We start from the raw sequence: 144,179 nt of genomic DNA on the forward strand, positions 1-144,179 counted from the left end.
CAGAACATCTAGGCATCTTAGAGAAAATTTTTGAAAGATTGGAAAAATTTCAAGTCAGGCTCAACCCTAAGAAGTGTATCTTCGGGGTTACATCAGGCAAGTTGTTAGGCTACATTGTCTCAAAAAAGGGCATTGAAATAGATCCAGTAAAGGCACAAGCCATCATGGAGATGCCACCACCTAAGAACATCAGTCAACTCAGATCATTGCCAAGAGGACTCTGGTCAATCAGGTGATTCATCGCTCAACTAGCAGATAAAAACTTACCTTTCAATCATTTTCTATATAAGAATGTATAATTCAAATGGGAAGCCAAATGTGTAGAATCATTCTATCAAATCAAACAATATCTAATGAACTCACCAGTTCTGGTACCACCAATAGCAGGGAAACCACTTAGTTTCTACATATCAACAACAGATATATCATTGGGGGCATTATTAGCACAAGAAGATCAAGAAGGCAAAGAACGTGCTATCTACTATTTTAGTAAAAATTTGAATGGATATAAGCTCAATTACACATTCATCAAGAAGGCTCGTTTAATAGTGGTATTGGCTTCTCAAAAGTTCTGACATTACATGTTAGCTCACACAATCAAGCTAGTAGCAAAACTTGACCCTCCCAAATACTTGCTCAGCAAAGTGGCTCTCACTGGTAGATTGGCTAAATGGGTGATGATTCTTAGTGAATTTGATATCCACTACACAGAGCATCGAGCTATCAAAGGACAAGTAATTGTAGATCAATTAGCCAATGCACCATTACCAAATAAACAACCAATGGAGATCGAATTTCTAGATAGGGATGTTCTTGCTATTTCCACCAAGCAATGGACCCTATACTTTGATGGATCCTATATCCAACATGGCTTAGGTGCTAGCATTCTGTTCATCATTCGTGATGGGCACACCATACCAAGATCATATAGACTCATGTTTCCATGCACAAATAACATTGTTGAATATGAGGCACTAGTAACCGGCATCAAAATGGCAGTGGAATGGAGAATCACATAATTGAAAGTCTATGGAGATTCACGACTAGTCATAAATCAGATCAATGATGACTATCAGATGAAGGATAACAAGTTGCTACACATCACCTTCAAGCAAATACCAAGGTTGGACAATAGAGCAGTTGATGCAATGGCTACTATCGCTTCACTACTACAAATTCTAGAGCAACAGAGTCATTACGAGTTTCTGGTAAAGTAACTGTTCTCCCAGTCTAAGACCATCCCGCATCCCATGTTATCTATGCCTTAACTAGTTCAGACTCTCCGTTATATGAAATAATATATGACTATCTTAAAACCAATACCCTACCCATTGACCTATCTCAAAATAAAAAAGACAACTTTATCCGACAAGCCGCCCATTATACTCTCACTGCTGAGACTCTTTACCGTCGAGGTCTAGATGGTACTCTTCTTCATTACCATGATCGTAATGAATCTGATTCCACTTTACAAGATCTTCACGAAGGTATCTGTGGCACACATTCAAGTGGTCCTACTCTTGCTAAAAAACTTCTAAGAATGGGATATTACTGACCGACAATGGAAAAAGATTCTTATCATTTTGCAAAGAAATGTCCTAAATGCCAATTACATGGCAATCTTATACATGCACCAGCATAGGAACTGCAACCATTCACAACATCATGGCCCTTTTCCCAGTGGGGACTGGACTTGGTAAAAAAAAAAAACCCTTCATCTTCAAATGGGCACAAGCTCATTATTACTGCAACATAATACTTTACCAAATGGATTTAAGTGGTCCCCATGACCACAATGACTGGGAAGCAAATTGCCTCTGTTATTCTTAATTATCTGATCTACAGATATGGCATTCCAAGTTCCATCATCACAGATAATGGATGACCTTTCAAAAACCAGGATGTGTGAGAACTATGTGAACAATTCAAAATCCAACATCATTTCTCTACATCTTACTACCCATAGGGGAATGGTCAAGCCGAAGCATCCAACAAAATAATATTGAAAATCCTCAAGAAAACAATGAATGATGCAGGAAAAGATTGGCACGTGCAACTCAATCCTGCACTTTGGGCATATAGAACTAGCATTTGCACACCTATAGGAGCTACACCATATTCATTGGTATATGGACCAGAAGCAATTTTACCCCTGGAGGTATAAATCCCATCTCTTAGAGTATCTTTGAAAGGCCTCATTCTGGATAAAGAGTATCGAGTCAATCGACTGCAAGAGCTAGAACTTCTAGATGAAAAGAGACAACATGCCTATACTCACCTCAAAGCATATCAGAAACGCATGTGCCGAACCTACAATCACAAGGTCATTCCTAGAAATTTTAAAATCGGCGATCTAGTACTCAAAGAAAATCCCAGAAATCAACAGGATCGGGAAAAGAAAGGGAAATTTGAACCTAACTGGTTAGGTCCCTATGTTATCATATCAACCTATGAATCAAGTGCCTATCAGCTATAACTTCAGAAGGATATGTGCTCGATGAACCAACCAACAACATCCGTTTGAAGAAATACTACACTTGAGCATTCTAATGCACAGAAAAGTCAAAAAATCAAAAACATCAAAAAATCATAAAAAACCAAAAAAATCAAGAAAAAGAAAACAAAAGGTACAATAAAAGCAACTAGTGAAAACCTGGCAATAGGCACTACTTGTGAGAAGACAACGCCTCTATCTATCTTTACTCTCGAGCCTTTTATATCCACAATCAAGCACTACCGGCCATTGCCCAACACCTTATCAAAATAGCATTATTCAGGACATACTTAACGCAGTCATTGTCCTTGTTTATCTGAATATCATTTCATCATATCCTACCATGACTTGGTAATCACTATACATATCCACGTCGGGAGGTAAAAATAGCTAGGGGAAACATTGATCAAGATTTTGTCCTAAGTCAAAACTTGCAGCAAACTCAGAGCATCATTTCCAAACAAACAAATTAATAAATCATGAGAACACAACATTGATCACTCAAAAAGATTCACAATACATGATGGATGATTTTCTAAAGTATAAAATGTTTGCATCTCGCATGAAGTTTTGACTATTTTTGCACTTAAACTTTTATTGCATTATTGGATCCTCTACATTTTCTCAATGATGCTTCGAGCTAGAGAAAGTCACGAAGACTCCAATATCTTTTTAGTTTTCTGTCTGTGAGATGATCACTTGTACTATGCCAATACTTGTCTCGAGATGTGATTCAAAGGATATCACTAAAGACATGGTTCCACTTTGTGCATACAAATGGTTTAATCTTGTCTATTTATACACAAGCTGCACTCAAGTCGTCTTGGTTCAGTTATACCTCGACGCTTGTGCCATCTTGCAAAATCAAAAATCATGTAAATTTTTCTCAGGTCATTATGGTTCAATTATACCATCATGCTTGTATAAATTTTCAACATATCCCAACAAATCAATGCTCAATGATGATAAACACAAAGAAAGCAAAAACAGGTGACTATACAGGAATGACAAACATAGAATGAGGATGATCAATTAGTTGCATATCATTTTACAATTAGTTGCATATCATTTTACAATTAGTTGCATATCATTATCATACATCTCATTTTCAAGATACATATCACAACATATCATTATCATACATCTCATTTTCAAGATACATCTCACAGCATATCATTATCATACATCTCATTTTCAAGATACATCTCACATCATATTATTATCATACATCTCATTTTCAAGATACATCTCACATCATATCAATATCATACATCTCATTTTCAAGATACATCTCACATAATATCAATATCATACATCTCATTTTCAAGATACATGTCACATCATATCATTATCATGCATCTTATTTTCCAAAACATCTCATACATCATTATCACATCATATTCATCAAATATAAAATCACATGCATCCATCTAAGCATTGCATCATCATCATAAAAGCATCAAAATAATATAGAAAGCATCATCCATAAGGTATCACATGAGGATCAAGAAAAAATGTGTCATATATATATCTCAAAAAAATGATCAAGTGTACAAAATATGTCATGTCTATCTCAAATACAACAAAATGCTCAAAATACAATGGAGACAATGTCTCTTAGGTATGACTATCTCCTAAGGGTGATGGTCTCACAATGGATGTCCTAGTATCTAGATCCCCAGGTGAATCCTGACGGGTAGGCCCAGTCATGCCTCTGCTCTCTATCCTCAAACTAGTCTGCCTAGATCGACTGGATCTCGTCGCTATGAAACTAGGCACTCTACGCTCTCAAGGGATTGCATCCTCATAATGTCGACAGTAATACTCAACCTCTTTGGCTGTATAGGCCAACTCCCTCAGGGTGTCTCTCATCGAGCCACCCACTGCCACTCTCTCCAAGCTATCTACTCGAGCCTCAGCTTGACCCAACCTCTCCAAAACTATATCCCACTCAGTAGTCAGTTGTGTACTCTGTCATTGATGCACCGGTAGTTGTATCTGTAGATGCTGCACTGACAATTGTAAGGACCTAATCTGAGCATCCTCTCAGTGAGCAGGAATTCAAATCTAGAGGGGTACCTATGTAGTGGTACCCCCTATCCCTCTCCCTGTCCTCGGTGCTGGTGGGGTAAAATATTTGACCTCCTCCTCTGGGCTGGCCATCTAAAATCATCAGTCCCTCCCACTGCTGCTATCACCTCCCCTACCCTCTCTCCACCTCCATCTCCAATAGCCAAACCTCCTCTCTCTTTATCCTCCACAACCCATCACACTACTCTCACCACCCGTATCCTTCTATCACCACCAACTCTGCCTCTATCTCCTCTCCTCCCTCGATCAACTCTCCCTCTATCCTCTCTTTGACCTCGACCACCTCCTCCACCATCTCCACCATCATCACCTCCAACATCCCTACCTCCCTCATCTAGCTCCTCTCCATCCTCCCCCCGTCTCCCTAGCCTCTTGGGCTGCTCATCCTTGTCATCATCAAAAGTGAGAATCATCTTCACTAGATTCGATATCCTAGCCATAGCATGCACCGCAAAGATTGTTGAGAACTCCTCTGTCATACCTACGTCTACTATCCTGTAGGCGTAATCTCAAATCTGACCAGATGGGTGAGAGAACTCCTCAACCACCGTCGCGCTATCAATAGTGGGTCCCCACTCTGGCATATCCTTCCTCCATCGAGCATATAAGAATTCTCCCTGTGGAATCCCCTATTGTCATCCATACTGCTGATGAACCCGACTGTGCAAGAATCTCTCTATAACAAAGGGTGTCTTCCGTATCAAATATCTGGACATATAGACATATTTCATCTCCATCCCATCCTCTGCCCACACCTCACAATCCATATATGGTCTCCAGATGACCATATCAATATCATCTATCACTCGCCCCCAATGCTCTAGTTTGCCCATCTTACGCTGGACAACTATCTGTCTATATCCATAGGCATAAGCACATCCAACAAGCTTGTCTCTATCTGATAGTGGCCTAGCGACGAGAATATGCTCCCACGCCCATACCTATAGCAACATCACCCCAGCTGATAGACTATTGTATCCCAAATAAACTACCTGATGCAAGTCCCTATATAAGTGGGCCAGCATAGCAGACCCCCATGCAAATCGGTGACCCTATGTCACCATGTGCTCTAGAACCAATCCCAATCCCACTGCCAGTCCCTTCAACCTACGGTCGGGACATAAGAAACCACCAATGAAACCTGTCAGTATTGACAGTAGAGGAGCATAATCCAAATCAATGAACTCCTACCAAGGTATCTCATACCCACAAATCATGTCATCCTATAGTATCCGATGAAGAGCCTCTATCCCACCCTCCTCAATCTACTCATAGGGTAACAGTGCACCAACCACAGGAATCCACAAAATCCTGTAGCAGTCCTTAGGTGTCACCGTAATCTCACCTGTCGCCAAATGAAAGGTGTTGATGTCACTATGCCACCTCTTGGCCAATGCTATCAACAAACCTCAGTTAATGATATATCAGGGCATCTCTAACAAAGAGGATAGGCCTCATGTCTCAATAATGTCCCTATCTACCTATTTCAATCATGGTATCAAAGACCATGGTCTCGAAAATCACTCTCATGATTGGACAACCCCAAGCCGCTCCTGTCACAAGCAAAATATGTCCAATATCAGTTCCACCATCCTATAAAAAATCCATATCAAAAACATCAAATTCATATCAACTTGTAAAACACATCAAGTTTCACATTATATCAAATCCATATTAGATCAGAACAACTTGTAACAATGCAAATCAAATCAAGTTATCTATCATACATTCATATCAACTTGTAAAACAACTCAAATTTCAAACCCATATCAACTTGAAAAACAACTCAAGTTCTGCATTCATATCAACTTGTAAAACAAATCAAGTTTCAAACCCATATCAACTTGAAAAACAACTCAAGCCCCATATTCATATCAACTTGAAAAACAATGAATATCAAATCAAGTTCGTATCAATCATCCATATCAAAACCAAATCCATATCAATATCAAATCAACATCAACTTGAAACATTGAAAATCAATTCAAGTTATCTCTCAAAACCATATCAAAACACCATATCAGAACTCATATTGGACAAAATATCAACACGACAGTAGACACGCAAACTAACATTCACACCCATCCTAGACAAATTGGCAAACACCTACCTCTCTTTCTTCATCTTATAAAATCCTATTTTTTCTGCCTACGCACTACACTCCTAGGCATGCGCTACCTAAAATTCTCGGTGCGCTACCCTGATCTATCAATGTGCCACCTAAAACACCCTAAGCGCTAACCGTGGACTATGCACTATCCTACTCTGGCTCTGTGCTACGAACCTAACCCTACACGCTAGGTTATCCCAATGCACTAGCCTAACCTACCTATGTGACCCCCTATGAACCCTATGCGCTAGGTCTAAGCGATGCGCTACCCTTTTCCCCTTGCGTGCTAGCCTGCGAACTCGCTACACTAAATGATGTCTATGCACTATCCTAACCCCCCTATGCTATCGTAACCTACCTGAATGCTACCCTAGTTTGTAAAACTCCACGCACTACGCTTTGTTTCGTATGCACTAGGGTTTTCAACCGACGCGCTAAACCGTTCATTTACGCGACAAAAAATGGAAAACATTGTAAGGAAGTTAAGTAGCGGAAACAACTTCCTACACTAACCTTGAGAGGAGGGTAATGCAAAACTTTTTCAGATCGTTACAACAGTTACAGAAAAATAGAAATAGATATAATAGCATTCATACCACAACACAGTGATTTACGTGGGGAAAACCCTTTCGGGAGAAAAACCCCACACTCCAAAAGCAGCTCAATATTTTATTCAGCAATCAAAAATAGATTACAACATACTTGCAGAGAAAGCTCTTCACAGGAGTACCACTAATCAGAGATTCAGAGGCAACTCAATAGCCATAAGACTCTTACACACAACCTCTATCTCACACACCTCATAAATAGGAGATACAATACAGGAAACCGTCAAACGGTATTACAAAACCATGGGCTAAAACCACCCAATAAGGTGTAGCCAACCTTATCTCCCTTCTAGATGCCCTATGACATGTTAAAGCACACATCAACATGTGTCGCTCCCTTTTACAGCTCATTTATGTATCCGATACAAATTATTTTTCCTATTTCAGGAGTACAAACTTCCGGAGGCCATAACTTGAGAACCGGGTGTCCGATTGACGAACCGTTTGAAGCGTCGGAAAGCTCGCGAAGTGCTCTATCACCTCGTAACAGGATGCGCCGGTTATGACCACTTTTCAGGGCATTTTGGAGCCTATAAAGCCCCCAAAGTTAAGTTTAAACATTTTATCGCACCCCTCCAAGATGAAAACTTTAATATCTTCAAAACTAGCTGTGACCTTGTGACGCAACTTTACCGGAATGCTTATCTAGCCAACCAAAAGCTTCAGGGAGAGTTTCGCACCATTTTGTGCTCAAATGAAAACTTACTATAAATAGTAACCTTGCATAAATGCAAGGTTGAGACACCATTTTTCCCAACAAATCTCCCACTTGTCGAACACCTTGCAGGAGCGGAAGGGAATGCCAACACAATGAATCAATTGCTAGGGGCCATAAGGCCCATAGACTCTGAACACCATCTGAACTTCTCTATGCTCACAGCCTTAGTTAAAGCATCTGCAACATTCATCAAAGTTTCCACCTTAACTAGCTTCACCCTACCATCTTCAACCATATCTCTAACAAAATGATACTGAACATCAATATGTTTGGTCCGGGCATGAAATGTCAGGTTCTTAGCTAGGCTAATTGCACTCTGACTATCACAGTAAACTGTCACTGTACCTTATTTTATTCCAATATCCGAACACAGTCTCTTAAGCCAAATGGCCTCTTTACAAGCATGAGTAGCTGCCATATACTCTGCTTCAGTAGTGGATAAAGCAACCACAACCTGTCGCTTACTCATCCAACTAATTGCACCACCAAACAAAGTAAACACATAAGCACTGGTGGATCTTCTGCTATCAATATCACCTGCCCAATCTGAATCCACATAACCATGGATATCAAGGGAAGTCATGTCTCCAACTGAATTACCATGATAACACAAAGAATACTCTGAAGTACCCTTCAAATATCTGAAGACTCTTTTGACTGCATCCCAATGAACTCTACCAGGATTAGACATATATCTAGAAAGTACTCCCACTGCTTGGGCAATGTTTGGTCTAGTACAGACCATAGCATACATCAAGCTTCCAACCGCACTCTGGTAAGGCACTCTGCTCATGTCTTCCATCTCCAATGGGGATGTAGGACAATCTGAAACAGATAGTTTCATTCCAACTGTAAAAGGAACACTCAATGGTCTACAATTCTACATGTTGAACCTTTGTAACACTGAATTCACATACTTACTCTGGCCTAGCCATAGCTTTCTGTTCACCCTATCTCTTCTAATTTTCATCCCAAGAATGTGCTTTGCTGCACCAAGATCTTTCATTTCAAATTTAGCAGCGAGCTGAGACTTCAGTTATGAAATCATACCTTTCCCTTTACCAATGAATAACATATCATCAACATACAATGCAATGAATAAGAAATGATCACCATCAGATTTATAATAAACACAGTGATCTGATTTAGAACGTTCAAATCCTAAACTCAACACATATGTATCAAATTTTTGGTACCACATCCTAGGACTTTGTTTGAGGCCATACAAAGATTTCTTCAACTTACAGACCAAATTACTTTTGCCTTTCACCACATAGTGCTCCGGCTGTGTCATATAAATATCTTCCTCCAAATCACCATGAAGGAAAGCAGTTTTCACATCCATTTGCTCAACCTCTAAATCATAAGCAGTAGCAATAGAAAGCAAAAATCTAATGGACGTCATTTTTGCAATAGGAGAAAATATCTCACCGTAATCAACACCCTCAACCTGAGAGTAGCCTTTTGCAACCAACCTTGCTTTATACTTCTCAATGCTTCCATCTGAACCAATCTTTTTCTTGAACACCCATTTACAACCAATAGGTTTTCGTCCTTCAGGAAATGGTACAAGATCCCATGTATCATTCTTTTTCAAAGCTGCCATTTCTTCCTCCATAGCAATCTTCCAGGATTCTGCATCATTCATACCTAATGCCTCTTCTACAGATTTCGGTTCATCCACACTAGTATTCAGAGCAAAAATACATCTCCAATCATTAGGTGAATACCTTTCAGGTGGTTGTCTATGTCTTGTAGACCTTCGAACAAGCTGAGTTGGAGGTTCTTCCTCCTCTTCTAAAGATTCAGAGCTAGACGAGCTCTCCTCAACTTCTTGCCTATCTAGGGGTCTCGATTCAACTCTTTTAGGTGTAGAAGGAAGTTGAATCACATCTTCTTTTTTAGTCTGTTCTGGCTGCAATGTAATAAAAGGAGACTTAATTTCTCTAAAAATAACACTTCTACTGTGAATTACCTTTTGTGCAACAGAGTCCCAAAGCTTGTATCCTTTCACACCATAACTATACCCGATGAAGATACATTTCACAGCCTTGTTCTCCAACTTTGTTCGCTTCTCCTTTGGCACATGTGCATATGCCTCGCAACCAAAAACTCTAAGATGTCTCAATGAAGGCTTGTGACCTGACCATGCTTCCATAGGCGTTTTATCAACAAGAGTTGATGTAGGAGACCTGTTAATCAGGTAGCAAGCAGTGGCAACAGCTTCAGCCCAAAAATTTTGTTCGAGACCAGCACCACTCAACATACTCCTAGCCTTCTCCATCAGTGTCATGTTCATTCTTTCTGCAACTCCATTCTGTTGTGGAGAATACGGAGTTGTCTTCTGCCTGTTAATTCCACAGTCTTTACAGAATCTATCAAAATCATTAGAGCAAAACTCACCGCCATTATCAGTTCTCAAACATTTTATTTTCTTTCCAGTCTGCAACTCAACCATTGCTTTAAATTCTTTAAAATGACTAAAAACTTCAGATTTACTCTTTAGAAAATAAACCCATGTCCTTCTACTAAAATCATCAATAAATGAAACATAATATGTGGATTTTCCAATCGAAGAGAGATCTACTGGACCAAACACATCAGAATGGATAAGATCCAAAACACCACAAGTTTTATGAGAACTCGAGTAAAACTGAACGCGGTTTTGTTTTCCATAAATGCAATGCTCACAGAAATAAAAGTCAAGATTACAATCATTCAAACCTTCAACAAGGTTTTTATTTTCCAAGGTCCTTAGACCCTTTTCTCCAATGTGGCCAAGTCTCTGGTGCCATAACATACTCTTCTCTGCAGGTAACTTTTCTTTAGATGAAAGAGCACCCTTAGGTACCCAAAAACCATTTCCATCTGCTGAAGGTGAAACCTTCAAATCTTCCAGTGAAGTATCCGCAGATTTACTTTTTACAAAAGTGCTATTACACTCAACAGTGTATGCTTCAAGCTTATACAAAGTGCCAAATCTGACACCTCTAGCAACTACCATAGCACCCTTAATCATCTTACATCCTGCTTCAGAAAAGACTACCTGCACACCTGCATCTATCAGTTTGCTCACAGATAACAGGTTTCATTTTAATCCAGGGATATGCAGCACACCATTAATCCTTTTTATTCTACCATCAGAAAACTTGATTCTAACTTTACCTCGACCAACAATGTCTAGAGGTGAATCATCACCCAAGTACACCTTACCTCCATTAAATCCTTCATATTCAGAAAACCAATCTCTATTGGAAGTCATATGAAAAGATGCACCTGAGTCAATTAGCCAGGCATCATTACCTGCATGAGTCGCCAAAGCCGCAATAAATGCATCGCCATCTTCCTTGTCGGACTCAGAATCAGAATCGAACTTTTTCTTTTTCTTCTTCTTCTTTTCTTCTTTGCAGTCCTTACGGATGTGACCCAGTTTACCGCAGTTCCAGCAAATGACTTTGGACTTTCCAGGAGATTTCGATCTCCCTTTGGATTTGGACTTGTCACACTTCTCATTCTTCTTGCCTTTCTCCTTAGGTCTTCCACGAACGGTTAGGGCTTCCTTTGAACTGATGGATACCTTCCTTCGCATCTCTTCACCGAGTAGGGCACCCACCACATCTTCAGATTTCAAAACAATAGAATTACTACCGATAGCCATAATAAGAGAATCCCACGAATCAGGCAAAGAACAAAGCAAGATCTGACATTTCTCCTCCTCGTCCATCTTAACACCAACGGATACTAATTGAGCCACCAACATATTGAATGCTTCCAGGTGGTCTGCAATTCGTCCACCCTCTTCCATCTTCAAGGAATACAATTTCTTTCTTAAGAAAATTTGATTTAATAAAGATTTCACTTGATACATCTCACCAAGCTTAGTCCATAGCTTCTTTGCAGAGTTTTCTTCATGGACATTGATTAGAACAGAGTCTGCCAGGCACAGTCTGATTAGACCCTTGGCTTTTCGGTCCATAACATCATACTGAGCTGCCGCAGTAGGATCTGAGGGCCTTTGGACATTCGCATCAACAGCATCCCAAAGATCTCGATCTATTAGCAGATCTTCCATCTTCAGCTTCCACATCTCAAAATTACTTCCATTAAATTTCTCCACCTCTATTCTCCCTGACGAATTCGCCATCTGAATATTCCTGCAACAAGATCAAAAAGTGTCTTCTGCACAAGCTCCCACTCAAATCTGGATTAGTTCAAAAAACCCAACTGCCCACAATTGAAACCAAAGGTGATCAGGCTCTGATACCACTTGTAAGGAAGTTAAGTAGCGGAAACAACTTCCTACACTAACCTTGAAAGGAGGGTAATGCAAAACTTTTTCAGATCGTTACAACAGTTACAGAAAAATAGAAATAGATATAATAGCATTCATACCACAACACAGTGATTTACGTGGGGAAAACCCTTTCGGGAGAAAAACCCCACACTCCAAAAGCAGCTCAATATTTTATTCAGCAATCAAAAACAAATTACAACATACTTGCAAAGCAAGCTCTTCGCAGGAGTACCACTAATCAGAGATTCAGAGGCAACTCAATAGCCATAAGACTCTTACACACAACCTCTATCTCACACACCTCATAAATAGGAGATACAATACAGGAAACCGTCAAACTGTATTACAAAACCATGGGCTAAAACCACCCAATAAGGTGTAGCCGACCTTATCTCCCTTCTAGATGCCCTATGACATGTTAAAGCACACATCAACATGTGTCGCTCCCTTTTACAGCTCATTTATGTATCCGATACAAATAATTTTTCCTATTTCAGGAGTACAAACTTCCGGAGGCCATAACTTGAGAACTGGGTGTCCGATTGACGAACTGTTTGAAGCGTCGGAAAGCTCGCGAAGTGCTCTATCACCTCGTAACCAGCTATGCCGGTTATGGCCACTTTTCAGGGCGTTTTGGAGCCTCTAAATCCCCCAAAATTAAGTTTAAACATTTTATCGCACCCCTCCAAGACGAAAACTTTAATATCTTCAAAACTAGCTATGACCTTGCGACGCAATTTTACCGGAATGCTTATCTAGCCAACTAGAAGCTTCAGGGAGAGTTTTGCACCATTTCATGCTCAAATGAAAACTTACTATAAATAGTAACCTCGCATAAATGCAAGGTTGAGACACCATTTTTCCCAACAAACATGACTAAAATTGACAAACTAAAAATAAAAAAGGCATAAAAAATGATGACTTACCAGTGGTCCATACATGGCGGACCTCTGATACCTCTGAACACGCTTGAATCGATGAGAAGCATACAGAACCAACATCTTGACTTTCTCTCCAAGTGTCACTTTCTCCAAAGTCAACAAGCACAAATGAGACAAAAGAAATCTCTTTTTACCTTTTATAGGGTCAACAAAATTAGGGTTATGTGATGGAACATGTAAATTGCTCGTGGTCTCCCATTTAACCCTAACCAACATCATTATCAAGAGATGAATCAAATTAACGCATTCAACATAGACAAAATTTTAAAATAAAATGCAATTTATCAAACATGATCAAAATCAAATTAAATATTCAAAAATTTTGATTCATCTCTTGAGGGGGCATTATCAACATCATTTATCAAAACTGGGGCATCATTTATCAAATCTGGGGCATGACATGAACATGTCGACATCGACATCACACTGATCATAATCAAATTTTGACGACGCATCATTTTTCTTTGAATCAACATGTGCACACACGTCACTTCAAAGAGGGGTAAAATGTAGACGTATAAAAATGACCATATTCCTAAATGAATATTTAATGTTCATTTTATTCTCCTTCCTCTATTTAGTTAAATCTAATTTAATTAAATCATCCACATTCTTCTATTTAATTAAATAAATTATTCAATTTATTTATTTAAATTCACTTAAGCCTTTTATATCATTTAATTGAATAAATCATATTATTTAATTAAATCCCTTCTCTCTACTTTTAATTAAATTTACATTTAATTAAATAGTTCACTCCAAATTAAATAAATCTAGTTTATTTAAATCCCCAACTTGCAACCAAATTGAAATAAAGCAATTTATTTTAATTAAAACCTATTATCCCTCACCCACTTGCATTTTCCTACATCTCCCACTTGCCTCCTAACCCTCTTCCTAAATTCTTCTAGAATCCATCTAATCCTAATCAATTAAGTTAAAACCCTTCATTATCCCCTTTCCCTAAATTTGAGGAGGTCACTTCTCAAATTTGGAGTAAAGTCTTCCAAAGGCATTAAAGCCTTTATGCCTTCAACAAGCTAACTTGTTGAATACCCTCAAATTTGGAAGGACTCTTACAAATTTGTCTGCAAAGTCTTCAAACCATTAATGGTTAACTAACCTTTTGTGGCATGGTTAGAGAATTTTTGCCTAACTCAACCCTCATCTAACCCAGGGGTCTCATCAAGCATTCATTGCTTTGACCATGGTTATTCCTTTAACCTTGCACAAGAGTTTATCCTTTGGGTAAAAGCTTTATCAAAAGGGTAATCTTAACCTAACCTTAACCCTTACCTCCTAAGGTAACCATGAAGTCTTCTCAATCATTTAATGCTTCTTACATCTCCTCTCAACCAGTCTTATGTTGACAATTGGCACCATTTCATTGGTGAGAATTGCAAACGTGGATTGATAACTTTCAATCCTGACCATCCATTGCCCTGTTTCTTCTATAAATAGAGCCCTCATTTCTTCATTTTCATCATCCAAGTCTTTAGCATAATACTTATACTCAATTTTAGCAAGCATTTAGCCTCTCTTTGGAATAGGAATTAATCTAATAAACATTTTAGAGTATTTCTATTATCTTAGCTTAAATCATATAACTAGTATATCATGTTAGGATAGTATTTTTACTAACCTTGTCATCTTATCATCTAGTTTAACTCATTTGTTAGAATCATGCATAAATAGGATGCATACATGCTAAACTTAATCTAAAGCATCCCTCGTTCTTGCATTTTTCATCCCTAAGTCACTTTTCTCAGTGATCTGACAACAAAGACATTGGCTTAAGGGACCTTGTGAGATAGAGAACCATGGAACACACCTTGGGGAGTTGAGCTATTCCTCATAGATCCATAACTTGCACCAAGAGTCTCATGGGTGTGTGGGCAAGTCTTTGAATATTTTCACATTTTAGTTTTCATCAAACCACTTTTCCCACATACACATACATGCTATCATTACCCACTAAGCATATGATGGATGAGATGGGAAACCTAAAGCCCAAATTCAAATCATTACAAGACAAGGGTATTATCCAGTTTGTTCATTTTCCAGTGTACGATGAACCTGAATGGCTCAGGTATGTCTTGAGCCGAATCCATGATGAGTTTATATGGCTAGAAAGACCTTATAGGATCACAAAGAAAGTCATTCTTAAGCGGTAACATATTTAAATGCAACCAGTGAGATCCTTGGTCCGAGACATGTAAAGAATACCATAGTGGTTGAGGTTACCAGATCCCAACATGATAGTCCTTCAATAAAAATAAGTGATATCATCGAACATGATGTGAGATTTTCTTCAATGGTGATAGGATATATAAGTGTACCAGTCCAGCAGACAAAATTTAGTATCTGGTACTACAATATATGCAGCCTATTAGATAATCAAGGAGGACAAGAAATATGATCTATGTTAAGTGATTCTGAGTGAGCTTATGAACAACCCGAAGAAGATCAAGAAAGATAAGAATCATGTTTTCAAGTTTGGTTCTTTGAGTTTTTGTTTGGCATTCTACTTTCTGAATGAAATCCCCAGTATAGGAAAAGTATAGTGGGCTTATGATAAATTAGTGGCAGTACAAATTAAAGAAGGTTTGTATGGATTGGGTGATGTGGTAGCACAAAATATGCAGTCACTAGAGCAATAAATCATAGGAATATGTTGAGATCAATGACAATAACATATCCTAGCAGCAACAATGTCCAAAAGAGGGGACAACAGCAAAAAAAATATTATTCAGATTAAAGTAGATCATACAAGCAAGTAAAAAGAAAATAATTTTTTTAAATTGGAGTTGTGTGTACTCTTCACCAACCCACAAACCAATGAAACCTTACACGGTGAATGCACAAGGTTCCATATCCATTGGTGGCAACACTAAGGGATAAAGAATAATTTTTGGGATAGGTGGTGGATGGTTTTTGAGAATCCTCCATGAAAGAATTATATGTATTAAAATAATTTTGAGGAAACTCTATTGTGATTTTTTCCTTGATGAGATCCCAAATTATTTTGGTATACAAGAATTCTAAGCTATATGTGTGGGTTCCATGTAGGATAGAGGAGTTGCACAATGTGATCCAAAGTAGGCACTAAGACCCTTAGATTGACCTGTGGTGGAGCATGTGAGAATTTCTTCCATTAGAAAGGAGAGTGTTAGGTGGACACCATAGAGTCTGTTAGCTCACTCACTAAGACCCTTATATAGTATACTAGGCCTGTAGTATAGGGTGATGTCTAGGTGAGTCAACTAGGCCTCAAGTTATAACTCATTTTTGTTGATCTTGTGGGTCTCATTATGTTTATGATCATGAGAGTAGTCAAGGTGCACCTAGCTAGTAGATATGTGTAGTAGATCAGATGGTCAAGGCAAAAGATTTATAGAATGAAACATTTGGCATTAATAGTCAAGTAAATTTCCAAAAGTTCATTTAATTTACTTTATCAAATTTTATCGTAAAATCTAAGATTAATTAAATTTGTAGAATTATTAAGATTAATATGTTGCAGTCACTACTAAAGATGTAGAGATAGAGTTTGATGAGGCAGTGTGAGAGGTGAAGAAGACAACTACCTATGCTAGGGTAGTGAAGAGGCCTCAATCTAGTAGAGCTCAAATGACCAAGAAGCCAAGGACTAAAGCTAAGCCATCTGCTAGATCCAAATAAAGAAAGAAGAAAAAGTATGAGTTGGATGAAGCTCTAAAGTCTGGCAAAGTAGAAGGTACATATGATGTTGTGCCCCCAATAACATTAAATGAAGTAATTGATGCAGTGCTAAAGGAAGGTAACCTACAGAATGTTATGAAAATTGTGATGATAATGATCAGAGAGCTATAGAGGAAGAAGTTGTACAGTATATGAATTATTATAGAAAAACCTTGATAGAGTTGTCATCTATGATTCCAAAGGGATCGTATGATATCTTGGATGCAAGGAGGCATACAACTAGATTAGAAGATGAGAGAATAAAAGAATATGTATTAGTGAATTTTTCCTCTATAATTTCTAAAGCTGAAGTAGATAGTTTGCTTAAGCTTGCGAATGATAGATTTAGAAGAAAAAAGAGAGTTAATAAAATTATACTCTGAAAGATAGATGGAGTGGTCAAAGAGATTGAAGCAATTTTGAAACAATTTATAAAAGAGCACAAATATGATGTAAATCCGCAACAAGATAATGCCTAACTAGAACAATAGGCACAAGATGCTTCCATTCTAGGTGTGCATAAAGAGATTCTTGATGTGCAGAAAGAAAAACCATATAAGCAAGTCATTTCAGAAAAGAAGAAAAATGAACAAACCACAATTATAGATGATACTGATACTGCTAAAGTTGATGACTTTGGTGAAGCTGAACAAGATCCTTCGGTGATAAGTGTTGACTTTGAAAAGGCAGTTGATGAGATTGAAATAGTTTATGAAGTAAAGGGAGAGGTTAATGCAAAGAAGGATGAAGATGTTGTAAAAGAAGCTAGTGCAGAGGTGGTAGAGAAGGAGAAAGGAGAAGAGAAGGATGATCAGACTCCAATGACAGTGACAAGAGACACTGTAGTAGACAAAAGAAAAGAGATTGCCATTGATTTGAATGATTTTTGTCAAGGACCTATATATTTGAGCTTTATTTCTTCGATTCAAGCACTAAATCTTGTAACTATTGCACAAGGAAAGGCAAGTGAAGACTTACTCAAGTATCACTCCAAAGATAAAGAGATGATCTCCATGGCAATAGATGTGTTAGAGAAAATTTAGTCATCATTTAAAAATGACACAACTGATAATCCCTTCGGTAAGCTTAGAACCATGCTCAATGTAGTAGAATCTCATTTTGTGTCTCTAAAGAAGGCAACATATGCTAAATTTTTTGACTCGGTTTAATGCAATGATATTGAGGATAATTTTGAAGATAATTGAAGGAGACGGGTGAATTTGACAATCGCTATAAAAAACATACAAGATGCATTAGATGAAGGAAATCAAATATACAAGTCATGTCTAATTTTTCCCAAGTTAACTATTGACATTGACAAGAAAATAAAAGAGTATGAAGGGAAATTAACTAGCATATTGCAATCCTATGCACCTCAATTAGTTCTTCCTAGCAATTTCAAAGCTCAAGTTATGGGTATACTGGACAAGATAAAGAGCTTAAATTAGGCAAAGGACATGATTTTGGGCAGAGTGGGGGGAGTTAGAAGCCTTATCACTCCCCAAATTGAACAAGAGTGTTCTGACAGATTGTAGAGGAGTTGAGATGCAAGCCTATAAATATTCTTAGTGGTCTGATCAATATTTTAGAGAATTTGAAGAAGAGTTGGGATGATCATTTACTATCCCTAAAAATAATATTTGCATATATTTTCAAATTATTGTAAGTAACTGTGTATATCCCTGTACATAAATTTTGGTGGATTCCTATCTTTGGCATTGTTGTCAAAGGGGGAGAGAGAGATGTGAAAAATGATGGATATTCTTATGGGGAGCTTGTTGAGTCTTGTGTTGATTTTTGGAGTTTCACATTATTTGAGTGTATAGCGTCATTTTGCACAGTGTGGCCATCAATGCCAAATGGGGAGATTGTTGGCAAGAGACACTGTTCCAATGAAGATTGTTGCATGAGAAATGTTTAGGAGTTCTTAATTATGGAAACTCAGTTTAGAAATCATGTATGGTACATGTAAATTCGATTTACTGAAAAATCATATTATCATTTCGTATAAGTCTTGAAGGTGGAATACAGTATATGACAAAGTATGAGTATAGTGTGTAGATCTTGATTTTGATTGTGTAATTTTTGTACTAGTGATAGAGGTAGATGATTAAAGGTTCAAGGAAGCTTATTATGTGATCCCGGTATCTGGTGTTGATTCATGAGCAAGATTGACGGTCTGATATCTCATAATTTGGGTAGAGAATGGAGCTATTTTGATGTAATGTGTGGTGCAAAATCCTTGGGTTGATTTCAGTGATTTATTTCATGTTCAAGGAGATTAGGCCGACATATGTGAAACTTTTTATCATCTTGTTTAGGTATGCATATGGATTTTTTGATGGATTGAGTTGACTTGTTGGTTGCAGGTTTCATGTTGCATGTTACACGGTTTTTGAAAGCCAACATGAGAATCGATTTACTTTGGCAGTGCAAATATATAAGATCAACTTGCATGATCATTTTGATATGGTTTATGTATGTTAGATGTGCGAATGTTGGTATGTGATGAGAAAATGAGCATTGATAAGTATATTTGGTTCTTCGGTATACGACTATGTAGAAAAACAGAGCAGATAACAAGAATAGAGGAAGATGGTCAAATTGTGCTTAACTGAAATTGCTATTTGGCATTAGTAGATGCTATTTTTTAGTTCAGATACTATTGTAATCATTTCTAATCATTTGTAGGATAGTGAATCCTCTGGGTTGTAGCCCTCTATTGTATTTGAGCAGTGAGCTCTAGGCAATGTGTCTAAATGCAAGTGCATTCCTCTTTTTGTAATATTATCATACTCCTTATCAAACTATAATAATATTGTGGGTTCAAATCGAACTATGTTTTTTCCCTCTCTAAGTTTCCACATAAAAATTCTGGTGTTATGGTTTTGTGGTTGATTGGTTTATGTTTCTGCACTTTACTTTCATTCAAGTGTGCATTTGGTGGTTTAAGAATCAGTTTAATAAATTTGTGAATTTTAGAACACCTCTTATTCACCCCCCACTCTTACTGTTCATTCATTCCAACAGGTATTCCTTGCTCCTTTTAGAATATCCCAATAATTTTCCTTCATCTAACCTTGCATGAAACTTCCCTAGATCTTCCCCATCTCTCCTTATGTATAAATTTCTTTTGAATTCTAAAATACTTGACTATATGAGGTCTTCCATTCTATAGCTAATAATACATCTTGGTGTTATTCACTTTCATCTAAACCCTCTTTAAAATGTAAACATCAGTATGCATAACTTGTTTTGAATACACTTTAGATAGGTTAGTACCCTTCAACATAGTTCTAACCATTTCAAAAATAGTCTTATTATTTCTTTCAACAACTCCATTTTTCTAAGGGGTCCTATAAGAATAAAAATATCTTCTAATACCATGCTCATCAAAAAATCAATCAATTTCATTTTAAGTAAACTTTCCTCCTCTACCAAACCTTAAACATATAATCTTAACATCTTCTTGATTTTCAACAATAAACTTGAACACTTTAAACTTCTCTAATTCTTTAGATTTTTCTCTCATGAATGTAACCCACTTTACTCTTCATTTTGGTGTTTAGCTCTTTTTTATTTTTATTTGGTTCTTCTTTTTTGAGGGATTTTTACTATTTTTGGTCCTTAATGTTGGGTTGTCTCATAGCTCATGAGACCCCTCTTTTGTACTAATCAGCTTCTATGTAAGGGTTCAAGCACATTCCAAATTAACTTCATCTAAACATGAACAAAGTCATCATGAATAAAAAATCTATAAAAATACATGATAAAGATTAAGAAAATGCATTATCATATAGGGAGTTCATCATTATTAGAGGAGGAAATATTTCAAGTGAGGTAGGCACATATAGATGTGTCCATATGTGTAAGAAAAGAAATATTATAAGATGTAGAAATAAAATAGTCTTGAAGTTTGAGTGACTATGAGTTGACGAGGATTGAAAAATGCATTACACATACTGAAAAACTAGTATAAATGGATACACCATTTAAAGTTTACGAGTCATTATTTTTTAGATTTTAATTAATAAAAAATTAGAATGAAATCCTATAATAATCAGGGTTAAACTTTGATACAAAATTGGATATTTAAAAATTGTATATCCTTCTCCACAAGTGTAACTAATTTTCTTCAAAAAAAAATTATAATCATTATCCATTTCATGAAAGTGAAGCTTGCTAATTGTTTCAACATGAAATTGTAGTTCTAGGTGCAACCCAAAAATAAAGGATATCCAAAGAATAATCTACATATGAAAAACAAATTTGAACAAGATAAGTGGTCTAATAATATTGGATATTAAAACTTTCCATGAATATTTTCTCATATTTTGCATTCACCCACATAACATGATGATTAGTCAATAGAACATCATCACTATATAAAGCATCATCTTAAAATATATTAAATGAGTAAAGGGTAAAAGTAAGGTCTAAGTTAGTGTAAAGATATATCATCCAATAAAATGTTAACATAAGAAATGATATCAAAATGAATAAAAAATATTTATCCATGATAAAATAGCTAAATAATTTAAAGAGTAGAAAAGTATTGATTAAAATTAGAACACCTTGTATCTAATAGGAAAGGACAAATAGAAAGAATAAACTCTATGGCTAAATCCTTAAATGATTAATATGAGTCACGTTAACAATTTTATATAGGATAATAAAACAGTACATAAATATCTAGGTTGATAAAAATAACTAAGCAATCAATTTGACAATTAATCTAAATAAAGGAGCTTGATTAAGAACCATCTACATTATTGCATCTAAAAGAAAATTAATAGCAGGAAATATGTTCCTTAACTTGAGAGGAGACTAAAATGATTGTGATAGAAGATTAGTATTAGATATATGAAATTGATCAATGAAAAATTGACTAAAATTATGATGCTTTGTCAAATATGTGATTATTTACAAACAACATTCATATCGAAACCTAAATTTTGATCTTTGAGATTTGACCTTTCTATATGATTTCAAACTATTCTATCTAAATATTTCTATATTCACTTAGACTTACATCTAGAAATATGATGGTGTTGAACAAAATTGTTGAAATATAATGTGGTAGGACTTCATACCTTTCATTGTAGTCTAGGTCCAATTAATTAATCCAGTAATCTTAACAAAGATTTAAAACCCACAGTATTAAATATATTTAAGAGCAGTAATACAATTTAATAGTTATTTTGAAACTTGGAGAAAACATAATAAGTGCTAAAATACGGTGCACTAACTAAAATTTGATAAAGGTTTGATATAAACAGAATCGCTGATAGATTTGAGATGAGATTCTGGCACTTTATTTCTATGAATCTTGCATGCAATGTCCCAGGATAAGAAAATTTACGGAAGAACTCGACGAGTTCCAGCGGAGTGGAAAGCCATGCGATTAGTCTCGGAAAATATAGTTTTTCCGAAGTTTGAAAAGTAGCCTTGATATAACTTTTTCAAAGTTTTAAAAGTAGCCTTGATATGAATTTTCCAAACTGGAAAAACCATCTTGGAAGAGGATGTTGGAGATTTTTTTTTTTCAAACATGGCAAATTATTGACATGAAAGTTGCGAACAAGCAGTGCAGTTTCCTTCCTATATACGACGATAGAGTTACGATGGACAGAATAGACAGCCATGTGGTTGGTAAGACAAATATAATAATAGTCTAAAGTTGGCGAATAGTCGTGTACGTTGCGGAGATTTCATGTGATTGAAAAACATGGCGTCTCTAAGATGATTGACGATGACTATTCGTTCCGGGAAAGAACTTGGAAGTAACATAAACCATAATTTTATCTACTTTACCAAGGAAAAACCAGCTTTCCAAGAAGATGCTGCTTGATTTTTGCGTTTTAATAATATGGTCATTGAAACACAAGAAAATCAGAGCAAAAAGTCCAGATTTAAACCTTGACGTATTTGTCGTGTGTAATAAATTTGTATGCGCTGATTATTTTTAGTTGAGTTCATTACCCTTATGGCTGGGGCGTCATTAATGAACTAATGCCAGTATCTATTCTGGTTTCAAAAGGACAGTACGGATTGACTAACACGCGTGTTAGTTGCATGTTTTACATCATAACGGCTGTGATTGACTAACTTGTCGCTAACACGCTGTACGAAAAGTTTGCTTTGGAGCGAGAATAGACACAACCCTATTCTCAAAGTTGGGGGGAAAGAAAAGTTTGTTGCGAAGTTATTCTAGATTAATTTGCCAAGGTAAGGCAAGTGAATTAATTCACTATGGGGTTTATTAGTGAACTCATTAATGAACTGATTAATAAAGAGGGTATGTATAATGCAATAATAATTGGAAGGGGGCCCTACTAGATTAATGGCAGAGGTAGATCCCCTACTATTCTAAAGGGGTGGGAAACTATAATTGCTCTATTCTATAACTATTTTAACTGGAGGGGGGCCCGCCCCATTCTCATGGATTAAGAATTATGTATTTTATAAAATTTATTTATGTTATGGTTTTTAGTTTTTTATTATTATTATATTTTTGTCAAATTTATCATTGTGTCACTATTGATTTGTTGGTGAAGTTAAAAGGTTCTTAATTAGCCCATCAAAGAATTAAAAGGGAAGTTGAAAGGTTCTTATTGAGCCCACCAAGGATCAAGTCTTGTTGAGTGCAAGGTTGTGACATTGAAAAGGGATGAGGCTGGAATCAATGCCCCAAAAGAATATGATAGAATGGATACCCCTTAGTCCTTGGAAAAATTTATCATCATGGATGGCATTATGTTTAATCAATTAAACTATAATGTGCAATAGACTAAACTTGACTAATATTGCCATCAGTTCATTTGATTTTTTTAACATCCTTACATACACTTTACAAATTTTGAACTATTAATCAACAAATCGTCACTAAACAATTTCTGAGAGTATAGATCTCTAACATGTATTTAAAAAATTAAAAAAGTTTGTTTCTTAAACCTTCTTTTCTCAAATCTAATAGTCATCTAGTGGACTTGATATAATAGTTGAGCACCCTAATTTAGCACTTCTCAAAATCTTGTTAAAATTTCAAACCACTCTCAATTTTTAAGAGCAGCTTGCTTAGGAAGTAGCATATTTATTATTAAGGTTTGAATGTCACATCATCTAATATGAAGCCACATCAGCATTTTTTTGGTCAAGAAAAGAAGTTAGATCCATAATTGTAAACTAAATCACGTTTTATAGATTTAAGAAATACATTTTATTTATTTATGAATAGTATTTATCAACATTTTGCCACCACATATTTATTAGTATGCTAATACTTTTTTAGATAGAAATCAAGGACAAAGTCAATAAGTCAAGTCAAGTGGTTATTAATAATACAAATTAAATTGAATGGACTGAAAATAAAGATATCAACGACTTTTACAGGGAATGAACCCCACATGGAAACCCCCTAGTGAACATGTGTGCAAAACGTGGAATCATAGACGTGGCACATGAACTTTTTGAAAGAATGCCTCGTCCAAATGTAGTGTCATGGATCGCAATTATTGCAAATATGGACAAAATGGATCTATCAAAAAGGCTTTAACGACTTTTCGAGCAACTAAAAATTGGCAGGTGTAAAGATAATTCCACAACCTTCGCCAACATTCTCGGCACTTGTGTTGGAGTTTTGGACAGGTATCCAACGTAGCATAAAGGGGAAAACGGAAGTGTTATTGGACTTGAATGTTTTTAATTATAGAATGGATTTGTACGAAAGGATCATAAAATTTCAAACTAATGCAATTTCTAGATGTTATAAATCATTCAGCTTCCATTGAAAACATAAAGTGATGAAAAGGGATTGAAGAGAGGAAGATGTATCGGCAGGGTTCAATTTAAAGCTGCGCGTACATCCAATGAAATCAACCAATATGAAGAGCCATAGATCATTTTGGGGATGTTGTTTTATGAAGACCAAATTATAAGTAAAAAAAAAAAGTTGAAATAGCAAAGAAATGGATCGATGGGAACGTGAAACGAGCAAAACAATGGAGATTTGGAAATGCAATAGAATTTAGAATCAAGGAGCTGGGTAGCGGTGGGAATCGGCCAAAGAGGGAGGTTAGTTATTGACCAAGGGAGAGGAAGAGTGTGGATGTTGAGTAGGAAGGAGGCTTGATGCATAGGTTGAAGAAGAGAGAAAGGTGCGTTTGTGGCTACGTAGAGAACAGATACATCACTCAAAGGAAGGGGCTGCGATCAATTTTGTGTGAAGACACGGCACCATGGATAGCGACGCTTTATTAAAAGTGAAGGTATGGTGGAAAACCCAGGCACAGAGAATGTAAGAGCCTGTGATGTGTATGGGGTTTTAGATCGAGGCAGAGGAGTGGTGTAAAAGTGGAATGTGCAGAGAGAGGCTAAACGAGAGACCGTGAATGTAGTTATTGATTTGTAGATCTAATTATGTTTTTCTTAGTTGAAATCTTAATTTGTAATTGTCCAATTCTAATTGACTATAGAGAGGATCTGCTAGTGTAATTAAAAAAAAAAAAAAAAATGTTTCGTGGGTTTGTAGCAGTGAGGGGGAGTCTAGGACTTATATTTAAAAATTAAGAAGAATTCTATAGTGAGAAAGTATATGAATGATTCTTAAAAAGAGAACGGGAATGCAATAAAGTGGATTCTCAAGTATTTGAGAGGTATTATAGGCTTATGTTGATTTATACTCTATAGGCTTATGTTGATTTAGATTTGGTAGGTGATATAAATAGTAATAGGAGCACCTCAAGTTTCTAGTGGGGTGGATGTGGACGTGGGGATGGGGATGGGGATGGGGATGGGGTGGAGGTAGGAGGAGTGATAACTACCAAGTTTAGGGGTTGTTTTCAATTGGTTTAACCATCCTTCTTAAGTAGGATTTAGATGAGGATAAAATAAGCATTAGAAGACAATGGAAGAGTTGAGATAACCTTATAACATGTATTTATTACATAATGTGCTTCTAATTAATAATCTAAAGGAAGTAAATGGGTTGACTACCTTATAGTCAGTATTTTCTTAAGGATACATGATGAGTTGAGGTCATCTTGTGTTGATTGTACGTGATTTGTTCATGAAGCTTAACCCCAGACCTACAGGTATCTATGCATAGGATCTTAAATTAGTTGATTGTGTTATACTTATCCAATTGTTTAGCTCTATGCAATTTTTTATGTATGACCCCCACAAGTTTGAACTATTGGTACATTTATGTAGTGATACACAATCATTGGACCACGCCAATAATAAATGTCTCAACTACTGTAAGGGGTTATTCAACATTCACTTGGTTCAAATAGGTGAAATTGCCATGGCTACCCTGGATATGATATGGTATTAGTTAGAAAGTTTTCATTGGATTTTTCCAATGGTGGATGCTTATAACTACTATTGTATCTTTTGGACTAGCTAGCATTCACCTAGTTCACACAAGTGAAAGAATGTTGTGTGCTTTTTAGGATTTGATACAATAACAGTTGCACGGGTAGTTTCCTTGTCATGCAGGTAGTCGTAACCAAAGCTAAGACTTATATTAGGAAGGTTCGCTAGCAGTCACCTATAGCATAGGGGTGATTATTGCCAAGTGTTACCTATAATTATGAAGAAGATAGTTGACAATATCACTAAAGTCACTAGGTGGCATATGTCAAAAACTACTTCCAAGTTGGACATACTTTTCGTGAATGACCTATAGGAAATTGAAGTCAGAATCCAATGAGCTAGGTTGGTTCATTACTTGTGGAAATCCTTTGGATTGAGGGTAGAATTGCGGTGTAGTATGTGATGCACTAAATCATCTTATTAGTTGTCTAATGGTATACTTGACCCTGTTGGGTTGAGGACTGACCCCTTGGTGTGGTATGGGATACACCAAATCTTCTTCCTAAATTTGTTGGTGTAGAAAAACAAGAAAAGGAATGGGACCCATGGTGTAATGTGTTATCCACCAACATTCTTTTTCTATCTAGAGTGCATTATAGGCATGTGTTATTTAGCCATTGTATATGAGTTAATCATTATTATCCCTGTGATATTTTTATGAGCCAATCATTTTTATCTTTGTGATGCATTTATATGATCCAATCACTATTATCTTTGTGATGCATGTGGGAGTTACTCACTATGTGTGTGTTGTATGCTAGAGCTAGCCATCTTGTGTACTTGTGATGTGTATGAGCTATTTCCTTGTGTTTACATGATTGTGATAGTCACTAGGTGTATGAGATCTGATATGACCCTTGTGCATATCCATACATTGAATGCTAAATTATTGGTAATATTAAATATGGAACCACACTTGATGGCAATGAATTTCTTTTTATAGTAATGAGGCTAAGTTAATAGATTCACTTAATAAATAGCTAAGGTTTAAGGAGAGATTAGAGATCTCATTTAGAGGATAGAATAAACTCCATGTAACATTGAATGCAAACCACTAGCCTATGATTTTCCATGAGAGGATACCTAGGAAAGGTCATTAGAAATGAACCCTCGAGGCTTAGGTTTGGGTCTAGGGATGACCCTAATTGTGGGAGCTTGAGACACTTTTGAGTTATTCATATATGTGGTTTCATCGAGTTGTTAGCACTAGAGTGAACAAAAAGTTATGAAGTCAACACTTTTAAGATAGATGACAAATCTTTGGTTGATTAAGTTGATAAGCAATGTTAAAAAAATGTAGTGTCTGAGGGGTGGATTTTGCACCTTGTCCCTTAAATTTTGCAAAAGGATAAATTATAAATTTTCTCATCCCACCCAATTTTGAGGATTCTATAGGAAATACCATTTGTTTATTCTAATTGCTTAATGTTGGTTAATCTTATCTTTCAAGTATTTGTACTACTAGAGCCTCTATATTAAATCTTCATAAATAAACATTATACAATCACAATTGTTTATTTAATGTCCCTTAAATTTTCACCAAACATTTATTTTAACTTTGTCACACCATTACAATAGAAATAACTCAATCAAAAACATAAAATTAGAAAAACTAATATTAATATTTAAAACCAAAACATTGAAGTAACAAGAAATAAAGGTAACTACCTATAAAGTTAAATGTTAAACAAAATCTGTTATCTCCTTAATTAAGAAAAGTAAATATGATTTCTCTAATAGACCAACATGAAAGTTGAAAGGAAAAGGGATGTCCTAGAAAGACCTCTAAGAAACATTATGAACCTTTTGTATAATTTGTTTCTTTTAATTATCTATTTATTACCACTATACAAGAACATACTACTATGCTTTTAAAGAAAAAAAAACATAGTTAATTTCCTATTGCATTAACTCTTTGAGGAAAGATAATTCAGTTCACAAATCTATATAAATTTTAGTAGCATAACAACACATATAATAATACTTCAAAACATGAAAGAAAGAGAAATTAGATAGAAGAAAAGAAAAGCCAATATATGTGGGGAAAACCTTTTCAGGTAAAAAACCCCACTGTCCAAAGTATCAAACCAATGTATTAATTTGCAACAAATAAGTTACAATACACTTGTAGAGTCATAATCTTAACATGGAGACTATATATTTCTTTTCCAAAGAGAAACACAGATAATATAACAATAGCTCTGTAAAAATCATCCTTTCATCCTTCTACAATGAAATACAAATCAAGCATATAATGCTTTACAAGTTAGGTGCCGAAGACAGCAACCTCCATCTTCAATAAAGCAAAAAAGTTGAAGAAATCATTTTCATAAATGATTCTAAAAACATCATCTTTTTTTTATTTCAATAAAAGAATCTTCTTTCTTGAGCATAAATCTCCAAGGAAAGCAAATCCTTCCTTAACTTAGCCTCCAAGAAATGATTATCCATTTTTTTTTGTTCTAAAATAAAAACCACAAATCTTGACTCTCAAATCTTTATAAAAAAGTTATCAAATCAGTTTTTAATAATTTTCTAATTCCAACCTCATAAAAGTAAATCAATTTTTTAATTCCAACCTCTTAAAAATAAATCAATATGTACCAAAATAATTGATTACATTAACTATCAATATAAAGATTTGAAATTGAAACATCTTAATCCCAACAAACTTGTGTTGACTTACCAAAATTATTTCTGATGTAGCTCATCAATAATTGTTGTTAAAGCATGGCAGATTCTCCAATCTTCACATTTATTCACACCCCACGCGCACCACTTCTTCATAATTCCTTGTTTACTAAGGTTATCAAATTGCTTGTAAAGTAATCTATAATTCTGGTGGGTAATTATCGTGGTAATTATCCATTCTCCTTGTCTCAAGTTAAATTTCCACGTAGAATCTTCGAGGGATTCATTTATGGTGTTATCTGGAACAGAGTTATTGACGTCGACCACAACCACACTGCATATGATGATTGCACTCATTGAATGCCAAATGTCTGACTGGTAAAGATAAGCCTCAGATATCAAAGAAGGGTTCAAATTTGACTCCGCCCCCTCCGCTGCTCTTCCAACTACTTGAATAAAGGCTGACGGCATTCGCTGGATTGAAAAAGCAAACCCTTAGCTCAAATAAAGAAATTTATAGTGACAATAAAACTGCGAGCTCAAAAACCCATACACTTAATAAGAGAAATATGATTACATGTTAAAAGGACAGTTGCAATCGATACCTTCAACTTGGGAATGCAATCATTTATTGCTGCGTAGCTGCAATATAGAAGCTGGATTATTTCCAATGCCTGCAAGTCTTGAACACCTTCTATGTTCTTCAGCTTTTCACAAGAGTCAATGGTAATGCTCTTCAGACAGCTCAGTCTGGCAAGAACTGACAACCTCCCAACCTCTGGAAATGCACTAATGGCAACTCGTTGCAATTCTCTGCACAACTGTATTTTGAGTTCGATGAGTGTCGTTGGCAATGTTATGTTTTGCAGCTTATCACATGATTCAATATAAATCTTCTCCACGCAGCTCAGTCCCGGACAATCACTTATTGACAACTCCTCAAGCTCGTGACAACCACAGATGGAAATCGAGTCCACATCAAAGTTACCCGACACTCTTTTCAGATTTTGACAATTGTTCAACAGAAATGACTTGATCTTCGAACAACAATCAAATATTATAGTCTGGAGAGAGTCCATATCCTCGAGACGCAAATCAAGCTCAAGCTGCCCACAGTTAGAAATAATCAGGTCTTTCAAACTCGCGAGACCGGATATTTCTGACACTCTTTTCAGCTCTTTACATGAATTCAACTGAAGATTCTTCAGAGTTCTTGGCAAAGTTACTTTGTGCAGTTTCCCACACCTGAATATGTGAATCTCCTCGAGGCTAGTTAGACGTGCCAAACAAGGTAGCTCTTCAAGCTCTGGACAATCTGATATCCGCAACTGTGACACATGGCCCAGATCAAAGTTACCCCTAACTGCTTTCAAAATCGCACAATCAAACAGGTGAAGAGAATTGAATTTCTTGCACCCATCAATTGTGATCCTTTCCAGGCAACTTAGACCACAAAAAGCTGGCAACTCAATCTCCGGACACTCACTAATGTTCAATTCTGCAAGCTTTGTAAGATCGGCCATTCCTGCTACCTTCTGCAATTTGCTGCACCGTTGGAGTGTGATTTTGATGAGTGTCGTTGGCAATGATATGTTGTGCAGTTTCTGACAAGAATCAATGGTCAAGTAGCTGAGTGCGTCAAGATCCGGTAACATCTCAAGCTTCTCACAGTCACTGATATACAGATAAGTAAGCTTAGGAAGACTGACTGTTGCTGCGATCATTTGGAATTCCATGCACCGCTGCACTGTGAGTTCGTTGAGTGTAGCTGGCAGACTAATGTGGTACACATTGCAACATTCAACAGTGGTAATACTTTTCAGGAAGTTACAGCTAGAAAAGTTCCATTCAAGCCGAAGCTGGGAGCAACGTTTTATATTTAACTCTTCAAGTTTTGTAAGACCAGAAATTCCCAACAGTGTTTTGAGTTCTCCGCAAGCATTTAACTCAAGACGCTTAAGAGTCATTGGTAAAGTCATGTTTTGGAGGCTCCCGCACTGGACAATGCTAATTTCCTCAAGGTGATTTACACGCCCAAAAGATGGCAGCTCTTGAAGCATTGGGCAATCTGATATGGATAATCCTTGAAGATCAAAATTACAGGCTACTCTCTTTAAATTTTTACAGTCAGTCAACTTGAGGTTATTTAGTTGTCCACATTCATTAATTATAATCAACTCCAGGCAACTTGGACCACAGATAACTGGCAAATTCTTAAGCTCTGGACAGCCACAAATGTTTAACACTCGAATCATTTCGAATGATATTCCTGATAATGTATGCAGACTTCTACAACCGATCAGGTCAAAAACTTTCACCTTGACAGAACTATCAACTGTTATCCTCTTGAGACTCTTCAAATCCGCCAGACACAATTCAAGCTGAAGCGTCCAACACAAAGAAATGCTAACTTCTACAAGCTTTAGAAGATGAGACAGTCCTGCCACATTTTGCAAACGATCACAGCACTCAACTATAATTTTTTCCAGGCAGCTCAGATGTTCAAGAGATAGCTCGCGAAGCTTTGGACATCCATGAACATTCAATTCTACAAGCATCTTGAAACTGGATATTCCTGGCACAATATTCATATCACATTTTGTGATTCTTATCTTTTTCAGGCAGCTCAAATTGCCAAGATTTGGCTCCTCAAGCATAGGGCATGTACTAATGCTCAATTCCTCAAGCTTTGTAAGATCAGAAGTCACTGACAAGGATTTCAGATATTGACAATTGCTAATATTAAAACAATTTAATGTTTCAACTCTTGTAAACTGCACTTCAATAAGATTTCCAACGGAAGAAAGTTCCAACGATTGAAGGCATGGACAATAATTTCCGTTAATTTCAATTCTTTCTATGTTTTCTTGTTCTTTAATTGCTAGATTTTCAATAAAGCTCAATGGAGCCTTAACAGTGGAAGACTTTCTGTGAGAATTCTTCGAGAGGGATTTTGAAAGTTTTCTACGTGTCTTTACTATCAATGACTTCATTTTTGACATATGTTGCCCCTCGTTGACTTGCTTTTCCACATTAGTCAATATTCCTAAGTAATCTGTATACTCTTCTATAAAAGTTCCGTCAATCTCCAGCTCTTTTATTTCAGAGGGAGCCTGAAACTCAAAACAATTTTGTGTTAGACTTTGGAATGGTAGACATAATTGGGAATCAACCATACCATAATGAAGGAGACTTAATTTTGTATGGAATATGGTAGAATACCTCTGCATCTTGCTGCCACAATCTTTTGAAATATCCATTGCTGATTGTTAAACACTGTATATTTTTTAGCGGCACCCATGGAGGAATTGTTGGCTGAACACTGGAGCTCTTGTCATGTGGATGCCTTAAACTATTTAAATTGAAGGCATATGGTTCAAAATATATAGTTGAGTACCGAAGGTGAAGCCATAACAAACACGATGACGTTTCTGCATTGTCATCCAATTTCCCTAGAAAGAATTTATCTTCATAATTCAGGGACATGTCAAAAATAGAATGAAAACACCTTCCATTGGTTTGAGCGAAGATGTTTTCAAATCCTTTTGATTCCTGCATTCACAGAAGGGACTCAGCCTGTGTATTATAAGTGAAGATGTTTGTTTGTCCTAGGGACAGCTTTTATTTATTGTATTCATTAAAACGGCATTTAATCTTTTTTAAGAGATAATCTTTTTATTAGATTTGCATGTTTTCTCTCCGTTTGCGGTGGTTGCATGTAATGTAGAAATTTGTGCAATTTTAGTAGTCTGCAGTATCAAAAGAAATTATATATGTGTATTAATATCTTAAGAAAACACAGAATGAGAGATTTGGTATGTGTGTATAAATTTTAATAATTTATTTTCAAATCTGTAATTTTGTGTTAACAGTATTTTTTAAACCATATTATTCAATTTTTGTTATTCATTTTTTTAATTGGTATCAAAGAAGATTGTAAAAATTTTATTGTACAAATGATAAATACAGACTATAGTTATCTTCAAATCATTATCAAATGTTCAATGGTAGCAACTTATCATTATAGCTTCCACCATTATAAGAGAAAACTTTGAATATTGGAACATCAAAATGAAGACTCTAGTCTTGTCCCACAATCTATAAGAATTGCTGTAAGTAAGATAAACTAAACCTACAAATCAAAATACTTTAAATGCTTTGATAGAAAATAAAAATACGTGGCTGAAACATGACAATGGGAAGGACAATCAATTTGTCACTATTCAATGTAAAATAGATATTTCAACTTTTTCTCATATTTCTAGCATGAGAAAATCATATGGTACATGGAAGGCTTTGCAAATTGAATAGCCTTGATCTAATATTAGATTGGTACAACTTCAAACTTTTAGAAAAAGATTTTAAAATTTTATAGATTAAAAAAGTATTCTATTCAAAATTTTATCTAAAGGGCTCAATTTATTGTAAACTAATGAAAAATGCAATAAATTGTAATAAAATAAAAAATCTGAAATTCTATCAATAGTATATGCAACATTTTATAGAGTCTAGTACACTCTTTCTAGTCTACTCTATATATTGAAGAAAAATATACTACTCTACCTCAAATAAATTTCAAGAGAGCCTTTCTAATGGAAGAGGGCATGATTGTAAAACTAATAAGTGAAGAGAAGAAAGTTGTAGGGATCTCAAAAGTGTCTACTATAGGTATTATGATCATTGTGGACACTAAGTTTTAGTGTAGAATGATAAAATCTAACTTGAATAAGTTGAGCCAATCATATTGAAGATTCTTTTAACAACGTGAAATACTTCACATTCTTCACATGCATTTTCGAAAAGGAGAAAAATAAATATGTATGGTTTGCACATAACCACTATTCAAACTAGATGATAAATAAATCTATATTTTTTATTAGATAAAATTTAAAGAATTGAAGTAAACTTTAGTGATGATAAAGAGATTGATGCAACAAAAAAATATATTATCATTGTAAAGGCTATGTGAAGAGAAACTACTTATATTCATGATAAATTTTGTGCCCAATACTATAATATGGTATTTTAAGTATTGGATAGCTTCTAGGAGTAAAATAGTTATGTTTAAATCTAATTATTTCAATAAATTTTATAAATATGCTAATTAACATCTTTTAGTCACGACTTCAATGATAGAGAATGGGTTAATTTCTCTCAAATTATTTTTTACTAAAATGTATGCCCTCAAAGGAACCAAATATGATTTATGATCTGAAAATCTTCAACAATAAAATTTGTTTCATGATAATTATATGGTAAGAGGACTTTCAATAGTCTAGACAAAATAAGTTTGATCAAGAATGCAATTGGTAAGCAACACCAAGATAGTTTTCTAATAAATAAATTGTGGAGGACAAAATCTTGTGTTTATGTGTACCAACATTCTTTGTGATATTAAGGAGTAATCATTGGGTAAGAATATTTTTATAGGTGATTTTTTTTTTATTAAGAGAAAATCAAATCTCTTGAATGCATCAAGAATTTCAAAGCCATGACTAAAAATAAAAATGAATGTTATCTCAAAATTCTGAAAATAGATATAGGAAGAATCCATTTCAAAAGATCTCTCTATATCTTTTAAAAATTATAACATCAAGAGAGAACTTACTTTAGCTTATACTCCTAAAACAATATTGTAGAAATAAATAATTGTCTTATATTAAAAATGGCACAAAGTATGTTGTAATAAAATATCACAATTTTTTTATAGGAAGAATTAGTAGCAACAATAATATATATCTTAAATCAAATCCTTGTAAAATTATTATTAATCATCACTTCAAAGAAAAACTTAAGTGGTCATTAGACTTTTAACAATCATTTCCATGTATTTAGTTTATGAACAGATGTACATATTCTCATCTAGAAGTTAAAAAACTTCGATGCAACTAAAGGGTATAATTTTTATGATTTTGAAACAAAGGAATGAATTACAAATTGGGTGTCGTTTTTTATGGAGGGATAGTATGACAATGACAAGGTGGTTTTTAGTAAAAATACTACAAATAATGGATGCAATAGATGACAATGTTCATCATTTTTCCACAAGATCAAGTTTTATTTCTTAAAGTTCAAGTTAGCCATGTTCTCCTAATGACACAAATTCATGTGACAATTCAAGTCCAATAGAAAGTCCAAGATCTTTAAGAAATAAAAATAGTTTGAGTAAGTTTTTTCACAAGAGTGTTAATATGAACCAGGCTATTCACTTTGTTTTCTTTAATCAAATTCAAATTGAGCCCTCTATGTATGAAGAATCTATAAGGAGAAAGTATGGTTTGATGTTAATAAAGAACGGATTAATATTCTAAATCAAGAGATGGAAGTAATTGAAAAAAATAATTAATAAGAATTAGTGTCAAATGGTTTTATTAGATGAAATATCAAGTTGATGGTTTGGTGAGACAACATAAGGGAAAGTTAGTTGCTAAGAGATTCATAGAAATACTTAGAATAGATATTTAGAAATCTTTTCTTTATTTGCAATATTTAATATCATTAAGAGAATGCTATTTGTTGTTGCATAATGCATATGTCTTATATTCAAATGGATGTAAAATTATCCTTAACTATCATAAAGATGAAGAAGTTTCTATAGAACAATACATAAGGTATGCAACTTTGGTCAAACAACAATTTGTTACAAATTGAAGAAATCTCTCTATGGGTTGAACTAAGCCTTCCATGTGTTGGTATACAAGAATTGGAAGTTATTTCATAAAGAAATGTTTCCACTAAACCCACTCAAAGACAATATTTTACATCAAACATGCTGATTTTTTTTTTACTATTTCTCTTTATGCTTTTGATCTTATTTATACATATATAATAGAAAAATGTTAATAGATAAATTTTAGGTAAAATTGAAATAAAAATTTTCTTGGATCTTATTTAATTGGGGCTTGTGCATTATTTTCTTAGTGTAAAAGTACAACAACAACTAGAAGTTATATAAATTTCTTATGCTAGTATGTAATAAATTTATTAAATAAATTAAGAATGATGATAGACATCATAGTTACAACTCCCTTAGCACTTGGTGAGTAGTTAATAAAGGAAGATGCACACTTGATGGTGGATGCAAAATTTTCAAATAAATTTTGTTAGAAGTCTCATGTGCCTCACTACAACCAATACTAGATATAATGAGCCCCATCTCTGACTTCATAAAAGATGCATGAGTCTCATTGGTGTGTTGCCAAATACTATTAAAGTATATTTGTAGCATAGAAATTTGTGACATCACTTGTTTTTTCATAAAAATATATTAACTAGTTGATTATATGGGTTGTGATTGGATTTATTGAGAAGATCATAGAAAATCAACATCTGCTTATATTTTCACACATGGATTTGCAATTATTTATTGAACTAGTAAAAAGAACATAATTGTGGCCATTTCTTTAGCTAAAGTATAATTATTTTTTTAATAGAAATTTATCAAGCCATGTGGATTAAAATGATTTTAGATAATTTACATCTACTACAAAAACACCTAATTATAATTTAGAACATGATGCAATAGTACCATTGCAATGACCAAGAACTCTATGTTTCATGTTATATAAAAAAAAATAGAGATATGAGATCTTTTCATTTGAGATTTGGTAAAAAATGGACAAATGGAATAGTAATTTTCTCCTGCATCTATACAAATAGCTAAAATTTTAACCAGAACTATCCCCAAAGATATTTTGGTAACTTCAAGATTTTTCATCAAGAATAAGAATGAATATGTTTATTGTTTTGATTAATAAAAGTGGGATAGGCCTGTACCATTACATAACCGCAAAGTGACACCAAGAGTACATGAGGGATGCGTAACTAGCAAAAAGACCCCCACAAAAACACAACAAAAACCTAGCAGGTGATAACTCAATGATGAACCACTAGTACCAAACCGGTACTGAGAAGTAGGGGGGGGGGGGGGGGGGGGTGAATTAGTACAAACACAAATATCGTCAAAAACTAGTTTGACAGCAAATACCCCAAATGACTGATAAACAGGAATACAAGTAAAATAGAGTGCAACCGGTAACATCTAGTATGGCTCAATCAGTCATGAACCGGTGACTCAATAAGCTTTCCTCTTAACTCAATACTATAGTATCATTATATCCTCATGCATAAACCAGTAAACTTTACCATCAGATCTTCACAACAATGAGTTCACTATGTTTTATAGACAGGCATAAAACATAGAACTTTCATGTGCTAAACAGATAAAACAAAGCATCACAAGACAGAAGCATTTCACATGACACACATAATTTTCACGTGGAAACCCAACTGGGGAAAACCACGGTGGGGATGAATACCCACAAACTGCTTTTTGAACTCTTTAGAAGTCCACTCTGTTAGGAGCCTTGTCCGGTTAAAGACATTATAATAGCTTCTCGTAAGAACCAATCCTGTTAAGGATCGCCCTGTTAAGGGATACCTAGTTCAGGGTTAAACTTGGTAGGGTCACCTTGTTAGATGATTTCAAGAACTCAATAGCTGAAAGGATCTCCTAAGCTTCTCTAGCTTCTCAGAACTCATTAGCCTTGAGTTACCCGGTTAAGGGATTTGAAACAAGCCGATTAAGACCACCCGATTTAAGGGATTTTGAATCAAGCCAGTTAAGGCTACCCTGTTAGGGGATTTTACAACTGTTGAAGTGGTTAGAGATCAACAGGTATTACAATGATCTGTTAACAACACTTAATGCTAATGCAGATCCGTTTAGGCTCCTCTTTTCCTTCTGCACATTCACTTTGCAGGTATCTCTTCTCTCCTTTGGTCTGGCAAGAATCACGTATCACTTTCCTTGGATACACACTCACAACTTTTGCCAACAACCTCAGAAAGAAACCCAAAATCGACCTTATAGGAGACATACAGGTCGGTAGCAAAAACCTTAAACCCAAAACCTATTAGGTTAAGCAATTCAAACGGTTCGATCCTGACCTTTGAATCATGTTGCATTAAATGCAACAATCTTGAATTGATCTCAAGACATTCTCCATCGTCCATTATCCACTGTTTTCATGGCGACTGATAACCCATCACGCGTTATCACCATTTGACAGACTTCGCACATTCCCGAGGTAGATAAGAATAGTCATCTTCATGCAAGATCCTTCACGCACACAGAGCTTACATGGCAACACAATCTGTCCTCCACCATACTGCTAACTCATCACACAAAGATCACCGATTGAGTCACACAGACTTGAGGTACTCCAACTGGAAACCCCGAAGTGGAAGCTGCCTACCAACTGATAGTCATATAGTGCTTCCATGTGTCAGTTCCCATAACTTCATATCAGTTCCCATAACTACATGTCGGTTCACCTTGAACAAATATGCCGCTTCACTCTAGCATATAAATCGGTTCACACATATGCCGGTTCCTCTCTCTTCACTTGTCACATGTGCCGGTTCACACAATGTCCCTTATTGACATCAATGACAACATACAATATCATTATGTCTTTATGTCGGTTCACATAAGGCTCATGCCAGTTCACATAATTCCAACAATCTCCCCCTTTGGCATTGATGGCAATATACAAAAGATATCTTCTCTGCTTCACATCTTCTTCCCATTTGCTGCAAATATCTGCTTCACTCCTTCTCCCCCTTTGACAACAATGCCAAAGTGGAGGTATAGTCATCACTGTTTCATCATGTTGCTCCCCGCTAAGGAGTAGCATCCTTCAACACACCAATCAACCAAAACTTTGTCTTTCTAGTACCTGACTGATGTGGAACAATCACTTTTAGTTCACCTCCTGAAGGGGCAATACCCCTAATTCACGTCTCAAATGCACAAATGTTGTCTTTGGGAGAGGCTTGGTGAATATGTCTGCTAACTGCTCCTTACTAGACACATGCTCCAGAGCAATCTCTTTATTCTAAACCTTTTCCCTCAAGAAATGATACTTAAGCTCAAAATGCTTGGTTCTAGAATGTAAAACCGGATTCTTTGATATATTGATAGCACTTGTGTTATCACAGAATATACTTACCGGTTCAGATACAGGGATCTTGAAGCCTTCCAGTACATGCTTCATCCAGATTGTCTGAGTGCAGTTCATGAAAGCTCCAACATACTCCACTTCTGCTGTAGAATGAGAGATGCAACTCTGCTTTTTACTCATCCATGAGACCAGTCTATTGCCAAGAAAGAATGCACCACCGGTTGTGCTCTTCCAGTCATCCACATTATCGACCCAATCAGCATCTGTGAATACTTTCAAATTGAAATTATTGTTGTATGGGTACCACAATCCATAGTCAATTGTTCCCTTCAGATACCTAAGAATCTTCTTGACTACACTCAAGTGAGAGTCAGTATTCCTTCTCATCAACCAGTGTGGAATCATCCTCCTTTGTCAATTTGCAACCGGTCACCATCGGTGTACCAACCAGTTTGCTATCTTCCATTCCAAAAGTCTTCAACACCTCTTTGACATATTTGGACTGAGTGATGAAGATTCCATCTTTCATCTGCTGGATTTGCAGTCCAATGAAGAACTTAATCTCCCCTATGAGTGGCATTTCAAACTCTTTCTTCATCTCATCAGCAAACTCATGACTCATCTTGTCATCTCCACCAAAGATGATGTCATCAACAAAAACTTCACAGATCAGAATCTGATCTCCTTCAGACTTCAAGTAGATATTGCTATCTTCACTTGTTCTCTCAAATCCAATCTTCACAAGACGCGAATGTAGGCACTCATACCATGCCCTAGGTGCTTGCTTTAGACCATATAATTCTTTATGTAGCCTACATACCATGTCACTATCTTCAGATAGGGTAAACCCATCTAGTTGCTCAATATACACCTCCTCTTCAAGTACACCATTTAGGAATGAAGATTTTACATCCATTTGATATACCTTGAATCTCTTAAAAGCTGCATATGCAAGAAGCATACAAACTCCTTCCAATCTGGCTACAGGAGCAAAGGTTTCCCCATAGTCTTCACCTTCTTCTTGAGCATATCCTTTGCATACCAGTCTGGCTTTATTCCTAATCACTATGCCATCCTCATTCAACTTATTTCTGAACACCCATTTGGTGCCAATGACATTTTTATGCTCTGGTCTGGGTACCAAGGACCATGTACCATTTTTCTCTATCTGGTCAAGTTCTTCTCCCATTGCCTTGATCCAGTCTTCATCTTTATGAGCCTCTTTGAATGACTTAGGCTCAAATTCAGAGATCATACATGATTTTTCTCTGATCTTTCTTCTGGTAAGGATTCCTGCATCCTTATCACCTATGATCTGCTTGGGATCATGATTCAACTTGACATACCGAGGAATGGTCTTAACTAGTTCTTCTTGCTTTTCTTCTTCATCCTCATCTTCATCAATATCAGTATTCGCCGGTTCAGGAACATTGTTACTAGTACTCGGTTGACTGACAACCGGTTCCCAGAAGGTTGCAACAGGTTCATTTACAACTTGCTCACTGCTGGTTTCCTCAGTCTTCTCCGAGGATTCATCAACTCTTACATTGATGCTTTCCATAATTCTCTGAGTCCTATTGTTGTAGCACTTGAAAGCTTTACTCTTGGTGGAATATCCTAGAAATATTCCCTCATCACATTTAGCTTCAAATTTGCCCTGATGTTCACTCCTCTTGATGTAACATTTGCTACCAAATACCTTAAAGTAGTTAACCATACGTGTCTTACCGATCCAATACTCATAAGGAGTTTTGTCCTTACCCTTTTTTATGAGTACCCGGTTCATAGTGTAGACTGCGGTGCTCACCGCTTCTCTCCAAAAGGTGTGTGCAACCTTGGATCAACATGGTTCTAGCTACTTCAACCACAGTTCAGTTATTCCTCTCTACTAGACCATTCTGCTATGGAGTCTGAGGGGCAGACAACTATCTCTTGATGCCAAATTCTTCACAATACTTGTTGAATTCACTAGAAGTGAATTCCCCTCCTTGATCAGTTCTGAGACATTTGATCCTTTTACCGCTTTCCTTCTCCACTAATTGTCTGAAAGCTTTGAATTTCCTAAAATCTTTAGACTTGTCTTTCAAGAATGTGACCCACATCATTCTTGAGTAGTCATCAGTGAGAATCATGAAGTACCTATCACCCTGCACACTTCTAGTTTTCATAGGACCATATAAATCAGTATGCACAAGATCAAGCAAGTTGTCAGCAGTGAAAGATTTACCTTTAAAGGTTGAGAAAGACATTTTCCCCAATTGACATTCTCTACACAATGTATTATCTGGTTTTCTCAACACCGGCAACCCTCTAACTGCCTTGATCTTACTAGCCTTCACAATTTTATCAAAGTTCACATGGCAGAATCTCCTATGCCATATCCAGCTATCATCAAGCTTAGCCATAAGACATGTACTTATATTTGCATTCAGATGAAATAGGTTACCTTTAGTCTGCATGTCGGTGGCTACCAATTTACCATCTTTACCTTTGATTCTGCAAACTCCATTCTTGAATTGCAGAGTGAGATCACTGTCATTTAGCTGGGCAACACTTAGAAGGTTGTGTCTAAGACCATCAACCCAATACACATTGTCAGCACTACTCTTTCCATTGAAAGAGATGGACCCTCTGCCTTTGACCATGCATGGTGCATCATTGCCAAAGTGAACCACACCACCATCATACTCCTCTAAGGATAGAAACTTGCTCTGGTCACCATTCATATGGTGAGAACAACCACTGTCAATGATCCATTCATTGGAATCATCAAACTGAGAGACAAGAGCCTTCTTGTCTGCCACATCTTCCTTTACAACAACAAACACAATGTCTTCATTCTCTTCATCTTCTGATTCCTCATCTATGACACCTTCATTAACTGCCACAAAACAATTTCTCCGGTTTCCTCCTTTGAATTTCTTGAACCTTTCCGGTTTATCCTTGTTGTCATGATTAGGACAGTTCATAGCAATATGTCCTATCCAGTTACAGGAGAAACATTTCAAAGGAAGCTTACCTTTGTATTTACTAGTCCCTTTTGGATATCTCCTGGCAAGAAGAGCTTCAAATTCCATCAGAAATACTTCATCCTTCATTTCTCTGTTCTGATTGGGTTCCCCTCTAGTGCTAGCCTCTTTTCCTTTTCTGGATGGTATAGTAGAAGCTTTAAAAGCTAATTCTGTCTTTTGAACACTACCATCAAAACTATTCAGCTCATAAGCTGTCAACTTGGCTATGATGGAGTCCAAGGACGCCTTAGACTTGTCTATTGATCTCAGCTCATGAATAGCAGCAACCCTTATTGCATAGACTGGCAACAGGGATCTCAGGACTTTACTTACCACAGTGTAATCTTCTATTTTGCCACCTGCACTCTTTATTTCTCCAACAACTGTTTTGATTCTTATTCCATACTGGTGAATGGTCTCTCCTTCAACTATCTGCATGTCTTCAAACTTTCCTCTCAAGCTCTCTTCCTTAGCCTGTTTTACATGCTCATCACCACCATAGATATTTTCAAGAGCATACCATACCTCTTTGGGATTTGCCTTGTCCTGAACATCAATAAACTCAATTTCAGATAGACTACTGATGAGAGCTTCCATGACTTGCCCATTTTCTTGTATCTCTCTCTTTTGGTCATCGGTGAGAGTACCGGTAGGAACAACATATACATTCTCAACATAACTCCAGTGCTGAACACCCATGCTTTTGATGAATATCTTCATCCTGTCTTTCCATATACCAAAATTTTCCCTGTTAAACTTTGGACCTTCCCTCTTCATCATTAGACTAGGATCTTTTCCTCAAGCGGTTAAGCTTACAACACAGAGGACCTGGAGTGCTTTGATACCAATTGATAACTCAATGATGAACCACTCGTACCAAACTGGTACTGAGAGGGGGGGGGTGAATCAGTACAAACACAAATATCATCAAAAACCAGTTTGACAGCAAATACCCCAAATGACTGATAAACAGGAATACAGGTAAAATAGAGTGCAACTGGTAACATCCAATATGGCTCAATCAGTCATGAACCGGTCACTCAATAAGCTTTCCTCTTACCTCAATACTACAGTATCATTTTATTCTCATGCATAAACTAGTAAACTTTACCATCAGATCTTCACAACAATGAGTTCACTATGTATTATAGACAGGCATAAAACATAGAACCTTCATGTGCTGAACAGATAAAACAAAGCATCACAAGACAGAAACATTTCACATGACACACATAATTTTCACATGGAAACCCAACTGGGAAAAACCACAGTGGGGATGAATACCCACAAGATGCTTTTTGAACTCTTTAGAAGTCTGCTCTGTTAGGAGCCTTGTCCAGTTAAGGACATTACAATAGGTTTTGGTAAGAACCGATCCTGTTAAGGATCACCCTGTTAACGGATACTCAGTTAAGGGTTAAACCCGATAGGGTCACCTTGTTAGAGGATTTCAAGAACTCAATAGCTGAAAGGATCTCCTAAGCTTCTCTAGCTTCTCAGAACTCATTAGCCTCGAGTTACCCGATTAAGGGATTTGAAACAAGCCGGTTAAGACCACCTGATTTAAGGGATTTTGAATCAAGCCAATTAAGGCTACCCTGTTAGGGGATTTTACAACTGTTGAAGTGGTTAGAGATCAATAGGTATTACAATGATCTGTTAACAGCACTTAATGCTAATGCAGATCTGTTTAGGCTCCTCTTTTCCTTCTGCACATTCACTTTGCAGGTATGTCTTCTCTCCTTTGGTCTGGCAAGAATCACATATCACTTTCCTTGGATACACACTCACAACTTTTGCCAACAACCTCAGAAAGAAACCCAACATCGACCTTATAGGAGACATACAGGTCGGTAGAAAAAACCCTACACCCTAAACCTGTTAGGTTAAGCAATTCAAATAGTTCGTTCCTGACCGTTGAATCATGTTGCATTAAATGCAACAATCTTGAATTGATCTCAAGACATTCTCCATCATCCATTATCCACCGTTTTCATGGCGGCTGATAACCCATCACGCGTTATCACCATTTGACAGACTTCACACATTCCCGAGGTAGATAGGAATAGTCATCTTTATGCAAGATCCTTCACGCACATAGAACTTACGTGGCAACACGATCTGTCCTCCATCATACTGCTAACTCATCACACAAAGATCATCGATTGAGTCACACAGACTTGAGGTACTCCAACCGAAAACCCCGAAGTGGAAGCTGCCTTCCAACCAGTAGTCATATAGTGCTTCCATGTGCCGGTTCCCATAACTTCATACGGGTTCCCATAACTACATGCCGGTTCACCTTGGACAAATATGTCGCTTCACTTTGGCATATAAACCAGTTCACACATATGCCGGTTCCTCTCTCTTCACTTGTCGCATGTGCCGGTTCACACAATGTCCCATATTGACATCAATGACAACATACAATATCATTATGTCTTCATGCCAGTTCACATAAGGCTCATGCTTGTTCACATAATGCCAACAATAGGGTGAATAGAGAACTAGCAACTAAACTTAAAAGCTAGTACACAAAAGAGAACCAAGACCACTAAAAAAAAACTACTTAGCACATACACAAAGTGATGGTCTACTGCCTAGGGTACCATTGTCCTACCAATTATGGAAAACTAAGAAATTTATCAAAAAAAGATACATTTTTATTTGATCCAACCCTAGAACCAAATGGGACCATCGCAGAGTCAAGGGTGGCCTTCACCATCGAAGTGATGGGGTAAAAGCTTGTGGCTAAGGAATCCATGCATCTTCTTTCTTTTGCTTTTCTCCTTTCCATCTTGTCATGGATAGCATGTATGTAGGCATTATGCTTTCTATCCACATCCCTGCAAGCACAATTAACCTCCTCAATTCAGTTTTTAAGGGCCTCCTGGGTTTTCTTAATCTCTTCCTACTTAAACTTACTCCTTGCATTCTTGATCCTGGAGTCCATGTCAGCAATCTTTCTATCTACCATTTTTCCACTACCCATAATTCCCATTAGATCATTGGTAATTGTCCACACTCTCTCCTCAGCCAACTCATTTGCCCAAGTGTTGGCCCTAGCCCCAGGCTCAAGCATTGCCTCTAGTCAATTGATCTTCTTGATGGGCACATTCATTTCCGCAAAGAGCCATTTTATCAACTCTTCTTGCCTTTGGAGGTCTTCATGTAGGTTCTTCACAATTTTTTATAGAGCCAAAGTAATACCCTAAAAGTTGGAGTGATCAAGCAAGGGAGGGTTTAGGGAGGAAGAGCTAGGGTTTCCTCCAATTTTAGACAGGGACTAGTTTGATCCTGAAGTATCTGAGGAGTTTAAATCCTCCAAGAATTGAGATTCATAGCCAGAATCATCAACAACCTCATTAATCACTTCCTATTGCATCTTAGACAAGACACCTGCATCCTAATCCATTTTGGTTGCAACAATATCCTTAAATTTGGCCCTTGTAGCAAGGTTTTTCCTAGAAAGCATTTTGGAGCTAGAGTGAGACATAATCTGTTCCCCTGTATTAGAGTGGGTAACAATAAGGTCGACAATCAAATTGGGATAATAGGTAGACCTAGCCACAATGGAATGGACTCCACCAGAGGAGAATAAAGCTAGGTAGAACCTTTTTTCATGTGGTCCTAGGTGAAGTACTTCATTAAGGGCAGAGCCACATCCTTCCAAATTTTATGGAGATCCTCCCTGTTTTAGCCACTTTGAAGCTTGGAAACTCCTTCACCCTATTGGAAAAATCAATCAAAGTTGTCCTTGTAATTCCCTTTGGGTTTTTTGGGAAAAGACACACCAACAAGGGCCAACCCTATCACTTTTCCAATAGTCTCCACCGAAACCACGAAAGTAACACTACCAATCTTCACATTCCCATTGCCCCAAGCATTAAAAAAACTAGAGGAGAGCTTGGGTTCATGGTCGATCATCCCTTCAACATAATTATCTAGGTTCCCCTTGATCATCTTGTCCCATAGCTCCTCATTATTCTTAAATTTGGAGCAATTGTGAAGTTCCATTTAAATAAAACCACCTTCCATGTTTGCAAAATAGAAAATTAGGTTGAGAAAGTGACAAGCTTGAGGAATACAGTGGCAGGAAGTACCATCAATAATTTTAAAATTCCACCAACTTAACTAGAAAGGAGTTGAAAGGGTGAGAAAGGCAAGTACAAAAGGCCAACTTTGGTATTATGCATCATTAACTAACGAGTCCTTTAAGATCATGGCACAAGCCTCCATTAGTATTCGTGCAAGTGGAGCCAAATTTTGAAATCATTAACATACGCACCCATCCCAGCAACTTGTCCACCACATAGTTGCCTTCATATCTCACATGGCAGAACTTGACGTGTTCTAGTAAGGGAAGGAGATCGTGATACTTGGTGATAAGAGTGTTAGCTTTCCAGACCGATTTAGCCACCTTTTTTAGCATCATAATGGTATTGCTCAACTCACCTTCAATAATTATATGTTTGAGCACCTTTTCCTTGGCCATGATCAGCCAGTGATAAACAACTACCACTTCAGCCATGCTTGAATTGTGAATTCCAAGGTTTGCCACATAGGCAAGGATGAAGTTTGCACATGAGTCTCTAATCACTCCACCCCCTCCTGCCCAACCTAGGTTGCCCCTAGATGACCCATCAAAATTCAACTTCAACCAACCAGTGTTGGGGGGTGTAGGGTATGGGGTAGCCATGAAGAAGTTTATTGTTTAATAAATAGATTTTGTTATTTTTAAAAATTCTACTCATGCTAATTATATGTAATATTTTTTTATACTTCACATTTTTATTACATTTACATTCCATTTTTCTATTACAATGAATACATGTAATATAAAAACTTTTTTTTTTTAGATAGCTACTAAAACAAATTATACATCTTTAACATATAATTTGCAATTAATAATTTATTTTCTTAACTTCACGATTTTATTTTTAACTACTTTTCATTGAGGGCCTTCATTAAGAAGCTAATATTCTCAATATCATTTTAATTTGATACACAACATAATATGGAGGAGGAAAGTACATACCAATTTTTTAAGATCCTCAGGACGCCACAGACGAGGAGGTTGGCTGAGCTCATTGGCCATTTCTCTTCCCAGGTCCCGCAAAAGATCATGCATTCTCAATACGGGCACAGGATCTTCTATTTCTTCAACCAGACACTTGTCTTTTAATGATTGTAGTCCATTTTGATCACTCCACCCTGACGCCTTCCACACTCTTATTGGTATACGCTTTAATTGATTAACAAAAAAGCATGCCACGTCCATGAAAATTTGTTTTTCCTCCCTTTCCAAAGCATCAAAGCTTATTTTGAGGCTTTTTCTAATATCTCGGTGCATTGTCTTACCAAGTTTATGAAGCTCTGACTTCCAATAGTTATCATCTCGGCCATGAACATGCCTCCCCAAAACTTTAAGAGAGAGAGGTAAGCCTCCACACACACCTAAGAAGTCGTCAACAAGATCCTCATATCCATCTGTTGGATAAGGTTGAGAGAAAGCATGCCAACTGAAAAGCTGCCTGGCATCATCTTTATCCATTCCTTTTAAATGATAACCTACCTTAATTCCCTCGGCTATAAGTATCCCTACATCTCTGGTTGTAATAATTACTAGACTATTGCTAGACCTTTTTAGCATATGGCTAATTGATAAAGCATCTAACTGTTCCACATGATCAATATCATCTAAAACACTTAGGAAACTCAAAGAAGGGCTTCTTTCTATAGAATTACAAAAACAGTTCGATCCTTCCTCTATACTTTGAAAGCTGATATCTTTTACATTGAAGAGATCTTTGAGGAGTCTCATTTGTAATTCAGCTAAATTGCATCTAGCTGCGGCTTCCCGGACATCAAATAGAAAACAAGCTCGATCATATTGCTGACGGTTTCGGTTAAACAACTCTTTTGCAAGAGTTGTTTTTCCCAGTCCACCCATTCCGAAGATTCCGATGAACTTAGCCTTCCCTTCCTCTTGTTTATTCATTCCACAGTGGATTTCAAAATCTTGTACAAGCTTGTCAAGTGCTACTGGGTATCTGGCAACTTGCAAAGGCTTTATCCTCTGTACTTCCCTTTGGACTGCTGATAGTATGCTTTCAAGGTCACCTACACTTTAAGATGAAAAGTTGAAATTCATAAGAACTAAAATATAGTCAGTAAATGCAACCATGTTCTATCTACAAAGGCAATGGCATTAAACAAAGCAGAACAGAAATAAAGAAGAATGGAAACAAACAAAACTTACTTCGAATCATTAATTTCGTAGCCTGTGGTAAATGAAATGGACTGGAGGGCTTCCTTCCACTGCTGAAGCTTGTCTAGGTGCCTGGACTTCTGTTGGTATCCAATGAATGTCTTAGCGTACGTTCCATTTTCTATGTGGCGCAGTGTGCAGGGTTCCACCCCATAAAAAACAGGAATAATCTTAGCTGGACTCTGCAGCATGAGAACCAGCTCCGCTATACACCAAGGGGACTCTGCATATCTTTTGGAAAAGATAGCTATGTGAACTACAGCTGAGCTGATGGCTGTCTCGATGCTAGAAGGAAAGGATCGTCCAAGTTCAAGCTCTTCCTTGTCAAGAAAAGCCGGTATTCCTAAGTTCTTAAGGGAAGTGTATAGGGGAAGAGCCAGATTTTCTTTGGAATCCGGGCCTCTGTGATTGATGAAGACATCATACAACGAATCATTGATTCAGAAGCTTTTCTCCGAATGCCCTCAGGTACAATTCCCGAGAAAGCATCTTTTAGTTTGGGCAATGAAGAAGACGACGCCATCGCTGTGCTCCGAAAATTCGCTGTTCTTTCTCACTATGTCCAAGCGGCCGACAGTCAGATTTACCCTCCCACTAACGTTGTCCGTTCCTTCCGACTTTAAATCCAACCCAATTTACAGTTCGTCCGAGTTCGTCATGTTCCTATTTTCTAAATACATTTTCTTTGTTCTTTCGTGGAAGGAATGAACCTGCCTGCAACAGGGCTGTTTTTTACTATATCTATGTGGATAAGGATTTTCAATTACAGTTCAAGGATGGAAAATACAAAATTATTAACATATCGGGATTGGAGATTGCAACCGGTACTCAAACTAAAGGTAACATCTTTCATTTGAACTCCGGTGAGAACACGTGTAATTGCACATATTGATGAGAGTTCGGCATGGCATACGAGGTTGTGTCATACAAATTTTGATTACATTGTAAAGATCAATTTAAGTAAGGCCATTAGAAATATACCTAAGATCATGAAGCCTTATAATCCGGTATGTAAGGAATGTCAAATGGGTAAGCAAGTCAAAAATTATTTTAAGAGTATACAAGACAAATATAATGATATTCTTGACCTTATTCATAGTGATTTGTGTGGTCCTGCTAGAACTAGAAGTTTTCAAGGTGATAGATATTTTATACTAATCATTAATTACTATTCTAGAATGTTGTGGGTTACTTTTCTAAGGGAGAAATATGAAACATTTGAAAAGTTTAAAATTTTTAAAGCTAAAGTTGAGACAGAGACAAGATTGAAGATTAAGTGCTTAAGGTCATATCAAGGTGGCGAATTCACATCTGGTGAATTTAACAGTTATTGTGAGAAGCATGGCATAAGGAGAAATTTGTCTGCACCCCACACCCCTCAACAGAATGGAGTTGTGGAAAGAAAAAACATAACCATCTTGGATGCGGCTAGAACTATGATAATGGAAGCTAAGTTGCCTCATATCTATTGAACAGAAGTTGTTAGCACGGTGGTATACACATTCAACAGAGTTCATATCAAAGGAGACATCGGTAAGACACCTTATGAATTATGGTTTGGTCATACACCTACAGTTAAGTATTTCAGAATCTTTGGTAGTAAATGCTATATCAAAAGAGATGATTCCATTGGAAGTTTGATCCTAGATGTGATGAAGGGATATTTCTTGGTTATTCTAATGAAAGCAAAGCATATCGATGTTATAACAAAAGATTGCAGAGAATTATGGAGAGTGTTAATGTCAAGGTGGATGAGAAGAACAAAGGTCAAATCAGAACTTATGAAAGAGAACTGGAAGTGGAAATGATCTTAACTCATCTAGTAGCACCTACACACGGAACAGATTGTTGAACTAGTTACTTTGACAACATCAGAAAATTAAAAAGTAACTGAAGATTAGAGCAAAGGAACAGAAAATTAGAAGCCTCCTAAGTATGTAAGGTTGAATCATTCAGAAGATTAGATTATTGGAGACAAGAACAAAGGAATGATGACAAGAAGAAGGTTGGAACCTGATGAGGTATGTTTAATTTCTCAAATTGAACCAACATCATCTATTGAAGCATGTAAAGATGAATGTTGGATGAAAGCTATGGAAGAGGAGTTAGATCATATAGAAAAGAATAACACATGGACATTAGTTCCCCGACCTAAAAATGAGAATGTTATTGGAACTAAATAGGTTTCTGGGAATAAACTGAATGAAGATGGACAAGTTGTGAGAAATTAGGCTAGATTGGTTTGAAAAGGATATTCTCAGAAGGAAGAAATTGATTATGATGAAAATTTTGCTCTGGTAGCTAGAATTGAAGCTGTGAGATTATTTCTTGCTTATGTTGCACATAAAACCTACAAGGTTTAATCATATGGATGTTAAGTGTGCATTTTTTAATGGAGATCTTGAAGAGGAAGTCTATATTGAGTAGCTTGATGGATTTTTACTTTTAGATAACAAAAACATGGTTTTCAAGTTAAGGAAAGCTTTATATGGATTGAAACAAGCCCCTAGAGCTTGGTATGCAAGATTGGACAAATATCTTTTTAAGCTTGGTTTCACTAAAGGAAATGCTGACAGTAACTTATATTACAAGATCACTGATGATGACATATTTATCATTGAAGTCTTTGTTGATGATATCATTTTTGGAGGTGAAGATAAGTTATGTATGGAATTCTCTAAGCATATCAAGAATGAATTTGAAATGTCTATGATTGGGGAGATAAGAATTTTCTAAACCAGTTGGTACTTCTATGGTTACAAGTGAGAAATTGATAAAGAAAGATGTATCAACTCTAGTAAATCCTACAAGGTATAAATCTATGATTGAAGGTTTGTTATATTTGACTCGGACTAGACTGGATATAATGAATACAATTTGTATTGTGTCAAGATTTCAGAGTGATCCTGGAGAGAATAATGAGAGTGCAGTGAAAAAGATTTTTTAGATATTTGCAAGGAAAAACTGAGTATGGTTTATGGTATCCTAAAAATGATGACTTTATACTATGTGCATATACATATGCAGATTGGGTTGGAGATGTTGATGACCAAAAGAGCACATCTGGCGGAGCTTTCTTTCTCGGAAAGAAACTTGTTTCATGGATCAACAAGTCATGTACTTCTTTATCAACCGTGGAAGCTGAGTATGTTGTTGTTGCTACTAACTATACACAAGTTCTATGGATGAAGCAAATGTTGAAGGATATAAGGGTGGTCTATAATGAACCGGTAGTTATTCACTGTGATAACTCTGCTGCTATTAACATATCAAAGAATCTGGTATTTCATTCTAAGACAAGTACATATCTATTAAGTACAACTTTTTGAAGGAGAAGGTGGAAGCAAATGAAGTCAGTCTGCTTATGTGAACACTAAAGAGAAGATTCCAGATATTTTCACAAAGCCTTTTCCCACAGAATCATTTGAGTACTTCAGAGACAAATTAGGAGTTTCTGCCCCTCTAGTAGAGACTTGACTGATGTTGATTGACATCAGTCCAATATGCATTATCAGAGCTGCTATTCATTCTAGATTGATGTGATGGTGCTACTACTCAGGGGGATTATTCAGCTGTGTGGTTCAAAGGATTTATGATTTTTCTTTGATGTTTATGTCATATTTTTGGCATTGATGTCAAAGGGGGAGAGATATACATGTGAAAAATAGAGCTTAATACAGATATCAGTTTCAGGGGGAGTTTGTTTCAGGTCTATGATTGGTTGATTGGTTTAGGACCTCATTGTTGTATCATTTTATAGGATATTGTTGGTTTTCTTCCTTTGGGGGAGACTTGTTTGGCATTTTTTGGCACTTCGATGTTTTCAACATCTAGTGTTGCCATCAATGCCAAAGGGGGAGATTGTTGGCAATTTGGAGGAATTGATTATGTTTTGCATTGATGTTTGTCATTGATGGCAACATCGACTATTTTGGTTATCTACCAGGTTCCAATAGAATGGTTGGTTTATGATATTGGTCTGGAGATCATCTTCGATATGCTTCGATTTCTGGAATTGGTTTTGATTGGTCATTCATGTGTTTATGATGTGTTTTGCGGTCTGTTGGTTTGGGACTTGATGATTCAGAAGCTATTATTTGTTACAGTAAACCTTTTGGTTACCGGTAAGGGTTTTACCGACAGAGTTTTGTTGAAGATCTTTTGATGCATTTGATAAGTGGTGTTGGCGTGGCTTCTAGATGGTTCACGGGATGCTATTGATTATCTTGTTCATGTTCTAATTGATCAGTGGTGTTGGATTTGGTTTATGGTGACCTATTTTGGGTCCGGTGCTATCTAGGTTATGGTCCGGTTTATCTAACGTGTTGGTAGTTGATCCCAATGTGTTACTGGTTGAATTTATCGACTGATTCATGTTGTTTCGGTCTTAGGCAGACTTGGATTATCATTGATTTGCAGGTTTATATAATGAATTTAGTGTATCACCTTTTAGGTGGCCAAACTAATTGTTTAGGTCTCGGGTTGGTATATATATGATGTAATATCTGTTTTTAGATCATGGGGTTATGGTTATGGCAGTATCTGTGTGCGAATAAAGTTGTAATCATATACAGAGGTTTTGGTCAATCATAAGTGATTGAATTGGGTTTGTATAAGAAGTCTAAGACCTCTGATATTGAGCTTAATTGGAACTGTACTCAGGCATAGGAGATGTTATTCTTGCAGTTCACTCTTCTTTTCATATTGTAGTCTAAATTTCTTTTGTTGTCAGTGAGGCTCCATTTATGATGAGCAGTGTGCTCTAGGTTTTTGGCCTTCCTATATGTGCAAGTCCCTCTCTTTGCAATCACATACTTACTGCAAAAGTATCATCTGATTGTGAATAGGCTTCCCACCATGGTTTTTTCCTTTACCAGGTTTTCCACATACAAATTTTGGTGTTATGTGTTTTGGATGGTTGGTAAATGTTCTTTTATTTATGTTTGTCCTTAATTGCTATATCTTCTATTTCATTATTTGGTTTATGTACTCTGATAAAAGGTTCTAAGTGCTTAAAGTCATTTAACTTGTTGACAATTGATTCACCCCCGCCTCTCAGTTGTCCTCCTATTATCTGATCTATCTAACAGATGAACACTTAGAACACACAAACAAAAATTCATTTTTCATTATCTTCTTGAAATGTTACAATTTGAAAAACCCATCTATACATATTGTGAAACCCAAAATTTATAATAAATTTCTCTGAAAAATCTCTACAGTTTCCCTTCTATAAGAGTCACCCTTACAATGTCAATGCCTTCAATTCATAAGCTTAAGAGAATAACTACCTTGTAACCATTTAGCCTAACTACTTAGGACAACTGCCTATAAAATATAAGTTATGATTTAAATACCTCACTTTTACATAAATGAAGTCAATTTTCTAACTATTAGTTACAATAAATGACGCAACTCACTTTTACAAAATTGTAACTTGAAATCTACAACTTTGAAAGAAAGAACACATAATTAATTTTTTCAAAGTCCGAACTTGTCTTCTTCCAATCCATGAGTTAGTTGGATACCAAAAAATTTGACTTTCAAGTACACGTACTACAATTGCATATGCAAAGCATGCTTCCTTTTTGTGAACTTTCAATACTCTTGAATAGTGTAATCTTTTCATGGTCTCATTCAATTGTATGGCACCCTCTGATTCATTACAATAATGGTAGCATTGGATTTAATATAGGTGAAAAGAGCCATTTCAATGAGGGCATAATATACATTTTCAATTTGAATCTCCTCACTTTGCAACTCCACCAAAGCTCATTCCATCCTCGATGTCTTGAAACCCATTACAACCAATCCATTTTGTGTCGATTCATTTTCCTTGCATTGCACCAAAATATTTCCATCGTCGTTCTTTTATTTCTGTGGTATTAACCAAACCTTCCATAATGACAATTTTCAACATTGTATTCTAACAACGTAGGCATTTGTCAATCATTTCAATTGCCTTGATTATCCCTTATAGGTCGTTGCTTGGGCTGTTTAAGCAACATGTTCGTATGATTATCGTAGGTCTAAATGGCTTCATGGTAATAAGGTTTAGGCCAGGGTATTATATCTGTCACGGGGCTAGATTTCCCATGCGGCACCGATGATCTTTCTGGTACTTGTCTGTGAGATCCAAGCACTTCCAAGAACTCGGATTATGCCTGTAAGCACTCCCAAGCTTCACAACCTACACACACACACTTGCACAACACGTACAAACTTGCACAGTGGAATCCTTACACAATAAACACAATGTTGGAGCAATAAGATAGCTTTATTGATCTGAAGAAATGGCCCCTAGCCCAGTCTACAAACAATTCCAACTATATCATTGGTCACTACCCCGAGTACTTCCCAAGCACTCGATTACAAGTTCCCACCCCTAGATCTGCGTTCACTCTTGAAACATTGGTATAGATACCACTGCACCTCGCCCCTGGCTGTAGCTTCTCACGTAGACTCCCGATCCACAAAGACCCTGTCTCCTTCGGAACTCAACCTGGTGCACCACTGACTCTCTCATGAGCCCGTGATGACTTACCCAGTACACAATCTAGGCCCCCTCCCTGAACGGGGACTCCAAGTCTCACTGCTACTCTGCTGCTTCTACTCTACCTCTGCTCTACAATCGCTTTGAACACCTTTGCTCGCTGGAATGTTGTTTTGGTTCTCCTTGGATTTCTCCACCATGAACCTTCGCCTTTGGGAAAGTAAAGCACACAATGTAGAAATTTTCTCTCGTGAACGGTCGGGGTACTTTGCTTCCCCCTATATAAGTTTTTCGTCTAGTTCTCACACAACTGTAGCTTGGCAATAACCATTTGTCAATCACCACAACTTCCACCTGCTGAGAATAACAAGGGACTTACAACCCCAGAAGCCTATTGATCTCCACAGCAACCCCTTACATCCTCCCCCACTTAAAATATGCGAAGTCCTCGACGTCGGCAACACAGTCCCGAACTCATGCTGCAGAGGCCCCCAACTTTGTTTACACTTAGAAGGGGAGGCTGGAGTTCCATTCCAAGAACTCCAAAACCTTGGTTTCATATTTCCAGAGGTTCTCAGCCTTCTCCCAAGTCGCCTCTTCTTGAGACCGGCCCTGCCAATGAACTAAGAACTCTCTCCACTTCTTGTTTCCAAATCCTCGCTCCTTTACAACAATCACTTCCTCCACATCTAGTCCCGACCTATCCTTGATAAATGTTGGTCTTCGGGTTGGTATGTTCCTTTTGTTGTCCTCTTTATCCTGATGATATGGACGGAGTTGGCTGACATGGAAAACATTTTGGACTCTAAGGTGCGCTGGCAACTTCACCTTGTATGCAACTTTCCCAATCCGCCCTACGATTGTGAATGGTTTGTCAACTCTACGACCAAGTGATACACTCAACCCCTTGGGTGTCTTAAACTGAATTGGTTCCATCCTGAGAAAGACCTTGTCACCAACATTGAACTCCACATTTCTCCATCTTGATTCTACATAATTCTTCATTATTTCCGTGGCCTTGAACAAGTTATTGGTGCATGAGCACCCAATTGAGTCAAAAACTCCATTTTTGGGTTTTTCATGTTTTTATGTTTGTAAAGTCTTGTTGTAGGTTTTTTTTGTTGTTTTATGTTGTTTTGAGTCATTTGTATTAGTTTTGATCTCATTTTGGGCTTGAAAGATCATATCTTGCATTTCAAGCCTTGAGTTGACAATTTTTGGCCAAAATGTGGAAAAGTGCCAAAAAGGTCTCCAAATGATCTCAAGAGAATTGAAACATGTTTGTGTAGTGTTTTTAAGAATTTATAAATGGTTTAGGCAAGTTTCTAAGGCTAGGATGTTAAAAATGCATTGGTGAGCAAGAAAAGTTGTCATTTTGCTCAAGAAAGTTGTCAAAAAGGTCATTTTCTTCAAAAATGTCTTATTAAATGTCTTTTGTCCATACATGAGAGTGGAAACCAGCTTGAGAAACTATATAAGGCCTCTCCTTACCTTTGGAAAGGTTGGTGTTTTTATTTGAAAGAATAACTCAATAGAAAACAAGTGTTTTTTTGGTTTTATGACTGTTTTTCTTCCTTTTTGAGGGGCAGTCCGTACTGTAGCTGTATAATCCATATTGTACCTTCTTGGATGTTGTAATATGGATGTAACCAATCTTCCCATGTAATTATTTCATCATTTTCTCTTTTGCAAAGTGTTTTTACAAAAATAATTGGAAACTAGGTACCTGCTGCCCTACCAAGGGTTTGGGGTTGTAAAATGTGTCAACTTGGTTGATCCAGGCTTGGGATCCCTCCTATGGATTCTACAAAGTTTATCCATGTGTATATAGTGTACATATCTTTCCTTTTGTGCCAAAAGAATGGTTTGAATATGCAAATGAGTGATTACTAGGCAAGTGTTTGTCATTTGGCTAGTAACTTGATAAAGACTCAAAGTTTGCACTCAAAGGTAATTGAGTGAGAAAATGATTGTAACAATGGTCTGGACATGGGACCAAGAGTTTAAGTACCAACTTGATGTTTTTGAATAATCTTACACCTTGTAATCATTTCCATTTGTAGACAAAACAATGAGTTCACTGTTTTTGGGAAGTTGTTGTCATTTTGCTTAGTGGAATGCTTAAGAGCATAATCCAAGCCTTGAAATTCAAAGGCAATGTAATAGGTGAATGTATACCTGTTTTAAGACCTCTTTTATGGTGTTTTCCCATCTCCAAGTTCTACATTCTTGCGGGTTCTAAAGAGGACAAGTTGCTGACTGGTAAAAGGCAGTAAAAGCATACTGGCAGGGTCAAAATCTATGTTTTTCTTCTTGTGTGCCAAGTGTTTGGAAAAATGGTAGGTGATAGAGACTTGGAAAAGGAGCTCCAAGTTGTGGCATACCCTTCCAATCAGTCTTAGTCCTTGGTTCATGCAGGTGAATGCACAACAAACAAAGCAAGCACCAAACCCTCACTAAACCCTCCTTTTGGGCCTTAAAATGTGGACAGTCCTCAAACACACCCCATGGAACTCAAAACCACAAAAATATTTAATTATTCACTCCTAAAACACCATTCCAAGCTTTCTTTGTGGTTGGAATGGCCATCGTTGACCAGTGGGAGTAAAAAAAGTGCCAATTAGGCCTCACGGGCTAGTAGCCCTTTTTAGCCCTGTTTTGCCAAAACAATCACAACTTTGGATTCAACCGTTGGATATTTCTATAACTTGGGGGAAAGTTCTATAACTAGCATCTCTTTAATCTAACATATGAGATTATTTGGGTGATTAAAATTTGGAGAGTTATGAAGGACTGTTCATGACTATAATTTCATGACTGCATAACACACAACAAAATGACAGTTTTTGAAGAATGCATGAACCCGGTTGGAAAATGAGTTTTGGGCTTATAAAAACAATATGGGAACATTCCAAGGAATCCTCCCAAAGCTCCTTAGGTCTCCTAAACAATGAGAAGCCTCTTTTGGGGTAATTGAACCTTATTAGTGAGTTTGAGTAAATTGTGGGTTATAGGCCTAAAACTAGAAGATGAGCATTCCATGAAGAGTTTCACTTTGCTGCCCCTGCAATTCCATGTGGAAATCTCCTAGTACACATTGGAACTAAAAATTGAAGGCCCCAAGAACCAAGCACAAGTAGTTGGAGATGGGAGGAACAAGCATTTTGAGTAGTTTTGGAGCATGGGAATAAGCCATGACCATAAAGGGAGTTTGCTAGGCAAGTAGACCATGGAAACCTTGGCATCACAATAAAAAAACAGATTGAGTGAACATACATAAAAGAATCTATAAGTCTTTGGTAACAAGGTGATCTTTTTTTAGCAATTTAGCCTTGTGAGTACTTGCCTACCAAGCTCCCTATCATAGTGGTATCAGAGCCAACAAAAGATTCAGGAGGAAAGACACATTAGGCAACCATGGTGACCAACGCAGAATTGGCAAAGAAGGTTGAGGACCAAGAAGAGGAAAATAGGGTTCTCAGAGAAAGATTAGTCCAAATAGCAACGAAACTAGCTGAGGTAGAATTCAAACCTGAAGGGGTCCATGATAAGGTTGGAGATAAGGGTAAAATGGTGGCCATAGAAGATGAGGTTCCCATACCTGACCCTGTCATTGAGCAAGAACCATTCTTGAAAGCCTTGAGAGCTATGAGTGGTAAGACCTTAGAAGGAGTGGCCCTTTTCAGTGGGAAGATGGATCCAGATGCTCTAATAGAGTGAATTGAAGGGTTAGAAAACCATTTTGAGTGTGATGGAGTGACCGAAGCACAAAAGGTCAAGGTAGCAAAGTCAAGGCTGAGAGGAGCAGCCTTAACTTGGTGGAAGTTCATCCAAGAGGAAAGGGTGAAAGAAGGCAAGCAGCCACTAGCCACCTGGAAGGCAATGGTAGCCAAAATCAAAGAGATCTACCTTCCTGAAGACTATGAAATACAACTTCATCAGAAAAGACAAAATTTGAGGCATAAAGACCTAGATGTCAGTAGTTACACAGAGGAATTCCAAAAATTGTGCATGAGATCCAGAGTAGTGGAAGATGAGAGCATAAAGGTGGCAAGGTATATGAATGGGATAAGGTGGAACATCCAGGAGGAGATGAGCCTGTTATGCCCACAAACAGTACACAAGTGCTATCAATTGGCACTTAAGGTGGAAGAGAAAGGTAGGAGGAAGCAAGAACAAAACAATAGAGGTCGAGGTAGGGGAAGAGATGGTAGAGGCCACAGGGGCAGTTTTGGGGGAAGAAACATAGATCAACGATCCTAGGGAGAATCTAAACTTCTAGAGAAAAGTGGGGATTCTCAGAGAAAACCCAACTATAGGGGTAGGGGATCAGGCAACCCGAGTAGGGGTAGATCTAATGGACCAGGGAGAGGGTCCTATTTCTCAACCATGAAATGCTATAACTACCAAAAGTTGGGCCACCCTACCTACAGATGCCCAGAGAAGCCTAGTTCATCTTATGGAGGCAAAAAGAGGGTAAACTATGTTCAAGAAGATGGAGGTAATACCAGAACTCCAGCATTGAACCACCTAGCTTTAGAAGATGGTGAGAGTTTGATGATCAAGAGAGTGTTAATGAAGAAGCCACAGAGCACAGAAGCCTCACAGAGAAGAGCATTGTTCAGGATTAAGTGTAAAATCATGAGAAAAGTGTGTAAGGTGATCATAGATTCAGGATCCACTGATAACATCATATCAGAAGAAGCAATCAGTAAGTTGAAACTACCTAGAATACAACACAAAGAACCATATAAAGTAACATGGCTAAACAAGGGGCAACATGTGTTGGTGAATGAGCAAGCTTGGGTAGATTTCCACATAGGCGGATATACTGATAGTATCCTATGTGACATCCTTCCAATGGATGCTTGCCACCTACTATTGGGTAGGCCTTGGCAATTTGACCAAAAAGCACAGCATGATGGGGAAAGAAACTCCTATTCTATTCAAAAAGATGGAGTAAACTATCAGATTCAATCCCTTAATGAAGAAGGAGAGAGAAGCAACAAAGTGACTAACATCTCGTTAGTCAATGAGAAAGAGTTCATAAAAACACTAGAAGAGGGTGAAGGAGTAGGATTTGCACTCATAGTGAAGCCTAAGGAGGAGAAGGTAGAAAAGAAAGTGGAGATACCATGTGAGGTGAAGCAAATCCTAGATAACTTCAAACAAATAATCAGTGATGGTACACCTACAGTTTTACCACCTCCCAGAGCCATTAGCCACCAAATTGATTTCATACCTGGAGCCTCTTTTCCCAATAAGGTAGCCTACAAAATGACCCCTGAGCAAAACAAAGAGGTAGCCAGACAAATACAAAAACTCTTAGACCAAGGGCTGATTAGGAAAAGCATTAGTCCTTATGCAGTACCTACAGTGTTGGCACCTAAGAAGGGTGGTACTTGGAGACTTTGTACAGATTCCAAGGCCATCAACAAGATCACCATCAGATACAGATTTCCCATACCCAGGATAGAGGATTTGATGGATTGTTTGGGGGGTGCTTAGTATTTTAGTAAGATAGACTTGAAGAGTGGTTACCATCAGATAAGAATCAAAGAGGGGGATGAGTGGAAGATAACTTTCAAAACGAATGAGGGTCTCTATGAGTGGCTAGTCATGCCTTTTGGACTCTCTAATGCTCCCAGCACATTCATGAGACTCATGAATGAAGTTTTACATGATTTCATTGGAAAAAATTTTGTAGTGTATTTAGATGACATTCTTATTTTCAGCAAGACTAAGGAAGAACACTTACAACATTTAGCTATTGTTTTGAAACAGTTATCTGATGAACAACTAACCATAAATCTAGAAAAATGTGATTTCATGCAGCAAGAATTAGTCTATCTTGGCTTTGTTGTATCAGGAGGCAATCTAAAAATGGATCAATCAAAGGTTGCAGCAATAACCAGTTGGCCAACTCCTAAGATAGTTAGTGATGTCAGAAGCTTCCATGGTTTGGCTCAGTTTTACAGGAAATTCATCAGGGGATTCAGTGAGATTTGTGCTCCAATGTTGGACACCATCAAAGGGGGTGTAAAGGTAAAGTTTCAATGGACAAATGTAGCAAATAAGGGGTTTGAATTACTGAAAACTAAAGTAGCTACTCAACCAGTGCTCATTTTGCCTAGTTTTGACAAGCTTTTTACTATTGAATGTGATGCTAGTAACATTGCTGTAGGAGCTGTTTTAAGTCAAGAAAATAGACCAATAGCTTTTTTTAGTGAAAAGTTAAATGATGCAAAGAAAAAGTACATCCTATGATTTAGAACTTTATGCATTGGTACAAGCACTTAGGAAATGGAGACACTATCTTCTTCCTAAAGAGTTTGTTGTATATACAGATAATCAGGCACTCAGTTTCTTGAACTCACAGGATAAACTGAATCATAGGCATGTTAAATGGGTGGAATATTTACAAGCTTACACTTTTACTCTTAAGCATAAGAAGGGTCAATTGAATAAAGTAGCAGATGCTTTGAGTAGAAGATTGTTAACTGTTCATGAGATTCAAGTTGAGAGTATTGGTATTGATAGTTTCAGGGACATGTATCCTACTGATAATGATTTTGCTGAAGCTTATAAAGTGTGTAAAGATTTTGAGAATAACTTCCATGGTGCATATGCTGATTTTACTTTGCACGATGGTTTGTTATTCAGGGGTGGACAGTTGTGTGTTCCACAAGGTTCTATGAGAGAGAACCTCATACAAGAGAAGCACAATGGGTGCTTAAGTGGGCATTTTGGTCTCAATAAGACCTTAGAGTTGGTTCAAAGGTTCTATTATTGGCCTAAGATGCAGAGAGACATTAGGAGGTATGTTGAGCAATGCTTGGTATGCCAAAAAGAAAAAGGTAACTCCTCTAATGTTGGTTTATATCAGCCTCTTCCCATTCCACATAGGCCTTGGGATTGCATTAGCATGGATTTTGTAGTAGAGTTACCTAGAACTCAATCAAGATTTGATAGCATCTTTGTAGTAGTTGATAGATTCAGCAAGATGGCTCACTTCATTCCTTGCAAAACAACACATGATGCAAGTCATATTGCCTATTTGTTTTTCAAAGAAGTTGTTAGAATTCATGGCTTACCTACTAGCATTGTATCTGATAGAGATGTTAAGTTTTTTGGTCATTTCTGGAAAACATAGTGGAAGAGATTGGGTACTAATCTCTCTTTTGGTTCAGCTTATCATCCACAAACTGATAGTCAAATAGAAGTGGTGAACAGGTCTCTTGGAAACATGCTTAGGTGTTTGACAAAGGAGTATGGACAGAGTTGGGATTAGCTCATTCCTCAAGCAGAATATGCCTACAATGACAGTGTTAGCAGATCTACAAGTAAAAGTCCATTTGAAGTTGTTTATGGTATGCATCCAAGGGGTATAATGGAGTTGCGGGATATCACTAACTTGCAGCATAAAAGTGGGACAACAGATGATATGGCTCACTCCATGAAGGAGGTTCATGAGCAAGTGAGACAAGCTCTCCAAGACACCTCTCAAAAAGTCAAGGCAAGAGTGGATGCTACAAAGAGAGATGTTCAGTTTTCCATAGGTGACTATGTGATGGTACATTTGAATAAGGCAAGGCTACAAAAGGGAGTTCCAAGCAAGCTTCAGATGAGGAGGATAGGCCCTTGCAAGATCTTGGCTAAGTATGGGTCTAATGCTTATAAAGTTGATTTGCCAACTAATGTTTCTTTGTCCCCCATTTTTAATGTTGCAGATCTGATTGCTTTCAAAGGGCAGCCACCTTAGGAGGTTCAAAGAGTTTCAGATGTTTCTTAGTCCCTTTCTGATCTATCTCTCCCTTCTTTTTCTTTTCCCCTTGCTGAACAGGTTCTAGACTCCAGAGTTCTCAAAATGACAAGGCATCACACCTACATGGAGCACCTCATCAAGTGGAAGCATCAGCCTATCTCTGAGGCCACTTGGATACCTAAATCTGAGTTTTTGAAAGTTGGCATTTCTTCTTCTTTGCTGCCCCAAGGAGTCACATGACTTCTTTGTTTTGGGGGGAGTATGGTGCAGGAGCACCCAATTGAGTCAAAAACTCCATTTTGGGGTTTTTCATGTTTTTATGTTTGTAAAGTCTTGTTGTAGGCTTTTTTTGTTGTTTTATGTTGTTTTGAGTCATTTTTAGTATTTTTTATCTCATTTTGGGCTTGAGAGATCATATCTTGCATTTCAGGCCTTGAGTTGATAATTTTTGGTCAAAATGTGGAAAAGTGCCAAAAGGTCTCCAAATGGTTTCAAGAGCATTGAAAAATGTTTGTGTAGTGTTTTTAAGCATGCCTAAATCGTTTAGGAAAGTTTATAAGGCTAGGATGTTAAAAATGCATTTGTGAGCAAGAAAAGTTGTCATTTTGCTCAGGAAAGTTGTCGAAAAGGTCATTTTCTTCAAAAATGTCATATTAAATGTCTTTTGTCTATACATGGGCATGGAAACCAACTTGATAAAGTATATAAGGCCTCTCCTTACCTTTTTAAAGGTTTGTGTTTGTATTTGAAAGAATAACTCAATAGAAAACAAGTGCTTTTTTGGTTTTATGACTGTTTTTCTTCCTTTTTGAGGGGCAGTCCGTATTGTAGCTGTACAATCCATACTGTACCTTCTTGGATGTTGTAATATGGATTTAACCAAGCTTCCCATGTAATTATTTCATCATTTTCTCTTTTGCAAAGTGTTTTTACAAAAATAATTGGAAACTAAGTACCTACTGCCTTGCCAACGGTTTGGGGTTGTAAAATGTGTCAACTTGGTTGATCCAAGCTTGGGATCCCTCCTATGGATTCTACCAAGTTGATCCATGTGTATATAGTTTACATATCTTTCCTTTTGTTCCAAAAGAATGGTTTGAATATGCAAATGAGTGATTACTAGGCAAGTGTTTGTCATTTGGCTAGTAACATGATAAAGACTCAAAGTTTGCACTCAAAGGTAATTGAGTGAGAAAATGATTGTAACAATGGTCTGGACATGGGACCAAGAGTTTAAGTACCAACTTGATGTTTTTGAATAAGCTTACACCTTGTAATCATTTCCATTTGTAGACAAAACAGTGAGTTCACTGTTTTTGGGAAGTTGTTGTCATTTTGCTTAATGGAATGCTTAAGAGCATAATCCAAGCCTTGAAATTCAAAGGAAATGTAATAGGTAAATGTATACATGTTTTAAGACCTCCTTTATGGTGTTTTCCCATCTCCAAGTTCTACATTCTTGCAGGTTCTAAAGAGGACACGTTGTTGACTGGTAAAAGGCAGTAAAAGCACAGTGGCAGAGTCAAAATCTCTGTTTTCCTTCTTGTGTGCCAAGTGTTTGGAAAAATGGCAGGTGATAGAGACTTGGAAAAGGCACTCCAAGGTGTGGCAAACCCTTCCACTCAGTCTTAGGCCTTGGTTCATGCAGGTGAATGCACAACAAACAAAGCAAGCACCAAACCCTCACTAAACCCTCCTTTTGGGCCTTAAAATGTGGACAGTCCTCAAACACACCCCATGGAACTCAAAACCACAAAAATCTTTAAGTATTCACTCCTAAAACACCATTCCAAGATTTATTTGTGGTTGGAATGGCCATCGTTGATCAGTGGGAGCAAAAAAAGTGCCAATTAGGCCTCACGGGCTAGTAGCCCTTTTTAGCCCTGTTTTGCCAAAACAATCACAACTTTGGATTCAACCGTTGGATCTTTCTATAACTTGGGGGAAAGTTCTATAACTAGAATCTCTTTAATCTGACCGAAGAGATTGTTCTGGTGATTAAAATGTTGAGATTTATTAAGGACTATTCATGACTGTAATTTCATGACTGCATAACACACAACAAAATGACAGTTTTTGAAGAATGCATGAACCCGGTTGGAAAATGAGTTTTGGGCTTATAAAAATAGTATGGGAACATTCAAAGAAATTCTCCCAATTCTCCTTAGGTCTCCTAAACAATTACCAGCCTCTTTTGGGGTAATTGAACCTTATTAGTGAGTTTGAGTAAATTGTGGGTTATAGGCCTAAAACTAGAAGATGAGCATTCCATGAAGAGTTTCACTTTGCTGCCCCTGCAATTCCATGTGGAAATATCCTAGGACACATTGGAACTGAAAATTTAAGGCCCCAAGAACCAAGCACAAGTAGTTGGAGATGGGAGGAACAAGCATTTTGAGTAGTTTTGGAGCATGGGAGTAAGCCATGACCATAAAGGGAGTTTGCTAGGCAAGTAGACCATGGAAACCTTGGCATCACAATAACAAGACAGGCTGAGTGAACATACATAAAAGAATCTATAAGTCTTTGGTAACAAGGTGATCCTTTTTGAGCAATTTAGCCTTGTGAGCACTTGCCTACCAAGCTCCCTATCAGTTATGCCTCACATGATCCACTCAATCTTGCCACTCCTTCAACCTATATTTTACATCCAGACAGTCCTCGACATATCGACTCAAAATCGTATGAGGAGTCAGTGGTTGTTGACCTGTAGCCAATTCAAAAGGTGAATATTGACTCAATGCACTCTTCTGCATGTTGTAGCTAAACTACACTGGGTCCAACAAATTTGGCCAGTTGGTTTGATCCGACCAAACAAAGTGCCTAAGATAGTCTTCCAGAATCCCATTGATCCTCTCGGTCTGGCCATTTGTCTCTGAGTGATGACTCGTCGACATGAGCAACTTTGTCCCTATTAGCTTGAACATCTCCTTCTAGAAATTTCTCGTAAAGCGAGCATCCCTATCACTAATGATACTCAGCGGAACACCCCAATACTTCACAACATTCTTGAAGAAGTAGTCGGCAACATCCTTGGCTCTGCATGGTGCCTTGCACGGTACAAAAACAACATACTTCGAGATCCTGTCAATCACGACCATGATACTATTGTACCCATCCACTTCTGGCAACCCTGTGATGAAATCCATACTCATGCTTGCCAACGGTCTCACAAGTATGGGTAAGGGCTGCAACAATCCTCCTGGAGGTTTTGTTATCACCTTATCCTGTTGACATATGAGACAGCTCCTGACATACTCGTCCACATCTTTCCTCATGTTTTGCCAATAGAAGCCTCTCTCAACCAATGCAAGGCTTCTCTTCTTTCCTGGATGGCCTGCCCACAAACTATCATGACATTCATTGAGAACTTTCCTCCTCACATTCTTCCACTTCGAAAGGTAAACTCAATCCTGGGTTGACAACAACCCATCCTTGATGCTGAACTTACAAGTCCTACCCTCCTTAGCTTGTTTGTACAGCTCCACTGCTTGAAGACCCATTAGATAACCCTCCTTGATAGACTCCAACACCTCACTAGATAGTTCCACTCAGCTAGCCCCAGGCTGTTCCTCTTGGTCCCCTTCAATAGCAGCTAACTATCCCTTCTGGCTCAGAGCATCCGCTACAACATTCTTCTTTCCTGGGTTGTAGAGAATCTCAAAATCAAACTTTGCTAAGAACTCTTGCCACCTGGCTTGCTTTGGAGTGAGCTTCGCTCGAGTCTTAAAATAAGTTGAGGAAACATTGTCTGTCTTCACCACAAACTGCGTTCCCAAGAGATAGTGTCTCCAAGTTCGAAGATAATGAACGATCCCAATCATTTCCTTCTCATTGGGCAGGGTAATTCCTTTCCCTATCCTGCAACTTTCTCGACTCGTAAGCCATTAGATGTCCATCTTGCATCAACACCCCTTTGACTGCAAAGTCCGAAGCATCGCTTTGAACCTTGAATGGCCTCGTGAAATCAGGCAATGCCAACACTAGCACCGACGTGAGTCTCTCCTTGAGTGTCTCAAAGGCGATCTGACACTTGTCTGACCACTTCCACTTCCGGTCCTTCTTTAGAAATTTTGTTAAGGGCGCAGCACATCTAGAAAACCCTTCAACAAACCTCCTATAGTAATTCGCCAAACCAAGAAATGACCTCACTTCATGAATATTCTGCAAGGGTTCCCAATCCCAGATTTCTCTTAGTTTCTTTAGATCTGGACGAATTAAACCTTTTCCAATGATATGCCCCAATAAGTGCACCTCTTCCTGAGAAAACGCACATTTCTCCTTCTTGACAAAAAGATTGTTCTCTTGGAGTAACTGAAACACTTCTACCAAGTATTGCTTGTGCTCCTCCATGTTCTTCCTGTAAACTAGTATATCATGTAGATACACCACCACAAACTTGTCCAATAGAGGTCGGAACACATCGTTCATGAGTGTACAAAATGTTGTGGGTGCATTTCATAGCCCAAACGACATCACCATGAACTCGTATGACCCATACCTGGTCACACATGCAACCTTCTCCTCGTCTCCTGCTGCAATCCTCACTTGATAGTAGCCCTACTTAAGATCAAGCTTGCTGAAGACCTTTGCCCTAGACAATCGGTCAAAATAGTCAACAATAAGAGGAAGGGGATAGTTATTTTTGATGGTCAACTTGTTCAAGGCCCTGAAGTCAATACATAACCTCAATGTTCCATCTTTCTTCTTCTGGAACAACACGGGCACCCCATACAGAGAACGGGATGGCTTGATGTAACCCGCCTCAAGCAACTCCTCTAACTGCTTCTTCAGTTCTACCATCTCGGGATGAGATAACCTGTATGGAGCCTGTGCTGGTGACTTCGCCCCTAGTACCATTTCAATCTTGTGATTTACAGTTCTCTTCTCTGGGAGTTGAGCGGGTAGCTTGACTGGCATAGTGTTCTCGAAGTCCAAAATGAATTCCTCTACTTCATGTGGAATGGGTGTCTCCTACACATCCTCAAGTTCATCCCAACCTCCAAGTAGAGCTGCTAGAAATATCGGTTCCTCACCATGCTTCTTGGCCGCATTTTTCATTCCCAATGTTGAAATCATCAGAGCCTTCCCAAACTATCACCTCTCTGTCATCTTCACCAAGCATGTTTGCTTCGGATCTAAAAACACCAACGAATCTAGGTGAGGTATCACCGCAACCTTGCCGATCTTCAAGAACTCCTGACCCAATATCAACTCGAAATTATCCATTTCAATCACTGTCAGATCCATGCGACCCTGCCACGAGCTGACTTTTACTGGTACGTCTCGGACAATACCATGTATCTTTTTGAACAGGGAATTCATCGCCTTGAAAGAGCATGCATCAGCCTGCACCTTCAACCCCAGATCTCGAGCTCTCCCAGCTAGGATAAAGTTGTGAGTGGCTCCTGAATCCACCATAGCCATTGTGTACTTCCCACACATCTGGGCCTCCACGTAACACAACTCGTTTCGGTTCTCAAGTTCAGCAGTCGTTGGCCTAGGCTGCTCAGTGGCATTGACTGCACCCAAACGCTGAATCACACCCATCGCTGCAATCTGACCATCCTGGTCTGCTGTCATCTATGTAGAGTTCAACCTCTGCCGCTGCGGTCATTCTCTCGCCCAATTTTCTGAGCCTCAACAGATGAAACACCCACGCCCTCTCTTGTCACTCTCTCAAACCTTTGTTGGAACCTTTACTAGATGAGGACTTTCCTGTCCCACTCTGTTTGTTGCTAGAAGAGTCCCCCTTTCCCTTAGAATTTCTATCATCCTTGGGTTGGAAGTGCTTTGTGTCTTTTCTTGGCAGATGGGATCCACCCGAAGCACCCAATGCCTTCCACAAATCCTTGTAGTCAACCAGTCGATCCGCAACTGAAATGGCCTCCTCGACATTTGGAACCTTCAAATTTTGGAGCTTGTTCCGAGCCCATGTTGCCAGACCTTTCAAGAAGTGATACAAATTAAGATCTTGATCCATATTTGGAAATTCCAACATAAAGACTCATGAAGCTTTGATGTAATCTCGGATCTTCCCTATTTGCTTCAGGTTTGAAAGTTGTTTGAAGGAGGTCCAACCTGCATTCTCTAGCTTGAACTGCTCCTTGAGTGCGTCTCACAACTCATCCCACGTGTCTACCTTGACTACCGGCCTACCAGCCTCCATGTCTTGAAGTCTGGCCCTCCACCAAAGCTTAGTTGCTCCAGTTAGGAATCCTATGGCTATCTCCACCTTTTCTTCATCCGTCAATCCCCTCATGGATTTCAGGTACCTACTCATGTCAAAGAAGAAATTCTCCATGATCTTGTCATCTCAATCACCCTCATACTTTTCAGGTGGTGTCACTCTTGCTCCCTTGGTAATCCCTGCTTGAGAAACACAACTCTTGACAAACTCGATCTCTAGATGAGCCTTCTTCAACTCGTCTTTGAGTCTAACTCGTTCTTGTTGTTCCTGAACATACAGGACCTAGAGATCCTTGATATCTCCTTCAGCTAAGTCCAATCTTCCTTCGACAGTCTCCATGTGTGTCGGCAGCACCGTGTCTTCCAAAGACTCCAGACTGTTAGCTACCTCTGCAAGTCTTTCCTTCGTCTTGGACCTTTTTGTGACATGAACATGGGGTGAGCCTTGCTCTCCTTCTAACTCCCTATCAGCATTCCTTGCTCTTGACTTTGCCATGACTGTTGTAGACCGAACTCCCTCTTAGTGTGCTAGCTTGGGGGTATCAAAAACCTTGTGCTCTAATACCAATTGTCACGGGGCTAGATTTCCCGTGCGGCACCGACGATCTTTTTGGTACTTGTCTATGAGATCCAAGCACTTCCAAGAACTCGGACTGCGCCTGTAAGCACTCCCAAGCTCCAGAACCTGCACACACACACTTGCACAACACGTACAAACTTGCACAGTGGAATCCTTACGCAATGAACACAATGTTGGGGCAATAAGATAGCTTTATTTATCTGAAGAAATGGTCCCTGGCCCAGTCTACAAACAATTCCAACTATATCGTTGGTCACTACCTCGAGTACTTCCCAAGCACCCGATTACAAGTTCCCGCCCCTGGATCCGCTTCCCCTCTTGAAACACCGGTACAGATACCACTGCACCTTGCCCCTAACTGTAGCTTCTCACGTGGACTCTCGATCCACAAAGCCCCTATCTCCTTTGGAACTCAACCTAGTGCATCACTGACTCTCTCGTGAGCCCGCGACGACTTACCCAGTACACGACCTACGCCCCCTCCCTGAACGGGGACTCCAAGTCTCATTGCTACTCTGTTGCTGCTTCTACTCTACCTCTGCTCTACAATCGCTTTGAACACCTTTGCTCGCTGGAATGTTGTTTTGGTTGTCCTTGGATTTCTCCACCATGAACCTTCGCCTTTGGGAAAGTAAAGCACACAATGTAGAAACGTTCTGTCGTGAACTGTCGGGGTACTCTGCTTCCCCCTATATAGGTTTTTCGTCCAGTTCTCACACAACTGTAGTTTGGCATTAACCATTTGTCAATCACGACAACTTCCACCTGTTGAGAATAACAAGGGACTTACAACCCCAGAAGCCTACTGATCTCCCCGAGACAACAGCCCCTTACAATATCCACCACGAGTGTGAAGTTCAACCATGGACACCTTGCGAAGAGTCCTTCATTAATTCAAAGATATTGAGAGCTTCCTTGCGAACTCCATTTTGTGCATAACCTGCAATAAATGCTTTCCATGAGATGACCCTTCTCTGAGACATTTCACCGAACAAATCAGCCGTGTTGTTTATGAATTGTATCATGCATGCATACACATGAACCAGAGTACAGAGTTATTTTTCACTAGGATAGATACTCATTATCTATTCAAAAGCTTTCATTCTGTTCATGATCTACAATCATGGTGTACCATCGAGCTGAGAGAACTTTGATGCATTTTATAAAACAGTTCACATGCTTCGCCTATGCTTCTACATTGTATGAACTTCACCATGCTTGCACACTTCAAGAAAACACATCCACACAACCATCGCAGTCTAAAGGCATCTCAACAATAATATTTAGGATGTCCTCAAGATGGCTGCCACGGGCATGAAGGTCAACCACAAGCAAACAAAACTTACAATGCTAGGATGTGTTCGAAGGTACTTCACTAATTCAAAGATTTCGAGACCTTCCTTGCAAAATCCGTTTGGTGCACATTCTGAAATCATTTCATTTTGTTTCGATGACATCTCTTTGAGGCATGCACTCATTGCATTTCGACAGATGTCCAAACCTATTCAAATTCTTTCAATTTTGCACATGCTATGAAAGGCAACTCTTTACCTGTCCTTTGCAAAGTGCTTGAAAGTTTCTAAAGACTAGTCAACGAATTTACTTCGTTCATATCCTACAATGCTGCAATCATGGCATTCATGCGATAACATATGTGTGAGGCATAATGTCAAACAACTCAGTGTGTTGCTCTATGATTCCACCTTTCTCACTACTTGACTCATTTCTTTGTGGAGTTCTGTCAAACATTAGGTGTGTGGTCTCTGCTTTCGCATTACGTATACGTGTTGACTTCGAGCTATTGCATCTATAACATATGACAAAAATCCTCTATCCTTTCTATACTGGTGCGAGTATAGAAGATGATGGTAAGGGTTGTGGAATTTCGTTTTACACCTAGTATTGCATTTGCTTAAAAGTTTCTAAAGCCTTTTCAACAATTTGATCTGTGTCAAACTGCAATCACCTGAGATTGTGTTTTCCTTGTGCATTATGTTGAACGATTCTTGTGCAAAGTTTGTGACACTATTCTTTGCGTACACATAGACATGTAGAACATTCCCGCAGAAATTGCATTATATGAGATCAATACTCATTGAGGCAATCGGTCAAATACTTCAGGTTCGCTGTCTATGCATCCATAATATGAACCTTCCTGAAAGTTTATGAAATTGTCTCAACAATTCATTTGGACCTAGCTACGATCACTGTAAATCACGAGGTAGAATCGTCTTGAAGCATACTGTCAAACTGTTATCGGGCTTTGTCTTTTACACCGACACACAACATTTGCTGGAAACCTCTGCATTGAGCTGCAATGAATTTCATAACTAGTCCATTGTATTTGCTTCAAACCTTTTAAAGCATTTTCACCAATTTCTTTTTTAGCATATTGTGTAATCATTACAATTTATTCCTCCAAATAACACCCTTTGGTATAATCTGTTTTGATGCAATCATTACATAGTATGCGAACCTTTTAAAGCATTTTCACCAATTTCTTTTTTAGCATATTGTGTAATCATTACAATTTATTCCTCCAAATAACACCCTTTGGTATAATCTGTTTTGATGCAATCATTACATAGTATGCGAGTAGAGGTTGGAGGAGTTCTTCTTTGAAGTAGTTAGTATAATTACTTTTAGTTGTGTTTTCTAAATTCACAATTCACAATTAGTTATGAGTTGTAAAATTGCATTTCATAATCGTTTTAGTTCAAATTTTACAGCTCACAATTAATCTTGCATTCACTTTTCACCTTTCACAATCTCTTGTTTCCACTTTTTGAAAATGACAATTAATTAAGAGTTGTAGTTTTCAATTTCACAATGCATAACCCATTTGCTTTCAACAACCCCTCAACATTTGACTTTTCAAAATCAGAACTAGTTGTGATTTGTGATTTTGGAATTCAAAACCAGTTGTGAGTTGTAATTTTGGAATTCACAACTCATAACAACTTCATAATTTGCAATCTACAACCTCTACTGTTTAACTTTTCAAAATCATAACTAGTTACCAGTTATGAATTTGGATTGCACAACATTTTATTTTTTATTTTTTTATATTTTTTTAAATTTTAAAGAAGTGAATTTATTTAATTGTAGCTTTTATTTTATTCACTTCTTTTTGCCCTTTTTCTAAAACGTGTCATAAATTTTGACTGAAGAGGAGTTTGGGCTTGAAATTTTCACTAGACACTAAGATGGATGAGGTGATCATAACCTAGAGGAATTTATTCATGGCAATTCATTAATAATGATATTTTTACATTTTTCAAAAATAGGCTCATAAAAATGCAAATATCAAAATCTAGTGAATGGTAAACTGGGTCCTCATGAAAATTGGTCACATAACTCAAAATGGTGCTAAAAACTTTTCCATTTGACAATTTTCCTTGAAGCTTCATGATTTTCAAATTAATGTTTTTAGGTTTTGACCAATAATAGACAAATTTGTACAAAACAGGGCTCAAGATGATGACTTTGAACTGAAACCACATAATTACAAAACCTGAAAACTTTTGATAAGGGCACATCTCAGATAAGCCAAATATTAGATTTAATGCCAAATTTTAAAATTTGAGTGTTGAAAATTGGGGCAACACTATTGATAACATGTGGGATCACAATGACACCTATAGCTTGAGGATATTGTTTGATGTTCTCTGCCATTGCATATTATAGCTGTTTAAAGACAACAATTGGCGAATAGTTTCTATACATGGATCGTTTCATTTGCACTAATAATAACTATCAAATTAGTTTAGTTTAGTTATTTGAAATCATGCCTTCATCTACCCGTCAAAGGCACTAGAGAATTTGTTTGTTATTTGTGCATTCAGTAAATAATGCAACAATAGTAACAATTTCACATACAACAATAAGAAAATGAAGAAATCATAGTATTAAATGCTATTACTTACTTCTATGTTGCTCAGATTTTTTTTGCTTTTGGATCGTTCACTTTAATTCTTGTTGTTGTGTCTTCTCCATGTTCAAGTTTACAAGCATGTGATACTAGTAGCTGATTGTAATGGAGGAATAATCTTAAATTCAAGAAGAATGAAATCTATTAGAGGTTTCAAGTATAGGTAATTATAATACTTTATACATATTTTTTATCCATGTAATTGTCATGCTTTCTTTTGGCTATTTGGGATAGTTACTAAACTAACAAAGTTGTTTTTGTTGTGAATAGAAGAGAGAATGGTACTCTTAATTTTATTAACGACATATTAGAAAAGTAGAGCTAGAGAATAGAAAGATTTCTGGCCTCGATGTAGAAACACAATAGACAATGGAAAAAATTATGGTATTATAGATTCATTCTTTGACTAAATCTATTTTTGCGGTTTTTCTATTATTTCAATTATAACTGTATATGATTTGAAAAATAACTATTGATTTTTGGTTTGAGGACCCCTTGTTTCTCTTTCACATTTATGCAAGTAGTTTTGCTATTTTTTAGTAACCTGAACTTTGCAGGGATTGCTTGTGTCATGATGTCAAATTTGAGTTCTTGTGCAGCTCAATTACAACTGGTAAAGCATAAAATTTCTATTTTGGGTTGCCATTCTCTTATACTGTCTAACTAATCTGTAATTTACATAGATATTTTATAGCTAATTCATTGGCACAAAAATTCATATGAATAATCTTGGTTGATTATGTTTGTTGTCCTCCTAGTAAGAACATTTATTTTAACTAAGAAAAGTACATTCAAATGCAATATATTATTTATAGGTTTTTAAATATACAAAGTAGGAAATAACCTCACAGAAACTTTTCCCAAAAACTTCAATAGCAAAGAAAAGGAAAATGTAGAGCCCCTAAGCAATAAATATGTGACGAACTAATAAATTTTAAAATTAATGACATTTTAGAAAATACATGTAGATACCAAGAAAGACTAAATTATATCTTTAGAATTCTTACTACAACTCTTACAACCCTTGCTAACACCAAAAATTTATTAATTAGACTATAATTTTTTTTCACATAAAAATCCTGACTAAACTGAATTTATTAATCAAGTTATAAGTTTTTTGTAAGTGAAAATACTACCTAAACTAAGAATAAAATTTGTGCAAGAATTTTCTACCTTTAAAAAATTCTTCCACAATTCAGTAGACATAAATAATAAATTAAAAAAGATGAACAGTTATTTTATAGTGATTGGTAGTGCCCCAACTTCGCATTTCTAAATATGGCCATAAGACATTTGTAAAATGCATTACAAAACTCACCAATTTCAAACAAAAGCAAGATTTTTTATTCATGATAAGAAAATTTGTGATTTTTGTTTCCCATTTTTTCTTTTAAAAAAAGTTTTTCAATTGTGTTTTACTAGGTGTCAATCAAACATAACTAAATAAAGGAGGGAAACTAAGAACCTTCCTCATTTTTTAAAATGGGTATTCGAAAAACCTGAACAAAAGCTGAAATGGTTATTCAGAAACCGAACCATCTGTCCTCAATTTTCAACTCTATTGTGAACAATAATTTTCTTGATGATTGTAAACAAAAATTCAACCTTTCAAGGGCTTTGGCCATTCCAAGAACACCTCAAACTCCCAACTCCTTCTTGAGCCCAAAACCTTTGACTCCTCAGATCATGTGCAAACTAAGAAAAACTCCAACCACCATAAAGATATTTTGTAATTCTAAAATCGCATCTTTATCATTTCAACCCTTTTCTTCAATAATTTAAACTTCCATAATCCTTTCCCACATTAAATTAGTTCACAAACTTCATATGCTAATGATTTTGACCCCACTTAAATAAAGGTAGTACCAATGATTTTGAATAGAATTGGAACCAAGGTTTGTACGCATTCACGGAACTCCTCAAACCCCTAACTTGTTCCTTAAGCTCCCAAAACATATGACTCCTCACAACTTTCTCCATCTTCATCACTTTTTTATGTAATAAAAATTGTACAATGATCCCTCTAAATTGAAACAAAAAATCATTTAAAAAAATTAACTAAGCTAAAATCGAACAGCAACCAAAAAAAATATCATAATATAATACAATATAAATAATTTTAACATTATATATAATATAATAATAATTCAAATACATATACTAATAATACTATATTATCTAATAAAATTTAATATTCACATATAATTAATCTAATTATTTTAATATTATATTTTTTAATTCTATTTAAAATATATTTAAATTTATAATAAAACATATCTATATAATATAATATAATATACAATATAAATACATATTATTACTACTATTACTATTATTACTTTATTACTATAAAAAGTATTATCTTAGTGACCACCAATAATTGTCGCTGGTTGACCGAGGACCTGCCGAAAGTGCGCTCCGACTGGCACGCTCCTTCCTATTAATTTCTTCACAGTCAATCAGATCATTTCGATTCATAAATTCACAAGATAAGTGACTAACTTCCTCATCTGGATTCATAAATGCACAAGACATACGTGCCTAACCTCACCCCCCACGGGCCTCACCAACATCTTGACACAATATTATCCAAAAAAGGATTTCTGTGGTCGAGATCTCATATACTCTTTTCTCAAATTTGGTGCACTCTGAGTTGTAGTTTCTATCTTCTTTGGCGTTGAGTTCATGGCGTCTTCCTCCTCATCTCACCAAAAGATTTCGGAATTTGGTCCGTTCAGTGAATTTGAAAGGAAAAAATTCCCTGTACCTAGAAAATTATATGATGCATTTATAAATCACCGGGGGCCTGACGTGAAAGAAACTGTGGCAGCAGCGCTTCACAAATATCTTAAGGAGAAGGATTGTCTGGCATTTCTTGATGATCGAGAGTTCGAATTGGGAGATCCACTTATCCCTACGATAGCAAATGCCATATACACTTCAAGAGTTCAAATCGCCATCTTCTCGCCTAGATATGCAGAGTCCTCTTGGTGTTTAGATGAGCTGCTTCTCATGTTAAAAACTGAGGCTCGTTTTATTCCTGTATTTTGTGATGTGAAGCCTGATGACCTTCGCTATCTTTACAAGGGAATTTATGCACAGGCATTCCAAAAACATGAAGAAAACGGTAGGTACAGCGAAGAGAGGCTTCACCAGTGGAAAGAAGCCCTCCGAACTTCTTCAGGCATGTCCGGTCACATATTCAGCACAGCTAATGGGTACGAAGGCTATTTTTTGCCATTTAGTTTTTCCTGTTTTTTTCTTCGGTTGTTTGCTTTCAATCCATTTGAATCCAACTTTTTATTTTTCATTTGTCTTCTCTCCATAATGATTTTGAACAATTTTGAATTCTCTTTTGCCATAAAACTGTCAGTGATGTTGAGATGCTTTGTACAAAGATTGCCATGGCTGTGCAAAAAGAGGTTGAAAATACAAGATATTTGGAAGTTGCAAAACATCCGGTAGGTCTTGACGAGCTAGTGGAGGATTTCGAAAGGCAGGTTAAAGGCAAAGGGAATATTGTTGGCATCTTTGCAATGGGAGGCTCCGGAAAAACAACCCTGGCCAAAGAATTTTGTAACCGTAAGAAATCTGAATATGATGGATTAAGTTTTGTGTTTGATGTTAGAGAGGCATCTGCTAAAGATGAATTGCCGTGTCTTCAAAGTCAGCTCCTCAAAGACCTGTTCAATGAAGATCGCAAATTTCGGAGTGTAGCTGAAGGCACGCCTTTTCTGAGGGATCGAATGGGAAGAACGAGAAACAGTTTCCTTATTGTTCTTGATGATGTTGAAGATCAGAAGCAGCTAGATGCTCTCTTGTTCAGAAATAATGTTAGTCTTGTCATTGTCACAAGTCGCGATGAAAAGGTGTTGAGCAATGCCAGAATCGGAATTCGTTACAAATTGAAAGAAATGGATCGAGCTCATGGAAAAGAACTCTTTTGCTGGAAAGCCTTCGGCCTGCCGAAAGCGCCCCAAGGATATGAGACATTAGTTGATAGCTTTGTAAACTTGTGCGGAGGCTTACCTCTCTCTATAGAGGTGTCTGCTGGGAATCTTTCTGGCACTGATGATGTTGCTATTTGGCAGTCAGAATTGACAAAATTTAGGAGCACTCTGCATCTGGATATAAAAGCGAGACTTAAAATAAGTTTTGACAGGCTAGACCGAGAACAGAAACAAATTTTTCTGGACATCGCATGTTTTTTCATTGGCCAATGCAAGAGTATAGGTATAAGGATATGGAAAGGATCCGGATGGAACGCAGAGCACACAATTCAGACTCTCAAAGATAAATGTCTTCTTGAAATAGAACGGAGCCCTAGGGTGGTACATCGCTTTGATGACCCATTCATTTTTAAAATGCATGATCACCTCCGAGATCTAGGCAGGGAAATGGCAATAGAAATGACAAATCAAGATAGCTTTCCCCTTCGCCTTTGGCGCCCCCGTGAACTGAAATCTTTGGTTCGCTCCTTTCTCCCTATCTTTTCATATTCAAAGTTATAAAATCTATCGATTTTTTTTTATCCTTGGCTTGATCTATCTTTAAAATTAATCTGCATCTGCAGCACCGTTTTGATTTGGATCTTTGAATGCAGGAGATGGAAGGACTGAAAAGCATCCTCAGTAAAACTATTGGCAAAAAATTTAGGTGTTTCAATTCAATTTTTGATTCATCATTGGGTTATAAAATTACATATTTCTTGGGAAATTCAGATGATGGTGATAGGATTTTAACTGATTTGTTATGGATTGAGATTGAATCCAATAGGAATAAATTTGAAAGCATTCCTTCGTGGATTCCTCTGCAAAGCTTGCAGTGTTTAAGAATCTTCGGCGGAAACTTCTGGAGATTGTGGAAGGGAGATGGACAGGTATATTGTTCTTCTTCATCGAAACTAAGTCTATGCTAATGGAGAGAATGTGTTCTAGACTATTCTTATTTGTGAACACTTCTTGCCATGTAAAATAATCTTTTAGCCAAACTTATTGTAAATTTCAGGTCCCTTACCAGTTGAAAGAGCTGCTGCTTCGTCAAACCCCATTCTCAGAGTTTCCAAAAGAACTAGGAATGCTAAATAATTTGGAAGACCTAGTCCTACAAACATGGTGGGATGGAATGCCCGTTGATGCGACGTCCTTACTAGAATCGCTTGGAAACCTCAATAATCTTAGAAGATTGGTTTTAGGTTGTCGTTTAAAAGGGGAACTGACTTTGAGCAGTAGTGGATATCCAAAAAGTGAGTATAGTGGAGACAGATGCATGCATAAGCTTCAAAGTCTAGTAATCAGCGAACTAACTTTTTCATCGAAAGTCATAGTTAGTGGAGAGTATTGTCCCCGTCTTGAAGAACTACTCATCCATTACGCACCGGATTTAAATGAAGTGCATTTATGGCTGGTAAAATCATTGAAATCTCTGAAGTTGAGTAAGTGTAGGCAATTGAAAAGTATATCAGGCAACTTGGACGTGGGGCAGCTTCTAGAATGGAGTATACATGATTGTCCACAGCTGGACGTCTCGGACTCCTTTCAAGTCAAACACTATTATAAGCTACCTGTTAATGGAATCGAAGACTTGGAATATCTCCATTTTACAAATGGACATCATCGATACGCGAATTGGAATTGGAATTGGAAATGCAAGGTATTCAAAACCCATCTTCTAACAGACATTATATTTCTCATTTTGATACACCCAATGAAATTCATTAATTTTTTACTTCAGTCTTATATAGCCTACATGTTTGACTGGAAGCAAGCATTTTAGTGGATGCTCAATGGCATGAGCATGCAGATTGCATTTGCACGATTGCTTTTTGTATTTTTGTTTTATTTTTCATGTATTTCGAACAGATCAGAAAAAGTAAATGAATGCTACATAGGGGGTGTTTTAAGACAATATTTGAGCAAATTGTCTTAACTTGAGACAAAAAAAAAAGTTATGTATTGTCTTAAATATCGTCTTTATCCAAGTGTCTCAAATTATCATCTTAAAAAATTGTCTCTAAAGACAATATAAAACAGAAATATTTTTGTCTTTGTAGAGACAATTTCACATTTGTAAGAGACAAGAGTTGGGATTTAAAGACATATTGTCTCTAGAGAGGCAATAGTTGGGATTAAAACCATATCGTCTCTTGAGAGACAATATGTCTTAAAATCTCAACTATTGTCTCTCTAGAGACAATATAAAAAAATGTATTAAAAAGAAATATGTTTTGGTATATGTATTTCTTCATGCTCACTACCTTATGAGTTTGATTGTTGGTCTTCCCATACACAACACAATTTAACTTATTAGAATAACTTAATACCTCTAATTAAATTATTGCAGAAGTCATATAATATTATAAAGAACTTACCACAGATTCATGACCAGTGACTATTTTCTCCCCTCGATCTAACATATGCTGTCGAAGGCCTTGGGAACCATGTAGTAAAGCATATTTTAGGTCCTCCTCTGAAGCTTCCTTTTGAAATTTGTGAACCTACAATAACCAAATTTATAAGCCAACAAAAATATGAAACTATTTTTAAGCAGCCAGTAGTATGAAGATGATCCAGGATAGTCTTGGAGACATAGCTGTTCAAGTTGCAACATCAACGTGAATGAAGGTCAGACAGTTAAGAGAATGATAGTTTGACAGTATCCAAGGACATTGACAGGGCTATGAAATAGAGGAAAACAGATATAAAATATAGACCAAAACAACAGAGAATCTAAGTAATCTGATAATCCAACTATAAACAAGAGTAAGATTATTAAGCACTTCCCTCCTAAATTTAAACCCTGCTATATCCATGGCTAAATATCTGTGTTAATGCAAAAGGAAATAAAACTTACACAATATAAAATAATTAGGTGCTAATAGTATGATAGACAACTAAATAATGTAATTACAAAAAACTTAAAATAGTCCTATTATTATTCAAAAGTTGAACAGCAAAAGAACAAAATCACATTACTGAAAGACTTAAGTTTACCAGTTTGGAAGTGAGAGGTGCATAAGCTCTATTAAATCTATGCCATTAATGTTAGCCATTTCACTTATGATACTCACAAAGCTGAGACCAATTCTATTATCGCGTTCCTTTGACGTGTAACTTAAATAGGCAACAAAAGCTTCCATCTAAAAATAATGGATTTCTCACCCATCTTAAGAAATCTTTATCTACACAGATAAATAATGGCTAATTCAACAAAAGGAACATTTCTTAGTGACATCAAAAAAGCATATGACGTATTTCCAACTAAGCACAGCAAAAGAGGACATTCTTAATTTTTAATGTTCTTAATGTTTCAGAGGGTATGACGCATTATTAGGATCATTAACTTGAGTTATTGTTACCTTTTTTGGGGGGGGGGCAAAATTAGTTTGGAATGAGTCTAAGGTTCTTTTTGGGGACAAAATTAGTTTGGAATGAGTCTTAGGTTCTTTTTGGTAGGGTTTTTGGGTTTTTGCAAATATCTGTGATCTTTTCTTTTTCATTCAGTCATAGAAGATATCTAAAGTCTAAGCCATTAGATTGAGAATCTTGCACTATCAAGAGAACATTCATTTCATTGTTTCAAAGTGATATGGAGTGTTGAATCTGTAATATAATTTTGTAAGGCAAAGACAGTCCTAGTAACAAAGATCACATTGATAAAGCCATGATGTAGCATATATAGTCAAGAAATGCGCAGAGTAATGTGGGCAATCAGCATACATGCCCAAGGAGAAAAGTCAATACCAAGTGTAGAGACACTGACATCACCAACTATCACAGCACTGAATAGATGGAATCATAAGGATTTTATTATGAATGGAAGAGAAGTAACCTGTTCTTTATAAAGAATCAGTTTCAGTCATAAAAGATTGCAACTTATTACTATTTAACATCAATGGTCACTACTAAAACAGACCCAGATGTAAGAAATCGATCATATACGAAGAGCAGATGAAAAGGGCATGGTATTGGTGGCAAAGAGAAGTCTTCATCAAGGAAAATAAGAGTCTTTCCTTCCAATGACAGTTACATGAAAGTAATTAAGAGCAGCAATCTTAAAAAAAGAGACAAAGTTACGATATACAAAATGAACACAGTGCTGCTTTAGTGACTGTGGGCAGTGATAGGAAAATGCAGTCATAGCTTTACAAGATTCAAAGAATGTTCAGACATGACAGTCCAATACATAGAAAAAGTCATTGTTATGAAGAAATTGAGATAGCAGTCACAAGCTTCAAACACAGTTTAAAGACTTAGTGAAAAGTGTTTTCAAAGACCCTAAAGTATTACAGTCACATAACACAGTGCTAAATCTCAGTTCAAGAAAGGGTTTCTGACAAATTTGCAGTCTTCATAGCATCAAAGATCACTATCAAAGCACATACCATGTTAGATTTGCAGCTAATAAAGGAAACAAAGGATTGAATGAAGGTCTTACAATCTTGTAAACAAAGAAAGAGCAGTGATCCTACAACAGACAAAGAACAAGTTAAAGCGAACTCACTCAATAAGATCTGTCACACTTTTGCCGAGACTAAATAGTCCTGGACGTAGAAAAGGTACCTGATCTATCATTATCATTATATGGCCATATCTTAAGGATTTAATGTTGTCATATACTTTATCATGCTGTAGACCAAGGACTTTTTTATATTTTCAGTCTCTTGATTTTCTGCGATCTGTTTATGTGATGCTTCCCTGATATTAGGCAGCTTACCTCTGAGAGGGAACACACCATAGTGATCTTGACCGACAACAGTTATTCCTGCCACCTGACAGCAAAACGATAGCTCAAAACTACAATCCCAATTTGAAAATTGATCTGGAGACATGTCAAAATACTATCCATTCTTTGAACAAAGAATGAACACTTACTGCAAGAGCCTTGGCTGAGTCACCCTCTATTAAAAGCAAAGTGCATTTTTCAGATTCTTTTCCACCCGCTTTATTTGCATCTTCAAGTTTTGGGATGTCATGTCTATCTTTTTCTTAGTTCCATAAGTTTTTTTGAGCTCTTTTTTTTTGTTTGAATTCTACCCACGCCAATATACTTTCAAGTACACAATTTTCAACTGCAGTCATCAGGTCAAATAAATCTTCCCTCAGATCCTATGTAAAAATCACATTCAAGAAGATGTGTAATGTATGTCAGAAACTAAGCAAACCTGATTTTAAGTATGTATCGGTAAGCTCGAATGTAGAACCAAAACTATTCTGACGAGTTATCAGGGTGTCCTTTGTTTGGGAGTCAAAAGCGGGATTGAGTGAGTTCGCTTTAACAAAAGACTAGTGACTGTCTTACTGGCTCAAAAGCATGTAATAATGATCATTTTGTAACTACGGTCATATAGGCATAACATAAGAAAACAAGAAGTTTGGAATCCAATATACCTTTGCTTTGATTTCAAATAGAACATCTAATAGGTCCATTTAGAATGTTGATGTTCAAAAATAGAAGACACAGAACTTTTGACACTAATTGGGCCTTTTTTCATTTGTGTTAATAACTCTGTCAAAATAAGAAGGTAATGTTTTGAAGAGTTGAGACAATCCAAAACTTTGGACAAGCTGAAGTTAGCTTTACTGCTAAAATCCATTTGGGACTTGCAGATGGCCTTTGAATGTAGGACAATTTTCTTAATATCTCTAAACTAGCAAGTTTCATTAAGGTTGCATTGTACCCTAGTGCTGATTTACCTTGTTCCTTAAGCAGACTACTTTCTTTTGTTGATTTTTTTCTTATATTTCTTGTTTCTGTCTAATGGTCTAATAATTTTTTTAGATTTAGCATTGGTTTTCAGATCAGTCCTCTTTGTCTATTTTTCAGATTTAGTAAATGCACCCTAATAAACACTTACGAGACTGGTCAACAAAGTGGAGACTAAAACATTAGGAAGAGATTGGAAACTATGTTATTGTTTACCTCAACAGCCAAATTTAAAATCTCAAGAACGTATACATCATGTTATAAAAGTATGAGACAAAACCCACAAAAATCCATCTATAAGGGAAAATTCCACCCTCTATGCGTCTGTGCAATATGGAAGCATTGACAGTGCATGTAAAATGTGTGATAGAAGGCCTTAAAGAAACTATTGTTTCCTAGAATGGATAAGGCACTGTTCATGTGATCAAATTTTAAATCTTGAAAATCTTTGTTTGTTCGATAATTATTGGATAAGTTATTCTCCATTGTTTCTAATTGTTTCTAGGAGATTCTAATTATATACATCTCGAGAGAAATTCACTCCAGATTCTTATCTATGGTCAAACCTTGTTAAACTTCGTCTCTAATATATTGTTTTTGAGATTCTAATCTGTAGTCTTGCTAAGCTAGATGGAAAGATAGCTTAATACAAATCTGTGTGTTGTCTTCACACAAAACGTTATAGGTTATCTTGCAGCCTTTCTTTCTCTTTAATTTTCCTACACGATTTCGGGGAAACACTCTTGGAGTTGAAAAGCTTAAAGTGCAGAAGTGAAACCTACTCCTAATGGTTGGCCCAAGCTTACTTGTGATAGATCATAAGTTTCACCTGAGTGTCTAATTTGGCATTCTCTAAGGCCAATCAAATCACATAGGGCAGTTTGGAGCACTAACTAATATATACTACGATGAAACTAATACTAATATTTAAATTTTGAGGATGAATTATGGGAATCGTGTGAAAGAACACTAAATATTGAAAGAGTCCCTAATGCACTCGGATATCTTCCTTTTTTCTGGTGGGGATAGCCATCCAAAGCATAAGGATTGTTCGTTCAAGCAGGCACAGTTGACAAGGGAGATTTATATATGGAATTTCTTTTATCTAACCCTTCTGCTAACCTCCACAAGAGCTGCAATGCAGCTAGAGTCCCTGCCATTTGCAGATATTTGTAGCAGGTGTAGGAGTACAAAAGCAAATACATAGCATGGCATTGATTAAGTGTATTGCATCACTGCTGTAAATAGAGTCATTAATTACTAGGATATTAATGTTTATAATGCTGCAATGACTTCAATATTGATTATAAGTTATGTCTAATATCATAATCAAGTAACTTATACAATGTAAGTCACAACTGATGTAACTTGCTTACTCATTAACAGAGAAATATGCACTGACATTCCAGTGTGTGCCTGTTTCTCTCGTTACCTTTTATAACAAATTGTATTAGAGTCAATCTTATGCTTGGTTAATAAATGCACAGTTTGTTGATAATTGAAATAGATCAAAATATAATTTAAAATTTGTAACTCGAAGCAATTTTGGGAAGGGACAGAGAGAGATGTTGCATGCCGTGGGTTAATCATTGAAGGCATAGTAGCTTGGCTTATGTGGAGGGGGTCAACTATGAGAATCAGGGTACAACAAAAGGCGACAAAAATGCCAGAGTTCATGACTTAGAAATCTGCGTGTAGGAGCAGTGGCTACGGGGGAATATGTACAATAGGTGCAGCAACATAGACTAGGGTAGAGAATAAAAAGTTCGAACAGTTGGCTGTGGAGCTTGTAGAGAAGGTTGCTATTTTTTTCCAAACCTAATTTTTCTCATAGTTATTGTATTCAATTTTCGCTAATCCTTGTGCTTACTGCTACATTGCGAAAATATCAATGCAAAAGTTTTGGTATGCAAATTCTTGTATTCTCTAACATCAGTATCATTGTACAATTTCTAGATACAAATTCTTAATACTACCTTATTGCTAAAAACTAAGAAGAAGTAGATTTCAAGTTGGGGAGAAGCAAATAAAGAAATAAAAGAATTGTGAAGTTCGTTCTATAACCTTATCTGGTTGAACCGATTCACTTTCTTGTCCTGAGGATTCGTTGTTGTAGGATCTGATTGCAGACCTATCATAGGCCCTAGAAAACTGAGTTCAATTAGATGTACTGCCATTTTCTTAAAAAACTCCTTAAATGTAGTGTTTCAAGTCAAATTACATGAGGAGAAAATTAAATATTTCATACTCTAATCTATAGAACAATGTTGGAAAATGATTGCATAAAACAACTTGCAAACAAAACAAAAACATTCCTTACTTTTTACCCATGAATCCTCCCATCCTGGCCTCCATTTAGTCAACAACGCTAATGTGAGCAAATGTACAGTTTGCAAAGAAAATATCACACCCATATCTATCCATAGGTATATTTCATTGTGCTCACAATAAACAAAACGAAAGTTTTCCAACTACTAGATATGATGTGTAGTGTCAAGGCCCACCTGTATTTGTAGATGCATCAAACCAAATTTTCAAGCAATGCAATAGCATGCGGTAAGAAACCATGGGGACAAAATAGCAATAGATATGTGAAATTTAAATTTATTAGAGATATTTGTAATGACCATAGGATAAATGAAACCTGTACGATTCCAAAAAAGTTAGATTAATTTCTACAAACGCAATGGAAAGATTAAACTCTACCTATAAATATGCATGGACTAATGATAGACAAATCTTATTTCATGTAAAGACGATTCAACAAGTTTTAGCTAGATTGCTTACAAATTTTAATTTTTCCTGCCCTTGGCAAATTTTTTTGGACAGACCTTCAGTACCCTGTTATACAACTTCTATTTAGGCGTAGGTCATGAGGGTAATGGGAAAAATAGTGGAATCCATTTTACACCTACCAATTGTATTTACTTGGAAACACAAAAGCTTTTCTTTAAATATGATAAATAATATTTTCGTATCTTCTTTCTGTTATCATGACCAAGAACGTAAGGCCAATACAAGAAAAAGATTTCAAGCAAATGCAACTGGGAGGCTTTGCCAATGTCTTGTCTTTCGTGCCATAATGAGAGCTTTGGAACACGGTATGGAATTCCATCAGCGAAGGAAAACACTTAGCCAAAAATTTCAAGTAAAAGCTTTCCTCTAGCTCCTTGTGGTTGTGAAAACAACTAGATAATAAACTACAGAGTCAAATGACAGTCAAATACTATTAGTTATATATTTATATGTACAATCAAAGTCTGATTTAGAACTGTACGGACTTTCATCAACGGGGCAAAACACTTATGCAGAAATCTCAGTTGCAACCTTTCCTCTATTCATTGTGGTTGTGACAGCAACAAGATAAAGTGCAGAGGCAAATGACAGTCAAATGCTAGTAGTTATATATTTATATCTACAATCAATTCTGATTCGGAACTGTGCAATAGAAATCAATGCCAGAACATAATTACAATCTGTTGTGGTAAACAACGGGATTAGTATGAAACCCTAACATCAATATTAGTTAAATCCAAAATGTTGCTAGATTGATGATAATAAACGGCGAGACATTCAAACCTTCCTCTTATCGGGTTTTGGAAACAACTATGGAATATGATAACCCATTGCACAAGTTAATAGACGAACCCCAACCCCAAATTGACTTCTTCAATATGTTGCTACAGCAACAAACTTACAGCCCATTACTGAAATATTGTTATTTAATGAACCCTATCTCTGCATTGCAAATCATACATCTAAACAGCAAATGAATGAGATCTGGCACTGCTCTAGCTTCATGTACAAAGAAACTACCAAGCCCAGAAGTTTGCTTTCTTAGGATAAAACTATTCTTGCTCATGTAATTCCATGACTCCAAGAAATATAGGAAAATCTTTCAAAAAAATGCAACTGGGAGATGTAAAGCCAAACTCCACAAATTTTGCCAATGTTCTACCATACCACTATTGGTGTTGGAAATAAGCCACACCCGGACCGACGATGGACTGATCCAAGAGGGGCCAGTAGCTCAGTGGTAGAGCAGTCCAGCAGCGTATGGAAGGTCCTAGGTTCGAGTCCTATTTGGTCCATGTCTCAACATGGTATCAGAGTCAGGTCCAGACTAGAAGCCCCAAGCACACGAGAGGTGTGGCTTAAGGGGAAGGGTGTTGGTGTTGGAAATAAGCCACACCCGGACCGACGATGGACTGGTCCAAGAGGGGCCAGTAGCTCAGTGGTAGAGCACTCAGCAGCATATGGAAGGTCCTAGGTTTGAGTCCTAGCTGGTCCATGTCTCAACAACCACACCATAATGAGAGCTTTCAAATAGCGTTTGGACTTTCCTCAGCGTGGGAAACACTTACTTTTCAATTAAATAAAAATATAGAAACCCTAAAGACAAAATGCCCAATATGAGATGAGAAAATGCCTTGGAACGATGGCGAGTGACTCACCTCAATATCCTGCACTCATTGTATCGTGTACTCAACAATGTCGATGTCAGATATCTACAATCAATTCTTATTCAAAACTGTGCAATAGAAACCAATTCGAAAATATAATGGGGAAAATTGAGTGCATATATTCAAAACGCAAAATATACAAACTGAATTAACCAAAAACATTGTATAATTCCAAGAAATGTAGCAAAATATTTCAGGAAAATGGAACTGGGAGATGCAAAGCCAATTCAACCAATTTGCATGACTACAAAATGATCGAGTAGAATAGGATTGTTGTATTTTATTCCCTAGAAAAATTTACCTCCATATGCTATTAGGCATATTATTTTATAGAGATAACCATCGGTTATTCCTTCTTATAGCGTGATTTAAACAAGATCATTAACTTTAGCCTAAAATATCCTTCAAACAACATAATTTAACCAAGTTCTAGGTATCTAGACATTTCTCAGAAGTTGAAGGGAATAAAAATTAAAATGAAGACTGGGAACCATAAGATAGGAATTAGCAGTAAAATAGACACGTCTCAAGCCTTAGACCCTAACGAATCAGTTTTCTTCTAAGCTGAAAAGTAGGGCAAATACTTTCATGTGGTTTGGATACTTACACAATACAATCAAAATAAGCTTTCTACGGTCCTCTTTAAAATGCATCTTTGTATAAACAAGTTTTGCATGGTTTTTCAACATCATGATTACAATCCAGGAATTGACGATTAGCCCGGCAAATTTTTCCTGCCCTTGGCAAATTTTTTTGGACAGACCTTCAGTACCCTGTTATACAACTTCTATTTAGGCGTAGGTCATGAGGGTAATGGGAAAAATAGTGGAATCCATTTTACACCTACCAATTGTATTTACTTGGAAACACAAAAGCTTTTCTTCAAATATGATAAATAATATTTTTGTATCTTCTTTCTGTTATCATGACCAAGAACATAAGGCCAATACAAGAAAAAGATTTCAAGCAAATGCAACTGGGAGGTGTAAAGCCAAATTCCACAACATTGCCAATGTCTTGTCTTTCGTGCCATAATGAGAGCTTTGGATCACGGTATGGACTTCCATCAGCGAAGGAAAACACTTAGGCAAAAATTTCAATTAAAAGCTTTCCTCTAGTTCCTTGTGGTTGTGAAAATAACTAGATAATAAAGTACAGAGTCAAATGACAGTCAAATACTATTAGTTATATATTTATATGTACAATCAAATTCTGATTCAGAACTGTATGGACTTTCATCAACGGGGCAAAACACTTGGGCAGAAATCTCAGTTGCAACCTTTCCTCTATTCCTTGTGGTTGTGACAGCAACAAGATAAAGTGCAGAGGCAAATGACAGTCAAATACTAGTAGTTATATATTTATATTCTAAGTCACAAGGTTTGAATTCGAATTTGAATTCGACGGTCATGAAATTCGAATAAAATTCGACAAGAGAAAAATTCGAAAAAAAAAATCGGATAAAATTCGCCTTATACAAGTTTGTTTATTTTTTAAATATATGTATACTTCTAATAAATTCGACTAGCTGATGAAATAGTTGCAGAGTGCAAACCAACAGTTGCAGAGAATAACCGCAAATCGCGACCCAGCAGTTGCAGATACAGAGAATACCCGTGACCCAGCAGTTGCAGTCTTGCAGATACAAAGAATAGCAGCGCTTTATAGTTTATAGAGAAAATCCACCGAAAAATCTTTAAAAAAAAACCTAAACGCTTTTCAGAAACCTAGAAAAACGCTTTTTAAATTTTAATTTTAATTAAAAAAAATTGACGTCATGGCCATACGAATTTATGGCAGAATTTGAACGAAATTTTCATAGAAGTTTGGAATTCGATAAAAATAGAGCTTCATCCTTGAAAATCGCCGATTTCTGTGACTTAGTTTATATCTACAATCAATTCTGATTTGGAACTGTGCAATAGAAATCAATGCCAGAACACAATTACAATCTGTTGTGGTAAACAACAGGATTAGTATGAAACCCTAACATCAATATTAATTAATCCAAAATGTTGCTAGATTGATGATAATAAATGACGAGACATTCAAACCTTCCTCTTATCGGGTTTTGGAAACAACTAAGGAATATGATAACCGATTGCACAAGTTAATAGACGAACCCCAACCCCAAATTGACTTCTTCAATATGTTGCTACAGCAACAAACTTACAGCCCATTACTGAAATATTGTTATTTAATGAACCCTATCTCTGCATTGCGAATCATATATCTAAACAGCAAATGAATGAGATCTGGCACTGCTCTAGCTTCATGTACAAAGAAACTACCAAGCCCAGAAGTTTGCTTTCTTAGGATAAAACTATTCTTGCTCATGTAATTCCATGACTCCAAGAAATGTAGGAAAATCTTTCAAAAAAATGCAACTGGGAGATGTAAAGCCAAACTCCACAAATTTTGCCAATGTTCTACCATACCACTGTTGGTGTTGGAAATAAGCCACACTCAGCCCGACGATGGACTGGTCCAAGAGGGGCCAGTAGCTCAGTGGTACAGCAGTCTAGCAGCATATGGAAGGTCCTAGGTTCGAGTCCTATTTGGTCCATGTCTCAACATGGTATCAGAGTCAGGTCCAGACTAGGAGCCCCAAGCACACAAGAGGTGTGGCTTAAGGGGAAGGGTGTTGGTGTTGGAAATAAGCCACACCCGGACCGACGATGGACTGGTCCAAGAGGGGCCAGTAGCTCAGTGGTAGAGCATTCAGCAGCATATGGAAGGTCCTCGGTTTGAGTCCTAGCTGGTCCATGTCTCAACAACCACGCCATAATGAGAGCTTTCAAACAGCGTTTGGACTTTCCTCAGCGTGGGAAACACTTACTTTTCAATCAAATAAAAATACAGAAACCCTAAAGACAAAATGCCCAATATCAGATGAGAAAATGCCTTGGAACGATGGCGAGTGACTCACCTCAATATCCTGCACTCATTGTATTGTGTACTCAACAATCCCGATGTCAGATATCTACAATCAGTTCTTATTCAAAACTGTGCAATAGAAACCAATTCGAAAATATAATGGGGAAAATTGAGTGCATATATTCAGAAAGCAAAATATACAAACTGAATTAACCAAAAACATTGTATGATTCCAAGAAATGTAGCAAAATATTTCAGGAAAATGGAACTGGGAGATGCAAAGCCAATTCAACCAATTTGCATGACTACAAAATGATCGAGTAGAATAGGATTGTTGTATTTTATTCTCTAGAAAAATTTACTTCCATATGCTATTAGGCATATTATTTTATAGAGATAACCATCGGTTATTCCTTCTTATAGCGTGATTTAAACAAGATCATTAACTTTAGCCTAAAATATCCTTCAAACAACATAATTTAACCAAGTTCTAGGTATCTAGACATTTCTCAGAAGTTGAAGGGAATAAAAATTAAAACGAAGACTGGGAACCATAAGATAGGATTTAGCAGTAAAATAGACACGTCTCAAGCCTTAGACCCTAACAAATCAGTTTTCTTCTAAGCTGAAAAATAGGGCAAATACTTTCATGTGGTTTGGATACTTACACAATACAATCAAAATAAGCTTTCTACGGTCCTCTTTAAAATGCATCTTTGTATAAACAAGTTTTGCATTGTTTTTCAACATCATGATTACAATCCAGAAATTGACGATTAGCCCGGCAAATACTTTCATGTGGTTTGGATACTTACACAATACAATCAAAATAAGCTTTCTACGGTCCTCTTTAAAATGCATATTTGTATAAACAAGTTTTGCATGGTTTTTCAACATCATGATTACAATCCAGAAATTGACGATTAGCCACATTTCCTAAGCCCTGTTATTGAATCATAAATTGGTTCGGTGATTTCACGAAAATCTTCCATCTGCGTGTTTAAATATGAGCGATGGAGCTAATTCGATATGGGCCCAACCTTCGCCCTTCCGGCTAGCCTATTTCATCATTTCGATATCCAGCAACAGAGCCGGGAACATATTCAATTCGAGATCGAGCAGTAGATCCTTCAGTTGAGTTCGAGCAGTTAAAGATTGAAACCCAGAAGCAGAGTCATAGATGGGAACAGAAACAAGGGTACCTGGAGCAGGGAAGGAAGCATAAACTCACATATTCGAAAAAGCTGCAACTAGCAAAGCCCCGCAATTAATCTAGCCCCCCAGCCGATATGTGCTCACCCCTACCCATAGAATAGTAGGGGATGGTAGGGTCCCTCCAGCAACTTCCAAGAGTCCTGCGCTCAATGACTACGGTCCTGCGTTCGATACATTACAAACAAAACAAACGAAATCCTGCGTTCCATCTAGAATGCCCACTTCTAATTAGGGCAGATACTTCTTTCAATTTCACAGATTGAAATAACAGAGCAAGGGATACCCAGTACATTACCAACAAAAAGAAGGAGATCTACAGGCTCAAAAAGAGAAATTTATTACCCGTTTGCAGCATAACCTAGATTTATCAGCTTGGACAGTTTGCAGCTCACTCTTAGAATGTTGTATCAACACAGTGTATGAGACGGGTTGAAGAAGATACCTAGGCCATAGAAAACTTCCCACCATACCATAAAAACTCTTCCCGCTACTGTTAACAGCTGCATCCCAGTGATGTTGCCGCCCCTGCTGCTAGTTTCTAATGAATGGAGCTGCTGTTGCAACCAAATGGAGCAGGAGACGGTGAGCTGGGCGCGAACTAACATCAAGTCCATATAATAAAATTTTATTAATTAGAAAAAGTGTTTCGTTAATGTCTTCATTTAAGACAATTAAAATATAAAAAAAGTGAAGTTTGTTGCTGTTATAGTCAATGTAAGAAGATATATTACTTATTTGATTAATGTTAGTTAATAAGGACGGAGTGGAAATAGGAGTTATGTTTTTTTTTCTCAATTATTATACTAGTGATAAATATTAATAAGTAGTTCTCTGCAAATACGTTATTTTACAAGCCATAGGATATTTATAGCTAATATTAGCATTATTCATTATTCTTTATGTTTGAGAAATGAGTTTGTTTCAATGATGGAGGAAATGACTATTTTAGATTACATCTCATTTTTGTTACTAAGGATATGAATGGTGCTACCATTCTTGTATAATTGGAAAAAAATTATTTTCTAAATGAAGAAAGGTTAATCTTTTAGATCTAATAGTTTTCATATTGAATTTTTTTTCAAAAATTCTAGAACATCTTGAAGAGTGATCTTCTAAAAATTTATGTGAATCTCATATTAATGAACAAATGTTTAAAGAAATTAATTTTATGTTTTTCTCTTTCATTCCTCATTAAGATGGGAGGAAAACCTTGATCTATTTCATTTGATGTAATTTATAATCTTGTTTAAATCATTATCAACAAAATATTTTGCTAATTATCTAGAATAGATTTTAGATTCTTTGCTATCTTCGAAATAGAGGGTTTAATTAAGAGGTATTAGAATCTTCATAATATTGTTATTGCTTTAGAAGCCATTCATTAATATATGGATTTTTAACCACCCTGCTCCACCCCTATAAGAAGTGAAAATAAGAGCTATAAATTTTTTCTTCCAATTAAATATTTCCAATTCAATATAATGTTAATGCTTTCTTCACATTTCTTTCGTTATTCTGGAGGCTTTCAATAATATTTTCTTCTAGAGTAATAACTGTTAACGCAATTTGTTTGCGGTCCAATCTAGACCCTGCAAAGGACGGTATCAAATGGAGGCATACGGCGTTGCATTCAGATATTGAAGGTATTCTAAACCCATCTTCTAACAGATTATATTTGTCATTTTGACAAACATTCAATTTTATTCACTGTTCAATTTATTTTTATTTAACCTTTTTCTTGCAGAGGATATCAGAAATATTTTTCCTCTTTCACTCATTATTGAGTACTTATGTGTGCATATTTTTCCAAAATAGAGTTTGCCGTCAGAGGCGACTACTCTAATTGGAAGAGCAGTTGATGGAGCAGAGACAATTTTAAATAGACAACTCTTCTCTGGAATTATTAGCAGTGCCAACGCAGTGACTGAGATTCCTCGAACTGGAAATGGCACTTTCGAGTTCCCAGTGAAGATGCCACCCGTATCGAGTGTAATCATCACAAGTATATTGATTCAAACCTCAGCGAGTGACCAGACTGTATATATTCGTCTTGGTCCCGAGAATATATCTAGCCTGCTAGAACCAGGAGAATGGATAGTTACAATCGTACTCTCGGGCCCAAAGCATGTAGAGTATGGTCGAGATTACATTGCGTTCCCTTATATGCTTCTGAGTGGTTGTCGCAAAAAGAAAGCGTGTACAGTAACACTGAAAAGATGGGAAGAAGGAAGTGCCCTGTCTATAATAAAAAGGATAGTTGGTGAACTATATGAGGAATCCACTAGCGGTGATTAGTTACCTTCACTTGTGCATCTTCACAATTCTTTTGGGTTTGATTTTGCATAAATTTATCTTTGGTTCTGGACAGAGCACGTACACCGTCGTGTACAGAAAATTCGTACCACTTTAGGCTATTCTGCAAGGGAAAGGGTTCATTTGTTTGATAAGAATAAGGATCTTTTGTATTATAAAAATCAAGATAGATTTCCCTCGTTAACAAATTATTTTTCTTCATTCTTTGATTTCCCATGTGATTTACTTTCATTTCACTAAAGATTTATACTTTTTATAGAAAAGATGCGCATCCTTCTAATAAAAGAGATTGCAAAAAATGAGGTATTTTAAGAAAATGTACAAGGAGGAGGTCTTTCAAGAAAAAGAGTAGTAATTTGAGAGATCCATTGCACACCAAAAATATGTTAATTTTATTAATAAATTGAATAAATTCACAAATCAAACAAAAATATGATTTTTTGTTCTATGAAAGAGTTAAAGCAAATGAGAAAAAATATCCTTCAATTTAGCGACCTTTGGGATCGGTTTAGGAGGGCAGGATGGCATGTTGACGAGACCATGGAAGTATCCCATTCTCGCCTCTCTTTCAATTTCCTCCTGCCCGGGCATGGAGGTCCCACCGTCGCTCTTCTACCAACTCTCGCAATAATTTTCAACGGACCCAGAAGAAAAATCAACGATAGATTTGCCATGGGAAGGTGCAGATGAAGGGGCGTCCAGAGAAAATATGCCTCCTTTTAGACTCCCGACGTGAATTGAATCCAAATTTAACTACACTACAATGCAAACTATGCATGTTAACTTTACACTACGCATGAGATATGTGGTAGGGAAATACCTTTGAAATGAAAATCTTAGTACGTTTCCAGGAAAGTACATTTCTTTAGTTTGTGTGATAGAGTGTTGCAAACCAAATTCGGACTTCTTCATGCGATTATCCCTTTTTATCACAGTAGGAATAATGTGTATATATTCATTCCATTAATAGTTCATGGAGGGAAATGCCACGGCGTGTTTGTAGTTGTAGTCAAGATATTGAATCTTGTGGAAATAAAAGACAAAGGTGAGAAAAATTATGATAGAGTTTGCAATTGTCTAAAGGACAACGTGGTGGGATGCGTCAAACTCATGAAAATATTTTCTATTGGATTACAGCAAGTCGATAATGTCTTACATATTATATTATCGCTTTTGAGTCTATAAATGTATATCATTTATACCATAAGTTGAACATTGGTGATACTATATTGAAATTGTAAAAGTAATTGTAAGCATCATGATTCTTTCTTTTCAATCTTCTTTCGCTAGCAAAAATGTTGTGATAACATAGGTTGAAATGTGAGGTACTATATGTACTCCAAGTTCTTGTGAATATATTGAATGAAGAACTATAGAGAAAAGATTTCTAGGAAAATAAACAATGTGGCATTTATCATGGGCCCACTCTTCACACATGGCAAGAGTAAAATTTGATTGCTTTACATGTGTATGTATCTTATGATTTTGCTTAAAAAAATTGAAGGGGTAATAATCTTAGAAAGGTAGTGATTTTTTTTTGGGGATAAAACGAGATGCATCTCCACATAGTACTTTCCCATAGCAGATAAAAATTAAGAATTTTTTTTTTTTTTTTTTTTGTTGAAGTATGAGATTTAAAATTGAGGAAGTTCATGAATGATGTGGTGATGTACTTGTATCTAATAAAAGATCAAATTTAGATTAAATGAAAACAATGAGTTTGGTAAAAATGTGAATGTGCGAGCAAAGTATCAATGGTTTTAGGAAATCTTAATAAATATTAATTTTCAGGTGATAAAAAGGATCTGAAGTGATGTGAACATTTTTCTATTTTGAGATTTTTTCCTATTTGCACTTTTGGATGCTATAAGTGTTTATAGGGTCTACGAATCTAAAATTTTACTAAGAACAAAGGTTTTGGAGGTTACAAACATATAGGTATTAAAGTTACATGCATGCATTAGGATCTGAAATCTTAGAGTTGGGACTTTTAGCATGGAATGTGTTGTAGTAATTAGGTAATCACCTTAGTAATAAATCAATCAATCATTAATTACTTAGATCCCCTATTACTTTATAAGACTTGAGCAAAACTTAGGAGTGATTTTCTTTTCATTTTTGACATCGGACATCGTGAGATAACCCAACAACTTAGTCCAGTGACCCAACTTTACCTTGCCTTGGTCTTACTTTTTCTTGATATTTTGGGTATAGAGAGGGCAAGCTAAGGTGAGAATACCTCAATGGATGATTGAGCAATCTCAAACAGACCAACCACTAGGTAAACCCAGTCGGTGAGAGTTGAACCTTAGGCCTACAAGGGAAGAATCATAAGCCTTGGTACAACCTTACAAATTGTTTGACCTACAAGTTGAAGTCCTAACTTGGGAGTTATTTTCTATTATTCAAATAGAGTTAAATTTAAATCTAAGGTTTTATCTTTATGTTTTTATTAGAATTCATTGATATCATTTCAATCTATCCAATCTATCCAATTCATTTGTAATTTATTCTCAATATCAAGTTTCTCTTTAGATCAATACTTCTCAATGATGTATGAGCACGTGAATTCTTAGTTTATTTAAATGTTATAGGATTTTATGTTATAGGTGACACTTTGGAATTGTGGGGTTACCTATTAACTCTAATATGGTTATAAAGCACCATATTTGTAGCTAATTTTCTAAATTTTATGTCTAACACTATTGGAGTCAAAAAAAATTATTTGAGGGTAACTATAGTTTTTTAGTTCATCCTTCTATTGTCATCTTGGAAAAGGGTAATTATGATTCTTGGTGAAAGGGTATCTTGACACATCTGAAACAACTTGATATTTTTTCTTATCTATATATGAAGTCATAGCTAAACTAGACACACCAAGGGGTAGATTAGCTTAGGATAACATCATTGACCATGTTGTAGGAGTTATTTCATCTAGTATTGATCTTGACATTATGTGTGTCATTTCAAACATTAGTTTTCTTCACACACTTTGGATTAGACTTTGGTAGATCCATGGAAACCCTCATATATCTCCATTCCAAAAGGATTTTTGTAGTATATTGGCTCATTCCACTTACAAATGCAGATTGTATAATCTTCAATGGTACCTTAGGGGAGCTTGAGGATAAATTATAAGTCTTGCATGTCCCTGACTAATCTCTTGTATCATACTCCAAAAAATTTAGATGCAATCTACATCTTCTATTATTTTTAGTCAACTTGGTATCACCACATCATTGGCCCCCATAAGTTCACTATTAGGATATCCATCATCTTCCAAAACTAGCTACTTGGGATTTATCTCTTCCAAGCATATCATTTTTTGACAATATGCTTTGTCATTAATGTCAACTTGTTGGCTAACGACATATGGTGTTGTCACTCATTGATGATAAATGTTGTAGTGTGATTGATGATCTAGCAATTATTGGAAAAAAGTAATTATGGTAGCCTATTTGTTACAATAATAATGAAGTTGTATGGTGTTTTCTATTAGATGAATATGGTATAATGATGGAATGACAAAAATATGGGTGATAGACTTTCATTAGGTAGATAGTTCTCTATGTATTTGTTGTTGACATTCTGGTACATTTGAATGGAGACTAGTGGTTAGTGGTAGATGATTGTGTCCATAGTACAAATTGTGACTGATATAATAAGTTTAGATGAATGATGCAGATTGTGAAGGATCTCAAGTGTGTGTTGAGAAGATGTCTTAAGGTTGATGTCCATTCTATTGGTGTAGATATCTAGTAAAATATTGTGAAATGATTGACAATATTGATGTTGGAATGTTGCTTTAATAGTTATGCACTATGGAGGGAATTGATGAAGATACTTGTTCTTGATAATAGTGATGCTTACATTTGTGCACTGGTATGGGCACCTAGAAGAAGATGAGTACCAATTTGAGGGAAAATTTATTGTTAGAAAAAATACTGTTAGAAACAGGGACTCATTTTTTAGAAAATGGGCACTTAACATGCTTTGGATGCTTGAGCCAAAAATTCACACAATGGGGCCCATTTTTAAAAAAAATATATATTTTGAAATAATGAGACCCCATTTTTAAAAGTATTTTTTTGTATAAAAATCCTACAAACTCATTTTCACACTTTAAATAACGAGTATGCATTACATAGAAATAGCAAGGACCTATTCTAGAATGAAGCCCTATTATTTGATATTTGAGAACCCACCCCACCATGTGCCTCGAGATTTAGGTTGATAAAGGCCTAAATGACCAAACTTGAGCTTTGGACCAACAGGTACAATGTTGGATCATGCCAATAAGAAAATATTGATTTTATGCATATGCTTGACGCCCTTTTTAACAAACTTTTTAGATGAAATTAAAACCCATAAGAGATTATGGTGTGGATTATGGTCTATAAACTCCAACTATGTAATTTTTTTAAAGATTTGATTACTTTTTCTATTTTTTAATTAATTTGTACTGAATATGGTGCATAACTTTGAAATCTCAAGTTTTCTTATTAATTTAATATTTTTTAATGGTTTTGAAAAGCAAATTATATGACATCAATATGCACAAAATTATTTTCAAAGTGAAAAAAATCAAAAAATGATAAATTTAGGTCTAATTATGGTGTCTATACATGATGTGTTTTTGAAATTGCAATTAGGGCCAATAAAACATTAATTAATAAAATATTAAAAAAATTACAAAGATATCCTCAAAAATCTTCAATGTCTTACAAATCTTTTTCCAAGAGGGTTAAAAAATATGCTATTTACGTCAAAACGTGGTGACCATACACATGCATGGTATGGTCCTAAAACATACATTTTTAATATAGTTATTTTTAAAAATCCCTTTAAAAAGTTAATTTATATTATCTAGGTATTAAAATAAATTATTTATTTGGAAATTAGATTTTAAGTGCTACATTTCATCTTGCTAACTTTTTTCAATATTCGATCTTTAGGTGCTTCAAATTTTTAGGTAAAATGTGCAAAATTCTAAAAATTGAGGTAAACACTTTCACTTTTCGGCCAAAAATTGGGACCAACTTCTTGCACACACCATAGGACTAAGCCGACGAGGGGGGGGGGGGGGGGGGGGGGGCGGGTTCAATCATTTTGGATCAATAATTTTTAGATCCATATAAGTATTAACATTCTACTATAATTGCAAAGCATGAAAGCACAAAGCAGAATCAACACATGAACACCAAATTTATGTGAAAAAACCAATAAAGGAAAAATGATGGTGAGAATCACACTCACAATATAATAAAAATGATTACGAGGTTTTAGGCTCACTACCAAGGAGAAATATGAACCTTAAGGACTTGCAATGCTAAGGTGCACAATGTTAGGGTAGGATACAAAGAGTCTTGCAGAACTAAGATGTACTGTCTTAGGGTAAGATGCATATGTTGTAACACCCCGCCTCACACATAGATAATACAACCCTAAATTGTTACATGGTTTTCTTTAATAGATGGTTAGATAGATTGGGAAGTTGTAAATGAGATGATTTTATGGAAATATGTTTGGTATTACCAAGTAAACTTGATGAAAAATGATAGAAAATAATATTACTTATTATTGTAGTCTAACTATCCTCATGAATATGTTGGTTATGTGCCGGAAGGCAATGAGGACAATGGGAGAAGAGATTAACACGTATTGAAAATATATTTCCTCTATAAGAAGTCTAAGTTTAGCCATCTTTAAATTTAGAAGAAAATCGTATTTTATTTTCTATATGGATGTGTTTGTGAGGTTGGTCATTGTGGGCCATTCATGTGAGTTTTTGAGTCAATTTCCATGTTTAAATTACAAAAATAGACCCCTAGGGTCTACACCTTTCAAGTAAAGGCCTATTAGTCATGAAGTAAAGGCCCTATGACTTTATTTTACTCTCCAAAACTCCTCATTAAGCTGAGTGACTAATTTGAAGGATAGATGAGTTGAGGGTACCAATCCCACCCCCCAACCTCATTTATGAGGGAAGACTTGGGGGAATGGGGTGTCCTAATATTTGTCCCCTCTTAAATGAAGAAAAGACCTCATGGAGGAGAGGATGGGAATGTGACATGTGTCACCTTCCCGTCCAAGTCTTCCAAGATAGTCCCTCTTATATTGAGTTTGTGAAGGGATAATGGGTTGTTACCCACTTCTCCATTTTGGAGAACTCTTGCAAGATTTTGAGAAAGAAGATATATTGCAAGGAAGGAAGGATTCCATACTTGGAGAGATGGAGGAAAAAATGCGTAGGTTTAGAGAGATAAGTTCTTCATTCCCTCTAATCCATTTTGTTATTGTTACAAGTTTGAGATGTAGCTGCAAAGTCTAGTATGAAGTTTTTGTGTGAAGAAAATTATTAGAGTTATGTAAGGGTTTTAGTTGATGAGACTAAATTTGTGTGGAGTGTTTGAGACCCCACTATCATGGGTCTAAATCAATCTTCTTGCTCAAGGGTATGGCCAGAGCTTACAAGGCGCTCCATAATCAATCTTCTTGCTCGGGGTATGGCTAGAGCTTACGAGGCTCCATGACGTCATTATGGTTGGGAGGAGAGCAAGCCCTTCTTGTGTGTTTCCCCATTGTCATGTATGATTGTGAGATCTTTCAAAGTGTTTAGTTAAAGAAAATTATTATGTAATGAAAGAGAAAGCCTCTGTTAGTTATTTTCCCATTGGAATACATCTAAATATAATTGTATTCTTAATTTAAATTGTTAATTTGAGATACACTTTATGATGGTTGGGTTGCTGAATTCACTAAGAGCTAGTCTTGTTTGAGATTTTTCCATTGGCATGACTACTTTGAATATATCTTGTCTTAATGATCATCTATCATGATTGGAAACTTTATAAGTTCTTTTTTTTCTATATTTTCCCTTATTATTTGAATATGGAACACAAAGTATAGTTTAAAAAGAAATGGTATATTTTATTGCTAATAAAGAAGTTTAATTTTGTTCATTATAAGATTTTTTTTTTTGAAAAGTGAAATGTATGTATAATTGCATTCTTTCTTTCAATAAATGAGTCTTATGAGTTATATAGTTCAACGTAAGAATCAACCGACAATGCATTACATAGATATATCGCCTGATTTACTACTTTTATATATCACATGCTTTACTACTTTTATTGCCCATGATAGTTTACCAGAAATCAATCAACAAAATGAACCTGTACTTAATTAATAGTTGATATGTGTATAGTAAGAAGGATATGAGAATGCTTTGTTTAAACCAAAATAGATTTTATTCCTTGATTTGATAAATGCATATCCTGATATTACTCTGCAAGGGCAGAGAACTAATGTTTATCCGTAATTACGATAATAATATCATAATACAAATTTGAATACTAATTTATATATTAAAAAAGTTGTGGTAAAAATATATTGTGCAACCAATATATATACGAATGTATTAACTTATTTATCCTCTTCTGATTAAAATACAGATTCTAAATACATCTCATTGCATATTCACAAACCTCTCATGCAAAAATAAAACATATTACTATTATTATAAACACATGTAGAATGATTATACATCTACAAGTGATTGCCAAATGAAGCTGCTATGAAACAGAAAAATACAGGGTCGAGATATGTATTAATACAAATTTATTTAGAAAATAAAACCATACATGTTTCTCACTGAAGAATCTTAGGAACAAGAATGGAGGTATTGCATGGCTAAAAAAATAAAGAAAGAGAATAAAGAAATGAGTGAAATCTGGCAATGTCTCATAGAAGGGTAAGTTACAGAAATAAAATGTTGAGTTAGTTGATTTGCAGCCATGGTGTTTTCTCTTGTTGTCATCCTCCTTTCTTCAGAGGGATAAATTGATAGATAGAATAGAATAGAATTAAATAGATATATATACAGATTCGCTAAGTGCAAAATGGATGGGCCACTCACATCAGAGGATCATAATCTTTAGAATTCTTCTATTGACTCTCAGGACAAGTAATAGATCTCTTTACAGTATTGATCATGTATAAAATTTATTATAACTCGGAAGCCCTTCCATAGCATAAATTTATTTCAAGAGAGTTGTTTTAGCAACAAGCGTGTGATTCAAAGGAAGCAATTTTCTAGATATATAATACAGAGGCAAGCCTAGAGAAATATGGAATATGATTTAGATTACAGAAGTTTACACAAGATATATTGCAACGTTAACATATATATAATCATCCTCATTTATAAATCCTAACGAATACTCTCCATACAAATATTTCTATTGTATCAATATTGATTAAGTCACAGCTGCATTACTATTAATTTATACATACTGCACGGAACAACATTTTTTGATATATACTATTCTAAAAGAGAGGCCTTATTTAAAAACTGGGACCAAACCATTCTAAAAGAGAGCCTTATTGTCAAAGAACAACAACAACTAACCTCATCATCTGAGTCAAATGATGTGCACACCTAATAGTACATCATTCATAGAATATAAATATTATACCCAAATCCACAGATCATGATCATCATAATTTGAAAGGATGCAAAACATTCTTCTACTAGAGCATTAAATACGATCTCTTGCATATGGAAACTTCATGTGTACAACCTTTCAAACTAACTTATGTAGCAAAACATCAATATTAGGCAACATGATAACATCTAAATATTGATTCTTGGATCATATACATTACTGAACACTTGCAATAAAAAACAAACAACAACCAGGGATAACATATAAGACTAATATTCATGACAACATAATGCATTAGCAACCATCATCTCCAAGTTTCCATACATCCCTATCATAACTCAATATCTACTGCATACTTACACAAATTGATTGTGATAAACCAGACAAGGTACTATTTTATACACATGGGACATAAATACTTTTTCTTGCATATTAAATCTTACTAAACAAAAAACATGTCAATTCTATTCTCCATACTTAAACATCCACAATTGTAGTGTCAGGAAAGTCACACATAAACAACAACAACACTATTATATAGAGCATCAACATCTGAATTTATAATTAGCAATATTTGTACTAATAGTTTTGAACTATGTAGCTTGAATGACAAATCAACAATTGATCACTAGATAAATGATCAATAGCTAAAGAACCAAATATAAACATCAACTGATCACCAGTCAAATCATCCACTCATCACTAGAAACTCATAAACTAAACATCAAACAAATCATCAACTCATCAATTAAAGAAGAATCAATGAAATTGATTGGATACATCAACTAATTATGACAAAACATCAAAAAAATTTGACATCAGTGACAATACAATGAAGCATTATTTAGGTTTCCAACAAGATATTAATCAATAATCTTCTTATATGTTGTATTGTAAATTATAGCATTGTTGCAGTTCTTGAGGATGTGATAATGAAATTGTATTGGTTATTATTTCCCAGTTGTTATCATGATTTGTATGTCTAGTTTGAGAGTATAAAGATGTTGATGTGAAGATCAGATGAATATCAGTTGTAGATGGTTTGTGGATGTCCACCTTCTTGGTGTTTGATGTCTACATTGAGTATGTTGTACTAATACTATTGATAATGTTGATGAAAGTGATAGCTTGATGAAGTTCAACTGGTTTAAGATATTAAGATGAGGATTAGATGCATGACAATATGATGGAGTATTGAGTAAGGAGGTGATGTTTTCAAGATAGTTTGGTCCCTACAAGCCTAATGGAGTAAGTTGGTGTAGAAGTATATATTGATGTGTGTTTGGAAGAATGCTCTATCCTCCACATTAGCAAATATGATCTTGTGTAGTTGGATATAATTTTTATTCTCTATGGACATTGTACTCATATATTTTTAGGTCCTTGGCACTGTATTTGATATGTTTGGCAATTACAGTTGGTTGACAATCTAGTTCTCTAATAGAATTGGTCTAATAAATGCTCTACATTTTTTTTATTAATGTTTCAAGTGGTGGGGCTTAGAGAAAATGTTCACAACATATGTCTCTTTGAAATGATGTGTTTAACATTCGTTATGTTATGATGGTGTAATCTTGATGTGGAGGGATGAAAGAGGGATTCAAGGATATTGTTGGATGTTCATAGAATGTCTTGATGTTCTTTGCATGATGTTAGATGGTCTATATGATAGTGTATTATGATCAGAATTTGTATTTTATGGTAACTGCTCTAGCTTGGTTGACTGATGTTGTTCCTTGGCTTGTGGTGAATAATAACAACAACTGGACATACAAATCATGACAACAACTGGGAAATAATAACCAATACAATTTCATTATCACATCCTCAAGAACTGCAACAATACTATAATTTACAATACAACATATAAGAAGATTATTGATTAATATCTTGTTGGAAACCTAAATAATGCTTCATTGTATTGTCACTAATGTCAAAAGTTTTTGCTGTTTTGTCATAATTAGTTGATGTATCCAATCAATTTCATTGATTCTTCTTTAATTGATGAGTTGATGATTTGTTTAATGTTTAGTTTATGAGTTTCTAGTGATGAGTTGATGATTTGACTAGTGATCAGTTGATGTTTATATTTGGTTCTTTAGCTATTGATCATTTATATAGTGCTCAATTGTTGATTTGTCATGCAAGCTACATGGTTCAAAACTATTAGTACAAATATTGCTAATTATAAATTCAGATGTTGATGCTCTATATAATAGTGTTGTTGTTGTTTATGTGTGACTTTCCTGACACTACAATTGTGGATGTTTAAGTATGGAGAATAGAATTGACATGTTTTTTGTTTAGTAAGATTTAATATGCAAGAAAGAGTATTTATGTCCCCTGTGTATAAAATAGTACCTTATCTGGTTTATGATACGGATATATGGAAACTTGGAGATGATGGTTGCTAATGCATTATGTTGTTATGAATATTAGTTTTATATGTCATCCCTGGTTGTTGTTTGTTTTTTATTTCAAGTGTTCAGTAATGTATATGATCCAAGAATCAATATTTAGATGTTATCATGTTGCCTAATATTGATGTTTTGCTACATAAGTTAGTTTGAAAGGTTGTACACATGAAGTTTCCATATGCAAGAGATCGTATTTAATGCTCTAGTAGAAGAATGTTTTGCATTCTTTCAAATTATGATGATCATGATCTGTGGATTTGGGTATAATATTTATATTCTATGAATGATGTACTATTAGGTGTGCACATCCTCTGATTGCTCAGATGATGAGGTTAGATGTTGTTGTTCTTTGACAATAAGGCTCTCTTTTAGAATGGTTTGGTCCCAGTTTTTAAATAAGGCTCTCTTTTAGAATATTGATTAAGTCACAGCTGATTTATACATACTGCAGGGAGCTCAGTTTGAACTAGTTTTTAAATATATTGTAAAAATTGTTTATTATTAATAAAATATATCAAGTGGCACCTTGCTTAAAAAAAAACAACAACAACATTTTTTTTGATATATAAAAGAAAATAAAACACAGATCAAGCAGAGATAGTGGGTGAATCATCTCTCATTCAAATAAAACCAATTCATTTCCTTGCTTGCACTCATGATGATGAGAGCCGGCCTGCTCTCGACACCACAACCATACCTATTTAACATCCTGTCAAAGTACTTGGTGGCATGTATTTAAGTTTTCCATTTTTGTTTTTACACATATGACCTATCATCATTATTGTTTGATTTGATAGGAGAACCAAGTCTATGGATTTGGTAGATAGACATGGATCCTATCGTATTGCTTAGCTACCTAGCTTAAGGAGTTATTTCACCCATTCTACTGCCAGCATTTAATACCTATTCACATCGATGTCAAATTAATAAGACTATTCACTATAGCGAGATTGTTGGAGTTCTCAAGGTATTCGCCTAGAAACACAACCCATGTGGGCTTAAGAAATAACAATGCTAAACATTGACTACGTTGCCCTCGCTAAATTAATGCAATAGAGAGTAGGCCTAGGATTGGAATAAGGAAGAAACCATGAGTGTTGATATGAAACCATAAGTTACCATAAGTTACCTGCACCATTCATTATTCCGACTGGACGTAGTTTTGTTCATTCTTCCTCTGAAAGTCGTGGTGAAACAAAGGGAGGCATGGTAACCCTGTGGCTGGTACAGTCTGATTTACATGTTAGCTTCCTGCAACAGCTACGAAAGAAAAAGGCTATGTTTCAAAATTAAATTTTAGATTTCTTTTTCATGTTGTGAAGTGATTTTAGTTTAGTAGTAATAGAATGAAAGATTTAATTATATTTTACTTCATCTTCGAAATCACACAAGTGTGATATTACAAATATTTCTATTTTATCATATGAATATGTTTTATTAAAATAGAATAAATATTTACTTTATTTTATTTTATAATATAATAATTTTCTCTTATTAAAATAGGAAAAAGTTTTACTTTATTCGATTCTATAATTTAATAAAGTTAGGAAAAAGAAAAAAAGATAATAGAGAATTTCTATTTTATAATGTGATATGGATTCATTAAAAATAGGACAAAGATTTACTTTATAGTTAACAAAGGATAATCAAATCTTTCCCATTTTATGATAATCAAATCTTTCACATTTTATGATGCCTTTATTCCCACTTAAATCTATCAATTGCATTAATTTTGATTGTCAATACTAAAATAATTTATTGATCTAATATTCAATGTTACTTTAAAAAAAACAAAAATAATAAGAGATAGAAAAATAATAATAGAATTTAAATAGAGATAGTAAGCTATCTAATAAATAAAATAGGATAATAAATACTATGGAATTTACATAGAAATTTGGCAATCCTCAGTATTAGATTATTTAATAATGAAATGAAGAAATTTAAAAACAATTAAATGCCACCTTGTTTTATTTAAAGGTGAAAATTATTAAATGCTATTATTATTTCCATGATAAAAGATAATAAGAATAAATTACATAATTATTTCAACTCAATTATTACTTCTTCCCCACTTTCAAGTTATGACCAATAATGATGTTACATGTGCAATATCCTTAAGTGTGCTATTTCTTCACCGGGTTAAGTTTGATAAGTGATGTCATATAGTATCTATTTAAAAAAAAAATTGTTAGTTGCACTTTTATCTAAGTGTATAAATTCTTTGGCATGACATAAGTCTACCAATAGATTTTTTGTCCATTGACATATAAGAGAAATAGCAAAAACTAAAATGAGTGGGATCTCTTGAACATTAAATTTAAATTGAACCTTTTTGTGAAGCAAACAATATCATGACAAGCACATTTGACCATAAATATTGTCTTTAATCACTTTCTCTAAATATATTACTGTCAAATAATTTCTTAACTAACTTTCACACATCACCAATACAAAATCTACTTGAATATTATTGTCATCTACTTCACATTAAGTCACACTCATTGAATGCCTCAATACATACAACCATACATTCTTACATACAAATTTCTTCATCAAAACCATCATTTAAATTGGCCAAGACAAAATAAGCAATATTAAAAAAATCAAATCATCCAGACCTAAAACAATCACACTATTACATCCATCATAATGAAATATAGGGGAACCAAACACATCATATTATATCCATTTAATCAAATACTATTGAATTACACATCATACAATCTCCAAGATTGGCGCCAAAAAAAAATGTGTAGAGGTCTGACATCTTCCAATGCAAATTACTAAGTGCAAATCACCAGACTCCATGGTGAGATTCATATGAACAATCTAACTCATCCTTCAAAGCATATATAAAACAAAAGGGTATAATCTAAACAAAATGAATCAAATAGAACAATTGGGACTCAACACAATAGAGAATGCCAAGCACATACTAACATAACTAACTTGCGAAACAAAGCCAACACTTGAAAATTGAACTGGAATACTGCACAAATCAAATGAACATACATATCCTCCAAACTGCAACCCTTGAATCCACATATTCATAAAGCCACTAGATAATTTACCAAACCATTCTAAAAGACAGCCTTATTGTCAAAGAACAACAACAACTAACCTCATCATCTGAGCAATCAGAGGATGTGCACACCTAATAGTACATCATTCATAGAATATAAATATTATACCCAAATCCATAGATCATGATCATCATAATTTGAAAGGATGCAAAACATTCTTCTACTATAGCATTAAATACGATCTCTTGCATATGGAAACTTCATGTGTACAACCTTTCAAACTAACTTATGTAGCAAAACATCAATATTAGGCAACATGATAACATCTAAATATTGATTCTTGGATCATATACAATACTGAACACTTGCAATAAAAAACAAACAACAACCAAGGATTACATATAAGACTAATATTCATGACAACATAATGCATTAGCAACCATCATCTCCAAGTTTCCATACATCCCTATCATAACTCAATATCTACTGGATACTTACACAAATTGATTGTGATAAACCAGACAAGGTACTATTTTATACTAATGGGACATAAATACTCTTTCTTGCATATTAAATCTTACTAAACAAAAAACATGTCAATTCTATTCTCCATACTTAAACATCCACAATTGTAGTGTCAGGAAAGTCACACATAAACAACAACAACACTATTATATAGAGCATCAACATCTGAATTTATAATTAGCAATATTTGTACTAATAGTTTTGAACCATGTAGCTTGCATGACAAATCAACAATTGAGCACCAGATAAATGATCAATAGCTAAATAACCAAATATAAACATCAATTGATCACCAATCAAATCATCAACTCATCACTAGAAACTCATAAACTAAACATCAAACAAATCATCAACTCATCAATTAAAGAAGAATCAATGAAATTGATTGGATACATCAACTAATTATGACAAAACATCAAAAAAATTTGACATCAGTGACAATACAATGAAGCATTATTTAGGTTTCCAACAAGATATTAATCAATAATCTTCTTATATGTTGTATTGTAAATTATAGTATCGTTGTAGTTCTTGAGAATGTGATAATAAAATTGTATTGGTTATTATTTCCCAGTTGTTGTCATGATTTGTATGTCTAGTTTGAGAGTATAAAGATGTTGATGTGAAGATCAGATGAATATCAGTTGTAGATGGTTTGTGGATGTCCACCTTCTTGGTGTTTGATGTCTACATTGAGTATGTTGTACTAATACTATTGATAATGTTGATGAAAGTGATAGCTTGATGAAGTTCAACTGGTTTAAGATATTAAGATGAGGATTAGATGCATGACAATATGATGGAGTATTGAGTAAGGAGGTGATGTTTTCAAGATAGTTTGGTCCCTGCAAGCCTAATGGAGTAAGTTGGTGTAGAAGTATATATTGATGTGTGTTTGGAATAATTCTCTATCCTCCACATTAGCAAATATGATCTTGTGTAGTTGGATATAATTTTTATTCTCTATGGACATTGTACTCATATATTTTTAGGTCCTTGGCATCAAGTATTTGATATGTTTGGTGATTACAGTTGGTTGACAATCTAGTTCTCTAATAGAATTGGTCTAATAAATGCTCTACATTTTTTTTATTAATGTTTCAAGTGGTGGGGCTTAGAGAACATGTTCACAACATATGTCTCTTCGAAATGATGTGTTTAACATTCCTTATGTTGTGATGGTGTAATCTTGATGTGGAGCAATGAAAGAAGGATTCAAGGATGTTGTTGGATGTTCATAGAATGTCTTGATGTTCTTTGCATGATGTTAGATGGTCTATATGATAGTGTATTATGATTGGAATTTGTATTTTATGGTAACTGCTCTAGCTTGGTTGGCTGATGTTGTTCCTTGGCTTGTGGTGAATCCCTTGATGTCTTCACCTTCTTTAAAGATCGTGTTTGTTTATTTTTAGGTCCTACTTTAGTGTATGGGGATCCAAATTAGTCTTTCTCATATAGAAGGCATGTTTTGGATTACCCTACAACATGCTACTTTATGTACTTGCACGTTGCCTTGTAGTAGTTGAGTACACCTTAGCACTAAGAGGATGGGTTTATCAATTCAGAGAAAATACTTAAACTTTATTTCACAAATCACTATCAATTCAATCTTAACCTTATCAATATCAATGAGAAGATAAAATAGTAAATCATAATGCACAAGAGAGCACTAGATTTACGTGGAAAACCTAAACATGGAAAAACTATAGTGAGAGTCAATTCAAACATAAAAAGTTATTATAAATTAATTTTAGGCTCAATTCCAAGTAAACACACTGCTACCTAATAGGACTTGCAAGATGGGATGCACTATCCCAAGGAAAGATATAAAAGAATTGCAAGTTGAGACATGCTAGGGAAAGTTACAAAAATTAAAATAAAGACACACTATGTGTTGAACAAGTAGAATACTGAGAGGGGGTGGGTGAATCGGTATACCCTGAATATTGAAATAATCTTAATATTAATTTGCAAATATACATCAACATAAATAAGTGAGCGATCAAACAATTTTGTTCTGAAGGAATAGAGCAATTGACAAACTGAACTACCAAACCATGTATCTCGCCTATTGAAGATCTATAATAGGTAAAATCTAGAATATAGGTACATCTAATATTAGTGAGTGTACTACCCAAATTGCAAACCCATATCTAGAATTTCAAAGAACAACATGAGGGATAGAGTTACCAGATTACTGGTGTAGCATCTAGACAAGTCAACAAAAGTACATTGACATAAATGACAACCAGTAGCCTATATAACATTCTCCTTCATTAATCACGAAACTTTAACAATCCTCCCTTGTGTTATTTATAGAAACATGTATGAAAAATGTTATTCACTTCAAAAATTTGCTTCAAAAACTATTTTTCAAAAACATTACCCACTCTCCCTTTTGTCACGGTTTCACCCCTTTTTTGCTTACACTCCAATATTCTCCAAACTTCACATCTTCTTCCTAATTCATATTCTCTCTCCCAACATCTAATTCTCTCCCCACTTCGCATTCTCTCATCCTTTTCCATCAAGGAAAAAGGGTATCAAAAAGATACCTTCATACATCTTCTCCATAATAGTAATGCAATTCAAAAAATAAAGTCTCAATTATGTTTTTACAAAAAAAATCTCCTTGAATTTTTCTTTGAGTTTTGTGAGAAAGGAATTCCAAAAGATAATAGTAGATGTAAATTTTGTGTATTGACAATTGCACTACACAAGCAGGTCAATAGCACCAATCAAATCATCCAGGACAAGCAAGTTCAACTCAGCCTTCTCTGCATCTTCCAATAGACGAGTAAAGTGAATCATTCTAGTTTCAACAATTTCTTTAATAGTCTAGAACTTATTTCCAAAATAATCTCTCTGTCTCTGCACCAAGGATAATACCAACTATAATTAATTAATACTATTCCTTGTTGCAACATATTTTTCTTTTAAAATATTGAAGGATTCTACCAATTTGGTCATCTGAGACTCTAGGAATTCAATCTTTTCTTTGTGATTTGTTATGGTAGTAGGCCCCTTGACATAATATTTGTAAACACTGGCAACAACACTCATACATTTACTCATGTCTTTTATGCACTCAGTCAATTTATTTTGTGTAGAAACATATTTTCTGCTCATGGCTCTCTACACTTCATCTTTAATATTTGGTTATCCCTTTTTAATGGCTTTCAAAGCTAATTGCTAACTCAATTGTTCAAACAAAACTTCTAGGATAAAATTTTCAATAGAACCAAGAACAATATTGTTCTAGAGAAGTAAATAGCCAAAGCTTCTTCAATCCTATCCTTATCATACAATGGTTGTGATAACTATGGATCTCCAATTTTCTTTATTCCATCAGGTTCCTCAAGCACTTTCAACACTTTAACAACTTCAAAGGGATCTTCATAAAAAGAATCAGAGGGTTTCATCTACACTTATTCTACAAAAACTATCTCCTTCTATTTTACATTGGCTTCAATAGTCTCAACCTTGTCAATACTGATGATTTCAGTCTTTTCTTTTCAGTCTAACTTCTTCTTATTTAAAGCCAATGATGGGATCTCAGTTGATTTTCAACTTCTCTTCTTGCCAAAGGAGCATCCTTCTAGAGCCACCTATTTATAACATCTGATCCAATGAGTTCATCATAAGTGCCAAACTTATCTTTGGCGAGATCTACCTGAAGCTTAAGAAGCTCATCTATGTACATCACACATTCTTCATCATTGATTTCATATCCAAATTCTATTAACTAGATCTTCTTGCAACATAGCTTCCATGAAACAATGATCAATATCAACCAAGAAAATAATACTATCTTTGTACATCTCAACACGTCTTTTTGGAATCCTAAATCTTGAAATCAAATTCTTCTAGAGTTCATAGAAATATTCTTTGCACACCTTGTCTCTTTCATTCAGATTATCCAAATGTCTTTTGATTTGCTTTCCTACAGGAAAGTTCTCATCCTAAGCAACATTCTCCTTCATCAATGACAAAATACGAACACTGTGTCCAAGAAAGGAACATAAATATATGAATCAAGAATGAATAGGCCTTCAACAAAATCACCTTTATCAATCTCCAATCATAAAGTTGTCCTTTAATCTCTGCCTCAAGCCACCAACACCATAAAAATCACCATACACTTTAGCACAATTCCACCTCATCAACTTTGGTAAATGATATAATCATGTAAGTGCAAAAAACACATTGATGGACACATACTCATCTACACCATTTACATCAATTTGATCTTTTATATATGGGTGGACTCATAATAGTGGTTCCCACTTTTACCTATGAAGGATAATCATGAAGGTGGGAAAACAAGTTAGGGAGGTTTGTACAAACTAGCGAGGTTTGATCGAACTCCCTCTGGCAATTCAATTGAACCCACTTACGAGTTTGGGTTCACTCGAACCCCAATTTAAAATTGGGTTCGAGCAAACCAAATAAAATATTATATTTTAGGGTGTTTGCTTGAAACCCCCCTTCGAGGCAACCCCTATTAAACCATTTTTTTAAACTGTTGCTATATGATCCCAAAATGACAGTTGAGATGTCATTTTCAACTATTAGTCTAGGCTCCACTAGGGTGGCTAGAGTGAACCCCCTGTGTACTTTTCATCAAAGACTCTCGTCAGCACTCGTCAGTGCTCCTCAACACTCACCATTCGACCTACATTGTTTTAGGTGCACAAAGTTACCCTTTTTCTTGTTTAATTATAAATATTTTTTGTATTTTTTGTATTTTTTGTTTAATTTAATTAAAAAATAGCAAATGAAAGAGTTTTCTTTCTTTTCTTTTTTTTTCAAATAAATAATTGTATATTTAATATTTAGTTTGAACATTTTAGAAAAACATTAGGAAATTTCTAGGAAAACTTAGATAACAATTTTTTTTTAGGAAAACAATAAGTTTTTTATGAAAACTTAGCTTACATTATAGAACAAAAGAAACTTTTAAACTATGTCCACTTAAGTCAACTTAAACTCAATTTAAATTAAAATCTATATGACTCCTTTTAGCATCCTACTACACAACATGACCCCTTAGGATACCATATGACCCCTTGGGACCCCATATGACCCCTAACGACACCAAATGACTCCTTAGGACAACATATGAACCATTAGTACCATATGTTGTCATAAGGGGCCATATGGTGTTCTAACACCATGTGTGACCCCTTAGGACCCTATATGACCCCTAATGACATCATATGACCCCTTAGGACAACATATGAACCATTAGAACCATATCATGTCCTAAGGGTTCATATGGTGTCTTAAGGGATCATATGGTGTTCTAACACCAGGTGTAACCCCTTAGGCCCCTTATGACCCCTAATGACACCATATGAACCCTTAGGACAATGGATGAATCATTACTAGGACCATATCATGTCTGAATGGTTAATATGGTGTCCTCAAGGGTCATACAGTGTTCTAACACCATGTGTGACCCCTTAGGATTCCATATGACCCCTAACAACACCACATGACCCCTTAGGAAAACATATGAACCATTAGGACCATATGATGTCTTAATGGTTCATATGGTGTCCTAAGGGGTCATATGATATGCTAACACCATGTGGGACCCCTTAGGACCCCATATGACCCCTAACAACACCACATGATGCCTTAGGACAACATATGAACCATTAGGACCATATGATGTCCTAATGGTTCATATGATGTCCTAAGGGATCATCTGGTGTTCTAGCACCATGTGTGACCCCTTAGGACCCCATATGAACCCTAACAACACCACATTACCCTTTGGGATGACATATGAACCATTAGGAGCATATGATGTCCTAATGGTTCATATGGTGTCCTAAGGGGTCATATGGTGTTCTAACACTATGTGTGACAACTTAGGACTTCATATGACTCCTTAGGACAATGTATGAACCTTTAGGACCATATGATGTTCTAATGGTGAATATGGTGTCGTAAGGAGTCATATGGTGTTCTAGCACCATGTGTGACCGCTTAGGACCCTATATGATCCCTAACAACACCACATGACCCCTTAGGACAACATATGAACCATTAGGACATCATAGGACAACATATGAACCATTAGGACCATATGATGTCCTAATGGTTCATATGGTGTCCTAAGGGGTCCTATGGTGTTTTAACACCATGTGTGATCCCTAAGGACCCCATATAACACCTAATGACACCACATGACCCCTTAGGACAACATATGAACCATTAGTACCATATGATGTCCTAATAGTTCATATGGTGTCCTAAGGGGTCATATGGTGTTATAACACCATGTGTGACCCCTTGGGACCTCATATGACCCCTAACAGCACAACATGACCCCTTAGGACAACATGTCCTAATGGTTCATATGGTGTCATAAGGGGTCATATGGTGTTCTAATACTAATGGTTCAGATATTGTCCTAAGGGGTAATATGGTGTGGTTAGGGGTCATATGGGGTCCTATAGGGTTACACATGGTTTTAGAACACAATATGATCTCTTAGGACATCATATGAACCATTAGGACATCATATTCTCTTAATGGTTCGCATGTTCTTCCAAGGGGTCATGCGATGTCATTAGGGGTCATATGGGGTCGTAACGGGTCACACATGGTTTCAAGGTCAACTACCTTGACCTTCCAAGATATTATGGACATGGGTGAGGTAGAGTGGCTGACAAAGATTTATATCGTAGAAGTGATAGATAGGTGCCCAAACACAAATAACTTTTTGGTCAGAGATTTCCAGTAATAACCCTAGTTCTCGCCCCCACAACAGACCGGGTAGTGACTGCTTCTCAGAGAGAAGCAATTGATAATATTGGAGATATTGCATCAACAACAACCATGTTTTGTTTCTATAGGCTAGACAGATACATGATGACTCAACCACATTTAAGATCACCCATAGGTGCATCTTCCAGTTACGAGGTGGCTAATTCGAATCACTACGCTATTGCTAGCATCTCCTCACCAGATGACATAGTATCTATATTAGGAGGTGCTTTACATGTACAAATGTAGTAGTATTTATCTAAAGACCTCTTACATGCATACCATTTCATTTCATATTGACTTCAGATACCATTGGCTAAGGTCAGAGAGGAGATTATTAGAGACACAAAGGCTACTGAATCGATTCATATGCTAGGACATTTACAACATTCTCATCACTCTATTCATTCTCTGAGTGACCCACCTATTAATCACTCTATTGCTACAAAGGAGGAGATGCAGGTTGATCAGGTCCATATCACACTAGAGGGATTGGATTAATTTGAGCAACAACTACGAGATTTGAGCCAGACTGGTTTTATGGATATGCTACTAGGACCAGACAGTAATTAATGTAACCTTTTTTGTTAATATTTTAGAGCATGTAGTTGGTGGTGACCAAGTGGAGAATGATCTAGGTAGACAACATTAGGAACGTGATGTTCCCCAATTAGGTAAACAAGACCACTGTTATTCCTTTAAACAAATTTAATTGCAATTGGTGTATTGATTAATGTAACCTTTCGTATTTCAACTCCTGAGGATCTAGAGGGTGTTCAACATGTTGAGGTTAAGGCTAGACAAAATGATGTGGAAGATGATGTCACCCCATCAGGTAAAGAGTGCCATGGTTATGTTCTTTAAATTAATGAAACACTTGTAACAATAATAATTTTTTTTTTGAATTTTACCCATTTCTTTGTTATTGCAGATGACCCCCCTTTGGTTCAGTGTCCTTGTCCTCTGTATAGAACTAGGCATACATTGAAATCACGAGCAGAGGGAAGAACAACTCAAGATGGGGGAAATGATGAAGAAAATGATGCTCCACTTAGTTTTTACATAACTTTGAAAAAAAATAAAAAATGATTGTGATCTACCTTATTTGATAATGACTTATTTTTATGTGTTAATGAATGTAAGTATGTGCTAATGAATGTTCATGAATGATATGTGTTAAATAATATTGATGAATGTTGCGTGTTAATGAATGTTAATGAATCTTATGTGTTAATGAACATTATTTGATAATGAATTAATGCTATATTTTAATAATGGATGAAAGAATGAATGAATGTTAGATGTTAATAGGGAATTTAGAGTGATATTAGGGGGGGGAGGGGCCAAATGAGCTTCTACCTTTATGTAGTTGGCCCTATTAAGTAGAGAATATTAAACTATTCTCGAAACAAAGCGAAGCTCAATAAGATAACACACTTTTCAATACTTCATTATGTTGCATAGTTAATCTTATTGAATAATGTATATTGAATCTTAATTGCAGGGTCCAACAAAGCCAACACAAACAACAACACCACAAGTTGTTGGGTATAATGAGCTCCCATACTGTCTTGTATGTACACTAACACTATGAGTTGCTTCTAGTGCTGATATGCATGGCATGACCGCAAAAGTTGTGAATACACCTCATCCTTGTAAGTTTATTTATTAGTTGACATTTTCTTTAGCATTTTTTAATTTTCCTTATCATTTTAAGTATAACCACTTTTATATGGAATTTATTGTTCTATTTTTTTACTATCTACCAGACATTATTGATACAAGGACTTGCATTGCATCCATTTTTTCAATGAGGTATTATAAAGGGTAGGTTGTATTTGTAAATGTAGTCTACAGTTATGGCCAACATAGGCTACGATTGCAACCTCTCGGTGCCATAGAGTCTCTTTGTTCTTAAAATTGTAGTGGACTGTCAGGTACATTCCCTCTTTTGTACTCCAAATTGTAGCGGTCAATGCACATGACCAAATTTCCTTTGACATCTAGAGGATAGTATTAACTTTTAAGTAATTAGAGGCTTTTGAGGCATATTTGGCCAATATTTTTTTTTGTGGGATATGATGGTTGTGTTTTAAGTCATCTTAAGATGATCTCAATGAATAATCATTTCACTAATGACATTAATTCATTTTCCTTCATGAATGTTGCCAATTTTTACAAGCTAAGAGACCCATTGAGCACATAGGCACCTTTCAACATTTGTTAATAGGGGGAGGAACAACTCTTTCTAATGTTAAAGAGGATACAATGAAATGCACAATGACCCATTTTATAATGCTAAAGAGGATACAATTAAATGCATAATGACCCATTTGTTGGTCGTAACCTCCAAGAGACATAATTAAGATGCTTGAGTCATCTATATGCATTTTAGACAACCTCAATCTATTAGAAGCCTAAATTAACATATAATTAGATGAGTGCACGTCAAAAAGTTGCTACCTCCTAGAGGTAGGAATAAAATGCATCAAAGTAGCCTTGTAAATTTATTACTTTGTTAATATAATACTTGATCTCTCTAACAAAAACTCGTTATGCATAGTGATTATGATAGCCAATAGTTCTCATTTGATGATCATCTATGTCAACTTTTGATCTAAAAGAAACTTATAAAAAAAGGGGTTGTAACTATCCTCATTCACATATAATATGCAATGTTCTATAAAAAATGTCAGGAGTAGGAGCAGGAGTGGGAGTGAGAGTCAGAACTGGAGTTGGCTCAGGAACTGGTTCAGGTTTGAATCTGTCTTTCACAGGATCTAGGAGCTCAGGTGATCCCCCCCTGAACCTTTAGATGGGGCCACAAATGATACTTGGGATGGTGGTACCAATACTACCAATGGTTTTCCTATCACCTCCGACAATACTGGGGAGGTTGAGGGCCCCAATAATAAGATTCCCTCTGTGGAATGCAACAAGAAATGGGCCTCTCTTTTTTCCTCAAAACTTAAAGGCAAGGCCATTTCGTCGATACCACATAAGGTTGACTGGGACTCGGGTGCTTTCTCCATCTCCATTCCGGATAGTATTGTTGATCAGAATATGGCTCATATGCATCTAGTCTTGGTTGGGAAATTTATAGGCCCTCATCCTAATATTGAGGTTGTCCGCTCCTGGGTGGCGAGGAAATTGAAAGGTATTTAGGTCAAACCAATGTTGTGGCTATGGATGGTGGCTTCTTCTCCTTTTCTTTCTCTTGTGAAGAAGATTTTTGATCTGTTCTATTAGGAGGTCCCTGGATGCTAGGAAAAGCTTCGTTGGCCCTGAAAAATGGGAACCAAGGTTCAACCCCAAAGACTGGGAATGCAATGAAACCCCTATCTAGGTCAGACTGCCAGGTTTACCCATGGAATTCTGGGGGGAAGATATTTTTGCAGGTATTGTTGCCTGATTAGGGGATCTGATCTTTGTCAACCCAATGACTATGACAAAAAGATGGCTAGTCTATGCTAGACTTTGTGTTAATGGCAAATAGTCCTCTAACCTACCTTTGGGGTTGATCTCTTGTCTAAGATCAATAGATGGGTGCAAAAAGTAGAGTATGAATCCATCCCCTTTGCATGTTTCGACTGCAAAGCAAAAAAGTTGGTCACTGGGCTAGACAGTGCCCGTCTAAGCCTAAGAAGGAATGGAGGAAAAGGAATGAGCCACCCCTAGAAAAAGTGGATGCCTTGGCTGATGTACCTCCCTTGATTGTTTTGAACTTGGTTTTGGTCATCTCTTGTCCTGAGTCAGCCTTTCCCGCTGACCTTGACCTAGCCATCTCGGACCTTGGGGAGGTTGTTGGGGCTCCCTCTTCCTCTGATGGGGTTTCCCCAACCTCTCCTTGTTCTGCCCAGGATATTCTGATTCAGTTGATTGTTGACATGGATAACTCTTTTGAGTTGAATGCCCAGACCAACCACTTGCAATGTCCTCCTCCTGAGGACCCCGCTCCTTTTATTGAGGTCAAGCCCAAAAATAGAAGAACCTGGAACTCCCCTATTGGCCAAATCACCCCGTCTTGTGGAGGGGTCCTAACCAGAAACATACAAAGAGAAGATTGTGGATCAGATTCAAGGGGGGTGGGCAGACCTTCTAATGTAGTTAGCATAGAAAGACAGAGTCGGGTTGCGATTGCTGATGGAGCCCAGAGAACTTTACCAAAAATGGGGATGGGATCCCCCCCTCATGCTAAATGAAGGTCATCTCTTGGAGCATAAGGGGATTAAATCACCCCCATTAGCATGACCTACTTTCTAACTTGGTCAGAGATCACAAGCCTGATATTTGTCTTGTCCAAGAAATGAAAAATGCCTAGTAGTAAAGTGGAAAAACTCAAACTAGCGATTTTTGGAGATTGTGGTGTTCACTATGTGGATGTTGATGGTGCTTCTGGTGGTATCGCCACCCTGTGGAATCCTAGGTTTCTTTGTGGTAAGGTGGCACTCTCTTCTCCCAATCACATTGCTACTAGATTCTTTAATCTTAAAGATGGATCCTCCTGGATCATTTCTGACATCTATGCTCCTAATGAGAGATCAACTAGGAAATATTTATGGTCTTCCATTTGCTTTTGTCGATCTCTCTTCCCTAATGAGAAATGGACCCTTCTAGGTGATTTCAATACCCCTCTTTCTAATTTGGAAAAATCTGGTGGTTTGCCAATTTCTATTGATAGCAGACAAGACTTGGCGGACATGATTAACTCTTTGAGCCTTTTAGATCTTGATCTCATTGGGGTCAAATTCACTTGGTCCAATAGACACAATGGGGAGGATCTCATTCAGGTCAAGCTTCACAGGGGCCTTATTTCTCCAGATTGGCTCGGACTGACGTCCTGTAGACTCAATGCCTTAGCCCGTGTTGGATCTGATCACTTCCCCATCTGCCTCTCAGTCTCTCCATTGTCTGGTAGAAAGGTGTACCCCTTCAAATTTTAGAAAATGTGGCTCATGGCCCCGAAAATCCAAGATAATATTTTGGAGTGGTGGAGTATTAATATCCAAGGAACGACTATGTTTTGAATAGTCAAGAAGCTCTCCAATGTTAAGTCTAACATCCAGAGCTGAAATAAATCCACTTTTGGAAACATCTTCAAAGCTAAAGAGAAGCTCAAACTGGAACTTGCTGAGGTTCAAGAGCATATCCAAGCTTACAGGTTTGATATTGATGTCACGAATAAAGAAATTGATATTTTGACCAAATTGCATGACATTATCTCCAAAGAAGAATATTGGAAGCAGAGATGTTGAGCCTTATGGATTAAAAGTGGTGACAAAAACACTAAGTTCTTTCATATGATGACTCTTAAACATAGAGCTACCAACAAAATAAACAAAATTTAGATTGGGAAGAGATGAGTTGATAGGCATGATGGGATCTATCAGGAAGCCATCAATTTTTTCTCCAATCTCTTCTCTGTGGATGATCCCCTGGATCCTTCAGCTCAGTTTGAAATCTTGTAGGAAATTCCCTCCATCATCTCTAGGGACATGAACTTGGAGCTTACCAGAATCCCCTCCCTTGAAGAAGTTCACAATGTTGTTTTCTCTTTTGAAGGTAACAAGGTCCCCGGACCTGATGGATTCCTTCTTTTTTTCTTTCAAAATTTTTGACATATTATTTGCATTGATGTGGTTGCTGCTGCTCAAGACTATTTTAGATCCCACTCCCTCCTGAAGGAGATAAACGCCACCTTCTTGGTCCTCATCCCAAAGAAACCCGACGCCTTCCCTTTTCAGTATTTTAGACTTATTAGCCTTTGCAATTCTATCTATAAAATTTTCAATAAGACTCTTATGCTCAGGCTTAAGCTTTTCATTCCCTCTTTAATATTTAAACTTCAAAATGGGTTTGTGCCCAGGAGGCAGATCCTAGATTCTTCTAGTTTGGTTCATGAGAACATCCACTCCCTTTCTATTAACAAAAAACCTAGTTTTCTCCTGAAACTTGACCTGCTAAAAGCTTTTGATAGAGTTAATTGGTGCTTCCTTCTCAAAATCCTCAGGGCCTTTAGATTTGGAGACAACTTCATCTAGATTATTGAGCAATGTATTTCCACCCGTAAATTCTCTGTGTTGATTAATGGATCTGCCTCTAGGTTTTTCTCTGGGTCTAGGGGCATCCATCAAGGGGATCCTCTATCCCCTTTCCTATTCATTTTGATGAGTGAGGCTCTTAGCAGAATAATTCAAAGGGAAGTTAGAAAGGGAAATATCATGGGTCTTCGGCCCTCCTCTCAGGCCCCCACATGCTCTCATCAGCAATTTGTGGATGACACTCTCTTGATGGGGGAAGGTTCGATCAAAGAAGCCAAGAATTTGAAAATGACTCTGAATATTTATGAACATGGTTCGGGGAAAAAAATTAGCCTGACTAAAATCTCCATCTTCTTCTTTAACACCCCCGAGTAGAGGAAAGCTAAAATTGCCTCGATTATTGGATGCAAAATTGGAACTTTTCCTGATTCCTATCTAGGCCTTCCCCTTTGCCAAGGCTTGGCTCCTAACTCCTTTTGGGGGAATCTTATAGACAAATTCTAGAACAAGCTGGCCGGATAGAAAGGTGCCTTGCTAAGCCAAGCGGGCAAGCTCCAACTGCTCAAAGCCTCTCTTCAGAGCCTTCCGGTTTATGCTATGAGTCTTTTCAAAATCCCAGGCAAAATTGCAGATAAATTGGAAGGAATTCAAAAAAATAAATTATGGACTGGAACTGAATCCAAAAATAGATTATACCTTGTGGCTTGGAATCAAGTCTGTTTGCCCAAACTCATGGGAGGCCTGGATATCCAAAATTTGAGAGACTTCAATAAAGCCCTGTTGTCCAAGCAACTATGGAGATGTCTTAAGGAGACTAATGAATGGATTGATATATTCAAACTTAAGTATCACATCCTTGATATTCAAAACACTCTAGAAACTTGTGTATTCTAATAGCCACAACAAAGGGAGGAGAATCCAAGTCCCTGAAGACTACATTAATTAATGATCTCTCATCACGACATGACTGAGTTGATAGGGAAACGAATCTTTCTAGTTTTCCCTAATCAAAATTCTAGAAACCTCCCCAACAATTGGTTTTCCCATCCCATTGTGTGGCTTTTCTGCTACTATTTTGATATCCTTTGGATGTGGCTCATTTTCTACAACTGGTTGGAGATTGTGACCTCCTATTATCTAGCTTCCAAAAGCATAATGGGAGGGGATAAGAACAGACAAGAGCCCTGTACTTGCAAGAAGTAGAAGAAGAATAAAGATGTCTGGCAGGGAGTCGTCAATGGTGGTCTCGTCCCCTTCTTGGACAGGCTTCATGGCCCCTCTCCTATGATTACGGAGGCCTTTGTTAATGGATGGAAAAAAGGGAGTCTTAGGGAATATGGTGCCGATTATCAGATTAATGAATCTTTGGTGGTGATAGTCACTGGTCTGGCTATGACTGGAACAAAGTTTTACAGAGATAAAAAAATAGGGGAGGAGTACTTATCGAGCTTCTTTGACAAAGACAAGGAGCGCTCCAGAGTCACCACGATGGCCGATGACAACTACAATAGAAAAGACCTCATGGCCCCATGGGCGGATATGGCTGAGTTTATAATGAGATATATCACCCTTGATGGCAGGTATGCTAGCCTCTTCTCCTACCATTTCACTATTTTAAATCATTTCCGCCATGGTAAAATTAGATCTTTGTTCCCTTTTATCTGGCCTCCTCCCTTGAAAAGAGCTTAGAAAAGCACTTGGAAAACCCTAGCAACCATTTTCTTCATGAGGGACTTATCATCCTCGTCATGGAACACACCAAATCCCTTGAAATTGTGCCCTCGCTTGGCAAGATTGGTATGCAGATGGAGGTCCAAGACATCTTTGACTCAGAGATGGACCTGGATGATAGTGGGGTTCCTGTTGATGACCCTGAATATGAACCTGCGGATGAAAATGATAAGATGGTCACTCCTGAGATGTTGGCCAGTAAGAACCCCTCGAGATGGGCAGCTAGTAAATACAAAACCAATAGCATGCTAATCTCCAAGGCCGGACCCCTCACCAAAAATAAAAAGCTACTGGCAAAGGATCACAACCCGAAGGTTACAGACCAAGGGATTAAACATGATATCCCTATTAATGTCCTGAAAGATAATCAGGGGAAAGATGGTATTCTAATGAATCTTATCATGATAGCCACTAGAACCCAGAAGTGCTGCTAGGAATGGGTTGAGCGCGAAATCGACACCCTTAAGATGGGGGTTAAGGAAATAATTGACATTTTCACTACTTCCCTTGAACCCAACAAGCCATAAAAACTCATGCTCATGACTCAAAAACTCTCTCAGAATGTTGAGGTCATTAAATGTAACCATGAATAGAGGATTGATAAGGTGGAACAATCCATGGCCGAGATTACGAAAAATCTCAAGAATCTAGTCGACATTAGTAAAGAAGCCATGAACAACAACATTGAGGGGCTTGAAAAGATTAACGAGATGGTTGTTGATTATAGATTCTTCTATAGTGACTCGGTGAAAGATCTTGGAGGAGATGGGGTGGTTGTTGGAGACAACAAAACCCTAGGACCCAGTTCGAGAACCAGGAGCAGAAGCAACAACAAGGGTACCTCCAGATTCATTATGGAGGAAATTGAGGAAATCAATAGGATTTCCATTCAAAATAACCAGGATTTGGTGCTATCACTCAACAGAGACCTTTTTTGCTTTCGCTTGTCTGTCTTCTTTTTTTGTCTCTATTTTTGTTCAGGGTTGATCCTTTGTTTTGCTATTGTTTCTAGCCGGATTGGCTATTGGTTGACTGTTGTTAAACTTTAGGTTTCGGGTCCTTGTAAAACCCGTTTACCCTTATCAAAAACTATCCTCATTCACAGTCAAACCTCACTATAGTTGAGATATCAAAGCTTTCAATCATAGAAAAGATATAGCAACAATAATGTAGATGTCAACTTGAAGAGAATGAGTAGTGACAATAAAAGTCATACAAAGTTAGAGACCAAGAGTTGCCAGTCAAACCAAAAGCCCTAGATCCATAGATGATGCAAAGAGTAGTCAAATAACCCTCCACAAGTATAGATAGTTAGCAAATCACACTGATGAAGGTTTTTTAGTGGTGAGATAATCAAAACAATTTGAGAAAACACTTAGATACGAGATCATTTTTAAAAGATGACAAAGATGCCATCATACTCATTGTATGTGACAATAAGGACATTCACTATTGCAAAGACAATTGTGATTAAGAATTTTTGTATCAAAACAATATAAATACTATCCTATGCTCATTGCAGAAGCCACACACCTGAGCCAATATTAATAGTGATAAAGGAGCCTTTCAACGTTAGCAGCATAGAGGATATAGACTATCAAATTTTCAAATAGTTGTAGGCATGCATTCAAGGTAGCTCAAATAGAGGAGATTTGATAGAGCACAAGCCATGATAGAAACCTAGAGACAAATCCTTGTATCGGGCATAGTTAAGAAGGATAGTGCCCTAACAAGTTCTAATGATTTGCTTAAATTGATCAAAATATTACTGCATTATTAGCCGATAGGCTACATTTTGTGTGGGGTTTTGACCTGAAACCTGTCTCATGCTATAAAATAATTAATGGGTTGAAGTGAAACTGTTGGCTTTCAGTAGTCATTATATGATTTTTTGTATTATTTAAAAAAAATTAAATAATCATCAGAATTCCAACACCCCCTATATTTGCACAAACGACTATACCATCGGGCATACAACATCCTCGTCGGTACATAGTTCTTCGTTTCCATGAAACGGCGTCGGCATTCCGATGGAAATCAATGAAAACATCTGACGAGGATACTGTATGCCTGATGACATTCTCTCGGTGGATGAGCGGTCAAGGTAGCACATGTCGATGAAATCCATCAGTAGGACTTACACTAGCGGTGAAGGTAACATTTGGTCTTGTCGATAGCTGATGAAGACATACACCAATGGAGACCTGATGGTTTCCATCAGAATTTCGACGTCGATGAGTACCATCGGAGTATTCGACAACAAGTTTTCGACAGCTGCATTTAGCGGCAGTCCGACGAAAAAGAGTCAGAATTTTGATGAGCGACCGTCGGAATTGAGCCCCAAATGTACTAGTGTCACATCGAAAGAAAGTATTTGGCAAGTTCAAATAAGTAGCATGACAAGTTTGGTGGAGGTTCCCAATTTAAATATCAAGAAATTCTTTTAAATCATTGGCCATGTCAATTCAAACATAAACATGTTGTTGTAGATGTGTTTGATAGAATCTATCATGTTCAATGTTAACTACCTTCCCAAGGAGGTATCAATATTAATATGTACAAACTTAGAACATGAAAAGAGTAAACTTGGAAACTTTAGTCAATCTAGGACATAGATACATGTTTCATTGAAGATAGAAAAATTGTCTAGGGTTCAAAGATTAACGAAAGCAACCAAAAATACAAAGGACCATGGTTAAACAAAGTCTTAACATGCTAGGCTTACAAACTAATGAAATGAATCTTTTTCTTAGATTCTGAATGGAATCAAGTAAAAAACCAATATGGAGTCCATTACATGTTGATTGAATCCAGTGCATGCCTTTAGTAGTAGTTCGTCTAAAAAATACACCAGTAAAGAAAAATTCTCTGGCCACTTAAAAGCATTATAAAACTCAAAAAATGGATAAAATAGAATTAGTTTGGTAATCAAAAAGTGTACTTATAAAACTTTTGAGCAAACTCTTGAAGTCACTTGTTCAAGGGAACCAATTTTAGAGCCACCCAACCATCAACACTAACCTGAACAGTTCAGGTTGAAGTTGTTTGAGACCATACAAAAGAATGACTAAAGAAGCCACAATAAATACAGAAGAAAAAAGTATTTCTGTATAGTATAATAAAAGGAAAGGCAAAGTGTACAAAATAATTACATTGTATATTATATTTTGAATAAAAATATAGTATATTATTACAAGTAATTTAAGAGTAATCTTATTGGATATGTCTTCTCCCATTACAACTATTGTAACAGTAATTACAACAGATGGAAGATGATTCGTAGCATTGCTATTCTAGCAGGGACTAAAACAGATACAAGCTGATAGCTTTGGAGTCCACTCGCAATCCCCAAAATGCACATTATCAGATGTTTTGTAGGTCGTGTCACAACATGTTTGATCATCCGTAACCAAGCATATCCCTTTGTAATTACCGCTCCAAAATCCACAACACCCATTGTAGTCATATAACTGTTAGGATGAAGAAATCGAATTGAAAACAATAGATTAACACAATTAAATATACACAACACAAACAACAAGAACACACATATTTATCGTGGTTCGGCAATTGCCTACATCCACACTTGAAGCAGGGGAATCACTATATTATTCACCAATCTAGTTTACATCTACACAGCTAAAATTAGCTTTGGCAATCAACTTTAGAAAATGAATTACAATCAGCTCTTAAAGAGCTTCCAGGAAGAATATGAATAGCTAAGAGTTTTGGTGGCAAATAGGGAAGGAGTCCATTGGACTTCAACTTCTAACAATCTTCCATTGAAGGCCAACGAACTGCTGCAACAAGTAAATTCCCCCACTTAGTTCTGCTATCAGTTATTGGGAAGGCCGAGAGAAGCTCGGCAAAAATCGAACTTCTCCCACTTAACTACTTTAGTGAGTACATTAGCTGGATTCAGATCGGTATGAATCTTGTCTACATGAAACTTGCCTTCTTCAACCATATGGTGAACGTAATGATTGCAAACATCAACATGTTTTGACCTCGGCTGAGATGTTTGATGTTTAGTCATAAAAATTGCACTGTTGTTATCACAAAACAAAGCAAAATCTGATTGCTTCAAACCCAACTCGCTGAACAAGAGTTGCAACCATACCATCTCTTTTGCTCCTTTAGAAAGAGCTATATATTTAGCCTCCACGGTTGATTGAGCAATTGTATGTTGCAATTTTGAAGCCCAACTAATCACTGCCCCGATAAATGTGAAAGCATAACCAGAAATAGACTTTCTTTTGTCTAAGTCACCGGCAAAATCTGAATCGGTAAACCCTTACAAAACTGTCTTGTCCTTTCCAAACCAAAAACAAAAATCAGAAGTACCTTTGAGATACCTCAAGATATACTTAACCGCCTCCCAATGTGATTTGCCCAGATTAGCCATAAATCTGCTCACCAATCCCATGGCATGAGCAATGTCTGGTTGAGTAGACACCATAGCATACATGAGGCTTCCAACTGCAAATTTGTATGGAATTTTATCCATAATCTCCTTATCTTCTTATGTTTTAGGACACAAATGAGAAGACAACTGAAAATGAGAGGCTAAAGGTACACAAATAGACTTAGCATCTGCCATACCAAATCTGTCCAAGATTTTTTTAGTGTAGTCTTTCTGAGATAGTTTGAGTTCTCTCTTTTTTCTATCCCGAAAAATAGTCATTCCTAAGATCTTCTTTGCTGCCCCTAAATCTTTCATGGAAAATTCCTTTGCTAAATGAGTCTTAAGTTCACTCACAATCCTCATGCTTGTGTCGGCTACGAGCATATCATCCACATAAAGGAGAAGAATGAAAAATTTGCCATTAGGAAGCTTCTTGTAATAGATACAAGGATTAGACTCGCTGCGAGTAAACTTGTGATCAATCATGAATTTGTCAAATTTAAGATACCACTGCCAGGGGGCTTGCTTAAGCCCATACAAACTGCGTTTCAATCTGCAATAAAGGTGTTCTTGCCCCTTTTTAATGAACCCTTCCAGTTGATGCATAAATAATTCCTCATCAAGGTCACCATGGAGAAATACCGTCTTCACATCTAGCTCTTCAAGTTCAAGATCCCATGCTGCAACTAATCCCAATACTACTTGGATGGTAGTCATTTTAACTACTGGCGAGAAAATTTCTTTGAAGTTGAGCTCTTGCTGCTGAGCATATCCCTTTACAACCAGTCTTGCTCAAAATCTTTTGTGACCATCGACTTCATCTTTTAGTTTGTACACCCATTTATTTCTCAATGCCTTTCTATCAGGTGGAAGTGGCACCAAATCCCATGTCTGATTCCTCACTAGTGCGTCCATTTCTTCACACATTGCAGTATGCCAGTTATCATGGTCTGCATTTTTACAAGCCTCTTTGTATGTTGCAGGCTCTGTTTGATCAGAAATGAGCAAAGAAGGTTCAGCCTCTTCACAAAATAGTAAGTCATAATCAGAGAACATCACAAGAGGTCGCCTCTGTCTGGTTGATTTTCTCAATTGTCTCTCTATTTCAGTAGTAGAATCATTTAATTTTTGTGATCTCTGTTAAGGTAAGTGAACATCTCTCCCATTTTTAATTTGCCTGGGAGTGTTACTGACCTGTGGATTTTTGTCCATATTTGATGTTGTCAAATTGCGAGAATGAAGACCTTGCTCTGCCTACGTTCTGAGCATGTGAAGAGGGCTGGGAGTCGTGGCGACATCTTCCATGGCCTTCACAGGAGGTCTTCGCTGTTTGACTCTGAAAGTTTGTGGCTCTAGGAGAGCAGGGCATGGATGGCCCGTGGAAGCATCCTCCATGGTCCGCACGGTAGGGAGACTCTGCGGGTGGGCTACGGAGGTGGAGGGAGGGCCTGCGTGGAGCTCACAGGAGAGAGCTTGCACAGAGGGGAAGGATGTTGCGGGGGGTTCAAGGGGAGCCTGCAGTGTTGGCAGGTTCCACGTGGAGTGAGGGGAGACTGTAGGGAATCCGCGGGGAGAAGGAGAGGAGACTATGGGGTGCGGAAGCTGCAAGGAGCTCATGGGGTGTGGGGAAGATGGTGCTGGCTGTGCAACATGCCTTTGAGGAAATAACTCACAATGCAGTGGATAGAGTGTTGTATGCTCTGCAGTAACCGGTGGAATTTCAGACCACCATGGTTCCTCCAAATTTCTTGCAACATCAACACTATTTTGGGGAGGATTTGCTCTGTTTTGCAGACCTCCAAATTCTAAATTAAATGAAGACCAAACATTTTCATCACTCCCTTCATCATTCTCAGTCTAAGAATTATATTCAATAGATGTAGATGTCATAGGAGCTCCCACTGAATGAGTGCCGGAGGCAGAGTGCTGGCAGTCAAATTCTTAAACAGAGAGATAGGAACAAATTCTGTCTCTGATTTATTTGAATCTTGTAGTGCGGGAAAAGAGGTTTCATGAAAGACTACATCTCTGCTGCGAACAATCCTTTTGTGAACTAAATCCCACAATCTGAAACCAAACTGCTCTTCTCCATACCCCACAAAGATACATTTCAGTGACTTTGGATCCAATTTCGTTCACTTTTCCTTGGGTATATGCGAGAAGGCTTCGCATCCAAACACATGAAGATGCAAGTATGAAATCCTCTTCCCTTGCCATTCCTCTTTCGAAATACCAAAATCCAATTTAGATGATGGACTTCAGTTAATTAAATACATTGTTGTGTTACACGCTTCTGCCCAAAAATCTTTGCCTAAACTTGCATTAGACAACATACATCGTGCCTTCTCAAGGATTGTTCTATTCATCCTCTCGGCTGCACTGTTTTCTTGAGGAGTGAAAGGAACAACCTTGATTCTTCTAGTCCCATTATCAGCACAAAAATGATCAAATTCATGTGAACAAAATTCCCCACCATTATCGGTTTGTAAGCATTTGATCCTATGCCCAATCTGATTTTCAACTAATGCCTTGAAAATTTTAAAGTTTGAAAACACTTCTGATTTCCTAGAAAGCTTATAAATCCATACTTTTCTTTTGCAGTCATCAAGAAATGTTACAAAATAGTTAGCTCCTCCAATGGAGGTTACCTCGGTTGGTCCAAAAACATCGGAGTGTACAAGCTCCAACGGTGTTGTCTTTGTGTCACGCCCACCTTTCAAAAAACTGACTCTCTTTTGTTTGCCATAGAGGCAATGTTCACAAAAGGCTAAGTCCACAAGCTTGAGGCCCGGTAACTGATTTCTTGCATGCATAACATGGAGACCTTTCTTGCTAATGTGCCCAAGTCTTTGCTACCAAAGATCCGCTTTGCTGTCCTCAATCACCATTGCACCTCCCACTTCACCATGAGTCTTAAAAATGTAAAGACTTCCCACTTTATTACCATTTGCAATCAACATGGTACCATGTGTTACTTTCCATGTATCCGGGAGAAAATTAACATTAAGACCTTGACCAAAGAGTTGTCCAACGGATATCAAATTCCACTTCAATTTTGGGACATGGTGAACATCTTTGAGTAGCCATGTTTTACCACCTTCTAATCGAAACAATACATCCCCTTTGCCTATAATTTCACAAGCTTTGTTATCTCCTAAAAAAACATTGCCAAAGTGCCCTTCATGGTAGTTGATGAATGCTTCAAGACATGAGGTAGCATGATAAGAGGCATCGGAATCAAGCACCCATGAATCTGGAGTAGTGTCGGTTGTTGAAAGGATTAAGACGCTATCATCTTTATCATAAATGGTATTTGCTTCGCTGTCCTGCACTCTCTCTTGTGCTCTTTTGAAATTTCTGCAATCCTTTTTCACATGACCCGCTTTGCCACAAAACCAACCTTCACCATTTCTGTTTCTAGACTTCAATCTCTTTGCTGATTTCAAACATCTATGGTAATTATTTCTGCCTCTGTTATGATTTCTACCTCTATTATCGGTGCTGACCACCGTTAAAGGTTCACCGGATGAAGGTTCATCATTCTTTCTTCTCAAATCCTCATTGAGAAGAGTAGCTGCTACATCATTAAAAACTAATTTATTTTTACCAGATATAGATGTGCTAACTGCTATTACAACACCATCCCAGCTGCTTGGTAAAGAACACAATAACAAAACAACCTTGCTTTCATCATCTTGTGTCATCCCCATCGAAGTCGCTTGACTAATCAATGTATTAAATTCATTGATGTGGTTTGCCATAGCACAACCTTCCTTCATTTTCAGTTTGTACAAGCACTTCATAATAAAAACTTTATTTGCAGTCGAAGCCATTTCATACATGGCTAAGAGTCTATCCCATACTTCTTTTGTTGTTGCATCACCCGTGACATTGAAGAGAACATTATTGGACAACAAGAGAAAAATTGTCGCTCTCACCTTCTTGTCCAATTTTACAAAATCTTCATCAGCCATCCCAGCTGGTTTCTTTGCTATCCCTTCAAGCGCGATTGAAAGGTCTTTCTTTATCATCAAAGACTCCGTCTGCACTTTCCATAATCCGAATCTCTGACCGGAGAACTTCTCTATCTTCGATTCTTCCATGATTCTGGAAATTCAAACACCAAAATCTAAACAGCGATCTAACCTTACTCTAATACCAATTGTTAGGATGAAGAAATTGAATTGAAAACAGTAGATTAACACAATTAAATATACACAACACAAACAACAAGAACACACAGATTTATCATGGTTCGACAATTGCCTACATCCACACTTGAAGTAGGGGAATCACTATATTATTCACCAATCTGGTTTACATCTACACAGCTACAATCAGCTCTGGCAATCAACTTTAGAAAATGAATTACAATCAACTCTTAAAGAGCTTTCAGGAAGAATATGAATAGCCAAGAGTTTTGGCGGCAAACAGGGAAGGAGTCCGTTGGACTTCAACTTCCAACAATAACATGGGCACTTCTAATACCGAACAAATTCCAAACTAGTAAGTATTTCAGAATATTTTTTTAAACGTGTGACCAAATAAATCAAAGAAATTTGATTAAATAGAAGAATAACAGGTATTACCAGAAGCAAAAGCTGAAGACGACATGACCAATAACAATAGCACGTACACATATATGTCCTTAGCCATATTCTCACAGATATCCAAACATAAACTATTCTATTCTGTGAGAAAGTGTTTAAGTGATGCTATTAGTTATAGTCCAGAACGTTACTCATTTATTGTTACTATCGAGTAGCAAGAGATTGAAAGCGGTTCTTTTGGTTTTTGGTGACGGGAAATGTATTCTCTTCCTCGGTTTTAAGATTTTAATTTAGGTGTTCTGCTTGAATTTTAACATGGTAATTATCGATCATTTGTCACGTTTTAACATTGTATCGGCCATTTGTCACGTTTTAATTTATGTATTGTGTTATGAATTTGAACATAGTAATTATCGATAAAGTTTCCGGGAAGACATATGGATTTGTTTTGTACGTTGGACGTGTATTCATGATTCTGTTTTTCTGCATGATATGCCAGTTGATTTATATGAAAATGCAAGATTGTCATTATTATTATTAAATCTAAAAAAATAAAACGATGAAATGGAGATATAAGATAAAGATTTCATAAAAAATTATCAGCACAAGAAGAGATTCTTTATGATGATAGAATTTACTATAATAGATTTTAGCTTATAATTCTTGACAAAAAATTTGTAGTTACATGTAATGAAAAATTATCATAGTAAAAACATTGTTAGAAGGGATACACGTGGTTTTTTGTTTGCAGTGTTTGATCTAATTAGCTACAAAAAATTATATGTATGTATGTGTACATGTATGTTCAGGTGTGTTTATGTATGTGTGTACATACATGTATGTATCTATGTGTATGTATGTATGTATGTATGTATGTATGTATGTGTGTTTGTGTATGTGTGTGTATTTACGTATGTATGTATGTATGTATGTATGTATGTATCTCTGTGTGTGTTTTTTATATATGTATGTATGTGTATATGTAATGTATATGTATGCATGTGTGTTTGTGTGGATGTGTATACATGTGTATGTGTGTATGTGCATGTATGTATGTGTGTGTATGCATGTATGTGTGTATGTGTATGTATGTGTGCATGTAAGTATGTATTTATATATACATATCTATGTATATGTATACATTTTTGTGTTTCTATGTATATGTATGTATATGTGCATGTGTGTCTATGTGTATGTATGTGTATATGTGTACATGCATGTGTGTGTATATATTTATGTATGTATGTATGTATGTGTGTGTGTGTGTGTGTGCGTTCATGTATATGTATGTATGTATGTATGTATGTATTTCTGTGTATGTGTATGTGTATGTGTATGTGTGTGTGTGTGTATGTATGAATGTATGTATGTGTGTGTATGCATGTATGAATATATGTATGCCATGTATGTATGCATGTGTGTCTATGTAATATGTATGTCATGTGTGTCTATGCAATATATATATATATATATATATATATATATATATATATATATATATATATATATATATATATATATATATATAACGTGTCTATGTGTGTTTGTGTGTGTATGTATGTATGTATGTAGGTAGGTAAGTCATGTATGTATGTATGTGTGTCTATGTGTGTGTATGTATTTCAGCCATTTACTTTTGTGTAACATGATTATAAGTCAATATGTTGCCTAAGATTCATGGTTTCTTGATAATGCAATGAGCATGGTTCTCATACAACGTATGGACTAGATCCTAGGACCTTGTTTTCAAATAGAACATGTATAAACTTGTACATTCATGTACATGTACATTGACAACTGATTAAATCAATTAAGTGGATCATTCATTATCATTTTGTACATGGACTTGACAAGTAGATTAACTTAAACATGCATATTTAAAGTTGGGTCCATTTCACATAACATTTATGTGTATGTGGGTAGATGTATATAGGGGTCTGCGAATTTGAATTGCTTCTCAATAGCAACTTGTCTAGTGGAGAATAAAAGGACTAGATTATAGAAGTACAATTGACTAAAAAAGACAAGAAAAGGGATACACCACTTTCTCAAGAACAAGTTCCCATTGATGATGAAGTGGCCACAATTCAAGAAAGACAAGAAATTGGTCCTAGTCAATCCATAAATTTTTCTTTTGGTATGGAAAATTTGATAGAGATGGATGAAGATGCTCTTTTCAATGAGATTTCAACTGAGGATATGATACTAGAAAGCACATTAAAATTACATTGCACAAAAAAATCTGGGATGAATATTTTCAAGATAAATCTCTAATTGGAAGACCACAATTGTTTGCAAAGTTATTTAGGAGAAAAGAAATGACTCATGTTTTAGAGTTGTTGGGTGTTGATAACAAGAAGAAATCATCAGATGGATCAGTAAATTAGAGAGTCGTTGAAAATTTACAAGAACATCTAAAATATATTGAGAACATGTGTTGAGCTATAGATTTAAGTGTTGCTCGAAGAGTATTAATGACTATGATTTCTAGTAATAAATTACTACATAGAAGACAAAATTGAGCAATTTCCTAGTTACTGAATGTCTCTAGAAGAACTGTCTTGAGATATATTAGGAAAAGAAACAGCTTGGATAAAAATATTGAAAACAATTGGGTCAATATTTGCAGGGTTCCTTGAAAAGATAGAATTGTTGAAGATGTCTAAATATAGGTTATTGAATACTGGACCACTTACTCACGTGTTTCTTCCAATAGAAGAGACACTATACAGATGAGGGATGAAGATGGTACACAAATTTCAAATCTAAATCAGTTTATAGACACAACACAAAGTAAATTGTTTAAAGCATTCAAACAAGTATTTCCATATGTCAAGATTTATCAAAGGATGTTTGAGGGATTATGAGCATATTTTGTACATATCAATAAAGTAAGTGAAACTTGTTGTTGTTGAAATCATGTTGAATTTCATCTACACCTCAAGTCATATAAAAAGGCAATGGAAGAAAATAATCCAAATGTAGTCATCCATGCAAGTATATCACAATTTGTGAAGTCTATCTCATGTGAAAGCTTACAAGATTTAGATGAGTTTAATATGCAATGAATAAAAAACACATGCACTGACTGTGGAGATTTGATGAAATTTTTACAAATTGAGAACATTGATCTTTCAATGCAAGTTTTCCAGAAGAAATTTGAATCCAAAAAAGTTATGATAAAAGAGAGTGAATTTCTTTACAATGAGTTTATGTCTGGATTTCAGAGTAAGATATATCCACATATCCAACATTTTCATGGTGCAATATGGCAAGCTAAAATGTTTTGTGACTCAAAAAATTTCTTTCGTCCAAGTTGTATTCTCTCAATTGTAGACTTCTCTAAGAACTATACATTTACTCTTCATACAAAGATTCAAAGTCAATACTATCATTCTGAGCAAGTTGGAATCTTTGTACAAGTTTTGTATAGACATGTAGAGTTTCATGTGGATGGTGTAGAAAGTGACGAAGATGAATGCATTATCATTAAGGAAGTTCATTTTTATATCAATGATGATACTGGTCATGATAGGAGTTATGTATCCCATTGCTTAGTTAGGATTTTTTTTGAAAATATCATGCAACGTAGGATAAATGCTTCACAACGTTGGATTTGGTCTGATGGATGTATTGGTAAGCACACAAATTGATTTCAATTTCTTATAGTATTTTAATTAACTAGTATAATTAAGTTTTTAAAACTAATATATTGGTTTTTATTGTAACTTCACGAGACAATTTAAATCTTCAAAAACATTCAATTGGTTGTCACAACAACATGCTAAACACAATGTAAAGTTTTTGTGGCACTTTTTTTAGAGTGGACATGGAAAAGGAGAGCATGATGGAGCAGGAGCATGTGTGAAGCATGCACTTCGCCAACATGAACTTGTAGGTATAGGTTCAATGTATATACATGTACTTCATTAAAAAAATCTCTATTTACAAGTATGTATCTTATGGGTCAAAGTTAAATTGCTAAATGAGTTATTGTGCAGTAACAACATACAAAATTTATGTGAGATAGTAGAATTGTGCAAAAGTCATTTTGGTGTTCGTGACACAACATACAATAAATGCTATTTTGGGGAAGTTAAAGATATTTATCGATCCAATCCTTATAATTTTTAAGCAATTAATGGTATTAGAAGTTTGCATCAAGTGATGACTACATGAATTAGCAAATCTCTTGTGATTTGGGTAAGAAAACTTAGATCATGTTTTCATATTGATTGCATTGAAAATAATTCATGATTACAAAACTTAGAAAACCTCTTGTGATTCAGGTAAGAGAAAATTCATGTTTTTGTGTTGATTGCATTGAAAACAATGCAAATATTCAACAATGTCAGAACATTAGAGATGGATATGTTTCACAATAGGAGATGAAACAATTAGTTGCAATGCGTCCTTACGAAGATAGTGACATTGTACATATTCATGATCCTCTATATTCAGCTAATTATGAACATGATCCTCTAAATTAAATTTGAATTCTTTATACATTGTAGGATATAGTGTATAATTTAATTAATTTTAATTTGTGGTCTACATTTGATTTTTTCTCATGGTTGCATGTCCTGACAATATATAAGGTATTGACTATCATCTGCTAAGATGCACAAAGCCAAAATGCAAATTGTCAGGATCAGTGGAAGATGATGATGGGCAACAATATCCCATTGGATTAGTCATTGTTGAAGGTACCTATTATCAACAAATCAAGATAGATAGTAATGATGTTACATTTACCAATTGCATGCCAGGCCAAAATTTTTTGCATTATAGTCACTTAGTTTTAGCGACACGATTACATTTTGACACTTTATCAAAAAGAGGTCGTGGCCCCCAAAAGTGGAGGATGCCTATCGAAGATAATGAAAAGATTTTAGATATAATAAAAGACATAGAGTATCTATATTTAATGTACCATGAGCTCACTTAACTTATTGTACAAGTCAACTCATGTTATTTTTTGGACCATGATATATGTATATATACACATACATGTACATTTGAGTTATTTTTTTGGATTGTCATACATATATACATATGTACACGTGTACATTCAAGCTTTTTTATGGACCATGATACATATATATACATCTATACATGTACATTCGAGTTATTTTTTGGACAATGATACATATATATGTTTTATTCAATTATATTTTTTTCCCCCTATATAATGTTGTGAATTCTTAATGACATTAGATGTACGTTAGATGTGGATTCATAATACCTGTATTTTAATATGTGTTGAGTTATTTGTTAGGATACTTTTCAAATAAGCAAATTTAAAACGTAATAAATGAACCTTAATTTGATCCAAACACACTTACTTGACAATGTCACACTTAAAACAAAAACTTCAATTTTTTAACTCATCTAAACTCAATTTATATTAGACCTTATGTCATCTTTTCTGTACAAGTAAAGCATCTATTCCCAAAATCTCATTCCTCCAAATTTTTAAAAATCAAATATATTTATGTATATATGGATTTATAAAAGTGAAGTACAACTTGATTGATGAAATTGATCATCCAAAAAGCAAATCATATATAGATTTATAAAAGTTAAGTACTTACTTACTTAGATACTTTAGCTACTTTATTTGATCCTATATATACTTAAAGTAAAAAATTCCAAACTAGTAAGTATTTCAGAATTTATTTTTAGTCGGTTGTCCAAATAAATCAAAGAAATTTGATTAAGAAGAAGAACTTACCAGAAGCAAAAGCAGAAGACACCATGACCAATAACAATAGCACATACGCATATATGCAATTCGCCATGTACTAATAGATATCCAAACGTAAACTATTCTATTCGGTGAGAAAATGTTTTAGTGATGTTATTACTTTTAGCCCCAAACATTATTTATTTATTGTTACTATCGAGTAGCAAGAGATTCAGAGCCATTCTTTTGCTTTTTGATGACCGGAAATATATTCTCTTCCTTGCTTTTAATATTTTAATTTAGGTATTCTGCTTGAATTTTAACATAGTAAATATCGACTAAATGTCACGTTTTAACCAGGTAAATATCGACCATTTGTCACGTTGTAACATGGTAAATATACACCATTTGTCACGTTTTAAAATAATTTATTTTGCTAGGAATTTGAACATAGTAATTATCCATCAGGTTTCCGGGCAGACATATGAATTTGTTTTGTACGTTGGACGTGTATTCATGATTCTGATTTTCGGCGTGATATGCTAGTTGTTTGTATGAAAATGTAACATGCTATATTCAAGATAGTTATTATTATTATATTTAAAAAAAATAAAGGGATGGATTTTCAAATCAAATGGAGGAATAAAATATAGACTTAATAAGAATTCATTGGTAGAAGAAGAGGCTCTTTATGTTGATAAAATTTAATATATTAGATATTAGATTATTATATTAATTCTTGATTAATAATTTATAATTTCAGAGTATATTATATATAATAAAAAATTCTCTATTTATTTATTAGGATTATCAAACTTAATTATAGATAAAATCACATTATTTGGAGAATAAAAATGTGTAACTCATGAAATACTTTTTGGACAAACATTAAAAGACACTTGTTCAATGAAGCCATTTTCTAGAACCACCAAACCATCAACACTAGTTTGAACTATTAGTAGGTCAAATAGGAATGACTAAAGAAGCCATAATATATATAGAAAGGAAAAGTGTTTCCCTATGCTAAAGCTATAATATAACATAAAGAAAGCCAAAGTCCAAGAAAAAAGATACCAACCTTAGCAAAGGCCATGTTTGTAAGCCTAGAACTATAATTAAGTAAAACCTCTTATTAGATCTTTGAATAAATAAATGCATTTATCAATAACTCTTCTTTTCTTATATATTAAACGATAAGCCAATCCCTAATCACTTTGGTTACCTCAATCAGAACACAAGTTTAGATAATCTTCTAAATTCATTTAAATTCATTCAATTTAGAATCTGATAATCTCATTAAACTCTAATTTAGCTATAACATAAAGTAAAACAAAATTAATAATTATTAATAAAAGTATACAATAATATTTGTTTTTAAAAATAAATATATATTACTATTTATTTGAAGAGTAGTCTTATTGGAGTTTGTCTATCTAGCACCCAGATTTATGATTTGATTGTGTTCTTTAAATAATTAAAAATTAAAATACAATATGTTTTTTCTTTCTAACTAATTATTAAATACAGTCAATGGTAAATTTTTGGTGCTGGATAGACGTTGCCGTCTTATTGGATATGTCTTCTCCCAATACAACTATTGTAACAGTAATTACAATAGATGCAAGCCGAAAGCTTTGGAGTCCACTTATTTAAAGAGTAGTCCACTTATTCTAGCAGTGATTAAAACAGATACAAGCCGAAAGCTTTGAAGTCCACTTGCATGCTCCAAAAATGGCTGTATCATCAGTTTTGTAGGTCGTGTCACAACGCCCATTATCATCCGCAAAAATGCATGGCCCTGTCCAATGTGTGCTCCAAAATCCGCAATTCCCGCTGTAGTCATATAACATCGGCACTTCTGATACTGAACGCATTCCAAACTAGTAAGGGCATGTCCCCATACTGCTGCTTAGCTTATTTTGTCTAGCAGCAGCTGGTCAACTATTTTAGGAGTAATTTGTGGAGCAGGTGGCCCAATGGAAAATAAAATGGCTGCTTATTTTTATCCAATCATGTTAAATCATTTTTGTAAGTGAAATTATTAATAATATTTTTGCAAATAAAATTTGTAAGCAAAATTATAGGCAAATAGAAAGGAGAGGAAACAAATATGGTAAAGCCACATGTCTATTTTTTCAATAAGAAGCCACTGCTTATTTCACACTCTGGCTGCTTAAATTTAAGCAGAAAATGTTGATAAGCAGCAACATGAGGACATAGGGTAAGTATTTAGGAATTTATATTTATTTGTATGCCCAATAAATTTAGGAAACTTGATTAAAGAGAGAATAAAAGATATTACCAGAACCAAAAGCAGAAGACACCATGACCAATAACAATAGCACAAACACATATACGCCCTTCAACATGATATCGCAACGTAATCTATTCTGTGAGAAAATGTTTTAGTGATGCTATTACTTATAGTCCACGAACCGTATCTCCGGATTTCCCGAAAGACAATTTATTTATTATTAATATCGAGTAACTAGAGATTCAAAGTTTTTCTTTGGTTTTGGTGACGGGAGATATACTCTCTTCCTTGATTTTGACATGTAATTTAGCTCTCCTGCTTGCATTTGAACAGGGAAATAACGACCATCTGTCACGTTTTAACATGGAATGGATCGAGCATAATAGATGCACTTTGCATAAGTAATGGCACTACTTAATAAATAAATGATGAGCATCATTTTAAAGATTATAATGGTATCCTTTGAAACTACCGTTCTCATGGTCCAAGCTTCCGGGGAGAGCTATTATCATAATGATTTTTTTCTTTGGAGGTTGGATTATCTGGGCAATTAAGTATCATAGATATTCACGTTTCTGATTTTTGGCGTGATATGCAAGTTGTTTTATTGAACATGAAACGAATGTCTAAGTTGTCTAAGTTGTGGTATCTCATATTTTCGGTTGTATCTTAAGTGTTAATAGTTAACAAAAGTCAAAATTGATTATGTCAATGGGTCTTTGGTCTGTTGGTGAAGTTGAAAAGTTCTTAATAAACCTTCAAGTATCAAGTCTTGCTGAGTGCAAAGCCCCGACATCAAAAAGGATGAAGCTAGGATGATGCCCGGAGCAAATTTGGTAGAATGGATACCCCTCAGTTGTTGGCTCTTAGCCGAAGAGGTCCTCATGTTCCCTTATTGGATTTAGGCTCAAGGAAGTATAGTGTTATCAAGTTTTGTATGAAAATGTAACATGCTATATTCAAGATTGTTATTATTATTATTAAATTTCAATAAATAAAAGGATATAATTATTTGAGTTTATTTAAAAAAATATAATCATGATGTTTCCATAGTCTATGTTTGTAAATTATAATAGAGTTTTAGATTTGATTGTGTGCAATTTTTATCATGAGTCAAATTCAGAAATAATATATAGATTTAATTAAGATTGATTGGTCCATTTTTGTAGTTATTGAAAACGAAGAGACTTCTTATATTGACACAATTTAATATAAGGCATTTTACCTTATCATGTTAATTCTTGATAAATTATTTGCAGTTTATAATAACCATGTGTTGAAGTCTCATAAACTTTAATACTATTAAGACCAATTATTGTGTACTTAGATAATAACATTTGAGTGATGATTAAGACTTAAAGTTGGAAGAAGATATGACAAGATTCTTAGATCTTTGTAGGATGACAATTATACAAATAGAGATTTAGCTTCTAATACTTGCCATTATTATTGAGAAACGTTTTATATACTGAAGTGTACTTTTATGCTTAATTTCTATTTTTTTAATGAATGATATTACTAGTAACATATAAATCTATTGATTCCATCCCATTAGTTTAGTTCAATGGTAAGAAATTGTATTATCCAAAAGAGTAAGATTTATTTTGTAATAAGAATATACGTAAATTAGGTGTCTTACGAACTTAAGTTAGATTCTCCTAATCATAATAATTATAAGCTTGAATCTAAGCTTAGTGACTTCGGGTATTCTAAAGAATACATTCAATGCAACATTCTTGTGTACTAGTAAAGCATAACTAGTCATTATTTTCACAAAATTACAATGATGATGTATTAGGATTATAGCTTCTCTTTTGTAGATATCAAGAATTAAGAAGATTAACCTTGAAATTGTTGACTAAGAACAATTACTTTACTTAACCCAGTGAGATATTGTACATGATCTAAAGTTAGAGTTGAAATTAACTAATTACAAGAAGTAAATAATCAATATGTTATGGTTCATGAATAGATAATGATCTTTGATATAATGGATGCAATATTATCATCATTATTTTACCTTGACATTTCTTTGATAGTAAGATTTTATATATAATTCAATTATATATTGTTAATGTGATAAAGTTTATATATTAATAGTTTACATTGGATTTTTATAGTTCATAATAATTGATACATGTTATTTATAGATTTAAATATGTAATATTGATTTTATGTCAAAATAAATATTACACAATTGAATTAAAAAATGACATTAAGAATCATTTTTTTTTTTAATATCCTTGAAAATATAAACAAGAAATGATATTTAAATTTAATTTATTTTAATATCTTTGAAAATATATATAAGGACATAATATACCACTTCATTGGCATATTTATACATTTAGGGATATATGACTTTTAGTAATGTTTCAAGTTCATTTTTTTTGTGTAATGCTTTGAGATGCTACCTATAAACATATAGGAGTAAATTATAATTTGATTTTATCATGTTACATGTCTATAATTGACTAACCCAATTAATTTTCATGATAATAATTTAGTAATCAAGAATCTCCTAGTGGTTAATTAACATTATCATTCTATAGTTATAGCTTGGTAAGTCAAATACACATGTATTTGAGAATCAATTTTATTCTTTGATTTACATAATGTTGAGATAAATTCTACATAGTTAAATCATATGAAATATTCTACATGTTTTAAATATAATTATCACTACAATATTTTGACATTGGTAATTAATCTTTTTGATAATATATTATTATTTTCTTATTTCTTTTGATAAGAATAATGTAGGATATAGTTATTAAAGGAATAACATTTATGAACATAATTATAAATTTGATGATTTCATTATATGTTGAAGATGCTGAAGAAGTTGAGAAAATTAAACTTCAGAGATCCCAAGAACACTTGCTAGCAAAATACTTGTCACAAGAGAAGATTGGAGGCAAAAACACAATAATGACTCTGAAGAAGAAGATTATCATTCAGAGAAGGAATCAATTGGAAAAGTACAATACAATCCTTATAAAAGGATATTAGCAACCCTAAAGGTGTGCAATCCTAACTATGTGCAACCCTAAAGAAACCCTAAAGGGATAATGAGTATTTAATAATTAGAATTATTATTAAATACCTATAATATTATTAAATGCCTAAGTTTAGCTTAAGCGTAGAGTATAAGAGACTAATAATTTAACAAATAATTATTAGCTAATACATGATAACTATAACACCCCCCCTAAGATGAACTTAGGGATTAGCTAAAAAACTAAATGCATGAAGCAAAAAAAATGCAACTACATCAGAAGGCAAAAAATTTGGGTCCCAGCAACAAAGCCTGATGAGGTACCCAATCACAACCAAATCTCTATGAACTGGAGAAATAGAGAAAACCACGTGGGAAAAAAAATCTACTCCAAAAAGAGATGGGAAAAGCGAGTGAAGGACTGAAGAAGCCTCAACACAAGAATGTTCCAAAAAGATAGGAACAAGAGAAGAGTAGAAGAAACACTGAAGCATCAAGAACCTGCAAAAACTATTGAAGAATAACTGTCAATAAGAAGAACATCCTTTGAAATAGAAGATGATCATGTAGAGAAGACTGTAATCTGCATGAGTGCCCTCAAATAACACTACTCGAATCAGATGGTAAACAAAGGCAAACAACTGAACTCGAAGATACAAATGGCATAAAACACCAAAGCCTAAAGAGCTGATCCAACGAACCCAGGAAGCATTAGAACAACAGGATAAATCCCCCCATAATGTTGACAAGGGAGAGGTGACAGGTGCACTAAAAAAGATGGCCAACAAGAACTGCATGACGAATAACCAGGAACAATGAAGGTGTAGAGAAAGTACACAGTGTCATGGAAGGAACACTCACTTGACACACATCATGAGGCTAATATTGTGGAAGCAACACTCATGTGAAAAAGGTAGATGGAAAAAAAAGGAAAACATCAATCCCCCATCTCACTTTATAATGTACTGCATGTACAATAAGGCACAAGATGTGCAAGATCCCAAGTATACAATGCATAGTGGCACTTTATCTCAGTGTGTTTGCAGAAAGAAAATGCTTACAAAAAATAGTCTACAATAATCAGAAGAGACATAAGGCTAGAAATATAGAAAGAACATCCAAAGATGAGACATCCTACTTAAAGAAAGAGATCCCAGGACCTGAAACATCCAAGATATTCACCAGAGTGCTGAAAAGAAAAAAACTAAATAAAATGAACTTGGAGAAGAATCTAGAAAGAAAACTCATATGAATTAAAATAAAACAAAACAAGCTTTTCAGCGATATAATGTTTTCGATAAATGGAGTTCGGATGATTAAGTTATGTATCCCGGAGTGCAAAAGGAACTTCTAGCTTTGACAGCAAAAAACACCATCAAAAAGAAAAATCAGAAGATCAAACCTCCAGATCTGAAGAGAGCTCGAAAAGATCTTTCTAATGATATAAAGTTTTCGAAAAAGCACCTCCATATGACCAATTGATGGCAAAAAGAAAAAAACCCCTCTGTTAGGGCATAAAAAGGGTAATATATATATATATATATATATATATATAT

General features: G+C 35.9%; 2 protein-coding genes across 8 annotated transcripts; one reads left to right on the forward strand and one right to left on the reverse strand.

Annotated features, from left to right (window-relative positions):
• Positions 1-28,574: 28,574 nt before the first annotated feature.
• Positions 28,575-92,033, reverse strand: LOC131064694 (disease resistance protein Roq1-like). 6 transcript variants are annotated; one of them, XM_059209296.1, is made up of 6 exons: positions 48,221-49,121; positions 46,997-48,086; positions 32,205-32,534; positions 29,588-32,095; positions 29,038-29,456; positions 28,575-28,813 (listed from the first exon to the last, which is right to left on the reverse strand). In XM_059209296.1, the coding sequence occupies exons 1-5, from the start codon at positions 48,418-48,420 to the stop codon at positions 29,043-29,045; spliced, it is 4,542 nt and encodes a 1,513-aa protein (XP_059065279.1). In that variant the 5' UTR covers positions 48,421-49,121; the 3' UTR covers positions 28,575-28,813; positions 29,038-29,042. The 6 variants fall into 6 exon arrangements, with proteins under 6 accessions (XP_059065279.1, XP_059065283.1, XP_059065280.1 ...); XM_059209300.1 differs by lacking the exons at positions 28,575-28,813; positions 46,997-48,086; positions 48,221-49,121 and adding exons at positions 79,558-79,683; positions 84,957-85,035; positions 85,213-85,396 and having other exon boundaries at positions 28,826-29,456; XM_059209297.1 differs by lacking the exons at positions 28,575-28,813; positions 48,221-49,121 and adding exons at positions 79,558-79,683; positions 84,957-85,380 and having other exon boundaries at positions 28,826-29,456.
• Positions 75,656-93,929, forward strand: LOC131046454 (disease resistance protein L6). 2 transcript variants are annotated; one of them, XM_057980203.2, is made up of 6 exons: positions 75,656-76,405; positions 76,561-77,656; positions 77,791-78,066; positions 78,195-78,839; positions 93,034-93,090; positions 93,192-93,434. In XM_057980203.2, the coding sequence occupies exons 1-6, from the start codon at positions 75,873-75,875 to the stop codon at positions 93,288-93,290; spliced, it is 2,706 nt and encodes a 901-aa protein (XP_057836186.1). In that variant the 5' UTR covers positions 75,656-75,872; the 3' UTR covers positions 93,291-93,434. The 2 variants fall into 2 exon arrangements, with proteins under 2 accessions (XP_057836186.1, XP_057836185.1); XM_057980202.2 differs by having other exon boundaries at positions 75,662-76,405; positions 93,263-93,929.
• Positions 93,930-144,179: the final 50,250 nt, after the last annotated feature.

The sequence above is a fragment of the Cryptomeria japonica genome, chromosome 7 (genome assembly GCF_030272615.1).
Source record: "Cryptomeria japonica chromosome 7, Sugi_1.0, whole genome shotgun sequence".
NCBI classification, from domain to species: domain Eukaryota; kingdom Viridiplantae; phylum Streptophyta; class Pinopsida; order Cupressales; family Cupressaceae; genus Cryptomeria; species Cryptomeria japonica.

Bases quoted from the DNA above. Each gene is read 5' to 3' on its own strand.
- LOC131064694 (XM_059209296.1), bottom strand. From the start codon at position 48,420: ATGCTGCAGAGTCCAGCTAAGATTATTCCTGTTTTTTATGGGGTGGAA. The intron at 32,535-46,996 runs GTATGTACTTTC...CTGTGAATGCAG, and splicing joins CTGAGGATCTTAAAAAATTG to GAATCAAAAGGATTTGAAAA. The intron at 32,096-32,204 runs GTATTCTACCAT...TTTGAGTTTCAG, and splicing joins TGTGGCAGCAAGATGCAGAG to GCTCCCTCTGAAATAAAAGA.
- LOC131046454 (XM_057980202.2), top strand. From the start codon at position 75,873: ATGGCGTCTTCCTCCTCATCTCACCAAAAGATTTCGGAATTTGGTCCG. The intron at 76,406-76,560 runs GTACGAAGGCTA...TAAAACTGTCAG, and splicing joins ATATTCAGCACAGCTAATGG to TGATGTTGAGATGCTTTGTA. The intron at 78,067-78,194 runs GTATATTGTTCT...TGTAAATTTCAG, and splicing joins TGTGGAAGGGAGATGGACAG to GTCCCTTACCAGTTGAAAGA.